Raw genomic sequence first — 144,179 nt, 5'->3', positions numbered from 1 at the left:
GTTAATGGAGAGCTGCCAACAATTTCAGATGAAACCCTAATGGAATTCTCTAAGAGTGAATAATGGCCCTAATGTAACATTGAACATTAAAACAGCTCCTGAATGTCATTTGCAAATAATTTCTGAAACATTTTAACTCGGTGCCATAGATATTATTTATCTGAAATGGTTTGCAAAAGACTAGATCTTTATGAAATGAAATGTTAGGAAGCAGGTGATTACGGACCAGTAAGTCTGACACTACCAAAGACTACAATTCATCTCTGTATAAAGCAGCTGGATTTCCGGATATCCTTACAGTAGGACAGGAGGCTTTTCTAGTATTATAAGTGAGTTAGTTAGAACATTCAGGTTAAATGATTGGCTTGCTGGGTTGCTTTACAAACTGATGAAAAAACGATTTAGCTGTATGAACGTCTGGCTATCGGTGGCAATGAGCATGACTGCTTTGATTGAATGCGGCTTTCCTTGGTTTGCCCAATTTCCTGGTCTTTTACACTTTAACTATTTGGGATTTTCTTGACCCGGTGGATTTCAACCATTAATTTAACAACGGTACATTTTTCCCCTGCTATTGTTAATCTTTAATTACTTCCCCTTCTCGGCCTTCTGACTTTATCATGCGCTGGAATATCAGACAGTCTCGTTGAGACGCTAGTCATCTCCTCTGAAGGATTCCGAAGCCAGAGATATTTTCTTACGGTACCTGAATGTTGTCCTGTTTAGAAATGGTGTCTTACGGATCACGCATTAATTAACGGCTTCTAGAGAGAGCTCTTTATCAGACAGAGAAGACCGTGGTTTGACAACCTGAGAGCCGCATTCTCTGGGGTATTTCAGATAGAATTAGAATTTTATGGCTTCACTTCTTCCCTACATAAATCTGCAAGTGAGACATGGAAAATCTGATGGATCTCCTTTCAAGAGTGCAGCTAAACACTACACGAGATCACGGCCAAACGACCCAGCAGTGGCCTCCGTTTACCCCGGCCCTCTAATAAAGGGGACCCCGTGAAATATGTATAATTAATATATATATATAGGATTATGCATGTAAAGGCGTACTTCTTCCTCCTTGGCAGATCCAACGTTCTGCGTTTTAAAGGTTGTATTTGGTAACGTTTAGAAGAGGGTGTGCGTTGAAATTTGGATGTAGGGATTGTTAGAGTCCCATCTAGTGGCTATTAGGTGTACCTCTGTAAACGTAGGGTTAACTTGGCAAAGTCCTGGTATTTGCCGAAAGGATTTTGTGTTTTTTTTAGTTGCACGTAAAACACACAAGAACACCGGAGAATTGTCTGCCGATGTCTCGGTGCTTCTTAATCTTTATCTTGGCAACATAAAAACCTTCGAATACATACGGTGTTCTAGTGAGCGTTTACGAACGGCTGCCGCGGGCTCCGGACAGAACGCTTTTATTTTACTTTACGCTTTATAATCCAGCATTGAGGATTTAGTGATCTTCTTCTTCTTTTTCTGTTTCACTCTTTTCTTTCTCGCTTTTCTTTTTTCTCTGTCTACCATGCTTTCTCTCCTTTGTCTTACTCCCTCTCTCTGTTATTTTCCTCTCTCTCTCTCTCTCTCTCTCTCCCCTGTCATCTCTCCCGCTTGCACTCCCTCTCTCTGTTCTCTCCTTGATACCCTCCTCCCTTTCCATTCTCACCCCACTTTCTGCCCAACCGGTTCTTCCATCACATTGTTTCAAGGAGGATTATCCCCATGACAACCACCAGGTACAAGAAGGAAATAAAAAAAACCCCTTCCCTCTTCACCCCTAACCAATGGGGCCGCCGTTGGAATCCCCCATAATTGGGAGTACCTGGTTTTTAGTAAAACTCCATCCCGTCCATCAGATTTCAAGTAGTGGGATATAGATTCATGTATCAGATAAAGAGTGGAATGTCACAATGTATCCTTTTACAGAACAGGAGTGATGGTAATACAATGCTTTCCATGCTGAAAAAGTAAAAACCACTATAACCCCCAATCCAGTATATCCTTCTTTTGCTCTAAATACGGATTGTAAAATATATATTGGCTTTTTGATGGTCTGCAGGTGTGATGAGCTTGGTAAATTGAGATAGTTTGCTGAAGAATGGATTTGAAGAAGTAACAGCGAAGCTCTGCAGTAGACCAGATAATCAATAAGCAAACGTATTAATATCGGTTTATACCAATTATATACGTCCAATACATGGCTAGAGAGGGGCAAGTTACGTTTAGGGTGGGTGTTAGAGATGTGGCTGGGAGAGGGGCTCTACCATGGCTTTGTATGTGACTTTGGCTTTGTATGTGACTCTTGATAGCTCTTTGTTACCGAGGAATTCATAAAAAAGCATAATGTATTGTATTTACTATTTACGTGATTATATTTATAAACAGTTTGTTTTGTTTAGTTTTTTTAATAGACATTATTGTTACTTTTAGTGATACTTTCATACCCAGCAAAATTCTGAGTTCCTAGGAAAACTAAAGGGGGCATTAGGGCACGAAAAGAGGATTGGGTCCCAAAGAGGGACTGGCCACATTAAAGAAGGACACATGGGAGGTGTTCTGGTATTTTATGTTAAAAAAAAAAAAAGGAAAAAAAAAAAGGGTTGGTAAGCCCGGCTTTGGAGCTTACACTTATTTCCATGTGAGTCTAGGAGGATTATAATACCCCATTGATGTGGCTCAGTGGCGTCGCACTTCAGTCCGGCAGACACGTGGATAGAACTAAGTCCGAAACGCTAAATGTTTGATTACATGTTAATTAGAGGAATCCGAAAATTCTGGCAGGATTACGGCCCTTGGGGACAGAGTGTGATACAGATTACGGATCCAGCGGAATCCGGATCCTGTGTGTTAGGAAGTTATGGGGGGCGAAAAGCGAGAATTTGTTCTTTTGCCGGAGTTACGTTGGGGACATCGTGAGTTAACACCTTGATGTAGTAACTCCAGCAAGTAGGCAGCGGCCCCGAAAATGAGCAAGAAGCCGCGCACGTAATGACATCGACACTACGTGACAAATCCACCCAGAATAAGGGATTTTCCATGTATAAAAATGTGTTATTTTCACCCGTTGTCTGGGTGGGAAAGTGTTTTGCGTTCTATAGTTTTTCATCTCGTTGGAGTGACGTCCAATTATTCCACGTTGGTTTAATAAATGCCTTAGTTCCTAGGATTCGGCAGAAAGCAGGTGCCGAGCGACGCTCTCTGACCCTGGGAGAAAAACAGGTCCTCGGCCTTTAAATGGTGACTTGTTTCTGTAGGGGGTCACAACCCAGCTAAGCCGGGATTACTGGGGGGGTTATTGTATCTTGTGTACCGCAGGCTGCAAAATTAGCCGGGCTGCTCGGGCTGCACCACTGATCTCCTGAAATATTTGGCATGTGAACAGCCGACCGGACCCCAGGACAGAGAAACACGCCGGGGATTATCCGCAGGAGCCCTCGCTCCTAGCACAGCCAGCTTCTCCGAGCCGCCAGTCAAACACACGTATACGTCTATGACGTACGGAGCAGGACCGTCGGACTCTTACGCTCCAGTGCTAGACTGTAAGGCCAGGAGTTTATCATTTAGAGAACTGATCGGTGTCATTTGTGTATGCCTATCAGGATATTGCATACCTCCCAAGTGTCCCGGGCTAGGCGGGCCAGTCCCTCTTTTGCAACCAAATCCCTCTTTCCTCACCTGAGGGTATCGCAGGGTTCTACAGCCCTAAAAGCCCCGATAATGTGTATGGAAACAGCAGGGAATGGGTTTGTACATTTAAATTATTTAATTCAAATGCCTGACATCTTTGTAAAAAGTCTCAGTAAAGCCCTGTGCCCAGACTGTAAGATCAGCGCCGGTTTCTACCAAATCACATTTTATAGACATTTTCTACAAAATGTACAAAAAAAATAAATACAAAAAGACAGGACTGTAAGATCCCAAAGTTCTATAGATTAGGGCTGGTTTGGAATGACTTTTAATGCTTTTAAAATAAGTTTAGAAACCCGTGTTCTGTGATTCGCATTCACAGAGATATGATTTGCATTTAATTACACAGGATATGTTTTTTTTTTATATTATATATTTTTGTGGTGCGGCGTTTGGCATAAAGGATTTAGCGGAGTTATTAAATAAATTGTAAGGTTGCTGTTGCCGCGCAGGTTTCAGCGTACGGGTGAGTAATGGGCTTCTAGCGGACGGGGGTGTAATTTTTATTACAGTTTTTCGCCGATCCGCACTCCCCGTCTGCAGGGATCCATTGTGGTTTTTATACTATATGATGTGTAAATCACCGAGGGCTGCTTTCGGTTTCCACTTTTTCTTTTCTCCTGAGTCGTGGAAGACACCGGATCAGTGATTTGCTTTATGCCGGCCGGGGACTCGAGTTCTTTGAGCTTTCGCCTCATCTTGTGGTGTCCTGGCCGACTTTTTGCTACTTGTTGTCGAACTTATCGATTGCGTTCTGTTCCATTATCGTCATCTCCATGAGTTGGATGATGTATTTGGGGACCCTGATCCCCGAGCGTCGTATATTCTGGGATTTCAGGATGATGTCTGGATAACGAGACAGGGAGGTTCTTGTATTGTAAATAGTTTGGGATCTGTTAGGTCATACTCCATGTTTTATGTGGCTGCATGGGGTGCGGGGTCCCAAAACCACTAAAATATTATTTGTCCAAAGAGCTTAGAGTCCTAAAGAGGGACTATATCGCCTAAACAGGGGCACTTGGGAGCTATTGCTGGGAGAGTGGAGTCTTTTCTTTTACCGTTTCCCAGCAGTGTTCCGGCTTTCCGGTAATTTCAGGATTTAAGGAGAGCAGATCCCGGCCAGCCGTGGCACAGAAACCCCCCCCCCCTCCGGCAGTGAAGTGGTGCAGGGACAGCAGTATTGCCCCCCCCCTGAGGCTTGGGGACCGCTGCAAACCCTGCGGCCCCTCTAATTATTCTACGGTTATTCTATCACAGGCTAGGACTCTGGCTGTTTATTGGGAGTGAGCGTGACCCCCCCCCCCGTATTGAGCTCAGGCAACTGTTTTTTATGACCCGTCTGAGACGAAGTAGTTTAGAAATAAATAAAAGAGAGGACGTGGACGATAATTTGACGATAAAGTCTAAATAAACAGTCATTGGTACTCAAGAGGTTAAAAAATATCATGCGTGAAGGTCCTACTTTGACAGCTCTCCTCTGACCACCTATACTGTTTAAAACCGAGATTGCAAGCTCTTGGGTCTAGTGTTTCTTCAGATAGTATTTAATCCAGCCCCAAAATAACTGATAACACCGGCTACGGTTTTCTCTGAGCTCCCGGACCCCCCACCATCTGGCAGGGATGCCTCTTCCCCCGCATCCGGCTCGTAGCTTTGTATCCGGTTTGGGAATTCCACGAACATCGACGTTTCTCATGCGCAACAAACGCAGCGCATCGGCCAAGCTAATACCTGCACAGACCTGCCGAGCGGAACTTTACCTGCATTTAAATGCCACGGGGTAAAAGTCTCATGCCAGATCCACAGAGAGACCCTACAAGGAAGCCTGTTTATCCCGGATCTTCAATCCCAACGAGATAAAATAGTTTTCACTTTACGACATTGCTTAGCATTCCTCTCGCACTTATTTATTGTTTAATATTTTTTTTTTAAATAAATGAAATATATAAACTAGACATTATAAGAATATTTTAATAAAATTATATTTTTTTTATTTCTGGTAAGCCATGATAGACGGCCATCTGAAATAAAATTAATAATCATTTACTTTCTTATTAAATGTAATGTAAGTAAAAAAAAAAAAAAAGAAGCATTTTGCTATTTAGTTTCTGTTATTTTGGAGTATACATATTTTTGTATATAAATATATATATATATTTGTTTTGGTTGTAGAATTCATCAAACAAGTTACATTGTTGCCAATAATTCTTCCTCGAAGGTACCTTGTAACTTCCTTGGTTCTAAGCCAGATGTTTGCTTCGGATCATGAAATTTTGCAGGTCAAGAACAGCTGGAGACTAGTCTGTCAGTAAAGGGTTAATGGGGGGGGTCTGCAATTGAGCTATGACCATCAAATCCCACTTTATTTACCAAAATACCCAATAATACCCAAATATAAACATTTTGTCACGCTCCCTTCCAGAGGCACACGTTGTCCAGTATGAGCCATAAGTGAGATGTGGAGAAGCTCCAGAGATGCTGGACACGTCGAATGCTCAATGGACGCACGAAGAAGGAATTAGAAGTTTAGGCTTTACCTTGGAATCTAAAGCTTGAACTTTGGGAAGACTTTAAAAAAAAAAAAGTGTATTATTCTAAAACTTGCAAATATGAAGAAGAAAGGTAACACCGAAATATCAACAGTCCTGAAGAAGACCTAAGACGATTGTAGAATGATGAGAGTCTACCGTAGGAGGTCTGGAACCCGTGTGTCAAATATTTCTGAAACATAACCTCAGCCATGATGAGCCAAAAACATACAAAACTAGGAATATATTCATTTCTAGATAATATAGGTGCTCCGAAGCTTGATGTTCCAGTCCCAGACACGTTAGTTTTTTGTTTTTTTTCTGAAGAGGAAGAAACTGAGATTTTTCTCATTTAGAAATCTGATCTGGAAGTTATTCCTTCGTCCGGTTTTCCTTTTCATTTTTAATGACCGTATTTTTTAACCGAGAATTTATTTTCTATTTTTTTTCCGTGGCCAGCTGACGAATGTCAGAGACGCAACGTAGCCCACGTGATACTCGGAATCACGCTTGTCGCTGTTCTCAGATATGCAGAGTCGGTACCAGGCGTTCTCTAGAGTGAGCCGGCGTTCTAGAACACAAAATGGATTTGGCGTTCTGGATTTGGGATCCGCCAGAGGTTCTGAGTATAGCAGACATAAAAAATATAGAGAAGATACTTGACTGTGGCCATCGTTATACATAAAGCTATTAGCCCCTTTGTAATATTGGGGGGGGGGGATTAGCCAGTACTCATTTTTCTTGAAGGTTTTAACCACAAAAATGTATTTTTCTAATATCAAGCAGTAGATTGTATTATTTATAAAAAATCTGAAAATCCATATTTTTAGGTGTTTTACCATTTCTGCCAGGTAATTGTTGCCTGACTCAAATAGCTTCAGCCTAGAATTAAGTGGAATGGGGTACAGTGTGAAAAAAACAAAAAAAAAACCTTTGGTGGTCCGACAGAGAATGTGAACGCATAATTCACCCGGACCCATTCTCGGCAGTGAGCTGAACACACGCAGGGTTCTGGCCTATTCACCAACACGAAAGGCTGACCCAGGGGGTCATAACGAGGGGTTACTGACGGGTCAGACTGGGGAAGACGGGGACATGCTGGGAATATCGAATGTAGGAGCACCTTGAACAGTATACCCCCCTCAGATACAGTAACTTGTGTGGGAAAAGCATCACGCCGCTGATAATTAATGGGGCTCTGCGAAGTCTGATTGGGAAGCGTTGGTTGGGGGTGACACAATAAGGACCCATTAAAACGTGGATATTTCCGCACCCCCTATGTCTGTCTGTAGAATATATCTGAATACGTAGAACACTCAAAAAAAAACCGCAGTCGGGTTTGATTATTTGCAGAGAAAGCAAAGGGTTAAATATATATATATATATATATATATATATATATATATATATAACTTCTATTGCTACAGCCAAGTGTTTTTTTCCTGTATATATGATATACATAATGTATAAATATATATACTATTATAATATATATATATATATATGTTGAGGGGAAAAATTAGATTTATTTTTATGCAAAATAAAATATTTAAATGCATTATTTTATTTATTTTTATAAATCATAGAAAATGATTTGACGTTTTTTTGTTTTTTTTCTTGTCAATATTAATCCAAAGCAAATTAAAACCTAAATTCAGTGAAGTTTTGTTTGTTATTTTTAACCCCAGAACGGTTAGTCTTTTTTTTTTTGTACATTATTATTTTGTAATTCATAGGCTGCAATTAATAGTTTTAACCCCTCTGATGCCATGAGGTGCTGGTCTGCACCCCTGTCTGGCTTTTCAGCTGTTTGTAATAGGGTGAAATGCGTGCTTTTTGGATGTTTCTGTAATCCGCGTTCCAGGAGTGTTGCAGACCCACTGTTTTTTTTTTGTTTTTTTTTAATGAAAAGCAAGTTATATGACTTTTAATTAAATGCGTTTATTAAAAGGGTGAAATATTTGGAAAGGCTGCTTTCTAGCAGCTTCGAACACATTTTCCAGAACCAGCGCGAGCCGTCTGCATCCGCCTGCCTCGGGCAGGTTTTAGTGCAGAAATAAATCCGTGCTAGCAAGTGCTGACAGATTATTATACACAGTGACAGCCGGGAAGAGGGTTTACCCCACCTGAACCACCGGCAAGGATGTATGGGGGAAAGGTATCTTGGTAGGGGCTGCAGAGGGCCGGGGGGGGTGGGAGAGAAGGGTAAAAAGGGACGAGGAAGGCTGGGATGGAAGAGAGAAGGGTTAATTTTACTTCTACTTCTACTGAGTTCCATTTACATGGCGATGAATCGGCTTTGAGAATTAATGTTGGTTTTTTTTCTCTCGTTTATTATTAAAAATAATAATTTTATTATCCGAATAGATATTTTTTTTTTCCAGGTTTAATTCAGATTTAACTATTTGTAGAGCAGATCTGAATCCCCCCCCCCCTCCCCACACATACCCGGTCAGAGTCCCCAATCTGTTTACCAGGAACTCGGCAGTTGTTTCTGAGTTGTATTCATCATGGTGGATTTAACAATGGGGACAGACAGGGTTCAAATGACCAGACAGACTCACGGCTAATTGGATTTTTATAATGATCGTTTTCCTCGCTAAAGAATGATCGTTCCCAGGAAGAGCACAAGATCATTCAGAGAAGTGAAAGGTCGGATGAACTGGTGGTCAAAACCAAGGCATCCACCAGGTTCTTTTGGTTGCTATGGCGACAGCATCTCTTTTATCATTTTAAATTTTTTTGGCAACCTAATGGGTTAAAAGACGTATACATTCATTTTTACCCCTGGCATATTTTGCTCCTGGGAATACTTATAAAAATACTTTAAATGTCTACGGGTTGAAAGCTTTCCATCTGCCCCTACCAAGCGTCGCCGAGTGGGCACAAGGTCTTTGCATAGCAGGTCGCCCACCAGGCTGGTAGTAGCCTCCGCTCACGGATATTCTTGTTTATGGAGCGCAGCCGATAATTAAGTGGTATCTTAAAATACCACCCAGGTATGTCTCACCCCTCCTTGCTAATTCGTGCCCCGCTCACCGCCGCGGCTCGGCTCGGTTTATTTTTCCGAGTCCTAAACACGTACCTCAGCGTTACGGTATATTTCCAGCAGGAGACGGCAGAGCTGGTAGTAATTAGAACGGTCCCCGGGGGTCTGCGTCCGGAGCCTAGGTGAGGACTTTGGAAACGCTGTTCATCTGATGTGGCTCCGAGGTCACCGGCCCACGTAGGACTGAATTAAAATAATCACGGGGGGGGGGGCGATTTCGGTGAGATTCGGGTAGGTTTGATGTCGGCTTAATCTCAGCAACCCAGAAGCTTCTTCACATCCAAGACCATATCACGGTCAACTTTCCACACTGCCGAGGTCCCCGAGGATTATCTTAAAGTCTCACCCCTTTTTTTAATGTAAGCTGGGCATCGGAGCAGTTTTGTTTTTAAACCTACATGTCGGCGAACGTGTGTGTTCTGCGGCTAGACAAGACAAACACGCAGTCATTCTTACCTGTGTTTAAACCACAGGGCACACAGTATGTTAAAACCTGGCAGACGGGGCACTTTTCAGGATTTATTTTTTTTGGGGGGGGGGTTATTTTTTTATCTGAATTTTTTTATTATTTATAATTATTATATATCAAAAACAAAATCTTATCAATGCTCAGTATTGAGTGGATAATGTACTGTCCATTTGGGTTGATAACAATTAGTCAATTTTGGTTTAGCAGGAAAAACTGATATCAAATTTCGGCCAACTTGTCCTGATAATTAAATAAATAAAATAATAATAATAATAATAATAATAATACTTATGTTTGGAAATGAGGTGAATTTATGAACCGTATCACTGTATTAAAATTAAATAAAGGAATCTTTTAGGTAGATGCTGTAGTATATATATATATATATATATATTTATTTATTTTTTACTAAATGTTTTGCTTGCCTGGGTTTCGTAGCCTCTCGTATCTCTCGGTTGGCTCGAGGCCAGGATTCAGGTAAGGAAAAGACCATGGTGAGGAAGAGAGGAGAAAATTGGCCGCATTTCTTAGCGAGTAACAAACTAAACTCTGTTGCGCCTGAGAGCAGACTGTTTAAATAGGGCGAGATTCTGGCCGCGTTCTGCTTTCAAACACTCCGAAGCAAAATAATTCAGCCACGGTTTTTTTATATGTATATATTTTTTTTCCACTGTAGAGGCGTCAGCGAGACCCAACCGAAAAAGGCGGCGGGGGGGGGGGGGCTTGGGACTTGTCTTCCAATCTGCCCCCCACCTCCTTCTTCTCTCCCCTCGGTCTACCTGTGTCATGCATGAAAATGAAGGCTGGTAGGGTTAGCCGATATCCCCAGCGAGCGAGGCTCACGGCAGCCATCGCGCGGAGCAGATAAAGACTCCTTTTGAGAGGCGAGAGACTCGAGTCGGCAGCTTTTGGGTTTGCCTGTCTGTGACAATATCACATCTGGAGACACAGGACCATCGCCGGAATTCTGAGACTTTTTTTAAAGTGCCGGGATGGAACCTTGTTAGAAACCCGTCCGTTTTAATAAATTCAAAAACCCTCGACAGGTCATAGCACTCGTCGACAAAAAAACCCCAAAAACCGACTTTTATGTCGTTGCCCCAGGCTTGAAGGGAAAGACAAGGTCATAGGCTAACACTAGAGAGTTACAAAGTATTCCTTCACTTCAGTGTTTGGGGATAAGTGGAATAGCCTTTCAGCGGAGGTGGTAGAGGGTTTAAACATGGATAAGATAGGTGTAAGGCTCTCCTGAATATAGGACGAGGCCAAGGACAGAGGAGACTAGATGGGCTACATGGTGTCAAGCTTTATGTCTCTATGTCTTTGTCACAAGCAACAGTGTATCAGAAAAAACATTTCGCCCGCAAGCCGCGTGAACCTCTAAAAACCCCTACAGCACTGCTCGATGAAAGGGTTAATGTACAGGAGCGCCAGCGGTGGCGGCGGGGGGAGTAAGAGCCGTATTTATTCTATCTAACCCCATAGTATCGTATTAGTTTGAAGGAGAAGGAGCCTGGCGGGCTGAATGAGAGGCCTGTGTGTGTCGGGGAGCTCGGCAGGGAGCGTGTTTGCCAGGCTGTCACTGCCACTTAACCAGAACATTAATCTTGGTGAGCCCTGAATTGCAGGCATTGCTGCCTCCGACTCCCGGCTTCACGCTGGGACTCTGTGTTTTAGCAGGGGGGGGGGGGCTGGACACGGGGAGCCTCTTCCACCCCATTCACGTAGGCGTTAACCCTTCAGCAGCTGGGCTGCTTAAAGAGAACTCTTACAAGTGGAGGAGTTAGAAGGGCCACGGGGACCATAACTCAGCGAGCCGCACGGACTGGTTTATTTTTATATGAAGCTGTTGAATTGGACGCCTGGGTTCCGCGTACGGTTATGTGGGGGTTTTATAGAACTATTAGAGGAATTCCGAGGCTCGGTTATATCACCCGGTAGCGCGGCAATATATTTATTCATACAGGACAAGTTAAAGGGATCGGATAGAGCATATGGCTAAATGTAAATACATAGCAGCAGGTCCCGTAGAAAGCTTCCAGTATGGATGTTTCTGCCGTCCCCGTGAATCGCAGTGAATATAAGAGGGTCCCCGGAGTGTCCCGTTTACTTTTGGAGTCTTTGTGGCCCAACGTTTACCCAACACCTCAAGTCTCTGCAGCAGCGCAGCGCTCCCCAGCATTCACCAAACCGCATACAGAAGGGTTAAGCTGTGTCTCGTGAATTTGGGAATTATCTCCCGAGCATTAGAGACCTGTGTACATTGTACGCTGGCCGTTAACCCATTGCACGCTCTGCTGCTGTTGCAGGAGAAAGGGTTAACTAGATGAAGGGAAGCCGCTCACTATCTCCTGCACACCCCCCGACAGGGGCAGCAGGGCAGAGGGTAATTACTGTGTTCTACCTGCACCTGCTCACTTTATGGTTGGCAGGTGAGCGGAGATAAGAGCCATGTGCCAAGGTCAACGCAGAACGCGGGCCAGGGCAGGGTTAATAGGCAACACGGTGCGAAAACATTCAGATTGTGATTAGTATTTTGTGCAAGCCATTGCAACCCATTATTACATACTAACACCAGCACCACTGCTTTCATGGGTCACATTCACGTATAAAGTCACTTTTTTTTTATGCTAAAGATTTCCGAACGGGGCTCTTATAAAAAGAAATCCACGTAGTCGGGAATAATGGATTATGAGCAAGATCTGCAAAGCTGATTTATTCATACACTTCGCCCGTCTCTCGTTAGATTGCAGAGCCTTGCAGGTTATAGCTGTGAGCCTGTCTCTGCGGTTAAGCGTGTCGGCTGTGCAGTAAATGAGCTACTGTAGAGCAACACTGCCCCCAAGTGGTCAATGCCTGCTGTTACAAGCAAATCGTCAATATATTTTATATCCAGTCTCTTTTAACTCTGGCCGTGCTGAACCAACTTCCATCTGTTTAAGTATCAAGCACAAAAGCTGTGTTCTGAAGCCCAGAAATCGAGCCCGGAGTGAGGAGTGTTACGGTTTATGATTTTGTTATTCTGACAACCATGTTTAGTGATCACAGTGGAGCTCCTTGTGTTTGTATGACATTCCGAACTATAAAACATTCACTTATTGTATTAAGAATGAAGTGTGTATTCTAAATAAAAATCACAATATTTAAAATAAATCTGCTTAAATAATTCCCTTTGTGCCAATAAATTAAAACCTTATCCAGAATATATGATCTCCTTACTGAGAACGGGTGTCAACAGAGGAAGAGGTTCTAGTTGAACTCTCCAAAGTAAAAACTGACACATTAATGGAACCCGATGGGATACACCCAAACTTACTAATGTATTAGCGGACACATTTATCCAGTAAAGTTGTAGGAAGTTATAGTACCCTTCATAAAAATGGTAGCAGGGGAGACTCGGCCAACAACACACCAGTAAGTCTTACATCAATAGTCGAGGAATTAATAGGAGCCATGTTAAAGGAAAGGATTGCAGAGGAGGAAGACTCTAGAGATTAAACATTTTAGCACAGCACATCTATCCACTAAAGTCAGAACGAACTAAAAGTCAGACAGCTTCACGTTCTGCGAATAGGCAAGCTGCTGTGCTTTCCATTGCAACTCATCGGCTTAGTCAACATCAAATAAAATCTGTTCAAGATGACGTTAGGAAGTCCCTAAATTGCTCCATTTAGCCAATTATGTCAAGGTAGCCTCAGCAACTAAACGGCCAACTCAATGTAAATAAAACTTTAGGGAATAGGCACCCAAAAGTTTTGCAAGCCCCTACTTGCCTCTAAACTATGTGGGACCCTATAACTAAGTGGGCAATTATGTCCCATTCTGACTTGATCAGCATAATCTGTCACCTTTTTAACCCAAGCATATTTTGCACAAGGTGGGCTAGTAGGCAGCAGCATTTAATGTGGGTTTTCCCCAGTACCAAAAATTATAAAAGAGGAAGAGAGGTCTTTTACTGTCATTTATATCGGTGTGTAATGGATCTCCACCACCTACGGCTAGACCACCAGTCGCTGCATGTAAAGATCTCTCCAGAAAAGCTGTGGAAAGGGGGAGTTGGGGGAGATTGTGGGTCTGAAATGTTTATGATGAGCCTGAATGCAGTGAAATACTGATTCTTCATTCTGTAACATTGTAGGGACTGCTCTAGTATTGGAATTCAATTCTAAACAATACATGCTTATAGTGGCTAAATGAGTATTCTTTAATGTGTAACTGTAATGTGGGATATGCCGTTTCAGGTCAGCGTGGATGGTGTGTGTTGGCATGGCTTTCCTGGGAAAGTTTAATCCCATAAAAAAACTTGTTACAAGCTTTTAAGTTTATGTGTCTACAATACCTGCTTTTTTGCCACTTGAGAGTTGGGCTTTCCTTTTAAAAAATATGAATGAGAGAAAATGTTAAGTTCAGCAGTGCTAGGAATGATGCCTTTCATTACAAAACTGTTGAGTCGGCGTAGTAGGTGAAACAGCACCTTTACACTTATGGTTTTGAAGGACTGGAAAACTCACTTTGAAAAAGCGAGGCAGAAGGCTCTGAATTTTATGGGCTTTGAGCAATGTCATATTTTTACATTACTACTGCATTTGACTCTGTGAAAAATCTTAATCTGCTCCATATTCCTTTGGAAGCCTCATAGATGGTAGTTCCCCAAATTAGCCACAAGGTGGTGACAAAGCACTGCGTTTAGGCATGCAGGCTGATCATTGTACAGAAATCTAAAAGCATTTAGAACTATCACATCAATGAATCATTATTATTAGTTTTATAAAGCCCCATCTTATTCTGCAGCTCTGTACAATTCGACAACATTTTCCCTGGCAACGAAACTGTGTCACAGTGTCTGTGTCCTTTTGAGTCCTTGCCCATTGCTTTGTCAGTTTGAATGTGCGACTGTTTGTTTTGTTTTTTTACACATAGCTTTGGGGTGCATTGGGTATGGTCACAGCTACACACAGCTACACACAGCTACACACAGCTTTCCAGTTTTTTTGAGCCCTTATGGGGAAAACATAAGGGTCAGATCAGTTGGGCTAGAGTCAGACCTCTTCAGGGAAAAGTCACAGCAAGAGTCCCCAGTACTCCACTTCTGGGTTCCCGCTCTTTAAAGGGAAATGCAACCTCTTCCTTTCTTCCTTGGTCAACAGAAGGACCAGATCTTTTTGGACCCTGAAATTGGGAATCCCTGAAGCCTTCAAGGGGAGAAGGTAGCCAGAAGGTCAGCCCGCAACTCAACCAAAATGTCCCATAGTCAGTGATATGACTCCACTGGGGCATCTTCACTGCATCTGATATTCAAATAAACATTAAGTCACATATGCATGGAGAATAAAAGGCACACATGCACTGAAAAAGGTGCTATTCATGTGTGTTAACAAAAATAAAAGGTGCTATTCATGTGTGTTAACAAAAATAAAAGGTGCCATTCAGGCCCAAGACCTTGGCAGGTTAAATGTTTATCCCCAACTTGCCAGCAAAAGCTAGTGAAGAAAGTGTAGCAAGGGTCCAAAGGTGCAAATACTGCCCTTACCAGCGCTGTCAGCGGGGTATGACTGTCATGTGTCTGGTTTCTGTTACTGAAATCCACCGAATCCCACATACATGCTTATGGTGTGGAAAAGAGAGACGAGGGCCACCACTCTATAAAATACACATATGCCAATATAGAGACTTGCAATAAAATATTCTGGACAGCACACGATTTATGTCACTTTTGAAATCAATATATCTGTAACAGATATGATTAAACCATTTGATTCACATTGTATGGAATCCACAGCATTCGTACTAGTCAATGGTTGGCCTGTGTAATGGTATATCGGATGCAGTTCACAAGAGCGACCAGTAGGAGGCAGTCCTGAGTAATGAATGACACTGTTTGCCTTCATTATTGTGAAATGTCTCACTCCAGCTGGAGAGGGTACATTTCATTTATTCATATAGCACCAGCACGTTCCCTAGTATTACAATAGGGTAGATTTTTGTCCCTACGCAGTCTATACAGGAGAGGGCGATGCTTATCTTGTTTCATTGCAGCAATGTCTCTGGGAGGATGCTAATTACAGTTAGCTTATTTTAAATTTCACTACAGGGGCTTTAGAATTATATTGACAGAGGGGCTGTTGGATAATGTTTCATGCGCTGGGGGGGGGGAAAGAGAGACAAAAGAGAAAATAGAAAGGGTGAAGAAGGGGAAGCAAATAAGCCTTAAGTATAGTTAATTATGCCTTTCTTCTGCTTGCACATTCCAACTTTGATTTATCCAGTTAATTGTTTATTTATTTTCTTCTTTTAACTTTTGCAGAAAACATTACAAGTTTTGAGAGGAGCCTTCCCCAACCTACCCCCTGTTATATCAGTGGTTCCTGACACCCTAAACTTATTGGATGTGCTTATTCCTAAATACACAAACTAAAAAAACAGCCCGCATTTTTTTTTGTTTTCCGTTTACATTGTGCATTATATATGTTATAGATTATATGCATAGATTATTCTTGTGGGGTTAGAGGCAGGTGTACACTAATCTATGAAATCAGCTGCTTTAATACATTTGTACCACTAGAGAGCGCCGCTACCTAACTAATAGAAAACCCTACTTGTAGAAACATTATATACAGCGACAAGAAACAGTAAGTGAACCCTTTGGAATTACCAGCTTTGAGCTTCATCTAAATTGCAGTAGGCGGATAAACACAATCTATTTAAACTAATAACAAACAAATAATGATATTCATGTCTTTTTAACACACCCGTCAAACATTCACAGTGCGGGTGAAAAAAGTGAACCCTTGGATTTAATAACTGCTCAACCTCCTTTGGCAGCAATAAACGCAAACAAGGGCTTCCGGTTGCTGCAGATCCGATCTGCGCAACTTTTAGGAGGAGTTTTAGACCGTTCTTCCTTACAGAACTGCTTACGCTCAGCCATATTCTTAGGATGGCTCTCTTCATGTCATTCTAGAGCATCTCTAATGGGTTAAGGTCTGGGCTCTGACTGGGCCACTCCAAAAGGTGGATTTTATTTTGTAAGCCATTCTGTAGTAGATTAGCTTTGATGTTTAGGGTCATTGTCCTGCTGCATTACACAACTTCTACTAAATTTCAGCTGGCAGACAGCTATCCTGACATTATCCTGTCTAATACCTTGATAAACCTGGGAATTCATTGTCCCCTCCATGATGACAAGCTGCCCAGGCCCCAATGCAGCAAAGCTCCCTTCACCATTAGGATGATATTTTCATGCGGGTATGTGGTGCCCTTTTTATGCCATACATAGTGCTGTGTGTTCTTCCCAAACAACTTAACCTTAGTTTTATCAATCCACATAACATGTTCCCAGTAGCCTCGTGGAGTGTCGTCGTGAAGCCTATTGGATAACAAATTGTCTATCTGTGGACTGATTGTTCTTGAGAATAGCAAACTCAAAATGTTTGTGTTTGTTTTTTGTTTGTTTTTTATAGGTCAAAGTAGCTCTAAAACACATATCCAATCCTGTTTCATTGAGTGGATTCCAGGTTTGCTAACTCCTGACTCCAGTTAGCTTTTGTTGAAGTAATTAGCCTGAGGAGTTCATACATTTTCAATCCACACTGTGAATGTTTGAATGATGTATTAAAAATGGACAAGAATGATACAATAATTTGTGTTTGTTGTTTTGTTAAAACGGATTGTGTTTGTTCATTATTGTAACTTAGATGAACATCAGACCATATTTTAAGACAAATTTATACATAATGTATACATAAATGCTGGTAATTCCAAAGGATTAACTTACTTTTTCTTGTCACTGTGTGCGTGTGTGTGTGCGTGTGTGTGTGTGCGCGCAGATCAAGATCATCAGAGCTTACAATCAAACGTGTCTGTGTATTAAACTAGTGCAGTATAAAGTTCTCCTACAGATTGGATAGTGATGGGGGGTTTATAAAAGTGATTGTGGTCTTATTACCATAGCAACCAGTTTCTGTGGACAACCCATCTGCTGGCCATGATTGTGTGTCCTTATCGCCTAGAATGCCAGCTGTTTTTTTTGTGTGTGTCCTCCAGGGCCCTGCTCCTCTTACCCCTCACCCTTCAGGGATGCATGAGAGGAGTCCATTATAAATACCCCAGCTATTTCATACCACCCCCTACCCCCCTTTCCCTTTAGCCGGCTCTGCAGAACAAAGTGAGCGCTTGTCTCCTCTCTGGGGAGAAATGAAAGACTGTCTGTGTCCTCCATACCATGCTGGGACCTCAGCTTTTTACAGGACAAATGCTGTGTGAGGAGACATGGAGACCCTCTTATGGGCAGAATGGGGGGCTTGTTCTGATTGTCCTTTTAATGGCGAGCTAGGAGAGAACATGAGGACAAAGGGCTCTGTGTCCCATTCTCACAATGCATTGAATTATTACAGCTTTAGTCTGCAGGGGAAGCCTGGGAAGGTGTTGCTGGGGGGGGGGTCTGCATTCATAATATTACAGGAGGGGGTGAGGGTTGAGAAACAATAAGAGATGCCTTTCTTCCTTTGGGATTTTATGAAGGGACGCATTCTTTGCTCCCTGGCTAAAATCCCTTCCTCTGAGGCTTGTATGCCCAGAAGTAGAATAACTGTTACTCATCCAGTTTCTGTCTGGCAGCGGAAGGGTTAAATCTCTGACCCAATTGGTGTCTTAGGTTCCGACACGTCATGACATCGCAAGCCTTGGTGATAAGACAGTCTGGTGAGTGAGGTCCAATCCACCTATTTTCAGCCTCTGTCACAGAGATGGGTTCTGAACTGCAAAAGCAGTCCGGCTACCTGTATGCGACCATCACCAAGCGGCCGTTGGATGGGCACCTGAGGTGCTTTAAATATGGCATTGTTTGGGCCTTTTAATGCCATTGGGCGATCCTGGTGTTTAAGGGTCATTGACAAGCATCGACATGCCCCCCCGACACTTACAGGTTAATGAAGTAACTGTGGCTGCCCACACTGCTGATCATTTATAGTTTAGCCATCTGAAAGCCTGTGGGGTATAAGTTGCAGGTGTAGATGCACCATGGAAGGTAACTGCCCACTATGGTTGGCATTCTTAGAAACAATTCTAATACACAGCCATGATTTGGCATATGTTGGCATTAAAAATCTTAACAAGTAAGCTTTTATACTTAATTGAATCTCTCATATCCAGAAGGTGTCAATGGTGGTCACACTAGATGACCATATTTACAAAGATTCTGGAATGCTAATGTTCTAAACCTCCAAGGAAACAAGTGGAATGTTCTCGCAGAATGAGCCATTTGCTCTTCAGAAATACGACCCACTCGTTTACTACACATTGGAGTTTTCCCCAAAACGCTGGATAGCCAAAATAATTGAAACAGGTGAATTAACCTGTGGTCATGCAGGAAATTCCTGAAAATCAGGTCTACTTGACTGGTGAGCACTGGTCTATCTGATGATGATGATGATGATGTAGTGGGCCTTAATGTGTTTAAAACATATATTAAGCATTATGTGTGTGAAACGCGTCAGGATCGGGTCCATTGTGTTCCTCCCTTTTACCAGCCAATCCGCAATTAAGTTTTTTTTAACAAACTGAAATTTATTTACAAAGCTCCTTTCACTTTGATGACGTTAGTTGTGCAGAGAAACTAAGAAATCCTGTATATTTTGACGCGCGGAATAGGTAGATCTTTACTAAATGAAGTTGGAGTTAAAATAAGTGCCCTGGAAAAATGAGACAATTCTGTTATGTGATCATCTGACATGATTTTAAAACTTATATATATAATGTTTTTAAAAACCTCTGTATTGTATTGTATTGGCGTGGTGGATCCCTTACGTAGCTCCAACAGCGCGCTCAGAGCCCGGTGACCTCAAATGGTCTGCTGAAGCAGCGTCCTAATGTCTCAGGCCAGCTGGAGGGGACCGTGTTGCTCAGCTATAACCTATCCTTGTTTGTTTCATTACTCTTTCTATTTCACCCTTCAGTGAAGCATTCATTTGCTCTACTGCCTCATACCTTTCTCCTCACCCCCTCTGTCGGGGCAGTTGGAAACTCAGACAGTCCTGTCTTTGATGGAGAAGACCTACAGGTCTAGACTGGTCATGGAGCATCAAAAAGCCAAACAGGAGGATACCTACGGGACACTCCTGAGCCCGACAAAAAGCCTTTTGTTCACGCTTTGCCCCGACTATGAGGTCTGGAGAGAAGCCTTTACTTTGTAATCCCAGGAATGTTTTAGCCTTAAGGTTCCCACACTGTGTGAGTTCAGGTGAGCCCGCTCACTGCGCCGTGTAACGCCTGTCTGCTGTTAGCTGTACACAAATCTCATCTGAAAGACTTATATTTTGTAAGATTTGGGGCTGAGGGTCAGCTGAGGGTCAGTGTTTTTTTTACAAGAGCATCCTACTTTAAAAGGAACTCGATCACCGTAGTCAAAGACAAAATATATCACAGGAAGCGATCCGAGGTTTGCAACAATTGTATCAGAATTTGAAATCAACCATCATGAAATTAGTTACAATTTAACACTTCGTGATGGATGATTTCCAACAGAAGCCGCGATGCTATGGCTACTAAAACATCCCATTTGAACCTGTGTTAATCTCTTGGATTCGAGCCTTACTTGTGTCTTCACAACAACCTTAACAAATCCCATTTAACGCCAGGTAAGATTTGGAACCATAGCAAATGCTATGCAGGTGAACTATGACCTGTGACCCTTCGAAAGAATAAAGTCAAGGTTGAGCTTAATCCTATTGGCTATCGCAGAGGATCCTTGTAGGTTTAGTTGGTTAAAATTGGAAAAAGAAACTTGACTTTTATTTAACATCTCTTGACAACCTGCGGTCAAGCAGGGCTGCCTTTAAATTACAATATCTTATGTACAGAGCTGCCGTAGGATCGTTGAGCTGATTGCAGTGGTGAAAGGGTTAAGCCTGGTCCTCCCCCCTGATGTAAACATCTGTTCCTTCCTCTGTAAATCGCTCTATTCTCCTTGGTACTGACTCAAAGGCGGTGGGAGGTAGGCCGCCAGTGCCGGTGGAAGTAATGTGGTCATTAGGCATAATTGGTGCGTAATAACGTTTGGCTTTGACCTTGAACACTGTATGGTTATTAGGTGAACCTCCTGCTGAAATGCGGAATCCCCCCCACCACCACAAACTGTCCAATCAGCGGGTTTCTCTTTGAGTTGACATTATATGGAACGGGCAGGGGAAGGAAGACACCCATCATGACTGCCTGAGACTTGGATAAAGCACGCTGACTCTAGTGGAAGGTAGACGTTCCCTCCCTGCCATCCCCAGTCTGGTGTCTCGTTTACACCTAAAGATTTACTTTGAGGCAAGATGGGATGAAAGGTTTAGTTACCTGTCCAAGGGCAGTTAAAGTTGCCCTTGTAGAGCTTGCTATGTGCTTTAAATCCCATCATGCTGAGTGGCACCATGGCAGGTGATAGACAGGAGTGTGGCTGCGGGATCGGGCTGGCTGGCAGGGACTTCTTATTGGTACACCTTTTAAGTTCTCCTGAAGACCTACCTGGGCCAGAACCGTGACGTCCCCGTATTGTTACTGTATTTTGTTCTTAGAAGCGTATATATCTTCTGATTACTTTATTGTGGCCCCTGCAAAGCTTCCCTCTGGTAAGGTGTTCTAGTTCGCGCTTTACTGCAGGTGGCACCAGCCACTGATAAATGTCTGCTTCCTTATTATACTCTCGACAAGCGCACCGGTGGCACCTGAATGCATTATTTGGGTGCCTGACAAGGGTAGGACATGAGTGAATATCGCCAACAGATGCAGCAGGAGCAGTACAGATTGTGTATGGATCCAGTGGTGATCTAGGGACACGGTGTATGGATCCAGTGGTGATCTATAGGCACCAGTAAGAGATTCAAGAGAAAGGGGATCATCTTCATGAATACATTATATCCTACTACAAATACCTGGAAAGAAACCATGAAGAAATTCATTGGTTTTATACAGACAGTGTGCAAGGATCCAGTGGTGATCTAGGGACCATGTCAGGTAATCAAGTCATAATTTAAGGAACGTGTGGAAGGATGGAGTTATCTATAGAGAAACCATGGGAAAAGATCTGGGGGGGTCTCTAGGAGCCATGCAAGATAGTCTAGAGATGTTCTAACGAATATCCAGTGGTGATCTAGAGAAAATGTAAAAGGATCCAGATGTGACCTACAGATTATACAAATGGATCCAGTTTTGTTTAAAGGATCCAGCGGTGACAAAGAGTTCACTGTAGTTTGAGAGGTTTAAATAGAGTTGAATGGGGTGGTGGGAAGGGAGAGCTGGATCTGTGCACCTGCCACATGATATTACAGAGGAAGCAATGTCTACGGGTCCGACTGTCCCAAATCCGCTTACCTGCTTCATAGGATCCTTGGTCACGTCCTCTCCAACGGGATTCCTGGCCTCCGTTACTGTAATTATATCCCATTTCTAATGAATAAATCCAGAATTGGACCACCAGAAATTGATAAATCCACAAAAAAAAAAAAAAGCAAAATCCAACTTGAGATTCATAGACGAGGCTCGTGGGAATTCTGTGTTTCCATCAGTGGTAACAATTGCCAAACTCAGCCTATATATCCAAGAAAAGTCTACAAATGTGGCTTCCCAGAAGATCCGTGTAGAGCGGCGGATGCGCTCGCGTACGCTCCCCACCAACCTGGTGTCCCTGCGCAAGGAGCGAGCATCCTGAGAGAGGCAGCCGGCTGGCAAGCAGTCCCAGCTCTCACTGAACACAACTGCTGCGAGGCTGCGGGGAAGAATGCGATTACTGAGAGTAAAAACCGCCTACTCCTCCAAGGGCTGACTGACAACCTCCAGCCGCTGTGCACACGCAGGTCCAGCTGCTGCTCCAGCAATGTGCTTAGTGTGCAAACTTCTACCCTGATCCCTAAGCGTGTTAACCTATGCCGCGCTGGCGCTTTTTCCCTGCGTTTTTTTGGGATGGTCTCTATATGTTTGAGGCTTGGTGTCAATGAATACATTTAGAGAATTTACCCATAAATGAATTCAACGCAAATCCCCCCTGCTTGGATTTATCTTGGGTTTGAAAATGTTTATTTGGAAAATAATGGACTATCTACGTTATGATCCGTGGCGAAAGATGGCAAAGCTAGCATATCAATAAAATTCCTACCCCAAAGTCCCCTTTATTATCCTGACCCCACAATACAAAAGCTGCAGCTTCCACCAAAGGGAAGGAACAACTTGGAAAATATGTGGGCGATAACTTAGGAGGGAGCGATGATCGTGTAAACCCTGAGAAACGGCTGGGTTTCTTATACTTAGGTATTGCTTCTTTAATCTGTAAACACCACATACATAAGTTTACTTTGAGGGTGTTAGATAAGTGGAACAGCCTCCCAGCAGAAGTGCAGTTTCCCTGGTGAATGACTCCACTGAGCTAACCCAACTTGAGAAAAAAAATGCTAAGTAGAATTATTGTAAATAGTATGATTTATTAAAAAGCTCTGACATATTTTGTGGCGATGTACACAGTGTTACCGAATCGCATGATTGGGACCTTATGTTAGAAGATACATAAACCAAGACAAAGCGATATTTTGTATCCGGCTTTACCACGCATTGTATCTGCCGTCTGCCACTTCAAAGGCCGCTTTGTACAGTTATAACTCCCACAATCCCAGCTTTTGTTCTCAGAGATTTTTTGCAGCCTTTTTTTCCGGGTACGAGGTGTTTGGCATCAGCAGGGTGAATATTAATCTGAAAAGGGTATTTTAAGTTAAATGTGCTAGCAGCGCACAGCCCATTAATACTGACACAGGGAGACACTAAGTGCCCCAGGGCAATAATTGGTACCCAGAGGAGGGGGTGGCTACTGCTAACTGCCCAATTTGACCTTTTTTCTGTGAGTTTTGCTTGCGATTCAGTATATATTCTTGTAACAGGAGTATAGGAAGGATTTACACTGTGACCAGATCCATTCTTTGATCTCTGTATGGGTCCTATGCGCTTTTTTGTTTTACTTTATTTTTATAAAACTCTCTTAGCGGCTTCAGCCAAAGACACGGAACCCATCTGCTGAAACATAGTAACCTTCCTGGGGTCTGACCTTTCCCCATAATCTGGAGGCATCATAAATGGTAGGAAGTCTTATGCGTTATGCTGTAGCCTCGGCCCGGTTATCCGGCTCTTGTGGCATCCTCTGGGGTAATTACCATCTCATTGTAAGTCAGGTTAGAGATAATTAGTGTGTTTGGAGAATTAGAAACAGCGCAGTCGTATGTGATTACAGCTTTGCTGTCTGTTGCTCCTGGTGCGGTTGTGGTGTCCGGGGCATCATGGTTTGTAAAATTATCTGCTCTATGTGAATAGACTAAGGAGAATAAGAGACAGTCGGGAGACTGACACTGACTGCTGGGATTTGTACATCCAATCTTTCCCTCTAGTGAGCGACATGATAGACAATCCAGATGTCTAACTCCTAGAATCCTCGGCTCATGTGTGTTTCATTTTTTCCATCCCACTTGGCTTTGTTGTCTTCATCTTTCATTCTTGACCAGGATGGAAGCTCTCCTGTCCACACCGCAGTGCTCCGGCCTCTGCTATTCCAGACAGTGTTGGGACAGTCAGTGGCCACCGGTTACCGGTTAGCTTTGACTGCAGAAACACTTTACAGAAAGGCTTTTGTGCTTTGTGGCATTCCTTCCTTTGTCGTGTGATGGTATGTGGAGAATGTGTTTGATGGTTGGCCTCCTTGTGCTCATGAATAGACAGACTGATTGCCTGACCTGTATATGTATAAGAAGAGTCTAAATGCGTACATTTCTCAGAAAATCAGATGAGGTTTTATCCAAGGCAACACTTTGTAGCACTGGAGCAGCTAAGAAATTTTCCACCCAGGTCAGATCTTCTGAAAAGCTTTGAAGACTCATACCTCCCGGCAGTCCCTATTTAGGAGGAACAATCTTTTTTTTTTTTTGGCACACAGACCACTCTGTCCCCCTTTCCGGTCCTGATGCCCCTCATTTTTAGGAGCTCGGAATGTTTGCTGGGTATGAGGGTATCGCAGGGTTCTACAGCCATAAAAGTAACAACATGTATAGAAACAGATGGAAACATGTTTATAAATGAAACTATGTAAATAAAATACATTTGCTTTACTCGGTAACGTAAAGAGCAAAACGAGGGATTCTCACTCCGGAAGAACTCGTAACTTATGTTTTAGAAGTCATTTTTTAAGATTTTCCATTATATGAATCTTCGTACAGGAGCCTTGTGAGCTGCTTGGTTCAGGATTCCGTCCAGCTGTGGCATGTTCCCTGTTCTCTTACTCAGCGATGCTTTCACTTCTGGTTTCTATGCTGCGGGTCCCAGTGTTTATGGATCATCTGTATAAAGGCTCACTGGGCATACCCTCGGTGGTCCTGGGGATTTCTCAGTGTGCTGCCTGTCTGCGGGGGGGTCCGTAATGTGACTTCACGTATGATCCCATTCCAGGGACTGCATGTTGAATTGTAATCTTGCACCTGCTGTGTTGGGGTTTCCAGCCTGGGTGAGGGGAGTAACGAGAAACCACAGGGCCCTGGTGCGGAAATTTCCCTGGGACCCCTCGATTTTAGCAGTTGGTCTGTGCCATTGTTGCCAAAAAAAAACAAAACCTGTTTGTGCCTTCTTTGCCCCTTGCCCCCTTCCAACATACACATATGTAAATAAAAATACACATACTAATACATACTCTCCATCTTACCCAACTTTCACATCCATGCTCACACACACACAGTTACACATACATACATACATCGCTTAGCTCCCACCGCTCCTGCAGCTTTCTCTCTGGCCTCGGGGTTTCACCAGAGGGTCACGTGACAACTTTGAACCGGTTGAGGAGACAAACAAGGGGTAGCAGGGGTCGCACCCCTGTAATTACACCACTTTGTGGAGTTCCATACTGTTCATAATGTTCATAATGTTGATCATGTTGGTCCGGAAGTCTGTAAAAGCATACTTTTAGTTTAGTAGGATGTTCTAGTCTTATTCCATCTGGACACTGCTTTAACATATGTGACCCAACCAATATAACATGATCATGTTCCATGCCAACTTCTGATATCACAGCATTAAGGCAGCTCTTTGTAAAGTCTCATAGGTCCGTTTATATACGGCCAAGTCTCCTATGGTGACTACATGAGGGCCAGTAATGTACTAGATGCCTCAGGTGTAGCTCAGTGTGTCATATCGGTATGTGTTGTGGTGCCGTTTAGATCGTGGCAATTTATTGATGTGTGCTTAGTGTGTGACTGACACGCATTGCATTACTGTAACAATGTATTTATTAATGAAGAGGTTGACAAACCTTGAATCGCGGCGAACATATTTAGTGGCTGTTCTCACTTCCTAAGAAAATAAAAAACCTCTCGCACTCAGGGGATGCTGCCGCTGGTAATGTGTAGGGGTCCCATCAATACCCCGTAAGAGACCACAAGAAGCTCAACGCACGCAGCTTCAAGGAGGCTTTTGATCAATGGTTTTGACTTTTCTACGCTTGACCCATTAAGGTCAAAACGTCGCCTGTTTAAGGAATAGAATAAACACTTTGAATGAAATATTCATCATTAAGCTCTTACGGTTTTGATATTTTATAAACCACAGGCTTGGTTTTACTGCTGGTGGAACGATGAATATTTATTACACATTATGTTTATATCATGGAAGCAGCTATCTTAGCTTCCTGTTCTTAGGATCTGTATGATCCTCTCTCTGATTTCTGCTTCCATGAGGTTTACTTTCAAACCAGGTATTTTCAAATAAATTACAAAAAGCACGGTCTATGAATTCATGATTTTAGTAAATCCTAAAGCATTTACGTAAAGGGACTCGGATGTTCTTCGTCGTCGGTTTGTAGTCGGTATAGCCTCTTCCTAAAAGTTAGCTGCAGAGAGGAGACCTCACCAAAGTCACTGTTTGCTTTGGCGATGAGAACAATCTGTTGAATATTTCCCAAAAGCCGCGTCCCGGGCCGCACGTAGCGGTTAGCGTGACTGGAAGCCCATACACCTGTCCTCCACGCAGCTGAAGGAAGGCCACGCAAGCAGAGACTTGCCACGTGAGAACAATGCTGCGTATTGTTGCAGGCAGCAGCTGGGCCTTCCCCGGAGATCACTCAGCACTTGTCAGAGCTTCGAAGACACAAAGGAAACCACACAGCCCCGGGGCGCGGGGTATCATCTCTCCTTTACACGCAAGGTGTCATTCAGAGAGCTGTAGCGTGTTTGCACGGGACGTCACACGGGCGGCGTGTCAGCCCGGGAGAGATGCACAGAGATCATCGTGTCCCTACGGGGCCGGTTACCTGGAGTAACTGGATATTTGCTTTAAATGCCCTTTAAGTCCACTTTCAAACACCCCCAATCCTAAAATGTGATTTATTTATTTTTTGTTTTTTTCCCTCCATATAAAGGGATGCTTTTTGTCAGCAAAGACTGTATATAAAAGGAGCAGTCACCAACGGTTATGTTTTGGTTGAGCCAGGTCCACTCAGTGACCCCCTTCTGAGTGCCCTCGAAGTGCGAGACAATGAGATCTCCGGGGTCCCCAACAGACTCGGCCCCGTTCCGCCTCGAACAGATCTTTGTGCTTCGTACTATTCTGCTCTTTATCAACGAACAAATCCATGAAAAGTCTATCGATTCATCCTTTTTTTTATTTTACATATAAATGTTGGCATTTTTTAAGTCCGTGCTCAGGAATCCACCTACAGCATCTGGATTTTATAACCTCCACTCAACGATTTCCAAAGCGCTTTCTTTTCTAGCTCTGTTCCAGAAAATCCCACTCGCACATTCTAAGAGCGCGAAGACGACCCCAGGTTGTGCAGTCGAGAGGGTAACGGTTGAGCCCCCCTACCGCACATGTATTAGAAAGGAGTGCTGGATAGTTCTAATGATCTGTGTTTATATTATTTATATAGAGAAAGACAGTATATTTGGTAGAGATGATACTTTATTGGCTCAGGGACTCTCTCTCAGTATTTGTAACACACTTTTCTATGAAGTAAAGGACCCCTTTGTTTCCCTGTCTTCTTCTTTTTCCACTTTCTTCGTTCTCTCCGGTCTCATAGATGTTCTGAAGATGATCCCCGTGGGGTCTGTGATAGGCAGAAGTAACCGAATGTTTGCCATTATTTGCCTAGCTGTGAGGCTTTGTGTACAATGGAGAAAGTGAAGAGGATGTCAGATCTAATTGCTTCTTAAACCGCGGCATTATACGCTTAGTGACAGGTGACACGGTGAGAATCCTTTCATGGCCGAGTGCAGAAGGACAATGAAGGCTTGAGTCAAGTACCAAGTGTCAGTTCCTACCTTTGATTTATTCATGGCTGAAACATGGGGGGTGACAAGTCATATGTATGGAGCACAAAAGAAATGCCCTCTGCGTGCGTTTCTTCGTGACACAGCGCAACTGAAAGATGGCAACCGACTGTGGCCGACAAGACGTTTAAACCCTGGCTGACATATTAAGAGCGCTGCCTGGCGCTGGCTTAGTAGGTGGTAGATGAGTGGAACAGCCTCCCAGCAGAGGTAGTAGAGGTTAATACAGTGAAGCCATTTAAAAACGCAGAGGGTAGGCATATGGCTGTGGAGTCTAAGATGAGACTAAAACCTGAGGTGTCTTCATTCCATCTACCACGTTAGAGGTCCTCAAATTATTGTCACGGCTGGAACAGATAAACCCTGTGTTCTGTAAGGTCCACATCTACAGCATTTTTTCACCACGGCGATGCACATTTATTGGGCAATAACTTGGCAAGAGTTCAGCATCTGACAACTTGGTTGGACACCCTTGGATTTACAAAAAAAGCGTGACTCCTGAATACAGAGGGTTACATGTTTGATTCTTCGTATCGTATTCATAAAGTCTACCCCTTGGATAAAACTCGCCGCTCAGTTCCACTTCCCTAAAAACTTTACCTTGCCCAAGACACAGCACATGCTCCATAGTGAGTGCAATTCAAGTGGCTCCATTAGGGATGCGATGGACCTGCTTTGTCCTTTTGCCACCACGCGTCCAGAACTACTTCTCTTAGAGGGCATTTGCCGTTGACTCGGAGTGAAGATGGATGTCGGGTGTATAAGAAGAATTATTGGCAGGCAATAAAGGGTTAGCAATGCTCTTAACTATTTAACTATTATGAGCTCATCGGGGTATTGTTTTCTTTTATCTCAGAGCTGGGTTTACATTGTATAAACCCCTAGGCACCGGGTTGGCATGAAGCCACCAGTGACGTCAGGTAATATCGCTGCCAGCTCTGTGGTTGAGCAGGATATGGAACGGTAGATTTTATGCTCAAACCTAAAGCGTGTACATAGTTTGCCACATTGTGTAAACCACAGAGCGGCTCCCTGTATCATCGTAGGTTTTATCCTAGAAGTGAATGTAGAGAGAGGAGAGGTTTTGCAGGTGAACCTGGATGAGTTAATCTCGCTGACCTCACTGGTTCATCTTTAGATGAAGGCTTGAAGGAAACTCTCTAGTGTCGGCTTAGCCGGCACAAAACATGCGGAAAATGGATAAGGTGTTAAGCTGCTGTTAAGTCGGATTCCTCCCCGCCACAAACCTTCCCCTACGTCTTCCCCCACCATAGAATAGGGGCCATAAACACGGTCACAGCGATCCATGCCACCCACAAGATGGATGCCTCAAGGGGCTCACCATGGTACATTGTTATCTACGTGCAAGGAGACCAATAAATAATTTGTCACTATTGACACTTCAGATTTGCCCTGTTCGCATTTTAAGGTTACTATGGTGATAAATAATCGTTCAATGCTTTTGAATACAAGATAAGACGGGGTTCTCAGTTTCATATAATTCTCACAGAATGGTGTAAGAAACAACGTATCCCGTAAATAAACAGAAGGCAGGCAGGGAAAGGAAACATCTCTAGAATCATCGTCCTGATCCGGGGCAGTTGGCACGATGGGTTACTTTTTAGTCGTTTACTCACCCTGTATGTTGGACGGACGGACAAAGTTATATTAATGATTAAGACCCTTATTTTGTTCTGCACAGATTGGGTTTTATTTAGAAAAAATATAATAAATAGTATTTTCTGTAGGTATCGCAATTTCCTGAATTCCCAGGGCAGGCTGTAACGGCTGATTCAGTGTCGGCGAAGGATTAGTGATCGTCGCTGAGAAATGCGATACGATTGTAATCGCGACGAATTTCTTAATGGCTTTTGGAGGCGTAATTGTTAATTGGAACTGTCTGTTTATTGGGACAGTCGAGGGTCTTCCACGAGAGGTGACCAAGATGGCATGGAATGGAAATGTTTATTTGGTGGAAAGCCCAGTGATGTCACACCGTTACCCGCTGGGCTTGTGCATGCGTCGTAGACGTGTCTGACCCAACGATTTTTGTGATGCCTTTGATTGGTTGACGCCTTAATAGAACAGTACATAGAACGATATGCCTTTGTGGCCCCTTTTTTGCAGGGATTCCTTATTCAATCTTATGAGACCCTGCATCCTACTCTGAATCCGTTGGCCACTGAAACGCGTCCCAACTGTCTCGAAGCCGCATCGCAATACCCGTTCTCAGTGGATGGAAGGGATAGTTCCGCTTACAAGTGACTCAGGTGTGCGAACGCCGGCCAAGACTTTTCCTTAGCACGTTTCCTCCTCGATCTCTTTTTTTTATAGACTCACAAGAATAGCCGCATTGTTCCTTTGCGTGCAAAGCTCCAACTTGGGCTCGCGTCCCGCCCTTCCTCGCAAACCACAATTACACCCAGCTGCACCTTGTCCCTTCTGTCTGTCTTGCTCTCTTTTGGCATCAGGTACATATCTGCATCTGCACGCGATCCCCGGGGAGGCTTTCCACGTTACTGCACCGACCCCCCCCCCCTACATCACACCTCCCTCGCCGCTGTTCTCATAAAGAAAGGAAATAAATCACATTCCTGTGCGCTGACTCAGCACTCTGCAGCAGCGAAGTCATTAACCTGTTTACTGCCAGGTGAGGGGCAAAACGTACAGCGCGGAAAGAGTTAACCGCGCTATCAAGATGAAATCAGTTCAAGAGCAAGGTGAATTTTAACCCTTTAGCTCCTAAGGAAACGCTTGTGGCGTTTACTTGGTCATTGTACTTTCTCTATATATATATAATCACCAGAATTCAAGCAGGGAATCTGCATACACTGCAGAAGACACATTCTGATTGAATTCGCATCTTTATCTGGGAATGCTGCTGTAATAAAAGGTTTCTACTTCTCCATTCTCCATGAAAAGTGGACTCTTTCCTTCCTGGAATTGATGAAGTCCTTGGTCTTCCTTGCTTGCATTATTGTGCTGCATCATTTAATAATTTCTCTCCTGTGTCCTATGCTTCTGAGTAGCCATTGGTCCTTTCTTATTCTAGCTGGAGTAGAGCATTGTGGGTAGGGGTGACTATGTTCTACACAAGCACTGGTTTGTGAGATAGACGTGTGTTTTGACACAGTGGGCATTGACATTAGAGCTGGTGAAACCTGAAACGTTCTTCCCTCGGGAGTATCGTCCTCAACCCTTTTGGTCTGATTGCAGCGGTTTATACCTTAACATGTACCCATAAGTTCTTAAATAACAGTTGACTGACAACATAATGACATCATTATGACATCAAAGATTCCTGTGTGACTGAAACAAGCTTATGTAATTTAATACAATATAGCCCACGGGCAGCGCTAGGCCAGATCATCTTTATTGATCCTTCAAGGGAAGTAATTAATTAGTAAAGACCCCTCTAGTTGACCTATGAGTTGCTTTTTATGCGGCCACTGATACTCCTCTCCATGATCAACGGACTTTGTTACACTGTGTAGGTAATTAGTCATTTCAGATTCAGACTAAGCAGGCCCTCTGGCTACAATGTATCAAATTACAGAAGCCTGTACGACTTTCACACACACACAGCTTTGACATCACGATGAGCAAATTATGATGATGAGGTAATCAACGTTATTGCTAATCATAACCAGTAGAGTTTGGTTCAGAACGTGGAGAATCGGTGCTTGTTGCGGTTCGTTTTGCATCCAACACAGTCATTGGAGGACGCAAACACATGATCCTTTTTTGGTTTCCTCCAAAATCCTGATGGTGTTTGGCCTGAATGTTCTCGATTTACTCTTAGGTGAAGACACATACGAGACCATGCGCCCGGTTACTTGCTGCTGTAGATACAGGGACCCCCGAACGTCAACATAAACATTAAGATCGTCAAAGTTCTTGCTTATTGTATAAGCAGCTTTCATGGAGCACATAGGGTCATCAATATATAGTTATCAAGACCCCCAAATGTATTTTTTTTTTACCTGTATAAGGGTATTGATGTCCACACATTTACCAAACGCTTTCTAACGACAATTGTTTAGACAATAGGGACCTTTTTTATTTTTACTTCCGTATTTAACCCTGAAGTGCCTATGCTGCGTCGTCGTATCGCGTCACACTCAGCCGTCTGATGCTGTCTCATTGCCACGGTCATCAAATGACAAAATAACTTTCAAATCATTTTATTGTATTCCCCAAAACATATCATTTCCCCAGGAGTTTCAGGACTACACAATATAAACTCTTTACATGTGATAGCGATCATAAGCAAAAAGCAGAATCCTTAACCCTTTCCAACCTGCGTTTTTTCTTTTAGTTTTAGAAACACTAATTTGTGTAACTAAGTGACGTAAAAACATTTCAAGTATGTTCCAAAATCGACAATTTCAACAACAAAATTGCACATTTTCCTTTCTACCAACAAGTGCAAAATGGTCTCGCGCAGGCGCGCTTCACATTTGCGCTAACTATAAACATATATTTAGTAAATGTCAATCAGCGGCTTAACGGGCTCCCGATATATTTTAATATTCTGTGTTTTTTTTTCTTTTTACTGAAACATAGGAGTTAATTTCCACAGAAATGACGGGTTTGGCACATTTACAGTCAGGTGGTTTCTTCAGCTACCAAAATCTGCTTGGCGAGTTCTTAGTAAATAGTTTTTGGAAAAAGTATTAATGTACGTTAATCTGTTAATTTTAGCGACCGGTAATTGAAAACGTATTCTAGTAACCATATTCAAAGCACTGGAACATTTTTACCTATACTCATCATGGGCGAGTTGAGTAACTTTCAAAAACTTACCTAATATCAGCAGAACTTTTATCAAAAACCTAAATACAGGTTTTCCACTAACAGATATTTTCTGCGAGTTCATGTGGCAGCGGAGCAGCTATGCCCTCGCCTTGGCTTCTATGCCCTCGCCTTGGCTTCTATGCCCTCGCCTTGGCTTCTATGCCCTCGCCTTGGCTTCTACGCCCTCGCCTTGGCTTCGATGCCCTCGCCTTGGCTTCTACGCCCTCGCCTTGGCTTCTACGCCCTCGCCTTGGCTTCGATGCCCTCGCCTTGGCTTCGATGCCCCGTTACATGAAAACGTTCTGTCTGCTGAGTAGCGTCTGATGGTAACGTATCTTATTCTACCCCCAGCGAGTCTCCATGTAGCAGGCAAACAGAAACGCAGAACGGGTAATAGCTGATAATATTTGGAGGATTAAAAACATTTACTTGTATTTAAAGCATTTAATGCATTCATTCAGAGAGATGGAATGGCGATAATGGTGGCTTTAAGAGGATTTTAGATACTTTTAGAACCCGAGTGAAGGGCTCTTGGCACCTGGGGCAAGGTTGGAGGTCTTGCCCTGCACTGACGTCACCTCCGCGTCCCCTCGCCCTGTGGACCTTATGGGCCTGAAAAATATCTTTTTTGGCATTTGATTTGTATTCATTTAAAGCAGGGGTAGCCTAACTGACGGTAACTGGGAAGCCGTTTTGCTTAGCAAAGCTCCTAACAGTAAACCATCAATGTCACCTATAACGGTTTTTAAGAGGAATGCCGTCTGTTTCTTGCATGTTGTCTCCTGCTTTAGCACATATTTAGTCCAAATACTGGTACACAGCAGAAAATGGCAACGAAACCCCCCCACCACCACTCGCCTCTGACGGCAGCCGGCAGCTAGCCCTGGAACGCCAAACTAACAAAACAGAACTTTCACTGTCCGAAGCCAAGGAGCCGGGACGCTCCGTACATTTTACTTCTGACTGTTTGTGCTCCTTTACATTATATTCGTTCGTACATTCGGTACAGGCGTACATCTCGATTCTGCCAAAACCTGTCCAAAACCCACTTTATAAACCCAGCTCTCCCCCTTTAGGAACTGGAAACACAAAGTTCCATTTTGGAACACGACTGTGCCAATGGGAGCTCAAATCATCCAATCTCACCAATCACACGTTAAGATGCATCACCTATCGTGAGGCAGATCCTATAAACCCACCCTCATTTCTAGACATACCAGCCCCTTTTAATTGTCTCTGATTCCGCCATAAAGTACGTCCCGCTATAAATACACTACTACTCGGTAATTAATTTAAAAAAAAATCAAATAATAAAATCAAAGAACTGTAAACACTTTCTTCTTCTTGGACCCCCAAGCGCCCAGCGCTTTTTGGATCACTTCTCGGGTTCCCGGTAGAGATCAGTTAGCTCAGCCCAACATCCAAAGACATCATTACTATAAAGCCCACTATGCAAGTCCAGGAAGCCAGCTTTCCGTTGCCGCTAAAGGGAGAAGAAAAATTTTAAATTTAGATCATTTTATAAAGATTACGTGAAGCCAAAAGGGGGGGGGGTTTAGATTTTATTCTAAATAACAATTCTCGAGCTGTCTTTCGACTACAATCAACGCCTCGAAATTCAGTAAAAGTACCAAAACTAGATAGAGAACCAGTTAAAAATGTAGATATTGGTCAATAAACACATTTCTCCGAGTGACAGCACCACTGCAGCTCCCATAACTCTTAGCCAGCATTTGGTGCTCCTAAAGTTGTGAAGTAAAGTTTGCAAAATCCCCTTATAAGCAGTTACTGTTATCGTACCGTAAGCTGGTAGCCGCAGCAGTTAGTCGTGATGACCGTGTAGTCCTAGCCGGTGCACACATACATTTAGAGAAAGCAGGTGCTGCATTTTTTGGACCCATTGGAATCAGAATGTGGACCCCCCCCAGCCCAAACCTTTGATCTTTAGCCATCCTTTGTCGTTTAACAAACTGCCAACCACAACGGTCCCCGCTTCTAACTGCATCCTGGATCACAAGGATCTGCCTTCACAGACCAAACACGGCTCAGAAAGACAACACAACAGTCTTCCATCCAGGCCGTGTCTGCCCCTCCGCGCCGTCTCTGAAGGACGGAGACGCTCAGACATCTACACGACTGAAAAGCTACTGACTGCACCGAGGAGAGACTGCTTTGTTGTCTGTTTCTGGACACATCTTGTTACTCTGTAGTTTACATGTTGTGTAGGAGAGGGGGGTTTTTTTTGGGTTCCTTCCTTTTATTTTTAGGAATAAGGTTTTTGCAGGAGCTGCAGGGCGGTGCAGCTCTCCATATTCTGTATGTATAGATCTTTATAATCAGAAAACCAGTCATAGGGCACTATCCTTATTAGCAGGGGGGGTGAAACCAAAGGTTTCCTCCAAAGGAATCTCCTAGGAACAGTAATGGAGAAAGCAAACAGGTTCTAGGAGAAAAGGGATTCAGCCACGAGGGAGATAAATCACCTTGACTCTGGTCACAGTTCTGAGGCACCGGGGGTTTTATAGATTGTGGGCACCAGTTGTGTATCAGTTTGTCATAGAAAGCACCTAAATGCCTCCGTTCTTTCTTACCTGGTCTGTGCTTCGGGAATTATATCGTCTATCACAACGTATATCATGGCTCCAGCTGCAAAAGCCAAAGCGTAGGGCAGCAGCGGCTCTGCCAGAGAAATTGCAAAAGCTCCTAATACTCCAGCGATGGGTTCCACCATCCCGCTCAACTGGCCGTACCTGACAGGGGCGATAAAAAGACCGTAAGAAGTGTTTCTAGAGGCGCTTTCAGTAAATCTGAGCTGGGTTAATATATACCGTGTGTCGCTTACTTATGTGGCAGGGTACCTTGTCCTGTTGCCCGCACGCAGATGACATGGTGTAGCCAGTTTTAGAACATGAGCAGATACGAGACAAGAGGCTACCTGCAAATCCATGTATAATACCTGTCTCGTATTTGCTCATATTCTAAAAATGTGGGAAAATTCCAGAAAACTGGTTAACATACGCAGCTTTTATGAAGTCGTTGAGTGAATCTGATGGCATTTGATGTCATTGAGTGAATCTGAAAGCTTCTCATCCGTGTTCTTAATGAAACATCGATGGAAGCCTCTTGTGTTTTACCCCCAGATTGTCTTCCCGTCCGCCTGCCCCCCATCAGCTCGGTCAGTAATGGTTACTCACCAGAACGCCTTCCATGTGGAAATGCCGGCTCCGCGCAATGGCAGGCTCACAGCAAGGCCTTCTGGGAAATTCTGGATCCCTATTCCAATTGCCAAATTCCTGCGCAGCAAAAAGAAATGGATTTCAGAGCCAAACGATATTTATGAAGATTATTTACACGGGATAACAAAATGTTATGATCTAAGCGCACCCCCCGGTGTCCCTCGGAGTGTTTGCTGCGAATGGATCTATCACAGGGTTCTACAGCCCTAAAAGCCACATAGTAGTAAAAGTGACGTAAAATACATTGTTTTAGGGCCTTACATCCTAACAACTTTACCAAGATTATTCACATGAACTATTGATAAAGTGGCACATGCCCTAAAAGTGGCCCTCTTTGGCTCCAGACAGTCGGGGGTACCAAACGTTACTCCAAACCCCTAAACCATGAGCCATTTGTATAGAAAACCCACATTAAAAAATGTACTTGAAATACAAGCTCTGTTCTGTCCAAACACGTTATACGTTTTAAGGATCGTTTATTTTCGTCTCGCTGCCCCTTTTAATGATTTCTTGTATCAGGTTACCCGGGGATTCCGTCCGAGCGCGAGGTATATATATATCCATTTAAAATAATGAGACTCCGTGTACATGCCGTGTGCTGTAATAACAATGCGTTCGCTGCTCTGCAAGGTTAACGGGGCAAAGTGTCAGGTATGTGACGCACGTCTGTTATCCGGTGCGGCGAGGAGCGACGTCTTATTCTTACATGGAATCTCACTCCACAAACGTAAGAAACGCCACTTTTTTGTTGCGCGTGGTGAACTTCTATGTACGGATTCCTTTCAATTTGTTGGCGTCAAAAGGGTTAATGGTATAGTTCTGTTACCCTAAACACGCTAAGTGCAGCTGAGCCTATCTCCACCCCGCGGACCTCTAACTGCTGGCTCCTTTCACAATGAGCCTGTTATTCCTTCCAGGATCCAGACGGAGAAGGAATCCAAGTATTCTTTCTTTTCTCTAACATCTGAAATAACACTCGAGTTCCGCTTGGCAACCTCTCTCCGTGAGCCCCGCTCCACCCTATCACCTGAACTAACACAGCGTGCACCGGCTCTGACCGTCTTCCCCGAGTGCCACCTCCTGCCGCGGGAAGCCCCGGGCCTGTTTACGGGGCAAGCAGTTAGGATTTATAACGTCGGCAATCGGTATTGTCGGAGGACGACGTGTTAACGAACAAGCGAGTATGCTGACGCTTTAAAACATTTCTACGGCACAGACTCACTAAATAGCGCTTCGGCTTCCACATAAAGGAAACTTTTTTCTGTGATATCTGTCTCTGGCATTTTGATACCCGGCGGTCTCTCTGGCAGATATTTTTGTGTCCGTACGGGCTCCGTTTGGTTTAAGTATTCTAGGACAGACGGCCACGTTGTCTCGGGTGTCCCTTCTCCAAGCTGTGCCCGCCGGTGCGCATGTCGTATAACCGTCTGGCCCGCGGAGCGAGGGACAGACACACAGTGTGTGCCTCACAATGATGTCTATTCATGCCGGGGTCTCGCGCTGCCCGTCTGCTTCCAATCCGGACCTCATCGCGCTCCTTGTGTCTCCAGCTGAGCCCCTGTGGGGGGGAATCACCAGCTGTCGCACCCCATAAGATTTTCCGTGTGGACTTGCAGCCAATGAATTCCTTTCTTACAGAATGTGGCAGGGGCGAGCAGAAGCGCTGGCGCCGTTCATTGGAAACGGCCGCTGAACGTTCAATCCTCAACATTCTGATTCCAATCGCTGCCCCTTCCACCCCCCATAGGTGACCAGTATCAGGGCCTGGGGCACGCAAAAGCAATATGTTATACATACTACGTGACAGCTCTAACACCGATACTGATCATACGGACCCCCAAAAAATAGCCAAGACAAAGCGGTTTCCTAGGAATCTCCCGTTAGGGATAAGATTATTATTATATTATAAGTGATTTGGTCGATCTTGTTCTATGGAACAATTAGAGCTTTTCCATTGGAGACATTGTGACTGGGCAGAAGCTATTGCTCCCCCCTCCACGCACGTCCTCCCTGGCACTGATGGGAGTTGTAGTCCAACCATAATGGCTGAGCTTGCTTCAAAGATTCCAAGTCATTATTAGATGGAATTTCCAGACACTTTCAGCAGATCAGGGGTTATTTATTCACATCCCTTTCCCATTACTGAAGGGTACAAGAATGCACTGGTAGCCGGATTTCTGCCCCCCCCCCCCCCCCCGGTTTGGCACAGGCTGCCTCGGGTGACTGGATTTAAAGCCTTGTTGCCACAAAGGAGCCTTTCTTACGAAGCAGAACAGAGGGTTCCAGTGTCACAGACGTTTCTCCCAAAGAACACGCTGTGGGTTCACGGAACATCCCGGGAGGGCGCTCTCTGTATAGACTGCCTACGCGAACGAGACAGCTGCCGGGCTCACGGGGGCACAACAGAAACATTCTCGTATGCCACCAAATAAAAGAGTTGGGGTGAAATGGGCAGAAGACTGTGGCATAAGACTCAGCCGGCAGCGCCTCGCAGACAGGTCAGGCAGAGCGTAGGAGCCGGGCTGACGGGGATTAAAGGGGAACTCCTGCTTCTTTAATAACTTTTATAAATATTTACAGATTCTGTTTCAAAACAACGAGTCTTCTCGTAATAGGGCGTTTTTTAGGGCTGAAGGTGCGTATTTTCTCTGTTAGTTCATTTAAATCCTTATCTTACTGTCTTATGGTAAACAATAGAATGTCTTAGTCTTACTGAACCAGAGAGACCATCATAATGCTTGTGACGTGTACGTTGGCACAAATTCAGACCGGGGAGCCTGTTATTTTCCTGTAATTGTTCCGCTGGGGAGGGAAGTAATATTCCATCCATTTTCTGTTCACCCTGTTGTACTTAACATGCAGTTTCCAGCTGATATATAACTACACGTTACACTTCCTCTGCCACCCCAAGGGGTAGAAGCTACCTTTATCAGCTGTGCCCCCAATGGCTGGGAAACAACCTGCTGGGTATTCCTGATTTAACCCCCCCCAGTCCTTCACACATCCCACCAGGTATCGCTTCTCTAACTCCCAGGCCAGCGCATACCCAGCCCCCGGACTCCCCTCCAGCAGAGAGACCACAAACTTCTGGTATTTAATTTAAAAAAAAGAGGATAATTCGGGAAACCCAAAACTTCCATTAATCATAAAATAAGCTAATTTCAGAGAGTAGAAAACAAAGGTGTCCACATTTGATCAGGTACCTCCAGGGTTAATCACTAGTGCTACCCCCTGCCATCTATACTGCACTTCCCTGAGCAGAGCAGCAGATGGCAGCAGAGATACACAAATCTCCATCCGTCCGCGATGCCAAGAAAAACTCCGGGCTAACGAGCGCGTTACGGCATTAACCCCACTGATACGGCAAGCATCCTTTATATACCCCGGGGGCCACAGGAGCCCCCACTCTTTTACCCTCTACTGCTAAAGTATGAAGAGCAATAATACAGTGAGGGTATTAAACATGCATGGGACAGGCAAATGACTCCTAAGACGAGACCAATGACTGGTTAAGGTTTGAGTCTTTACAGTAGGAAAGACGGGCCGACTAGATGGGGCCGTTCTGCCACCAGATTCCATTTCAGCACAATCCTGTTAGTAAAGCATACAAATGACCCCTCGCTGCCGGCGGCGTATGTGCCTCCGTGTTATTACTGGTCTTTTCCCAAAAATAATTCCTTTTTAGTGTTTCCCATACCCCCCCCCACCACGAGTCCGTCAAAGGGTTTTAATGCACCGATTTCTGGCGGGTTGAATCTAGCTGACGGTTCCGCGCGTTATGAAGTCTCTGACTTTCTTACCAAAGATGGGCCGAGTTGTTGATGTGTAACGCAAACCTTCCTTGGGGAGATGAAGTTAAAAGCAATCTGATTTAATTGTGGACCTCCAGGTAAAGCTCACTGAGAAGGCATTGCAACTCACAGTTTAGTAAATAAACCCCTATTTCTTTTCTAATCGCACCATAAGCTACAGGTCCTGTACTTAGGAGACGCAGCGTCTCGCCCTTGGGGAAGGAATATTCTTTTGGAATGCTTAAGTTCCAAGTAGCACTCAAAGGGTTTTCCGGCAGCTCGCCCTGTACGGGGTTAACGCGCAGGGATTAGCTTCATTTTCATTCACAATATTCAGCCCGTGAACTGTAACTGAATCTGGGACCAGCTGTTCACAGAGGAGGACCCGTCACAGAACACAGTGTCCGTACCCCACCACCAACCTGCACACACGCACCCTTACCCCGCTCAGGAGAGGCAGAGCGTGTGCGAGACAGCGAGACGAGGAAGAGAGGGCTCCAAAAATTCAATAAAAGCCAGACAGACGAGCGCCTCTCCCCTGACACGTCTTCTGTCCTTTCACGCAGGTGAGCGCCGGCATTTTAATTGCTCTGAAGTCAGATCCTGTGCATTAACTGCATAAACCGCCACAACGGACCGAAAAAAGAATCTGTCTCGCACGGTGATCGCCGGCCGCCACCTCTGGCCGCCACATACCCCAAATCCGTAACCCCAGGGACTCCCACGCGAGAACAAGAGCATCACTTCCAAATAATAATTCGGCCCCCGTCACTCCTACTGTAACAACTCAAACCTTAATCAGTTGTTGGTCTCGTCTTCCGGAGCCGTACGCCGATCCCATCCCATCTCATAAATAAGATCTTTGATGTTCTCGGTTTGGTTGTAAGCCTTTACATAACGCCGGGGTCAGGACTCTCGATGCGCTCTTACCTTGCATTGTCAAACGTGGCCGACGCGGTCTTTCCGATGGCGCCAAAACCTACTCCGACAGCCAGCCCCTCTGAAACGGAACGTAGAAGACACACATTCAGAACAGGGTCAAACGTGGCCTCAAACAGGGTCAAACGTGGCCTCAAACGTGGCTCTTTTCAGAACACAACTCCTGATAAGGACACATCTCATCTTTTATAAACATGTCACCCCCCCCCCCCCAGAAAGCAGGTCTGACCACGGCCTTCTGAAACAGAAGACCCCGTTGGCCCCTCTTCTCGGCCTGTTCTTCCTACTGTAAAGACTCAAAACCTTAACCGGTCCTGATCTGGTCTTCAGGAGAACTTCCCGACAAAGCCGGGCGAATCCAGACGATTCTGTATAATAAAAACCCTTTTCTGAACAAATTAATTACACAGAATGCAATTTTCTGCGGGCGCAGAAGGAAAGCGGCCGGTAATACGGTAATGACGGGAACGGCGATGGGAGAGAAGAGCCGATTCAGTCTTTGCCTAAGCCACAGCATGAAGACGGCCGGTAACTTTCCCAGCCCCTGGCCGTTAACTAGCGGTGATATTTTGCCAGGAAGTTCCAAGGCGAGACAGGGGACACCCTGTCGAGAGCGACCACCGAGGAGGCAAACGGCCCCGGCAGCAGCACGGAACGCCGAGGAAAGCAAAGGTTACGCCGACCTTTCCCTGCAATTAGGCTTCGCGCATTAAAGGAATTTAATTAGGGAGAAACGGGGGCCGGTGAAGTAATTAACGTTATAAACATCTCAGAGCCGAGCGCTCTCGCCGCGTCCTGCGACAGACCTTGGTTTAGTCACGGTGTCGGGATGACACACGTCAAAAAAAAAAAAGACAGCCGACAGCGTGACTTCTGAACGCCGAGACACTCAAGCCAGCGGTGATGATACCAAGGATTCTAAACCACATCTAACGCTAAACCCAATTCGACTTCAGTGTTTGGAAGAGAAGAACCCGACTGATGTTTATTAAGCATATTGAGCAGATAGATGTAATGTAAGGTACTGAGAAGCTGGTAGATAAGTGGAACAGCCTCCCAGTAGAGGTGGTAGAGAGGTAGTACAGTGAGGGTATTAAACACGCATGGGATAGACATACGGCTCCTGAATCTAAGACGAGACCAACGACTGATTAAGGTTGGAGTCGTTACAGCGGGGACGGGGCAGATTATTATTATTATTATTATAGAATGATAGTTATATAGCAGCCGCTGTTTCCTACGGCCGCAGAAGGAAAGTTGGCAGATAAAAGCATAACAGAGATGCGAGTTCCAGCTGTCACTCGGACCGTTTAACATTCTCTCCGGAATACCTGCTGTATCGGCTGCCGTGCGCAGGGACGCAGCTGCATTACTCACAGACTGACTCCGCTGCCGGCTCGCAGCCAAGCTGACGGGCAGGTGGGCAGAAGACATTATTAGCCCTGCTGGGGCCGTCGCTTCTGCCAGGGTGAAGGCGCTTAGAGTAGGAGGAGAAGACTCTATTGCGGAGACGCCGACAGGTAGAGGCTGCCATGTAATGTGCGAAACACTCACTGGGGAGGGCAGAGGTTAAACAAACGGGATGCCAAAGGGACCAGCGCCATCGCTCTTCTCATTACCTCCTTACACAGATGGCGCGCATGGAGAAGCCAGGTGTTTGCGTGAGCGGAGCAGGGCAGGGTGGACATTGTGTGGGCTGCTCATCTCCGGGAAGCTGCAGAATTTAGGGGTTCACTGCGTGGTTTGGGGAATCAGCTCCTTCCTTATACACTACAAGAAGCCTATAGGCAGATCACTGCTCTGTGCTATGAAAGGGTTAATCACACACTACACACACACACAAAGATTCCATCCACATCTGTATGGGTTTCCTAACACGACCCCATAGACTTCCCCAAACCTTGGGAATGGGGTGACAACCCGGAGCTTATCTCCAACCGGGATCGACGCAGTCCCAGGTCTCCCCTGCTCCGTCTCTTTGGGGTCGCTGTTCAAGTCAAAAGAAAGAGACGTCCTCGCTAAACCGCGACATGTCTCATCTCACAACCAGAAGTGAGCGTTATGAAGACAACCCCGGTCTCTTCTGCCCAAAGGTCCACGCTAACCCTGCATCATGCATGATTAAACCTGTGCTATTACCTCACAGTATCATGGACGCACCGGGGTCGGCCCTTCACGCAGAGCGAAGTCAGGGATTTCGGATATTTTAACTCGCCTTTTCTCATCATAACGGATTATTTAAAATTTAAAAAAAAACTTTCCAAAACATTCTCGTTCATCGCGTTTAATTCCCGGTCTTCAGTCTATACCGGCGCGTTTCGTGTTACTTTACCAATGCTAGGATTCCACTCCAAGAAGCCCCCCCATTCCGTAAAGCTGCTTTTTTATGGCATCTTATCTCTTCCTTTGTGCTCTTTGACCGGTCTAACTGAGGAAACAAGAAATCGAACGCAGTTTCACCCGCCTCCTTATCACAATCAAGACCTTTTCTGTTGAACAATACAGGCTTGATACAATGTCAGCATCACGGACCCGCATCGCTTGCCCTCGCCTGTAACTTACAAAATCTCCACGGTAAAACAACCGCTCTTAAAAGTTCACGCTGTATTATTATGTCGTCATGTAAATTAAACTCTGGAACTTTACCCGATGCAGCGTTTTCCTCCAATCAACTAATATTAAATCTCTACACTAGGGCAAAAAATCCATATATTTTATTCGCAGAACTACAAAACATATACAGCAAGTCCAATGTATGCAAAGAATGCAAGAATAATTTGCATGCCAGGCAACAGGTCAAAATGGGTATAAAACCCCCTTTTTCTTCTAATCAGTTCTATATAATTAACATTTTAGATCCATTCCCAGATAGCGAGATATTATGTAACAGGTAGGGAATCCTCGGCCGTTCTTGCTCAGGACCCACCCACCCCCCGCCGCCACGTCAATAACTGGTCGCCGCTTCAATCATTTGGTTTTCAATATTCTTATTACAGGGCGCTCTTTAAGCAGATTGTATGCCGGTTCCCTGAATAACGAAGGGCCAAACTTTTTGCAGACTTGACTGATGTAATTAGCACAGCCATCAAGCTCGATTAGGCTGATTTCTGGAGATGCCGGCGCTCCGATGAGCTGCTCCGGATTCAGCCAAACCCTGCTAATTAACTCCTAGGGCCCAAGTCCCTGAGACCTCCACTTGTGAATCTACGGGGAAATACATTTCCCATTTTAATTTGCCTGCCATAAAGCAAACAAAAGAGAGGTCGGAGTCCTTCCTCCCCGCCCAACACCGACTTAAGACGCTAAACCCCTAAAAACAATCAATATTCAGCAAATTACACGTTTTTGGAACAGGGTCCATTATATTTTATCGCAGACGGCAGAGATTATACCAAGGCGAACGGATCAGCCGCTTTAAAACTCCAGCACGCGATCGGACTATTGGTATTTTGTTAATGCTGAAAGCAGCCGATTTGCGTAATTATTTCGGAAAATACATTTTCCTTCCAGCAGCTGAAAATAGAGAGATACGGATCTAGACTCTACCAGAGAGCGCCTTTGTCTGAGACGGCAGCCGTCGGCTCGGTATCTTCTCCGTTCTGAATGGACTCTTCATTTAAAAAACTTTAATATTGCTTTTTTCTTTTCGGCGGTGAATTAATTTTGCTGCCAATAACAAAATGGGGCTTCTCGGTGCCTTTATATTAATCTGTGGCCGATGGTTGGGAGGAGAGCTCCGTTAGGTTAAAGGTGGCCTCTCGATTGGAGAGGGTGGAGGACGGATTGAGGCTCCCAGCTCGGTGGGGCGTTGGAGTCTCGTGACAAGCAGGAGAAACCAAAGGCAACGGCACAGGCGTTTCAAGAGGCAAGAAAAGCCTAAAAGAAAATGTTTACCATCATGATGGATGATAGCAGAGAGAACCCGAGATGGGTCAAGAACCGCGTCTTCTGAATGGACTTTTCACTTTGATAGGAAGAGGGGCATCAGAACATTATGGCCGGGCAGCCTAGAATCCATCGCGGGACGTGTGCGGTCCGGAAGCTGTAGGATAAGTAGCCGGTGGACTCTTGTACTTTCACAACATGGTGCAACCCAAGAGGATTTAGGGAAATGCCCGTTACATTCATCTACATGGCGGGTGAAACCAGGAACGGACGGAAATTATGAAACAGGTTCTTAATGGGAACGTCAAGCACCAGACCAGCTAATGGGTTACTGGAGAGGAGATGCGCTCGAGGCAGGAGGTGGTGAAACACCGCTTACCATTTTCCATAATGTATAAGGAGACCGCCGTCTGGCTATTTTTAACTCCTGCGGGAAAGAAAATTCTGAATGTCTGACCTTCTGAACGATCCGCTTTAGACTGTTACAGTATCCAAGCAACACGGCTTCATATGAAACGTCGAGCGGCAGGACGGCGGGGAGCGAAGAGCTCCGGTCTTATCGGGCAGATTAAGTCGCCGGGAGCGAAATGATACGTTACGGCCAGCTGCTGGCTTCCACGACTCTCTGTCCCTTCCCTAACGTACAGCTCACGGTCGGGGTAAACCCTCAGCGGTGGCGGCTGCAGTTACGATGACCTTATTTCCCAGGTTCTACAAGAAAATCAACGTTATCGATGTCTACCCGCAGCGATGATTGCGAAATCCCTACCGCGGGTTTAGTTTTTACTCGGAACATCGACTTTTTATCTTTTTTAGGTTCAATTGGAGCTAACGGCAAATGGTGGATTCCGGGCGCTTTTAGCGGAAGGACACGTTAAACGTCATGTCTAAAACAGTAGCCTACATAAGGTGATGATACAGAAATATTATAATGTAGATTCTGTGGATTATAAAGGCAGAGAGACGGGCCGAGCCGGCCCTCGTTAGTTTGAAACGTTTCATCTTGTTGCAATCGTTTTCTTAAGTATTCTTACTGCTGATAACAGAGAAGCGAAAAGCATTATCCAGGGAACACCAAAACACTACTATTACGGTACTTTACGTCTCGCGCTACGGGGCGGTGGGGGGGGGGGGGCGGTTATGCCGTTCGCTGCCTCGATAAACACAACGGCAGAAATGGAACCAAATTACAATCCAGAGCGAGTCCCATAGAAGCTGCCGCAACAAATGGATTTCAACCGATTTACAACAGAACGCCGTCCCACCTACTCGCCACTTACAGCGTCTCGCATACAATCACACTCCCCCCCCCCAGCACTCGCTCCACATTCACTGCTGGGTAATTGCATACCCTGTACTTCCGAGGGGGCCGAGGAACCGCTATACATAGCCCCGGGAACCAAGGACTCAACTCTGAACAAAACTCCCATTACGCCCAGACACGCCGTCTTAGAGTTATTCATGAAAGCTTAAAAGTGGGTGCATTCGGCAAAACACAGCGGGTGCACGGGTGATTTCAGAAGGGACACGCTCATCATCATCATGGAGGAAGCAAGAAGATTTTTCTTCTAAAAAAAAATTAAAAAGTCATCACAGAGGGTTAGGGTAACTCAGAGTAAATTCTTCTCTGGTGGGGCTGTCTGTCCTCATGAAGAGTTGACCAGTATCCGGCAAAGTCTTCACAATTACCACCTTTGGATATCGATTGCCAAAGAAATCACTGGAAGGCTGGGGTCAGTAGAGTGATTTGGAATACAGATCAGTTTAATTTGTCACAAAGTTGCAGTCCAATGGCCACCAAAATACACGACCCTCCGCTCCAGACCAGATGCTCCATTCCAAGTTGTCCGACGTCCATGAGTAATTATTCACAAAGCTCAAAACATACCAGGATCTACGCTTTTGGCAGAAGGGTTGGCTGCTTGTTGTAGATCTATAGAGTTCCCCCGATTCACCGATCTCTCTAGAGATTATATAAAGTTCCGTTATTTCCTCGCTGTGGTTGGTGGCGAGAGGCAAATCATATTTGTTGCATGTGTGAGCAGCTCTAGAAGTACTTCATGGCTCAGGGGAGCGCATCCCAAGGCATGAGAAGGCAACTGCAAGTTCCCAGGGTCACCGTGAATGTCACGCAACTCGCCCTTTGGCCAAACACAGCGTTCCTCTATCCATTATCACATTATCTTGAGACATGTTCTGCCTGGGGAGAAGACGCGGACTTCTGTACATTGCAAGGCAGCTTCGTTCTCTGCGTTTTATATTTGGGACGTCGGCATGTCACATTTAATAAGTACCCCGGGCGTGGATCCGCTGACCTGCGGTACTCGTGGAACTTGCGCGACTCCCTCCCGCAGCCAAGACATTCCTGCGGTCAGACTCCGCGCAAGCTCCCGTGTGCCGCTTCAGCTCGCCTCTGGGGCACCCTCGTCTAAACAGGTCAGCTCGCGTCCTGAGAGACTGGAGCAAACTCGGAAAATGGCAGAAAAGATGAATGAAACAGAATAATAATAATACATTCACAAAAATATCAAAGTCATGTAAAGCATTCCGCCCTCATCCCGGCCACCACTGAGCTCCTGGAAAGGGGGGACATCAGGGATTTGGGGACCAAAGAGGGACGGTTGGGAGGTATGGCACTGGTCAATAGCCACACAACTGATATTACGACATAAGTTACGGTAAGAGAAACGAGGCCGATGTGATGAGCGCGGCTCTAAAGGGACTTTCAAACACTTACATTCCTTTTTTAGAATATTGATCTTTGGCGAAGGTTTCCTCTGAAAGGCGAGAAGAATATCGGGTGTGAAAATCATTTCGGCGACACGGAGTTTCTCACGCAGCCGTATACACCAAACACGGAGTATATAGTAAAAGACAACCACCCCTACCACGCAGAGCCGGCACATTTCCCCCGATGCTCTATACAGTAGCGCAATAGCAGAACTTATTAAACACCCACATTATGTTCTGGAAACATCTAGAAGGCACCCGGGGCCCCGATTCTATGACCGGAGGAAAGCTCACCCCCTCTAACAGAATACAAATTCTCCATCAGGCTGTAGTGGAAAAAAAATGTCAGATAAAAACCAGCGATATGTTGTAATTGTAGATAATAGACGATCGCCCCGTGAAACGCACCGAGAGGATCCGGGCCAACGTCAAGATCCAAAGTGCTTTGTTGGCTGTGTGACGCGTCGCGGATATTTTGAGTGCAGAACTAGCTTTTTTTGGACGCGTGGAGTGATTTAAATGCTTTATCTTCCCATTCCGGACGCGATGCGGGGCACCGATAAGCACGTAACATGTGCATGCACGAGGGCTTCGGAAATCGCAAGGATAAATACACTCGTCTACAAGGACTATTTGGACGCGATCGCCCAGGAAACGGGACATTTCATTAGCCGATATAATAATAGTTTAAAAAAAAGGGGGGGGGGCGCATGTGAAATTTAGACAATACATTCTCTAATCGGCTTCCCAAACACTTTCAGGTCAGAGCCTCGCGCCAAACGGGTAATACCGACATACGGCAACGTTACAATGTGATTTATATGTTACCGTTTCATTTTCATCATGTATTTTTTGTCTTTTGGTTACAGAAGCCGTGTCCGAGGGCCGATATGTGAACACCTGGGCCGCTCTCAGGCTGGTAATTACTCTTCACGAGGCATCAGCTGAGCAAACGGATGCCGGCGCCCGGATATAAAAGTTGGCCGTCCAGATAACGGACAAAAGGATCGGGGCTGCAGCCAATTAAATAAAAAAGGCTGATAACGCCGTATCTGATACACTTTTTTGACCCCAAGCTGCAGCTACAAAGAGAAACGAAGAAGGTGAATGGGTTCTGTTACTGTGGGTCTGCCAGCGGTGGGGCCGCTGTACACGCAGATTAACCAGCTGCCTAGGGCCCCTAGCGGCCCCTTACAGGGTTACTGGAAGACGCATAAAAAAGTGACTCCTCTGTAATGTAATTTCCTTTTAAATAAACCTGCGGTTGCAGATAGAGTTCCTTAGTGTAATGATTTGCTTTATAACTTGCGTTAAAGATGGGACTTTAGGGTCCCTAAAAACCTAAATTATTCTCCCGATTACTTCCTATTATTCCTAAAGTACAATATCAGATATGGGACACAGAAAGCACGTCCAGCTCCCACCAGCAAGAAAAGGATCATTAAAAAGGGAAAGCAGGGAAATAAGTTAAAGAACCTAGACAAATGTAATATATACGGTATATATATATATATATAATGTAAAAGGGTGAAGCCGTATTAGTCCAGTAGACACGATGTCAAATAACAGAGTATTGCAGAGTATGCGGTGATACCTTTTTTATTGGACTAACATAATATTAAAAAGACAAGCTTTCGAGAGTTATCCTCCCTTCATCAGGTCTGAAGCAATACTAATCATCATGATAGAGGTTACAACTTAAAACAAGTGATGGTATAAGGGGGGGGGTTGAGTGGGGTGTCGTAAATAATAGGTCTGGAGGTGAGAAATGCAGAGAGGTAGAGAGATAACCCAGGGACAGAACAAATAAACTTAGGGAACCAATAACCACAGAAAAACATCAAAGATAACAGCAATTAGACATTGGATGACTAGATGAAGTTCATATGAAGTTCTGGTAGTGTGTAAGGAAACCAGAATCCACATTAAGTCCCTCTTTTATGGTGTTACTCTATTTTTTGACATCGTATATATATATATAACAGGCAAAGAGACAAGGTCGTTATCCAAGCCGAGAGCGTCGTCATCTCGATAATAGCGGTGAAGTTCTAGAATGTTAGACATGTGTTCAGTCAGTGGAAATTATATTCTAGGCTATTTCAAGCTCAGGAAAGAGAGAAACAGACAATTTATTAGAATTAAAGGCCATCCGCGCACAGCTTCAATGTCAGGCTTTTAATGAGTCACGAAAAGGGTCTAACCGGACTAAACGTGGCCATTTACACCTCGGCCAACCATCCTCTTTACCTGTCAAGCTGCGGCGTTACTGAGAGAGCACAGGGAGGATTTCTCCCAAAGGAGTCTTTAAAATTACCGGAAGGAAAAAGTTCAACCTAATATTAAGAATGTTTCTATATAAACAAGTAGTAGGTGCCTGGAATTGCTTCCCCAATGAGGTAGCCAGAGGCAAAAACAGTAAGAAAAACTTAGGTCCGGAATAAAAATCAGTGATACAAAATATCAAGTTACGCGAACACTAAGAGAACGTACGATCCACACGGCCTCGAAACATGAAAGACAAATGGATCTGATAACCTCGCTACCAAACATAATTCTAAGACTTTTTCCTGAGAAAGGACATTAGCCCTGGGGACGAAATAATATTTTTTTATACCACTCGGGGGTCATTTATCCATACAGCCATGCGCAGCCATGTTACTGGGATAGACGCGCGGGTACAAGCCAGTGCTGGGAAATATGCGCATGAATGAGCCCGACAGATGTATTGTGTATCCCTTTACAATTTATTTTGAATGGAAACATCTGTAAAAGGGGCACCGGAAGGTTCTATAGAAGCCCCGGCGCAGGTAATATAACCCTGGAGGTGTCTGCACCGCGGCATCAGGTGCTTCCTAGTTGGTCTGTAAATCACTCCATCAGCTCATGCTGACACTTCAGAGCAATAATGGATTTTACAGCCTCATTCATCGCGCAATCATTTCCCTGGGCCGGGGAGATTTGATTTCATACGAGACAATCTGGAGTCCATCTCAAGAGGAACCGGCAGAGAAGAGAGAGCTCTCCATTCACCGAGCAGAATCCAATCAGCTCAGGGTAATCGCTCTAGGAGGGGGGGGAGGATAAAGAGGAGGAGGGCAGGCCAGGGAGAGAGAGGAGAGAGTAAAGATGTGGATAAACAGGAGAAAGAAAATAAAGAGCAGGAAAAGGGGCAAAATCGAAAAAGCTCAAGAGTAAACGATTAAGCTTAACTTTTTAAAAAGGAAAACAGTCAAAAAGCAGGATAGGAAAACAGATAATGTAACATTGTGACATCATAACCCACACGGGTATTTTCAAGTTTATAAGGAATTTGCCGTAGGTGGACGTAAGTTATCCAGTAAGTAAGCTAGAGATCTGGTTTAATATCCTGTAGAACCATCCCAGATCACAGAGCAGAAAAGATGGTAACTAAATGGAACAGCCTGCCAGTAGAAGTGGTAGAGGGTAATACAGTGAGGGTATTAAACACGTGTGGGATAGACATACGGCTCCTGAATCTAAGACGAGACCAACGTCTGATTACGGCAAATTCTATGTTTCTATTCCCTAAGATTAGGCAATAATAAAGAGCCACTTATATGACACCAAACACGCTCCATGGCATGAATGCAGAATAGAGCGGCCTGGCACTGCGGGGTGAGTCAGGATACTCGGTCACATCGTACAAATCAGCGTCTTTAACCGATTGTTTCAGGACCCTGGATAGCGATTTTCTCTACCTCTGATATAGTAAAACTCTCTCAACCCCCGCATGCAGCAAACCGTCTTCCATGCATAATGAATGCACCGGCTGCTCCCCGCGCTCCTCCCTGAATACAGAGACTCATCGAGAGATCCTTCTGTCGTCGGACTTCATTTAGGTTCTGAAATTCCACTCCTCGCACAGCCCTTTTTGATCGATCGTCATCAGGCTTCTTCATTCCTCGCCAGGAATCAGTTATCTTACGAGCATCGATACAAGTCCTTCCAGGAAAACCGAAGCCCGGACGTGACCCTGATGCCCGATGGACACCGACCGACCACCAATAACCAAAGGATCAGGTGACCCCCGGCTCACAATATCCACAAGAACGATAAGAACAACAATGTACAGAAGAATACGTTAATGCTGATATCATTTACCCGTCTGTAGGGTCGCCTCGTTCCGGTTAATCCCAGAAACCTCTATGAACCTTCACAGACCTTTAAACATATCCATAATTTATATATATTTTATATATATTAGCGCGCGTCCAGGTGACATACAGATGGTGGATAGTAGGGAGAGCAAAGTCAGGGGTTTGCAGGAGAGGCTTCCATGGATGGTCCAGCTAGGACCATCTCTTTGATGAGTAGTTGGATCATGGGATTCCATCAGAGGAGGTGGTTATTGCTTTCCCTAACTGTTGGGAATAAGAATAAGAGATTGTGATTATGGTTAGCTGGGCGCTGATTTTTAAGAGATGTGGTCTCCCCGAGCCAGCAGTTAAAGAGTTAATAACCAGAGACTAGATTACTGGAGGAATGACACACGCCATGAATGATATATTAAGTAACATGTCATTGCTCTGAGGAGCTGCATTCATTACAGCGTCAGGGATCCCATTTATCTTATAATTAAGAGACTGCATTACATATTTAATCCTCGGCTCCCTGGGGTGGAGAGCGCGCTCGCTGCACGTCTGCTCAGGACAGAGGAGCACACGCAACACGGCCACACGCAACAAAGTCACAAAGCAACGCGGCCAAACGCAACACGGCCACACGGTTCACACGCAACACGGTCACAAAGCGGGAGCTATAGGGGCACGGGAGAAAGATGAAATGGAGAATCGTAAAGACGGGACACGGAAAGGAGAGAAGGAAGAGACGGGGCATGGTAATGACATCACACAAATGACATCACACGCCGTACTGCGAGATCAGTTAACAAGTTGTACGCTTTTCTTTTTCCTGGCAGTCATTGCTGATGTCCAAGAGCAGAAACTATCGAGCTGCATAAAACAAAACAAAAGGCCAAGCGAGGATTTAAATACTACAAATATATATATATTATAAAAATGTTCTATGATAGGTGACAGCTCTGGTCCATTTTGAGGGCAAAGAACCATTTTTTTGTAGTGTACGATATTCCGTCCCCGTCACATTCCCTGCGGCTTAATCTATATGGTAATGCCGTGGAGTGATATGTAGCCGGTGTCAATAAAAGTAACAACACGGGAGAGACGGGGGCCGAAACCAGAAGAGACGGCGTCAGTCTGGGCAACGTCTGTAAAACTGGCGTCCGACAGACATCCGCTTCGTGCCAGAGCGGGAAACTGAACCTGGGCGCTGCAGCCTGCTTCCTGGCGGGAAACGGGCAGCATACTCCCGGAAGAGGGCATCGTGATCCCTTCTGGCCGCGGTCGGCGTTACCGGCTTCCGTGCCTTTTCTGAATAAACCCATTATTTGTATAATGATATAAATATGATATAAGTGGCTGTTACCAGGTAAACGCTCTGCTGCGCGGAGCGCTGAGGCTGCGGGATCGCTGGCGCTGAACGTACGCAGAACATCATTATAATGCGTTTGTTTTCAAGGCAGTCACACAAAAGGCTCCAACTCGCGTATCATTGTAAAGCAGGGAACCGCGGGGACTTAGCACGATAACAAAATCACAAAAGCTGACAAGCGGAGCACAAAGCGATCTGATGAACGCCGCGCACGCCGGCCACGAGGGGGCTACGCCTGACAACCAAACAAGAGCCCGTCGACTTTCCACGCGAGATGGAGAGCTGGCGGGCAGCCGCGCGTCCGTCTCCGACAGCGACAAAGCCGAGGAGGCCAATGTGCGCCGTGAAAGGGTGTTCAAAACTTACTTTACTGCTCTGCTGTAAAAACATGAGAAGGCCACATCCAGTAAGAGACCTGCATGAGCACAGCAGAGACCAAAGTGCCCAACGTGACACCGAGAAACTTTCTGAACACATACAATTTTGTTTTACTAGTGATTCAAAATACTGGTCCTCTGCAGCCAAAAAAGTCAGAGGTATTCAGCAAAACAGCCTTCCAGCAGAAGTGGTAGAGGTTAATACAGAGAGGAAATGTATTTAAACATGCAGCGGACAGACATACAGCTCCTGAATCCAATACGAGACCAACGAGGCTTGAGGCTTTACAGCAGGAGAAACGGGGAGACTAGACGGGGGTGGACGGGGTCTGATCTGCCGCCAAAAGTTTACCATAATATAAAAGACTGTTTTAGAAATGATTCTTCTTGTGGCCCCTCGAGGGCAGAGCAGGACCCGTAGTCTACATAATGCTACATTACAGAGAGAGAGAACGGACGCTCGCTCCCCAACTGTCCCACGTGTAAGGTTGTAGAACGTGGAGCGACGCGGATACAGGAATCGCAGTCTCTTTAGAGCGTATTATTAAGCGGCGCCGTTACCTGGGATGTTATGGATGGTGATGGCGAGTATCAGCAGCATGATCCTTCTCCAGCTGCTCCCCGACTTGTGCCTGGGCTCCTTGGGGTTCAGTAAGGAGGACTCTTCAGCCGAGGCGGTCTGAGCTCCTCTCTTCCTCTGGTACACATCCCCGTTTTCAATTTTATCTGCAGGGAAACAGAGGCGGCGCCATTAAAAGCCGGAATTACGAAGGAAAAGCCATAGGCCGATACCAACATCCAGAAAACTACGCCAAACATTTTTATACAAGTTAAAAATGAACCTTTTGTAATGAAACCTTTGAATCGAGCACCCACTATGCTGAAGATACGCGGAGAATACTCTTATCCAAAACCCTGATTCCTGCACCAGTTACAACAAAAAGTTTTTTAGGAGATTTAAACATATCCATTAAGTAGCCAACCAGCATTTGCACGAAGCATTTTATTCGACATATAACGGTTGGGTAAATATTACGGGAACTATCCTGCAGACATCTGAATTCACGTTAAAATCTGTTTTTAATAAATATTAATTCACGTGATCAGCGCCCCCCCCCCCGACGCGATCAGAATTATTATATTTTCGTTGTATAGAGGCTCACGTGGACTTTTGCAATATCTGTAGATTTACATCTGGCTCCATTTATCCTTTTAATTACTTTTTTTTGTTACCGCTGTAAAGCACTGTGTACATGCAAACATTCTGTACAAACACAGATCTGCCTGGACATGCGCAAGCAACACAAACGGCTGCTAACTCTGTAAACAGGTTCTGGGGCATGGCTAATGCAAGCAATGCTGCTTTCCAACGTTAAAGAGATCCTCCAGCTATTGTATACACTGTAATGATTATGATAGCTGTGTGGTCCCTTTAAATTTCTGTGATGCCCCCCTTGGGCATACACGGCCGGATCGTGCAGAATCTCCCCATATGCATTTGCCCCTAGCCCACCCAATATAGTTGCCACCAGTCAGCTCGAGTGCTGGCTCTGAACGGTACCAATGGGGCACATGTGGAGAAAGCGCTTCCGCTGGTTTCAATAAGATGCCTTTCCCGTCACTGATTGGCTGTTTCAATCATCCAATCAGCTGTAAGAACCGAAAAGCCATAGAGGAGAAGGGCAGCAACAGGGCTGCAGCTTCTACCTCAGTTAAGAGCTTATTAAGAGGGCTGTCAGGGACATTAAACAAGATGGAGTTAAGATCTCTCAAACGTAAAGAAGCTGTGAAATACAGTAAAGAAACATTTGCTACTGGCATCATTGCAGATGACATCATTAGTTACATGACGGTGACATCACACGACAGCAAAATCGTTATTTTAACTATAAGTTACAGCAGACAGGACCCTCTCTGGTTCTGTATCTGAGCATTTAAATATGTCTCTAAGGCTGTACAGAGCTCCAAAATACAAAAGCTCGTTCAGAAAAGCAGGTAACGGGGCTTCTGGTTAAACGCGTCCCCGACAGCCAGACTTGCCGGTTGTGTTGGTTTCACTTGAGGAAGGAAGCCCTATCATAAAAGCTGTGATGCTTTGTGGGTTCCGGTGACGGCCGTCAGACAGCCGCCTCTCCCTGGCACTCCCAGCAGCTCAGGGTCTGTGAAGTCTGATCCGATGCCAATTAATTCCCCATCCAGGGGACTCGGAGCACGGCTTTTACTCCGTGCTTTCTATATACCCCAGGAAACAGCAGCAAAGACTGTGTCTGCGCCACGAAGAAACACTCTATGATTCTATTCCGTGATGTGATTCTACTTTTTAATGTCTGCACCGTGTAGACAGTCCAGGGTTAAAACGACTTGGGAACATAGTTACCGTTCAAACTGGGACTGCGACAGGACTTTATAATACAGGGAGTATCGATAAACGGCAAGTTACGTCTTATTAACAGCCAGACACAATGTGCAAGAGTTTCTGTATCTTGAGGAGAGCAATTATATAAATTAATTATACCCCCCCCCCCAGCACGGTACACAGCAACAACCCCCAAGATGCGGTATACACCAAGAGAACACCATCCGCAAAAAAACAGTGCTGTATAAGGTAATGTAGGTCGGTAAAACGTCAATATTACATTTCCTTGTTCCAATAAACTCCTTTTATTTGCAGACCTGGAGGCGGCCGTTGTTGTCAGTTATGATATTTAACACGGTACTGAGCAGACTCTTTAGGACAACGGTAATTAAGTCCGTTCCTCCATAGACTTTTATTAGTCAGAGTGACTTGCTGGGTCACTGAAACTAATCCATTCTATTGTTTCTATGAATTTCTTTTTTGTTAATATCTGCAATTATTTGTTGATGTGCAGTTTAAGAGTTAATCTCATGTCCATGGTAGAATTATCTTATCAATATCCTCTCTCCATAGGTTCTCTCCCTTCTCCTTCCCAAACCTTAGAAATGGCGGCCTGAACCAATCAACAACAATCAGCAGCCTAAGGGGAGGCCTTGCTTAATGGGGAGGAAAAATCATGCAGATACTGAGAACAGGAAGCCAGGATAGGTGTTCCCAAGCAATATATATATATATATATTAATGTTACATATTATTGCTTAGATCGACAAATCTCCTTTAAAATACAATACTTCTCGTTTTATGCACTGTGTAGACTGGGGAACTGGAGGGGTTAAGTAGACAGAAACTCACAAGTGCAGAATAATCTATTTCCAACAAGGGAGGAGAGGTATGCGAAACCAGATCGATGGATTGCCCCCGAGATTGATGGTGCGCCAAGGGCAGGAGTTAACAAGTGCAGAATGATGGATCTGGCAGCAGCAGGGCCACCGGGGAAATAATGCGGGTCGTGTCTAAGATAGGTTATCGTGGGAATGATCTACTGAATCGCGGGTACCTCCTCGAGGGAAACCACGCAGGCTTAACCCTGCACCTGCCGCAGGATAATGCAACTCCTAACCTGTAGCTTTAAGATAGTATTCATTGTAACTCATCAAAGAATGGACAAAAGGAAAACAAATATAGAAAAACACATATATAATATATAAAACGTATAAAATGATAGGATTTATAATAAACTGGACACCAAAATGCTATTCCATAATAAAGACATGGTTGGATGGGTTTGGGGTGGAAGAACTTGACAGGCCGCACAGAGCCCCAAACTCAACCTCATCGGACACTTTTGGGATGAACTGGAACGTAGATTGCGAGCCGGACGTCTCGTCCACCTGACCTCACAAACGCTCTACTGGATGAACAATTCCTACAAAAATGCTACACAATCTTGTGGAAATCCTTCCCAGAAGAGTGGAAGCCGTTATATCTGCAAAGGGGGGACCAACTTCCTATTAATGTCAATGTATTTAGAATGTGATGTCGTCAAAGTCCCTGTTGGTGTAATGGTCAGGTGTCCAAATACTTTTGTCCATAAATGGCATATACATACAGATGAGCTCCACTAGATCTGCCCACAACACGCAGGACCATCGAAGAGCTAAAAACCTGGTGGAATGCGGATTTTGATCTCTTCCCGTTGGTACCCGATGTGGGAATTGATAAGGCGATATCTAAAGGGTGGTAAATACAATCAAAAAAAAAAAACACCCACAGAATGGTTTTCTTTTTAGTGGTAATAAAAATGAATAAATGTTTGGCGCTCCTGCAGCCATTTACATAGGTTAATGCGCTGTTTGAGACGAGCGGTTTTCGTGTTCACTCATTAGCTGAACTCTCTCCTCTTGGCTAATGTAATTCAGTGCTTCAGACAGTCAATTAACCCTGGCATTTAGACGCGTCACCAGCACTGAAGGGAATCCATGACAATGAGTTATTAGGGCTCCATTCTATTGTCAGCAAATGCGAGCTTCTGCTTTATGGGGTTTATTCACTAAAACGAGAGTCTGCAGGAGCGTCGATCATTTAAACCCCGACTTCGCTCTGCATTTTGAACACAGAAACAAAGAATGTTCAGACCCGACCTTCCCGTCTGTGCTGTAAAGAATTAAACTTAAATCGGTCATTGGTCTCATCAGGAGCCATATGCCTATCCCATGCAGGTTTAATACCCTCGCTGTATTACCCTCTACCACTTCTACTGGGAGGCTGCTCTACTTATCTACCACCCTCTCACCACAGTAAAACACCTAAGCCTCTGACCCTATAGTCTTAGATTATGGCCTATTCTTCCAACACAACCCCCGCCCTTGAAAGGGCCGACCTTGTGTGGAGTAATGCGTAGTAAATACGGGGAGATCTCTTATTATATTATTATCGGATAGATTCCTCTGCATGGCTTCTCCGCAAATAAGCCAAAAATCGACTTTACTAGATTCAATTTATTTTTGGCTCTGCTATCTAATCAAGCAGATTAACGGCGGGTTTCTAACACACTTGAGTTGAACACCACATCATTTCGGCAGTCTGTTCAATATGTACGGGAGGCTCTCGTAGAGTTGAGAGTTGTCGATTGTGTACTCGAGCACCGCGCACTATGGTGCCGCCTGACATCGTGTTCCACGTAGGAAATGAAATCCATAATCAGACTTAAATGGACAGCTGTTCAATCGAAAGAGCTGATCTGGGTGCTTCGATTGATTTCCGCCGGGTATAACATGCTGGCACCGCTGTGGATTGGCGTCTAATTTGAAATCAGACAGCAAAGATTTCATCTTATATGTCTCATTAGACACTTGGCTCATGTAGTCTTCCCTTTCCTTTGCCATCTGTAAGACCTCAAATTTTACTTGGTCCCATTGCTCTGGAATGCCTGACCCACTCAGGCCCCGTATAATGTATAATGTACATTATGGAGGGCCAGCCAAGCTTCTCCTGCAGCAGAAGCTCACGGTGGATGGACCTTCTTAGCGAACAGTGAAGTCAAGGCGCTTAACCACAATTCTACCTTTTAGACCCCAGAGTGCCTATAACCTTCAGGAGATGGTGGTCTTTGGGATGCAATAGGAAGCATGTTGTATGATAAAGCCAGCGGCTGACGAATCACACGCGTGTGGCCGCACACTGCGCTCTTACATACAGGAGGTAGCCAGAATCGGACCCATGAAGTTAGATAACGGCAGGTACAACGCATGAGGTGCACCGGCCCAACGGAGGAAAGCAGGAGAACAAAGAGAAGACAAAGTAAAAGCTGGACTCTACTCAACGCTTTCCAGAGACAGCAAGACAGGGCAGGGACCTTCACCAAGGACACAGTAAGCGTAGGCTGAGGAACGGACTAAGAACGTCTTAGATGAGCAGACTCCTCTCAACCGCCTCCTTTCAGAATACTGGAACTTGTTGCCGTATCCATCATGCTTCGTCTTTTCAAGACACAATGACGTTTAAGTTTTAAGATGGAATAATCGCAGTTATTGCCCTAAAGGTATTCTGAGGCTCAGCTGTCGGAATCTATGAAATGATTCGCAATTTGTGGATAAACAGTCGAATCAAGTATTTGTGATACGTTTGATATGTTTTGTTTTCGGCTATGCATTAGTTTCATTAATCAGACCAAAGACTGGAAGAAGCACAGCGCATGGAAACGGGGGGGGGGGTGAGATTCAGGGGTATAAATCGAACCAATTTGGACAATTCTTCCAATGCTGCTGTAGCGGTTAATCACGCCGGCTCTCTGCGCTGCATAATGAAAAGCTATTACTGGGATACATTAGCACTTAAGGCTGTAAGATACATGCCGTGGGGTCCCATCAGAACGTGAGATGAGGTCACACTCTAGTACAGTGTGTAGGAACTGGTATATCAAGCGTTCCAACGACGACCACATAAAGGTCGAAGAAGAGTATTACCGGCCAAGCTTCATATATAAAGGTAGATAAGATACCCTCACACTCCTTAGTACTGTGAGCAACATGGATGAAGGTGCTTGCCCACCAAATCTGTCTAATAATCATCCACCAGATTAAATAATGTAAAAATCTAAAATCAGATTTCCGGAGAGCACAGAGTCTCGTTGGAGCATCATGATCATACCCCTGATGACGCAAAAAATCTGGTAGATCTGTGGATTATTATTACTATATTACCGGCCAAGGATGCTGGAGACAAGCCAGATCTTCAGGATACCACGAAGACACACGACATGGTTTCATTTGTGTTCCTTAGAGGAAAGATCCGGCAGGATAACTGGCCTCCAGAACCCAGCTCTTCTGGATGATGAGGACTGTAGTCCTCCAGGAGGCTGCCACTCACGCCGTCCTGATATTTGAAACGCACTCTGTTTTGACGATTATAGTTTTTTTTGTGTGTTTTGTTTTTCCAACTGGATGATTTGGATTTGTCGTCTCCCAGCCTTTGATATTTTCATTCCTTTGTAATTGTCGCCTGACATCTGCTATGCGGCTTGTCAGGCGATGTAATACTTTTTCAGAGCACATCTGATGTCGGACGTCTGCTCTGAATACAGAAAAGCAGACGTAATGTGATTGGCTGCAGGAGCAACAGAAAGAACCAATCACAGATGGTCTGCTTAAACTACGGAGCAAAGCTTCGGGATCGCCCAACTTCGTAACTGTACATCGTCGCCTAAACCACCCTTATCTCTGCACAATAAGCTCCGCAGCAGGGAGGAGAGAGAGATTTAACTTCATGCGTCGATAGATTTCACCGTAAAAATATCAGTAGCCGGGGAACACGCTGCCGGCTCGACTTGAATTTTTGCCCTCTATTACCAAAACCACCCAAATCCGTAGGGCAGACCGGATTTTCTCCACGGTTTACTTGGCATTGAGACTATTAGAAATGTCCAGCTTTGGGCCGCATTACTTCTGCTTTTTTTCACCCATTTTTCCTCTCTCATATAATCCTCCGTATTCACACTTATCCCGCCACCTCCGTGTCGAGCAGAGGAATTACTTATCCCCACCAACTACCCGCGAACGTGGTGTTTATATAACATGTCAAAATCAGTCTAATCCTTCACGAGATCTGCGCTGTCTCCTTAATACACTTAATAAATTTCAGTGTCAAACCCCCTCGGTGATTTATCCATGGTAACGTCATGTCTGCTGGATGGATAACCGCGTAATGCGAGTGATTTACAATAAGGAGCTGAGCGCTGCCGGATTCCATCTCCTAACTCGCAGCATCGAGCTGCTGAATGGGGCAACAAGTCCATTGTTATTAGATATCTTGTTGAACGTCATGTCATACCATGACCCATAGTTCTCCACATCGCTCTCAACGAGACGCGACCCTATAGACCCCCGCGGTGTAGTTTAGAAGCCTTCAACACCTTTGGTTAATCAGATATATAATTGTAGTTCATCCAGAACTAATATTTTGTTTATAGAGCTGTAGAAAAGCCCCTGCAGCCCCCCCATGTACATCCCCTCCATGGCATAAGAGCCTTTGAGGAACCCTCGGAGCATGCCATTACTATCGGCGCTCTCTGCCTCCCCGAGCTGCCCACGCTCTGGTGAAGACGGATAATGTGAAACACAGATTAAAGCTCCACTTTCGCCTGTTCTATTCAGACTCCGCTGCAAACAAACTGCGGCATTAAGGACAAGAAGCTATAAAAACAGAAGGAAAATGATAAAAAAAAAAATACATAAGTTTAGACGCGGAGAAGCAGAAGTGTCGGAATTCATTGAGCGTTTAAATCCATTCTCCTTCCGCTGGCGGCCGGGGATGAAAGCTTTGGCTCCATGGTAACCTCAATGCGGAATAAATTCATTTACATTTATGTTTAGTATTTTGGGTTTTTTTTTCTTCCCAGCAAACCTGTTCAAAAAACACATACCCCCATTACTAACCAAACATTTACTTTACAATAAAGATGACATCTTTCTCCCCGGTGCCAGCCTGCAGATAATAGCGCGTCTGGTGGTGATTGATCACCGGCTACTTATTAAGATCATCCTCTCTCTTCAATCTGTTCGGGGTAGTTGGGGTTTTTTGGGGGGTGGTATGTTTTCATCAGGTTGCACATTTTGCTCCTGCAGCCTCCTTTGTGTCAGTGTGGCAGACTTACGCACCCTATGAGGCTCACATCATCCCATTATAACATCACCCACGCTTATCCCAGACGCACTTCATTAACTCAGAGCGTGCCTGGCGTTTACTAATGACCCGCCAGTCAGAATGCATCAAAGTACCGCAAGTAACGGGGGGGGGGGGGGAGTGTAAAAGGGTCTAAACCTCGCTTAACCTGCCAAATGGGGAGTGGTGTTCTGATGTCTGTGTATTAGGAGGGGAGAGGTGGGTGTTCTGATGTCTGTGTATTAGGAGGAGGGGAGAGGTAGGTGTCCTGATGTCTGTGTATTAGGAGGAGGGGAGAGGTAGGTGTCCTGATGTCTGTGTATTAGAAGGAGGGGAGAGGTAGGTGTCCTGATGTCTGTGTATTAGGAGGAGGGGAGAGGTAGGTGTCCTGATGTCTGTGTATTAGAAGGAGGGGAGAGGTGGGTGTTCTGATGTCTGTGTTTTAGGAGGAGGGGAGAGGTAGGTATCCTGATGTCTTTGTATTAGGAGGAGGGGAGAGGTAGGTGTTCTGATGTCTTTGTATTAGGAGGAGGGGAGAGGTAGGTGTTCTGATGTCTGTGTATTAGGAGGAGAGGTAGGTGTCCTGATGTCTGTGTATTAGGAGGAGGGGAGAGGTAGGGGTCCTGATGTCTGTGTATTAGGATGAAGGGAGAGGTAGGTGTCCTGATGTCTGTGTGTTAGGAGGAGGAGAGAGGTAGGTGTCCTGATGTCTGTGTATTAGGAGGAGGGAAGAGGTAGGTGTCCTGCTGTCTGTGTATTAGGAGGAGGGGAGAGGTAGATGTCCTGCTGTCTGTGTATTAGGAGGAGGGGAGAGGTAGGTATCCTGATGTCTGTGTGTTAGGAGGAGGAGAGAGGTAGGTGTCCTGCTGTCTGTGTATTAGGAGCAGGGGAGAGGTAGGTCACCTGATGTCTGTGTATTAGGAGGGGGGGAGAGGTGGGTGTTCTGATGTCTGTGTATTAGGAGGAGGGGAGAGGTAGGTGTTCTGATGTCTGTGTATTAGGAGGAGGGGAGAGGTAGGTGTCCTGATGTCTGTGTATTAGGAGGAGAGGAGAGGTAGGTGTTCTGATGTCTGTGTATTAGGAGTAGAGGAGAGGTAGGTGTCCTGATGTCTGTGTATTAGGAGGAGGGGAGAGGTAGGTGTCCTGATGTCTGTGTGTTAGGAGGAGGAGAGAGGTAGGTGTCCTGATGTCTGTGTATTAGGAGGAGGAGAGAGGTAGGTGTCCTGATGTCTGTGTATTAGGAGTAGAGGAGAGGTAGGTGTTCTGATGTCTGTGTATTAGGAGGAGGGGAGAGGTAGGTCACCTGATGTCTGTGTATTAGGAGGGGGGGAGAGGTGGGTGTTCTGATGTCTGTGTATTAGGAGGAGGGGAGAGGTAGGTGTTCTGATGTCTGTGTATTAGGAGGAGGGGAGAGGTAGGTGTTCTGATGTCTGTGTATTAGGAGGAGGGGAGAGGTAGGTGTCCTGATGTCTGTGTATTAGGAGGAGAGGAGAGGTAGGTGTTCTGATGTCTGTGTATTAGGAGTAGAGGAGAGGTAGGTGTCCTGATGTCTGTGTATTAGGAGCAGGGGAGAGGTAGGTCACCTGATGTCTGTGTATTAGGAGGGGGGGAGAGGTGGGTGTTCTGATGTCTGTGTATTAGGAGGAGGGGAGAGGTAGGTGTTCTGATGTCTGTGTATTAGGAGGAGGGGAGAGGTAGGTGTCCTGATGTCTGTGTGTTAGGAGGAGGGGAGAGGTAGGTGTTCTGATGTCTGTGTATTAGGAGGAGGGGAGAGGTAGGTGTTCTGATGTCTGTGTATTAGGAGGAGGGGAGAGGTAGGTGTCCTGATGTCTGTGTATTAGGAGGAGAGGAGAGGTAGGTGTTCTGATGTCTGTGTATTAGGAGTAGAGGAGAGGTAGGTGTCCTGATGTCTGTGTATTAGGAGGAGGGGAGAGGTAGGTGTCCTGATGTCTGTGTGTTAGGAGGAGGAGAGAGGTAGGTGTCCTGATGTCTGTGTATAAGGAGGAGAGGTAGGTGTTCTGATGTCTGTGTATTAGGAGGAGGAGAGAGGTGGGTGTTCTGATGTCTGTGTATTAGGAGGAGGGGAGAGGTGGGTGTTCTGATGTCTGTGTATTAGGAGGAGGGGAGAGGTGGGTGTCCTGATGTCTGTGTATTAGGAGGAGGGGAGAGGTAGGCGTTCTGATGTCTGTGTATTAGGAGGAGGGGAGAGGTAGGTGTCCTGATGTCTGTGTATTAGGAGGAGGGGAGAGGTGGGTGTCCTGATGTCTGTGTATTAGGAGGAGGGGAGAGGTAAAGTCTTTCTGTATTTACTCTCTGTTATTTACCCCGCTCTATTTGCTTGTTATTGACTTTTTCCCTTTCCTGACACTTCTTGTCTAATTGCCGCAGACCTCTGTGAATTAATTATTGTTTTATCGCAGCTCTTACATTCTTGCTCCTAAAATCCACTTTTCCATTTGCAATCACACTTCTGCTTTGTTTCTCTAATTATTGACAAGAAAGAACAGGCCTGGGGGGGGGGGGGGTGCAATGTACCCTACCACGCCAATCATAACCGAACACTAACCTTTAATAAGCCTTAACATGCGTGGCTTAATCAGTTCCCTATAACGTGTGCTGTGTGTTACGTGAACAACATGCATGTAAAAGATCATGTAAAGGCTACTTATATTCATGACTTATTATTATTATTATACGCCATGGGCGATACAAGGTAGCAACTGCAGACAATCTGAGGAGCCAAACATTTGCCCAAGAACATTTTTACAACTCGTGGTTTGCCCCGTTTGGCCCGCACGTAACACTGTCCTACTTCAATCTGAATGGGCAGACCTGGTTTCTTTATGTTTTAGGGTCACAACAATTAGGTTCTACATGTGTTCCGTTCACTAAGCTTACATCGGCTGTGCCGGAATGGAGCGACTTGGCCGTTTATCAAAGTCAACTTGACCACTTCTCAGAAGGACTCGACCAAGGTCAACCTCACTGCCAACTTGTAGCAATTTGCTGTGGAAAGCATAAGAGTTTGTTTTGTAGTCGAGCTGAAAAGGGGCTTCAACCTTCCAAATCAACTCAACTCCTTAGGAGGGACATCATTGACCCCAAACCCCAAAAAACTCAGTAAGGATGGCAGACTCAACGGCCAATGTTGACACACAAAAAAGACTTGGCCCCCGGCTGGCATGACCAACATGACAGCAATCAAGCCTCAACATCCAATGTGACGGTTGACTCAAATGACTGATTCAACCCCCGGCTGACGACCAATATGACGGCAATCAAGCTGAACTCAACAACATCTTGATGATAACTCAAGCTAACTTGACCTAAGACTCATACCGTACAGCCTTCTACTCAACTCAATTCTTGTGAACAGAGAAGATGCTGTTTTTCTTGTCCAATAAAGTTACATTGGAAGGCGTCACTGAAGCATCAAGCTCGGCAAAGTTAACCCTTTTTACACACTGCAAAGTAATATATTAAAAAAGGAAAATGCGTTTGCCGGTCCATCTCTCTTACCTAATCCGCGCTTCTCATATTTGGGGATTTAATTAGCAAGCTCTGTTCGTGTAGTTACACAATGTTTAATTAGATGCAAGATGCTCCAGGGAACACAAAGATATCATTGCTCTGTTTTTACTAGGTTGGCACGAGGACCCAATTACTGAAACAGTATTACTAACGGCCGTGGGGGAAGGGAGTACTAAACAGATCTCTGCTGATAATAGTCACATTTGGCACCACAAACATACCCCACACAAAATATGTCACATAGGCTTCAGAAAATATCATCATCCACCCTGTACTGATTATTATTATGCATTGTACACAAAGCTCTGAAATTCAGGTTGGAGATACATTTCATTGGGTCATGACTGCTCAAAGAGTCTCACGAGATGCCTTCGGGTCATGGACAAAGGTCTGGCTCAACAAGCGAGGTCAGATCCCAAATTCAACCCATGTGGATCCATGTACTCAACAACATGGTATGAATCCACCTGAAGGTAAATGGGACACTTGACTGTTGAGGGACATCGTGGATATGGGATTCAGGTCATCTTGGTGTAGGGTCTTTCTGCAGTACTTGGGGACACCACAGAAAATAAAGGTCTAGCCAGCTATGGAACTCATGCGTGGGATGCCTGATCAACATGTCTACACATGAGACATCTTTTAATTACAGGCAATGTTGCTGGCCAAAATTCTTAATAAGAACACTGAACTCCCAATAGGACATAAGTTGGGATTCTAACTTCCATTGTCTTCATATAGTCCTGCTCCGTAAAGAGCATTGTATATGCTTTATTAAGCCTTAATGTATATATCAGGGGCGTCCAACATGCGGCCCGCGGGCCAAATGCGGCCCGGGAGACCTCGAGGTGCGGCCCGCGTAAGATCGGCAGCAAGGGCAACCGATCTTACGCGGCCCGCACCTCGAGCCCTGCTACAACAAGAGCCCTGCTAGTTACCTGTGGGAGGGTCTTTTGTACTGCATAGAGGAAGCGGAACCCAGCAGAGTTCACGTGACATCACATGACTCTCCTCCAGTCCTGCTTCCTCTGTGCAGTACCAGAGAACGCAGAGGGAGGCCAAGCCCCCCGCTGAAGTCTGTGAGCGGTGTTTGAATGAGTATGCGTGATTGAAGGAATTAATCTGTGAATGAATGAGTATGTGTGTGATAGCATAGATGTGTAAGTGCTGGAACCTAGGCATGATGGGACTGTGATTGCTGTTAGCAATCACACTCCTATCATGCCAAGTCAGCCAGTACATGCTGAAACCTAGCTAGCTGCCCCCTTGTGTATTGATGCTGCCAACAATATGAGGTCTGCACATCACTTACAGCCACCCTGTAACAACATGTACTGGCTGACTTGGCATGATAGGAGTGTGATTGCTAACAGCAATCACAGTCCCATCATGCCTAGGTTCTAGCATTTACTGGTTGGATGTGTAAGTGCTGGAACCTAGGCATGATGGGACTGTGATTGCTGTTTGAAATCACACTCTTATCATGCCAAGTCAGCCAGTACATGCTAAAACCTAGCTAGCTGCCCCCCTTGTGTATTGATGCTGCCAGCAGTATGGGGTCTGCACATAACTTACAGCCACCCTGTACTGGCTGACTTGGCATGATAGGAGTGTGATTGCTAACAGCAATCACAGTCCCATCATGCCTAGGTACCAGCATTTACTGGTTGCCTGGGTATGATAGGAGTGTGATTGCTGTTAGCAATCACACTCCTATCATGCCAAGTCATATTGCTATTTTGTTTTGTCCAATTGTGGTGTGTTACCTACTTTTATTAAAAATGTTAGTTTTTATTATTATTTTTAAAGGTGGGGGGTCATTTTCGGTTTTGGCTAAGTGAACCGTGAATGTTTTGGTCCAGAATTTTCATTTCGGTGTATCCCTAGAATAAATATTTCATTTTTAATTATCCTGAATTTGTAGTCACAACACTTTCTAGGCCCAGAAATCAGTGCGAGGAAAAGTAAAGGTTTTGTGTCATTTACTTTATTTTAATCTGCATATCTTATTAAAGGCCATATTTTCTCACAGTGAAAAATGAGTGCGGCCCGCACACGTATAAAATTCTGATGAAGTGGCCCACTGCAGAAAAAACTTGGACACCCCTGGTATATATGGTTATCGCTATATACACAAGATATTTTCATACGTATCAATTGCTGGAAGTGAACGTTTGCGAGCTGGATACGCTGCGCCAGCGTACCCGGCAATCACTTCCGTTTTTGTTAAAGTCACTCATCAAACAGCAATTAACATAACAAACAGGCAGAAGATAATTAAAGAGGAAGAGCAGTGCCCTGAGGAAATGGGATTTTGGAACAGCCCCAATCGGCAGCATTTCCATAGTTATGGGACAGTCTGTTTTATGGCACAGCTCTGGTATTCTAGAACCCGAGACACTGCTGGCATATACTAAACAGGGCTCCCCTTTACCCATGTGAGATCAATTCCACCCCTAATGCTGGGGACCTAGAACAGCAAATTGTAATTACCTAATGTGTATCAGAATAAAGACACTTTGGCTGGGAGGCAATTGCATGATCCCATTATTCTTTCAGTAAAGGAATATAATTGTTTTGATTAATTCCGAGATTTTCAGCTTGTGTGTCTGGTATGGGGAACGGGGTTAAAACAGTCTGGATGGTAACTCCATCAGGGCATGACGGGAGTCATCAGCAACTTAAAAAAGTTGAATTCTAGGGCTGGTGAAGGATCTCCCTCTAAAGCAGAGTTATAACTAGAGTTATGACACCAGCAGGTAACACCGGACCGGATCTGCAACCAAGATCCCAGCCCGTCAGCCATGAGCATCACACGGACACTACATAAACATCTGGAAAAAAGAACTGCCCGTTGATGCCGGAGCGTGTTTTGCATGCCCTGTCAGCTCTGCGTGGCTTTGCTCTCCTGCCTCGCTGGAGGCATCCACTTGGTAACGAGCCGCGGACAGATGTGGAGGTTAATGCACTCGCATTGTGTAATTACATATTATGCTAATGCGTTGCCGGCTCGAACACCATGACGGGAGAATTACCAAACTTCTGTAAAGCAACAGGGTAGTAAAGCTGGTAGTTCAGCTGTAGGTCTGTGTATGGCTCCCTCTGACTTACTATGTACACCTTCCCCACCTCTGCCTGGTATCAGTTCCAACGAATACTTAAACCTTTACAATGTAGAACAGTCTGTTAAAATGAAAATAAATATGGCATTTGGTTAGGGCGAGGGTGTGTATGCTGTAAGCGTGTGTGTATGCGTTAGCGTATGGTGTTAACGTGAGTGTGTGTCAGAATATAGTGTTAAAGTGGTTATGTGTAGGTTAGTGTGTGGTGTTAGCATGAATGTGCGTGTTAGAATATCAGGGGTGTGCCTAGGGTTAGTAGTGCGAGGGAGAGGAGGGCTTATATATGTGTAACCGCATGGTGTTAGAGTGAGTGGGTGTTGAAATGAGTTTGCTATACGGTTACAGTGCAAGGTATCACTACTTGCTATACGGTTACAGTGCAAGGTATCACTACCCGCTATACGGTTACAGTGCAAGGTATCGCTACCCGCTATACGGTTACAGTGCAAGGTATCACTACCTGCTATACGGCTACAGTGCAAGGTATCACTACCCGCTATACGGTTACAGTGCAAGGTATCACTACCCGCTATACGGTTACAGTGCAAGGTATCACTACCTGCTATACGGCTACAGTGCAAGGTATCACTACCCGCTATACGGTTACAGTGCAAGGTATCATTACTACCCGCTATACGGTTACAGTGCAAGGTATCACTACCTGCTATACGGCTACAGTGCAAGGTATCACTACCCGCTATACGGTTACAGTGCAAAGTATCACTACCCGCTATACGGTTACAGTGCAAGGTATCACTACCCGCTATACGGTTACAGTGCAAGGTATCACTACCCGCTATCCGGCTACAGTGCAAGGTATCACTACCCGCTATACGGTTACAGTGCAAGGTATCACTACCCGCTATACGGCTACAGTGCAAGGTATCACTACCCGCTATACGGCTACAGTGCAAGGTATCACTACCCGCTATACGGCTACAGTGCAAGGTATCACTACCTGCTATACGGTTACAGTGCAAGGTATCACTACCCGCTATACGGCTACAGTGCAAGGTATCACTACCTGCTATACGGGTACAGTGCAAGGTATCACTACCTGCTATACGGCTACAGTGCAAGGTATCACTACCCGCTATACGGCTACAGTGCAAGGTATCACTACCTGCTATACGGTTACAGTGCAAGGTATCACTACCTGCTATACGGCTACAGTGCAAGGTATCACTACCTGCTATACGGCTACAGTGCAAGGTATCACTACCCGCTATACAGTTACAGTGCAAGGTATCACTACCCGCTATACGGCTACAGTGCAAGGTATCACTACCCGCTATACGGCTACAGTGCAAGGTATCACTACCCGCTATACGGCTACAGTGCAAGGTATCACTACCCGCTATACGGCTACAGTGCAAGGTATCACTACCTGCTATACGGCTACAGTGCAAGGTATCACTACCCGCTATACGGCTACAGTGCAAGGTATCACTACCTGCTATACGGCTACAGTGCAAGGTATCACTACCTGCTATACGGCTACAGTGCAAGGTATCACTACCTGCTATACGGCTACAGTGCAAGGTATCACTACCTGCTATACGGCTACAGTGCAAGGTATCTTAATGGACTGTCACAGCTGCTGCTTCTATCCAGCATCAGGGAACATTTCAAACTGTCACTTACTATTAATGACCAATCTCTCAGCGTGACACAGGAAAGATTTTTGGCGGAGGTGCATCGGTGAAAATTGAAAGCGATAAACAGAGTGGTGCAAAACAAAAGAAAATAAAAATTACACTTTTTGGAAAATACAACACTGCCACCCAAAAGCCAAATTAAAGAAAAAAAAAACCAAATACACGAGAAATTAAAAATAACAGACCTATAACCTCAGTATGCTGCAGCCCTACCACTCCAAGCTGATTTTGGACTACAACCCCCAACATCCCAGGCAAAGCAGCCGAGGGAATCCTCTCTGTAGATAATACGCCCTCTACATGGTTAAAGTGCCGGGCAGATGTCCTGAGATGGTAAAACCTCTCTAGCAAATGCTAATTACACGTGACTTTTCCATAAATGACAGGCGGACGGGATGCAATCAGCATCTTCCGGGGAGGCGGCTGCTCGGACATCACTAACTAAATTACCCCCAGGAAGCTCATTTTCACCTCCCAGTCACCCCGGGATAATACCGACCCCTTCATTATCTACATTCTCTAAGGGAGAGCGCTACAGCCAATACTAGTGAGAGGTGTAATGGGTTAATAGATTAAACCTCAGGAAAAAAGTATTCTCGTGGCAATTAGCGCTTAAAGGGGCTGCATATTCTTCATGGAAGCAACCAGTCTGTGCAGCCCCTTTAAGCGCTAATTGCCACGAGAAAGCACCTTAAAGGGACTTTAAAGGGAGGAGGTCCCTTTAAATTTTTCTAGTGCATGGGGGGGTCCTGCAGAATCTTCCCCATATGCATTTGCCCCCCCAGCTATTTTCAGTCCATGAGATGTGCTTCGGCTATTAACCCACTACATGCCTCTGATGACTTTTCATCACTAGATGTGGCTCGTCGTATTCCGCCAGGAGCCTAACCTGAGCTTCAGCACCATGGTCAGCTCCACTGCCAGACAAGAGCCAGTACAGAGCAGTGTACAGCAGGAGCGCAAGCCCACAGTTTACCAGTGAAAGACCCATGCTCAATAGTTAACGGTTAGATAAGTGGAATAGCCTCTCAGTAGAAGTGGTAAAGGGTAACACAGTGAGGGTATTAAACATTGATGGGGGCAGGGCATACGGCTCCTGAATCTAAGACAAGACCAACGACTGATTAAGGTTTGAGTCTTTACAGCAGGAGGAACGGGCGACAAGACGGGGCAGATGGAAACAACTCTTCATCCTTTGCTCCAAGACACTCTCTTCTGATCAGAACGTCTTTGTTACGAGATTAACTTTATCCGTAAACCTCACACTATCTTTATTTGCAAATAATGCATTTTTTAAGGGGGGGGGGGAAACATCCCTAACAGTAAAAAGGCCTGTTCTCAGTTGCCCAAAGCTCTTTAAACTTCCGGAATCACTGAAGGGGTAAGAGGTGAGAAGGGCGATGACAACTTGGTCCACAGCTTCTGCATGCAAGATCACAATGCAATGTCACACTGCACATTATACACAAAGTATTTCTCTTTTCACCCAAAATATCTCATGTTTCCCTGTTGGATATCCAGTCTTCCACTTCTGGAACATCCCCTTTCTGACCTCCAAATCTAAAGGCGTACCAGATCTTCTAGGAGCCCCGATGGAGGGGGAAACTGAAGTCTTTAAGGAGAAAAGAGGTTCAGCCAATTCCTCGTCAGACCCAATTCTTACACTTTGCTGTGTTTTTAAATGATTAAACCCATTAAGGAATGGTGAAACAGATTCAATAAAATGAATTAGGTTAACATGAAAGGGAGTGCATTTAATGTTTTGTCTAAGTGGAACGGCATCTTTAAACCGCTTTGCGATGCACAGAAAACGGACTCACTTCTGGGGTGTTGGTGCGGAAACTGTTTAAACTTACAGGCAGTCATAAAACACACGATGGGTTAATATTTAGCACCTTATACCTGGGCAGAAAAAGAGGACAAAAAAGTAACAAAATACAAAGTAAAACCACAAATGAGGGCATTTTTCATCCGTTGCCATATACCATGCGTGGCCCCGAAGGCCAGGATATCCTGTTTAAGGGATGACGACAGAAGAGGCAGGAGACGAGGGAGCGGAGGTAAAGGATAGGTCAGAGGAAACAAAATCAAAAGAATCGAGACATTTGGATTTTATTCTTAAGGTTTTTAGAAGAGACGCGCATTCATTCACATCTAACGCTGCGCTCAGCACTCACACGCGTGTGTCTTCCGGGTTCTGCGGTCCAACACCGGAGCCGGGCAAAGTCAACAATCATCTTCGTCTACTCTATTGCTGGTGTGGTCCTATATCATCCCTGAAAATACCCCAAGAAGGGGTAGACTTGGATAATGCCGATGTTAGGAACAGCTACACTGCTATAGCACTTTGGAGGAATCTTGGAGATCCTCTGATTGTAACAAAGTCAAAATAGAAATCTTGTAGAAGGTCTAGGGCAGGGGTGCTCAAACTGCGGCCCTCCAGCTGCTGCAGGACTACATCTCCCATAATGCTCCTTCAGCTAAGGGGCTGGCTGAGGAGTATGGGAGATGTAGTCCTGCAGCAGCTGGAGGGCCGCAGTTTGAGCACCCCTGGTCTAGGGGATGAAGCCTTGAGGGGGAGACTCTACCAGGGTGGAAAGAGTTTGGAGGAACCTGCGATGTATGTCTGATATCCAGGGTTTCAGCACCACGGCCAGCTATTAGATTAAGGTTTTAGCAATGGGCTTCTCGGGTCTTGAACAGTTTAGCTGCTCTGGGGATTGAACCGTACAGCACACGCAGAGTAGATTCGGACGGGTTCAAGTGGCCAATGCATATTACCTCCGACGACAAATGTTTGTATCGGAGGAAAAAAGGGGCAAGAGAGAGACTATAACCCAATCATCTGTAGAACAAGCATGTCTCAGCAGACGTAAGAATCCATTACATAGCATCCCAGAGGACCATAAACACCGATACTTGGGTTAAAAAAAACACACACATTCATAAACACATCCTGATATTATGAATCAAAACCCATTCATTAACATTAATTGGATAGATAGATAGATAGATAGATAGATAGATAGAATGTTGATTTTTGTTGATTGTTCAGAGACGGCAGTCACCTAACTAAAGTCAGATTGCCCCTTTAATCTACTACTTCTGACCTCACTTCCAGTTAACTCTTCTACGACCTAAACACTTTACCAGCTCTGGATTCCTCCCATTTCGCCCAGTCTTTCCTCCACATACTGCGGCATTAGATCCCACCAATCTCACCGTTGCCAGACCCTATACGGGTTTCCTATTTTTTTTTAAGCTCTGTTAAACATAACATTTTTTCAAGATGTAATTTTACACGACCAGCACAACTCCTCACCGTCTAATGATCGTGCTTTCCCATCGTCACACAAATGTTTTAATTCCCCCATTAGAATGCATCTCTGCTTCTAGCAAGCTGTTCCTTTAATCCATCCCCCCTCCTCTAAGGTAGTTTTAGCATTACCCCGGCTTCCAGATTCCGAGCCCGCTCAATGCTCCAAGCAATTCCCTCACGTACCATGTACACTCTGCTATTCCCCCTCGCCCTTTGTGGCAGATACGCAGATTAAGGTCTCCGAGGAACTCTACCCGTAAACACATTGAAAGTACGCGTCCCCCAGGAGGTACCGTGAAGTACCCGGGCTATTTGGAATATGTGTGCAAACATGAAAATACACATCAGAGATTATTGAGCTGCTGAATGGCAAGTTGGCAGCATGTCTGTGTTTGTCAACGGGATAAGACCTCATAAATACCAGTGGGGATAGAGTTACATGGCATAAGTGCCCTCGGGACACAAGGGTGATGAGACCAAGATGTGTCTGGATAAGCTGAAAGCTCTAGCTCCCTATACATTATCGTATAATAATAATAATAAATAATAATATATATTATTGAAACGTTGGAGGAAGAAGAAGAGTTCCTCTTGAAGTCAGCGCGTTGATGCGGCCGGCAACGGGATTAAAAAGGGAGGCTTGGATGAGCAAAGACTTGTTATGGAGTTTCTATCGGGCCGATGAAAAGCAATGAAGCATTTTATGATGTGACCACTAGCTGCTGGGATCGCTACACGGCAATTTAAAACCTCTTGAGAAACATCTTTTCAATCATGGCCAGCCTAAGCAATGTGCGTGATTATTGAGAAAGGTTACGGTCATTGCAAAGCTCCTATACGACCTTCTCCCGACGGGTCCGTGATCATCGCACTGTAATTAAACAATCTCCAAAGCGTTATTCCGAAAGTTTTTTTAGTCTCTCTATGGCCAAAGCCAGATTTCATAGGCAATAAAAAAAGTCTTAGAATTTAGATTTACAAAAAAAAATATTGCGCTTATTTAATAAACGGTAAGCTTTGGGTATTTAAATGAGAACACTCCTCATTACTAGTATCAGATAAAGAATATGTTCTCAAGAGTCTTAATCACCTACCCGGACTCTCTGACTGATGAAAGTCTATGGAGGAACGGACTTCATTAGCATTGCCATAAAGCATCAGCTCAGTGTGGTGTTGGAGCCGGGAAAGTCACCCCAAACATCACATGACTGACAACAATGGCGGCCTCCAGGTCGAGATAAAACCAGGTTTCTGTCAATGCCCACCTACTTTACTTTATGCAACTCTGAGGGGGTTAATACTGTATACAGCACTGTGGTTTATGCTTGGGAGAAAATTTGTCACCCCATTATACCACTTTAACTCGGTAAACATATATAGTTTGCGACTCTGGTGGGATCCGCCCTCCATTTCTCTCAGCGTTTGACTTTTCAATTGGAACTTGCTAAACTCAGAGAGAAAAATCTCAGAATACCCCATAAAGCATATATAATAACAGGGATCGTTTAACCGGCAGAGATCGTTGGCAGGTTTATCCTCTTCTCGTTTGTCTTTTTTATTATCACAGCCAAGAATTGAAGTGGCAGAAGGCCGGCACACACTGTGGGGTGTTATAGCCAAGAGAAGAAACATCGAGTCCCAGATGCTTCCACGCGATTCCTTCCTCAGATGAATCCTTTCAGTGCCAGAGAAACCAATAACTTGTTTTACGCATTGAGCCATGTCTTCATATGAAACATCCAACACCCCGATACCCCGGGGTTACGAGCTTCATGCACCCTACCGTTCAAAAGTTTGGGGTCACTGTGCTGTTTTCATGGAAAACAAGGACATTTCTGACTGTAACATAATTACAAAAGGGTTTTCCAAAATTAGCCTTTTAAACGTAAACTAGGATCGGGAACACATTGGAACACAGGAGTGATGGGAGTGATAAAGGGCCATTGGAACACAGGAGTGATGAGAGTGATAAAGGGCCATTGGAACACAGGAGTGGTGAGAGTGAAAAAAGGGCCATTGGAACACAGGAGTGATGGGAGTGATAAAGGGCCATTGGAACACAGGAGTGATGGGAGTGATAAAGGGCCATTGGAACACAGGAGTGATGAGAGTGATAAAGGGCCGTTGGAACACAGGAGTGATGAGAGTGAAAAAAGGGCCATTGGAACACAGGAGTGATGGGAGTGATAAAGGGCCATTGGAACACAGGAGTGATGGGAGTGATAAAGGGCCGTTGGAACACATGAGTGATGGGAGTGATAAAGGGCCATTGGAACACAGGAGTGATAGGAGTGATAAAGGGCTGTTGGAACACATGAGTGATGGGAGTGATAAAGGGCTGTTGGAACACGAGTGATGGGAGTGATAAAGGGCTGTTGGAACACATGAGTGATGAGAGTGATAAAGGGCCGTTGGAACACATGAGTGATGGGAGTGATAAAGGGCCATTGGAACACAGGAGTGATAGGAGTGATAAAGGGCTGTTGGAACACATGAGTGATGGGAGTGATAAAGGGCTGTTGGAACACATGAGTGATGGGAGTGATAAAGGGCTGTTGGAACACATGAGTGATGGGAGTGATAAAGGGCCTCTGTACGTCTATGAAGAGATTCCATTAAAATTCAGCCATTTCCAGCTACAATAGTCATTTAAAAAATTAACCCCGTCTGCGCTCGATTTCCAATCCAGTTCATGTTATTTTAATGGACTTTTAATGTTTTTCTTTCAAAAGCAAGGGGATTTCTAAGTGACCCCCATCTTTTGAACGGTGGTGTAAGTTTTATATGAGTAGCCATCACTGATTCTCTTGGCCAAGTCCCACGTCTTGATCTCCAATAAGATCACAGAAGTAGTTTTGGCGTTAGACCTGTGAAACCCATCTGGTTGAATGTACCGACCCACTAGCGATACAAATCATTAATCTTCCCACCATTTCACTTGGCAGCAAGACCCTCTCCTCTTAATACGGCGCATGATCCACTATCCCTGGAGGCTCTACAAACCGCTAGAGGGACTGATTTCTCTTTATGTTCCAGGGCAACTTATGATGGAATCCTATCACCTAACTTATAAAGGCAGAGAAAGGGCTGATGCATTACTGATCGACACCTAAGCATGCTTAATACTGGACAAAACAAAAGGCCAAAAGGGACAAAGGCACAAAATGCCAAGGACCATATTGGGTTGGATGTTTTATGGCAGTAAATTGTTATCTGCACTTAAATGTTTTATTTTCCGCAAATCATTGGACACATATCTAGGTGGAGGACAGACCCAATGATATTAACTACCCCGACGCTGTGAGCTCCCTTTCTTCTGCTCTACAGAACTCCGTCCAAGACTTCAGTACAAAGTTCTGAGTTCACAAAGCGGAATAAAAGCCGCCGCTCTTCCATTGACCTGACCGCTCCTACAGTTCTTTTCCTTCCGTCAGTCCTCCTGCTTGCTGCGTATTGGAAAAGCCAATTCACTTCCAAAGAACACAAAAGGGACCGGGTTTTATTCTCTTCTCAGTTTTTTTTGTTGTTGTTAAAACCAGGTGAGTTCCGGTTCCCTTCTCTAAAGCGCATTACGGCAAACGCTCTTCCTCCGGCTTTCTGTTCATTCTGATCGTCGCTGCTATCTCGTTCAAAACCTTTCAGAAAAATTGGGCACGGAGCTAGGCTTTCTTACAAGTACTGAGGATTAGAACACTTTATAATCTCATCAAACAGGACAAAGCCTGCGAAAAGTGCCCAATTCAGAGGAAAAATTACTGAGAAGAATCAAAAGGTATCTCTAACGCCGTCTTATTCTGAGTTTCTCTACCTTTTGGGATTTAGTCACAGGAACATTCGTTTTTGTGACTGGGTAAAGGATCTGTAAGTATCACAGCCGATTATTTACCCTAGTGTGTGTGTGGGGGGGGGGGCAGAACTAAAAACATTAATTAATGAAGGGACATGAAGACCCGTGAGATTTTTGGACCCTGTTCAGAAAGTTCTACAGACACGAAGAAGATGTCTTCAAGGTCCTGCATATGCTGCCCACCATGATATCTGTGCCTGATCTGTACATAAACTAAAATAATCTATTAGAAACCATTATGTTCCAACCTCTATGAGACCACAGCCTGTAACATCTCTGATCTACCCTCATAATCCCTTATACAAAGTAACGGAGATGCCTCCCCATCCAACTGAAAAGGTCACAAGTCTTTCTGTGACTGCAATTAACGAACACCTTGTTCTAATTTGCTGCCGAAGGCCGTGAGGACAGTAAATCACAAGAAAAAAAAACGATTTTCCATGCAAGGATAAATAAAGAGGTGCGGAGGCAGTCCTTGAGAGAATGTCCACGGCCAAATGGATGGCACACCGCGATACTGTTTGGTAATTAGTTACAGGACTCACGGTCAATTGAAGGTGCCACGGCCATGTTTTCAACGCCTCCGGCCAGACAGAAAATATACACCCCGAGAGACGCTGTGGGAATTCTTCACAATGTGCAACCGGAATGACAGTAGAGGGTCAACCAGAACCGGTGACCAGACCCATTTAGCGTTTCTTTACTGGGAATGCAGAATAAATGTTTGCTGTCTATGTAGGCAAACCGAATCTAGAATGTAGAGAGAGCCATGGAATGAAGTTTTGTTTCAGATGTATGTTGAATATACAATAGATAAGACCTCGATAGTTATTGCCTCATGAGGAATACAACAGGCACATTTCTAAATGTCCTGCCTTTTTGTTTACGTTAATGACTCTATGAAACTTCATCTGCAGATGTTTGCAGCCAAAACGTGGGCGCAGTCTGCTACTCTGGCTATTCATGGTATTGCAGTTTTGGTAAAGAGGCTTTAGCCTCCTCAAGTCATCTCATTCCACATTGTGAGGATCAGACAGCTTCCCTCAGACAGTTGGAAGAAGAGAGCCCCAAGAACCCAAAACATTAAAAGGTCGTCTCTTTATTCCAGCACATTGCTCCACAGCGGAGATACCATCAGCCTTTAGTGCCCGGAGGCCACCGACAACCTCATATCGGTCTTATGGCCCTGCGGATACAACATGGCAATTCTTAGGTGTTAGTATGAATGGTTGCCGGTACTACAGGTGGATGGTAACCCAGCTCTCGGCTGTGCTCCTGCATGGTATATGACATCATAGGATGCTTGCCTGTGTAAGAGGAGCCTCTACCTATCCGGATGCTCAGCTCCCGGTCCTCGTAGCTCAAATCCTCATCCTTCTCCTTGATGGGTCTAGCGTCGTGGTTCTGGGTTGCAATGGCATATGGATCATCCACCACGCCCTGTCAGAAAGAAGGGAAAAGGACAAATTTAAACTCAATATAACCATATAAGGCAAAACATTCTAGAACTGACATGTCTGTTACTTTAACACGTTCAACCTTCAGAAGGCTTTGTGAGTTAATCAGATAAATATTATGCCAGGTGATACTTTTGTTTGTTTTGCTATGTTTTTAATTATGAAATGTTACCTTTTTGTAACACACACTTTCTTTTTTAACGCCGAAAAGAAACCATTTTGAACTACGGAAGACCAACTTTCCACAGGTTGCAAAACGGCGACGTTACAAACCAAGAAGCTCTTTTGGGAGTAATTGTGTTCGCAGAGGACCGTTCCACCGCTAATGTAATGCACTTCCTTCAATAGGAGCCAAACCGGAGGAAAGGTATTTGTGCTGTAAGGAGTGCTTTGGGATTTATAAAGTTTATTTGGCAGTTATATAATCAGCCTATGTCCCCGGATTTATGGGAGTCACGGTTCACCAACAGAACACATCACGATACCCCAAGTTTGATTAAACCAATAAATAAGGCATTATTCTACTGATACATTAATCAAATATAAACACCTATTTAGCACCACAGGAATGTAACACTATGTAACGTGCAACAGAATTGCTGACACCTAAGTCCCCATCTCGCCCTTTCCTTATCTCATATGTGGTTTCTTTTCACCTCTCACACCTTTCTGTCTGCCTGGGAAGTCCCATGGAAAAATTATTTTCCTCTTTGAGCATAAACCCCAGCGCTGTATACAGTAATATAACCCCCCAGCGCTGTATACAGTAATATAACCCCCTAGCGCTGTATACAGTAATATAACCCCCCAGCACTGTATACAGTAATAACACCCTAGCGCTGTATACAATAATAACCCCCCAGTGCCAGAAACCTGGTTTTATCTCATTTTGTTCCAATAAATTCCCTTTATCTGCAGACCTGGTGGCCGCCATTGCTGTCAGTCATGTGACTTTCCCTGCTCCAATCCCACAACGAGCTGACGCTTTATGGCAATGCTAATGAAGTCCGTTCCTCCATAGACATTCATTAGTCCCCAAATACAGATGTTAACGTCATGTTGGCAACAATTCATAATGAATCCAGTTTAAATAAAGGAGAAAAAGCACATAAAAAAATAAATAAAATGGATACACAAAAAGTCGATATGCTATAATCACTAAGCATTTCAAGAAATGCGTCCCTTGTTTTACCTGACTAACAGGGCCGGCCTGACAATGGAGCCGAGTGGGGCAACCGCTCCAGGCGGCACTTTTGAAGGGGCGGCACTTTTCCGCCCCAAGCCCCTTTTTTTTTTTTTTAAAGCGAAAGAGAGAGAAAGGGGCGCCGAGTGGTTTTCGCTTACCAAGCTGTCAGTACCCGCTCGGCGCCCCTCTCTCTCTCTCTCCTCTGCGGCGAGTCTCCCTGTTCGGTCTCGGTGCCGGCTTGTAATGCTGAGATTTCCGGCGCTCAGCATTACAAGCCGGCACCGAGACCGAACAGGGAGACTCGCCGCAGCACTGCTGGAAGGTAAGTACAAGGGGCGGGTAAGGGTAGATAATAGGAAGGGAGGGAGAGGAAGGGTAGATAATGGGGGAGGGGAGGCAGGGACGGAGGGAGAGGAAGGGTAGATAGGGGGGGGGGGGGCATTTTAAAATTCGCCCCAGGCAGCATTTTGCCTTGGGCCGGCCCTGCTGACCAATGTTCTCTCGTTTCATCATATATTTCAGCAGTTTATTAACGATCATAAAATCTTTCATACAGAAACATCTACTAAAGTTATCACTTTTCCCTATATATAAAAGAACAGCTACAGGCAGGTGGAAAAACTCAACAACGCTCCAAGGAATATCTGCGCAAAGACCATTAACCTTAATAAAATATCAATGCCTGCCCAGGCTGACCACCGTCGGAATTCTGAAGCGGTCCCTAGCAGTGAGCAATATGATTAGGAAGCCATAATTGGAGCGATGGACTCCTGCTTGCCGTCTGTAAGCAATAAAAATTGGATGCATTAAAATGCGCTATGGATTGTGTAGATCCCTCTAATTTAGCTATTCTTTTATCTGTTGTAACTTTTTTTTTGTTCTTTTTCCTCGGTTTCCTAGACGTTCCTCTGGCCTTGGGAGTGAATAAATCTAATTAAATTACCGGGGCAGCTGCCTGATTACAGCCGAAAGTCTGGCTCTTTCCACACAAAAAGACAAACTGTAAAATGTTTGTCTTCTTCTTAAGCCACTCTGACCATAAATAATATCAATTAAATTACAGTTTTAAAGGGAGCGATAAATGAACATAGCATGAAAGTGATTATATATATACGCACGCACATACACACTACCAATTAAAAGTTTGGGGTCACTCAGCTGTTTTCATGGAAAAAAGGAGATTTCTGGCTGTAACATAATTACAAAAAGGGGTTTTCTAACCATCAATTAGCCTTTTAAACTTAAACTACGATCATCGAACACAACGTGCCATTGGGACACAGGAGTGATGGGAGTGATAAAGGGCCATTGGAATAAAGGGCCATTGGAACACAGGAGTGATGGGAGTGATAAAGGGCCATTGGGACACAGGAGTGATGGGAGTGATAAAGGGCCATTGGAACCCAGGAGTGATGGGAGGGATAAAGGGCCATTGGAACCCTGGAGTGATGAGAGTGATAAAGGGCCATTGGAATAAAGGGCCATTGGAACACAGGAGTGATGGGAGTGATAAAGGGCCATTGGGACACAGGAGTGATGGGAGTGATAAAGGGCCATTGGAACCCAGGAGTGATGGGAGGGATAAAGGGCCATTGGAACCCTGGAGTGATGGGAGGGATAAAGGGCCATTGGAACACAGGAGTGATGGGAGTGATAAAGGGCCATTGGAACACAGGAGTGATGGGAGGGATAAAGGGCCATTGGAACACAGGAGTGATGGGAGAGATAAAGGGCCATTGGAACACAGGAGTGATGGGAGGGATAAAGGGCCATTGGAACACAGGAGGGATGGGAGTGATAAAGGGCCATTGGAACACAGGAGTGATGGGAGGGATAAAGGGCCATTGGAACACAGGAGTGATGGGAGTGATAAAGGGCCTCTGTACACTTAAGTAAGGGTATGAAATGTAACATTTGAACAATCATTATCTACGGGCACCATCACATCTTCCCTTTCTCAAGGGTTTAACAAAAAAAAAAAAAGATTTACTCCACTTCAAGCTCAATGAAGCCAATACAATTAGGCACTTCAATTCCCATCATGCTCCCTTTTTCACCAATGCTCTTCTGATGGAAGGACGTTCGATGGATTTGAGGGGAAAGACTGCTGTTGGCACTTAGGCGGTTACATTGGGAACGCGGAACACCCATGTGCCTTGGCCGAGCACCGATGGCAAGTCTGCTGGTAACTGGAGGCTCCCAGTTGAACCGACCAGTGGTAACTCTAGTAATGGAAACAATCCTGCTTTTTGGGTGAGGGGCAGAATTACTGAATATAATCCTAGAAATCGCCCTTTAACCCTTTAGAACTGCATTGTAAGCATGACCCGCATTTCGCTGCAGACCCGTCTTGCACTCGTAGGGTTAACAGACACATCCGACCGGCTTGGCGGCTTGTCCGTCCATAAGTGGTTCTTTCTTCCTTCTCAATGAAAGGTGGAGGCGGTAAATAAATTGGATTTTCATCTCCGGCATTAGCCTTAACAGTTCCTGACTGGTGCTATGCCTATTAATTGCCGGAGTTGAAAGGCCAGCCCCGCTCGGCGACCTTGCGACTCAATGTATACGGCTCGTTAGCGGCGGAGAGACCAGGAAAACGGCCGTTATTTAGGTCTCGCTGAGAATCTTGCATCTTTCAGCTCTTTTTATAACAAGGAAAGATAAAGCTTCCTTTTTAATCCCGGCCTTCATTTCACTTTAACTCTTTAAATGGAAATATAAAGGCCGTTAGAAAAGGCTTTATATCTTTTCATGTAAAGTACAAATAAAATATCATTATAAAAGGGAACATTTGCAATTTTTTTTTCTTTTTAAAAGAAATTTCCAATCGATTGTTCAGTAAATTAATGTCGGATTATGGTGTTTTTCCTAATGAGGATGACACGCCAAAGACATTTAAATATGCTTGTGGCTGGCTAAGCCTAGCTGGGACTTGTAGTCCCACAACAGCTGGGGATCTACATATTGGCTGGCAGCATACAGACCATTGTTCCTAAGAGCTTACAATCTAAATTACTGCTGTTAAACATGTGATCCCCCGCCCATTCCTGCTGTTACTAAACTACCAAGGCCAGGACTCGCATCACGGACAGACAGGCAGCTAGAAAGGAGAGAGTCTTTGTACCGAGAGAGCAAAGAGACACTCGGAGCACGGAGAGCTTATCACAGCAGGATCTGGGCTGAAAGACATAAATAAAAGCCTAAACACAATGGCGCGGTATTACCGTACAGAGCAATTCCAATGGAACAATGGCGTCCTGGAAGAGGCATTGAGTAGCAGAACATGACCTTTTTCTGAAAAGCCATCGCTGGCAGCCGTCTCCGAAAGCCGCTTTTTGAGGATCTTCAGAGGGAAATGCCAAGGCCTCTGTCGTCCTGCCTGGCATTATCACCCGTCCGAGACGTCCCATTCACCTCCGGCTGCAAGAGACGTCAACCTGATCTCTGGGAACCGGGGGAGACCCGACTGCTCGCTGCGGGACAAGCCGTGGCCTTTGAAAGCCAAAATCAAATGGAAGGTGGGAATAACCCTTTAACAGCAGCCTTACAAGCTATAATATCTTCAACAGAACCTCAGCGATCCCTGCAATAAACACCTCGCACGTGCTCTAGAACAAGAGCTCATAATCTAAAACTAGGGGGTCAGAGGCTTATATGCAATGTAAGGAAGTAAGAGAGCAAGGGTGGTACAAAAGTGGAACAACCTCCCAGCAGAAGCGGTAGAGGCTAATGCAGCAAGAGGATTTAAACATACATGGAATAGGCATACGGCTCCTGAATCTAAAACGAGACCAACGACTGATTAAGGTTTGAGTCTTTACAGCAGGAAAAACAGGCCGACTAGACGGGGGCCGAGTGGGCCGGTCTGACTGCAGATTCTATGTTTCAGTTCAGGGGATACAACCAGTTGACTCCATGAGCCTTCCAAACGGAACTCAGTGTTTCAAGGTTAAATGAGGCTTTTAGGAAAGTTTATCTTGAGCTTCACCCCAACACTATATAGCTATGCCTTACACGATATAGTTGGATTATAATGTGAGTGTGTGTGTGTTTATATATATATATATAGCATATTTTAACCTGTAAACATAGGTTTATTCCATGAACAGAACTGTAAAACATGGGATTTTTGGGAAATTTGGGGAAAAGAGCAACCCCCGGTTGCTATGATACAGCCTAGAGAAAATATCATTTTAATTATTCACATGAATATAAAAATAAGTATTAATGTGAAATGCAATTAACTGAAATTAGCTAAATACCTGCGGCCCCTGCGCATAAACCAAAAATTCTGAAGACTCTCATCAATATCGCGTTCTCTTTCCATCCCATAATCAGTCTTTTTTTCTTATTTATTCCGAGATGAAGGGGGATCGTTTTTCTTGCTGGCGTTATAGAAAAATCTATTTGATTTTGTATCCTCCGGCAAACAAATCTATTGTGTGTTTGAACATGTTGTAATTCATTGTGTTCTCTTCCGAATTAGCTCTTATCACCTGCAGAAATACGGAACAAAGACGCGGGCGATGAAAGATTTAAAGAGGAGCCGTCACCGTGGCGGATTTATTATAACTACATTTATTTCCTTAAAATAAACCCGGACTTGTGCTTTTTTTGTTTCGTCATCAGGACAATTCTTTTGGAGAAGAGGGGACGTTGAAATGAGTGGCAAAGAGTGGCAAAGCCGGCATATCTAATCAATTTCTGGTCCTGGAGTTCCCTCCCTTCTTTCCTCCGCAGTGTGACAAAGTCTGGACAAACAACATTCATGAAAGATCATAAATAATTATGTCATCATGTAACGTTTTGCCTGATTCATTTATTTTTCCTGGACGCACAATCATGTGACACAAGAGAAGTTTTGCTGAACATGCCAGACAGCACAATCAATGCTGTAAGTGGAACAGCATCTTTAACGATACAGTCATGGCTGTATTGGGTCAAAACCATGGCGGCAGCACCACCAGTTGCCCCCGAGTCACCTGTAAGTACCCCGATAAGACATTATATCCCAGCGGCTCCCTGTTACGTGGCAGAGGAGCTACCGGCCCACTGGACCCGCCACCCTAGGTCCGAACGCGCCATTAAATAGGGTAGAGATGGAGTAACGGGTAGAGCTGGTAAGCAGATCTGGAGAAGAAGAACTGAAGGTGGCTGCGAAACGTGGACATTGACATAAAAAAAATAATAATAAAAAGAAACAGACGGCATGATTAATGCGATAGAGACTCCGTAATACGCACGGCGCAGGTGGGAATCATTTACATCTGGCTGGGGGTCTGTAATTTTATAGGGGCACAGGTCACCCTATTGTAGTTAATTAACCCCCTTGAAGAAAAAAAAGGCTCCAATTAACCAGAATATGCAAATTTTTAATGATTCCCAAACTGTGTCTCTGCTTCAGCTGTCGCCCGGTGCCAACCTCCGGCACCAGAGGGGTTAACTCTTTGTTCCAAGGGACAAGCCATCAAAAGCAATTTCTCTGAATAATTAAAAAGCAATCAGCTGCTGTTGCAAATAACCACGAGGATCCGCAGGGCTGAAAATGCCAGGAGCGAGGCTCGCATTCCTAAGCCGTGAGATTCATTTGTTGCACTTTTTTCGCGAGTCGAGACACAGAAATACGGCTAAAGAGGGAAAAGCCTTCAATCAATGCGATTACGTTGTGATAATCAGCGATACGTCACCGCAGCGCACAAAGACGGGCTTGTAACGAGCGCGGTGCAAACGCGGAAAAGGGAAATCATTAAATCCATTGTTCCTTCGTTAACTGCAAACAATATTCCCAGCTCAGTAGGAAACGAAAAGCCCCGACTGTCAATCGTTGAGGCATTCTTAAAACTTTCAAACCAATACAGATCTAACGATCAATTGATTCTGCCCCAAAGGTCATCAACACACGGAAGAGGAATAAAACCTCACCTCCTGGAAGATTTAGGGGGGAGAAAAAGTGGTCTATCAGATCATAAGCAAGACAGGAATGCTGTAACAAAAAAATGTTAACGTAACCGTTAACTTTACAGAACCAGCTCAGCTAGTTAACATCATGGCGTCCCTTTTTCAGAAAAAAAATATGATGTGGCTTAAATTTGTCCACGAGAAACAAATTCTGATTGCTAAAATTGTCTTTTTAACAGGTTTCACTTTAGTTTTGCAGTGGAGCCATCTGGAAAGGAGTTGGAACTTAAAGACAGTGGTTTACAGTTACTTATAACGTTCTAGACACATAATCAATGTAACATTGTATCAAGTTCATACATGTTCCTCAATCAATTAAACGAGAAGAAGTGCTTGCAGAATCTATTGAGTTATATGAAGTAGAGAAAATAATGTAACATTCTACCCAAAAGTATGGTGTTACAGACAAACTATTTGTTAGATATGGCGCCATGGACGTAATGGCAAACCAAGAGACAGCGTCTACAAATCCGAAGACACAACAAGCTCCAGAATAAGAAATCGGTTCAAACCCAAAGCCACGTGTCGCATGGGGGGGGGGTACGTCTTATCTGATGAAAGCTTGGGGGCCACACAAGTGGACGTTGCAATTTATTCGTCATTGGCTCGCCAGGCACCGCTCCAATCAGATTCAATCTCTGTAAACGCGGTATAAATCAAAAGCTCCGCTGATTTGTTAAGTGTATACATCTATTTTTAAATAAATTGTAAGTGGCAGCTTGTTTTAAAAGTTCAGTGGAAAAATAATTAAATGTGTGTTTATAAAAAATAATGTTTTTCTCTGTCTGAGGAAGGTGACCGGGTCGGCGCTGATCCAAGGTTTGAGATTGTGTCCTACATTAATAATTATCAGACCTTTTTTAATAGTTTTCAAAACAAGCAAGTCTTTTTTCCATCAATGAACTAACCTAACGGAAACAACTTATCGACTTAATCAACATATTTAGCTATGAGAAAGCCCTTTTTTTCTTCCAAGGATCACCTAAAGGTCCTATAATAGTAGAGCTATCTCTGCTCCTCCATCTTTTTACATCATGTATGGACCAAAGTCTCCTCTTCACGTGAACAGACCGGTCGGTCTAAGCCTTGGACATCTGAAAGTCTACAAACCTTCAATATATTTGCTCTTCAGCTGTAAAGGTCTCCATGTTGTGAGTATTATCCTCTGTTTATCTTTCAATTCTGTATCATGGGCACCATGGAGCCCGAGGGATTACAATAAAGCAATACGAACCAGAGCTAAATACTTCTAAAGTACTTAAACCGCCACCACGCCGGTTCTACCTCCTCTACGCCTCTCTCCTTTATTCATTCATGTAAGTTTAGTAATGTTATATATTTGACATGCTGTAATAAAGGCAGCTTCTCATGGTAGCTTCATAGCATGCAGGTCGTGAGTTATTCCTTCCCACTACAGATATGATTAAGATCTATGCTGTTCGTGTCCCTGGGTGACTCATCCTTTCGCAGCGTTGGACGTTACACCGCTATAATATACGAGCGGCCTCGGCAGAAATATCTCCTCTCCAGCCATGTAGAAGTGCAACTCCCATGAAGTTCGGCCGCCTACCTGGCGTCGCAGCGATGAGCCAGAGGCTTTCGTTTGGAGGATTACGCGTTCAGGGAAAGCGCGGCTCCAAATCAGAAAGGAGGACCGCGCAAAAAATAAAAAAAGGGTGAAAAATGTCCCAAAAAAGGATACAGCATACAGTCCCGATTTCCGTTCACTGTCCAGCTTTTGCAGCGGGTTTCACGAGCCGGTTTGACCCACACAGTAAGATGTAGAATCCGTTGCAGCTCCCACATGTCCACCTCTGGTGAAGTGGACAGGAAGACGTATCTCTGGCCACACCCACTTCCAGGGCTGGTACTGCCCATTCCCTGCACCGGCCCTGCCCCTTTCCTGCCACTCCACCCAACATTTACATTACCCTGCGCTATACCGCATAAGAGGCAGTTCGTCACTATGTAGAATTCTATAATTCCTTTATTAAATAACTTGTTCATTTACGTGAAATGCTGCCTCACCTGAAGGTATTTAGTGAAGAAAAAAAAATGGCTGCCCACATACATTAATCCTTTAAATGTGCCCTGTTACAGGAAGCCCCAGTGTGAACGGACGCGTAGTGTAGGAAGAAAATGTTTTATATCCTTGCGGGTGTCATTTTATTTTCACTTCATGCCTCTGCTGTTCTCCAAACAACCCAAAACCCGTTAATGATGAATTAGTTATTAAACCTACGGCTCTGATTACACCAGCGTGTGTTTGTGCCATTAACGCCCCGCGTGTCCGAGCTCCACCGTGGATTTTCTGTACGGTTAATGCAACCAGCTCAAGGTCGGTGAGAATTAATCTCGAACCCATCATTTTCCGCAGCTGGACAACTAGATACTAAGTATTTATAACGGAGTCATCAAAACCGCTTTGGGGAAAAAAAATAAATAAATAACTTCCGTTGGTCGTTTACCAGAACATATTATTTTCACAAAACTTAAAACTTTTACGCCTGGACACAACTGATGGGATGTTGCGGTTTAGTTTCATGATAGGTGAAGGGAATTATTTCTTAAGAGCACTTCCTGTACAGGACAGTTTGTAAAACACGACAGGAAATGTGGAGAGCGCAGCAAAAACGCTTCCCCCCCCCGAATAGGTTTGCCACCTTTTGTCGAGCCATTTCCTGGACAATCTCTGAAGTGTTGCTCCTGGGGCTAGGGTTTTATAATTGACAACAAAAATATGTTTTGGTATTTTGTTCCTTTGGGCAAACAGATCAAAAGAGAAGAGGGAAAGTGGAGAAAGGCCTAGATTTCGATTAATAAAATGTAATTTGAATAAGATGATGTTCCTTCCCAATGAGCCTGAACGCCCCCATAAAGGCACAAGGTGTCTGCGGAGGTTGACAGTTGGCGGACAAGGACTTTTTCCTCTGTCCCTCTTCGGCCTTTATTTCTCTGGGTTTGCACGATCTATCTCGTGGAGGAAAATGAATGTGTCGAGAACAGACAGATCACGGGATTTAACAAAGACCCTGACAGGACGCGCAAGGCTTTATGAAGATAGGAGGCGACGGGGTTCTTAAGACTGTCACCGCGAACCTTCTCACCGAGGAACGCGAGGATTGAGAGATAAAACTGCGTGTATTAGAAGCCGATTCTATACGGAGAGGGTGACTCAGAGACGGGCATACGAGCGTGGGTGCGACGTACACAGAAATACCACGGCTTCCAGTCTTAATAAATGAAGCTTATTTCACACAGTGCCCATGAGCAACCGTTCGTGGGCACATATATTGTTACCGTTGCATTATGTATGCGTCTCCTATACAGCTTATGAACACAAGAGAAGGTGGAACAATCAAATGTTCAAATGGATGAGAGTTCGACCAAGTTTCTAATGCATATACTGTTTATACATAGTCCTGGATTATTCACTTTAGAGGGAACACGTCTCATGCCCAATGTGGCGCACACGGGAGGATGATGCTGGGAAAACATCCTCCCTGTGGCTCTCGTTGGATCACGATTCCCGGCACGATTTTGCCAGGTCCTGCCGTAAGATGTAAGAAATGCCACCAGGAAATTAAAAACACAAACATTCAATTGATTTTCTCTTCCTTTTTATTACCAAATCAAGCCGTGTGCCTGGGAAACCTGACCTGCTGAAAAGCTCATTTCCCTCTCTGTGTTCGTACAATTTCATTTTAAGTCGATATGAATCATGTCTAGGTTTGTAGGAGGACTTGCCGATCCACTTGCCTTTATTGTCCGTGTGAAGTTTGTGGAGTAGATGTTTGTCAATCAATTAAGTTCCAAAAAAAAAAAAAAAAGTCAGCTCAAGGTCAGCATGGGTTCTTTTAAATGGCTGTATTTACTAAACCCAAACATGAAAGGGCCCAGCAAAGTCCTTGAATATTAAGGGAAGAGGTGCTAACAGCCCTTTCTTCAGGACACAGGTCACAAAGGGATACAAAAAACCCTTCTTCAAACAAATGGTCTGATTCGGAGGCCTTTTCTGCTTTGTCTCTCCCCTGTATTATCCAAGTCCGGTCTCGGTCCCTCTCTCTTGCATGGTTCTCCGTCAACAAGACCATCACGTCTATCTCACCTAGAACATGATTATCGTCTGATTCTCTTGCCCAGAATCTGACCTCCATCTCTACCTCACAGAGAACCTAGCATCCTCAAGTCTCTCTCGAACGAAACCCAAATTCCTCCAGTCTCTCTCTCTCTGCCACAACCTGTTCTCTTTTATTCTCTTGTCCAGAACTTGTTCTAACAAGCTTGATCATCCTCCTCCACTCACAGATAATCTAAGTTTGTTGAGAAAGAGATCATCCTTTATTCTTCTCTTCTTGTGCCTATACTGCTCTAAAGCAACCTGCTTAGAAACACCACATTTCCAGTGGTGGAAGAACCAAGTCTCTTCTGCCGCTCTCACATCATCTAGTCTCTCCCTCGTCTACAGAACACGTCTTCGTGATCTTCACCAAGTTGAAAAGTGCCTACCTCTACAAAACAGGTATCCAAAGACAAACTGCAGAGCACCTAGCCTCATTCCCGACCGCAGAGCACCTAGCCTCATTCCCAACCGCAGAGCACCTAGCCTCATTCCCAACCGCAAAGCACCTAGACTCATTCCCAACCGCAGAGCACCTAGCCTCATTCCCCACTGCAGAGCACCTAGACTCATTCCCAACCGCAGAGCACCAAGCCTCACCTACATGTAAACCGCATAAGCTAAACATATCAGATCACTTTCGTTAAGCCATAGCTTCCATCCCTAATAACTTCATTAATGTTTCAAAGAGTCTCATCTTACACATTTTCCCTGTCTCTAGTTCTCTTAACCGTCTTTCCAAGCCGCGTTCTCCATTCCCGATAAACAGTCTACAGCCAAGCAGCATTTACAGACAGCAATGCTGCGTCTACCTAATTAGAACCTCAGCGCCTGCAGGATGCCTTGTGCTTGGTCTTTAACTATTGCGAATCCAACAAAGGTTCCTTTGACTGTTCTCTGTGCTGAGAGACCAAGCTCATCTGCCGGAAAGGCTAACGAGATGGAGGGAGGGAGGGTCTGCATTAGATAAAAAGGATCAAGAAAAAAAAAAGAAAGAATCAAGAGGATAAAGATTTTTGGGATCATAAAATTAAACAAACCAAAAAACATTGATGAAGTGAGAAATGCATAGGATTAGATGAATCATCAGTTGCCATATTTCACGTCTATGCTGCCCAAGGCCCTGATGCCCTCAGTTAACCCCGTGACTCCGTGCCATATGCACCTCCCAGAAAAAGGTCTCCAACTGGCAGGAAGTCCAAGAGAGCTGCCATCGATACATCTGAGTCCACTAACATCCCGGGCAAAATAAACAGAACCCGAGATGTTTAACCATGAAGTTCCTAGCACGGAAGCAACAGACACAGCGAAGAGGCAGAGGGTTTATTAAGGAAAGCCTGGCTGAGGATTTTGGTTTTTTTTTAGTACAAATGTATCCCCATTTAAATATGAAGCAAAACTAAAATAAATATAAAAAAATAAAACGGCTACTAAAGAGCTTCCCGTGTGGCCACAGCTGGTGATACTTTAACTCCATCTCTTGATCAAGCGAGACACAATTAGTAATACAATTTATATTTTGTTTACAGCCGCTTTCTTTTCTTGGGAATCAAATTCTGTCTACTTTTTTGATTATGTACCTAAATTGGACCTAAATACATACTCGCTTTCTGGTACGGTATTAGATGCTACCATCAATGCAGTAAGGCTATTCCATGCATCCAGATCTCTTTCCTACGTCTCCTACAACCAGCCCTCTTCAGAAGATGTGTGAAGAAGATTTCTACCTACGTACTGTTTGCTCGCTGGTTAGTGTTTGTAAAGAGAACTGACGGAGCATCAAGACGCATGATGGATCGTCATCTCATGAGACGCTGGGTTCCCCCGCTGCGCTGCTCGCTGTGTAATTGGGTACGGAAGACAATGGCAGTCTGGGGTGAATCTGATGTTTTCAGCATGAGCAGGGCAATGAAAAGAATCCTTCCCGGCTCCTCTGCCAGATGTGAATGAGCCATGCGCAAGCAATTAAGTCGCACAGGAAAGAGTTCATAGTCTTTCATGGTGCCCTACAGAATTCATTCTATATACTCTACATGATTGCAAGGAGTGATAGTTGAATGGCTGTCTTGTATTAGAACTAGTAACTAGTTGATACTATTTCAGAGTCTCATCACCTTTTTAGATGATGTTCTCCATAGAATACTAAAGTACATGCTCGGCTTAGTTTATTATCATTGATTTATGAGTTAGATAGTCTGTATCCCATTTCATGACCCTTACTATCCACAGGAATCATTTCTGTGTCCCAAAGCGCCTTCTAAAACTTTAATAGAATAATAACGGCGCTTGGTCCAGAATGTTAAGGAGCGTAATGGAATTTGCTTTTATGCTACGACACATCCAGATCATTCTAATGTGGAAGACGCCTGTGATTCCCTTATAATGCCGCCAGAAACCCACTGCTTATAACTTCTTAAGTACCACGAGACACATGGAACAACACGTCTTACTCATCTTGGCACAAATATGGCTCTGAAAGCCTTCTTATTGTACACACAACAGATAGAATGTGGGCACGATGCCCTCTCTGTCTTATTGCCATGAGAAGAGAACACGGATAAGTGGCCAGTATGTTGTCCCTACTCCTTGGTTCCAGAACAGGGGAGAGGAAGCTTTATAAAAAAAATAAAAAAAAATAAAAAATGAACCAGATCCGTTGCCTCTTCCTATAACATCCCAGAAACAATGGAAGAACAGTGGTTGTAGGGTCTTTATGACAAAGTCCACTTGTGATCTGGGGTCTCCATCCCAACTGCTGACCTTGTAAGCCCTTGCAAATGCGTACTTCTACCAAGTTCCACCCAAATTCCGCTATAAAGCCAGCAGGTACTCTGCTCAAAAGGGTCGTTACTCCCGAGTTTGTCCAAGCGGAGTCTAGGTTCTGAGTTTTAGCTTGCTAATTCTAAAGCAAAACCTTGAGGAACCATCAAATTCCAAACAGCAAATGGTGACAATAAGGAAATGTAACAACGCGAGCTAAAGCTCAGTTTGAGATCACATCAACAATGTTGCTGTTTTAAGTTGAAAGGGCGTTACGGGGGACTTTGAAACCTCGACGGTGCCATTCAAACAGTGTTTTGGGCTCCGTAATGAGCCAAGTAAGCTTTTCTTAATTCTGATGATAATAGGATCATAATAATGAGGTTGCCCTCCCTCAGGCACAGGGAGGATTAGAAGAAAGGAACAATCCCTTAAAAGTGAAACAAATTACTGTTTTCCATGCAAATCGATCAGTGTTTCCCATCTTCCGCCAGATGACGAAACTAGAAGCAAAATGTCTAATTAAAGAGTCCAGCCCCTGGAGACACAGATTATATAAACTGTCACCCCGAAATCCTCCACTTAAAGAGACGCAGAACAGGATTAAAGCGGGGCGTGGAGATGTAAGCATGAGATTAAACGGCTCTGCCCTTTCCGTTACACAATGCTGCTCCTGGCTGAATCTGGCGCGCTTAATAACGTCCAAAATTATTCTGCATAAAAGGATTAAAGAAGAGAGGTCCCTGGTGCCCGAAAGCAATATTCCCGGGATTAAACATTCGTTAACCCTTTTGGTTACTGTTCTCAAGGAACAGTTTCTATCTATGGATACATTGTGGACACATTGTCACATCGACACAATGCTACGGTACACGGCCAAGAATAGTACAAGTATCGGCCCATTCGCCCACCAAAATAAACAAAATCCTTACAAGTGACTTCCATGTATGACAACAGAGGTCCCCTTGGAATAATTCCAACAAGCAGGGTGCACAATCATCCGATCCGCTCCAAAAAAACCACTACCTTCAAAGGCTCCACTACGCTTTAATTTTTAGCTGAGAGCGGCACTTAATATGTTGCCCTCCTCCCTTTCCATCTCAAGGTAATATGATTACTCAGAGCACACAGTGTTCTCAATATACTCCACCTTCACTACCATTCGCTCCTCAACTTTATCTGCTTTCTTCATAAGCCATAGCACATTTAACCCTTTGAACACGAAGGAGGATGGGTGTAACCCCCCCCCCAAGAAGGCATCCGGCCGGAGGGCAATTCATTGCTGCAGGTCAGGGAAGGAAACCAATAAATGCACAAGCTGACGGCCAAATCAATCTAAATGCAATAACTGATATATTCCGGGCATTTGCAAATAGCCTTCCCTTGGTAAAGGAGATCTATCACCATCACCGCTTTTAGCATAACTCAGTTCATTATTCAGAACTTTTGTTTTAGATTATTGTCATTGTTTTTTAGATTCTTTGGGGGGAAAAAAGGAGGCAAAGGAGAACATATGTCCTGTGCGGACGTTCTCTCCCTTCTCCTTCCCTCCTGCTTACAAAGGCTGCCGGAACCAATCGATAATAACCAGCAACTTAAATGTAGGGGAGAGATAACGGGGCAGAATCTTCATGCAGATGCTGAAAAACGGAAGTTACGATAGCGGCTCCCATACATACAAAGTGGGGATTTAATACTTAATACCATTTCCTATTTCCTGAGTAGTTCAGAATAATATTTGGTGTTTAAACAGTATTGTTAGATGAAGAGAGCCAGTAGAATAAATCCAGGAAGATGTTTAATTAAACCATTCCGACATCATAACCTGTTCCTAAAATGTAACTTAATCCACACGCTAGACAAACACATGGCTGTGATAATGTACTAATTATAAAATGTTTGTTGATATCCATAACCCTTAGCCCTCTTCCACTGTGAACACTGCCTAACAAGAGGGTTATAGAGGACCTATGGCTCAAGCAAATAATACTGTCCCAATGGGCACTGCCACCGATGACCATCAAGCTAACCGTGGGAGCCGCTAGTAATTAACCAAGCTAGATGGGTCTGGCGTGTAAATTCCATGAAGATTTGTCCCATGCAGATTCGGTGGCTGTGGGGGAGCTTACATGTGGCTAATAAGGGGGCGGATGGGTAAGTGAGGCAAGTGTTTCGAACGCGTATTCGCTTTTCTCCCACATATCAAGGACATTTCGCTGGTTGCCATGGATACACCCATATTGTGATGCGAACACGGGAACGTGAGAGCGAGAAAGGGAGAAAGAAGTGGGCACCACCGTCGAGAGACTCGAAACCGTCGCCTTTTTCTGCACCAACATCTAAGTACTCTCAGCCTGCGTGGCACACACATAGACGTGGCCCCGAGCTGTGGGTTCTCATACACCTATGGACTTTGGGGTTTATGAAACTTGTCAAATAAGTGATGGTTTTCAAACTTACTGTTAATCCACCTTTTGATTTACTTTTGCGGACATCGAGGACCAATATGGGTCAAGAAATTTAAATAATAGTGGAAGCAAGGCGAGTGTGTGTGTGTGTGTGTGTGTGTAGCCTGAACAAATATTTATTCCTATAAACAAAGCCAAATGCATTTCCCAGTTCTCATACAGAGAAGAAGAAATATGGTTAGTTTTTGCATCGTGTATAAACTGATGTAAATCTTTGCTCCCTCCAGAGGTAAGGGAAGCCCCGGCATCGTATGTAGAGCTTAAGGAATCACAAGATTCCAATAAAATTCTATGCACCGTGTAAAGGGCTAATTATAATTTTGGTGTTTAGCCTAATGATGGGAAATTTTTTTGGTTAACTACGGGGAGAAGAGTTATCCTCTTTAAATCAACATTTATATAATGGACTGCGTGTTGTGATGCTTTGGAGAGGTCAGCGGGAGAATAAATCTGAATTAATCCAGAAAGACTGTGAAATCTATGTTAAGTGTGACCCTTATGTGCGCTGGGGTATTCTTTCCCACTCAAGTAATAATGAGATCTATGGAAGGAGGCTTTCATTCCCCTTTACTGTTGAACCATGGTTCCTTTCTCTTGTCTTGCTGTTGAGAATCCAGCATTTTTTGGCTCAGACCGAGTTCCTGTAACTAAAACAATTATCAAATCCAGGTGAAGTCTGTAATAACTGGTCAACTCATAGGTTCCATCCGTCCAACCCTTAGAGCTACAGTTCCTTTAGATGATCAATCTATTCCCCAATGTCCCACGCACTATGGATTGAATGAGTGCGAAGCAATGTTACCAAAAGGCGTGTGCATAGGGGTCCCGTGTAGGCAGCACAGGGCAAAAGTAATAAAACTTAAGTATAGATCGACTGAGATGATATTTTAGATGGGACTGTTGTTTTTCCCAAGACCCATATAAACGTACAGCGTCTGGTGCCTTCATCCTTCTTGATATGCGTTGCTGCAGTCTTTTCATATCAGACTGGCATAATAAATTGGCTGGGAGCAGATGCGAGATAACTTGAGTGTAATTACCGCAAATTGGAAACTAACCAGTCGTTCCTTTTCATGTTTTTCTTTATTTTCTGATAAGATTCCTTTTAAAGACTTGCACAAACTGGGAGACCATGGATAGCATTTACAGCCAGAATCCGGTCTTGTAACCTCACCATGTTTGGAGGGTGCCGACTCCTACAAATAAAAGTCCCGGGAGAATGACTTATTCCATAAAGAAATTCCGGGGGATTAATAGATCTGGAATGTTGAGGTTCTCTGAGAATTCTTTATGCCACGTGTGAGACGTACACATTCATTTACATTCCTCTATGCTGTTCCAGGGTTTGGATTATCAGCCTGTTCAGTGTTTCCATCACAAGGAGAGAGAGAATATGCAGTTTACATAACGGTGAAATTCAGATTATTCCGCTTGTGTCCCCGATTCTTCATTTTTCATAGACTGTAAATACCGTCAGCTAGAAATACCGATGGGCCTGCATCACAACGTGCAGGGAGAACTCTCAAAAGTTGCGGTGGGAACAATGATTTTGAAGGGATACAATGTTGCCTTTTAACATTCTTATTTGTTGGGTTTCTTTGGGAAAGTGTCTTTGGAACCCGTTCTTTAGTCCAGGAGGTTCTTCTAATACCAGCGCTCATTGACCCAAGAAATTAAGTATTCTAACTAGTAGTAAAACTCCTGGTTCAGTTCATTAAGATTAAGAAATTAGGGAACAGCCAGGAGCCCGTGGAGTTCAGGTGGGACCCTGAGCCAAGTTTGGCCCACTCAAGCTCTTACCACCTAAATTTAAATAAAAAAGTTCTAGGTCTAGCGAACAGACTCCATAAAACATTCATATCTCTCTTCTAGGACATACTCTTTATAAGACTTTCAGTTTGGTTCCATGTGGGACAAACATGAGCATCAAAAATCGTGCTCTGACAGAAGAAAACGACGGGGCCGCGACAGAATTCGTCAACAGACGTGTTTTCTCATTGTTATTAGTATTTTTGGCAAACGGGACATCCTTCTGGTGGACACCACTCATCATCTGTCCTCCTCCAATCGTGCCAAGCTATTGCGCAATCTGTCCCAATCACGCAGCTAGTCCAGTTAGACACGTGAGGAGGAGTATCTCTCTTTCCTTGCCAGGGCAGACAGCAGAGAGAAGAAAGAATTTAATTCCTCTATAACTAAACGATTGACCTGACTCTTCCATCCATGTTAGACGCTCGGAGCGTCGGAGCTCGAGATCTGGACCGTTCGAAGCCCAGACTGCTCTTCCCTTTGAGATGCGTGGAAGAAAACAGTAATGGGGCCGGTACTGTATTGGTCACATATTTTAAAGCTACAAAGAGCGCGTTACGTTCAAAGCAGAGGCAAAGTCACACCGTGGTGCGGAACCAAAATAGGAAAGAGAAGTTTATATCAGCATCTGGACATCTAGTGATTATCCACATCCATATAACGATCCTAAAACAGAGACCCTGTAGGATAAACATCAGCCTTAACAGATGCTATACTTAAAGTGGGACCGTCAGCTTCCCCCAAACAACACTGAGTAAGCTAATGAAATGTGTATACAGAGAGACCATCTTAACATCGTGTTCTCAGGATTCTCACGGGTATTCCTCCCCATTAAATTACCTCTCCTCTATTGTTGCAGTTGTTGATTGGTTCAGGAATCATTTATAAGAGGGCAGGGAGGAGAAGCGAGAGAACGGCAAAAATTTGTTTCAATTTATGAAACAGTTACAAACTTCAACAATCTTCCTGTACACTTAGCGGGGGGGGGGGGGGGGGGTCTGGGTAACTAGTCCAACACGCTAGCCTTTGGTTCCACGAAGCAGGAACCCATAGATGTCCACATTAGGGCTGCAACTAACGATTATTTTAATAATCGATTAGTTGGCCGATTATTTTTTCGATTAATTTTTTGTTTATTTAAAATAATTTAATGAACTGGATGTTAAAAAACAACTTAAAATTTACATTAACATTCTTATTTTGTTATGATGTAATAAAAAAACAATATTTTCAAAGTACAAAAACCCAAACACAATATTTATGAAACAAAATAACCCCAAACATTCTGAAAAGAGGTGGACTATTACTGTTCAAGAAACTTTGCACCCAGCACTTTGCACCCGGCACTTTGCACCCGGCACTTTGCACCCGGCACTTTGCACCCAGCACTTTGCCCCACCCCTGGCACTTTGCACCCGGCACTTTGCACCCAGCCCTGGCACTTTGCACCCAGAACTTTGCACCCAGCCCTGGCACTTTGCACCCAGCCCTGGCACTTTGCACCCAGCACTTTGCACCCGGCACTTTGCACCCGGCACTTTGCACCCAGCCCTGGCACTTTGCACCCAGCACTTTGCACCCAGCCCTGGCACTTTGCACCCAGAACTTTGCACCCAGCCCTGGCACTTTGCACCCAGCCCTGGCACTTTGCACCCAGCCCTGGCACTTTGCACCCGGCACTTTGCACCCAGCCCTGGCACTTTGCACCCAGCACTTTGCACCCAGCCCTGGCACTTTGCACCCAGAACTTTGCACCCAGCCCTGGCACTTTGCACCCAGCCCTGGCACTTTGCACCCAGCCCTGGCACTTTGCACCCAGAACTTTGCACCCAGAACTTTGCACCCAGCCCTGGCACTTTGCACCCAGCCCTGGCACTTTGCACTGTGCCCCTGCACCCAGTCTCCAACTCTGCCCTGCACCCAGCCCTGCCCCCACATTCTGCCCTGCCCCCACACTCACACTCTGCCCTGCACCCAGTCTCCAACTCTGCCCTGCACCCCCACCCCCACTCTGCCCTGCACCCAGTCTCCTGCCCTGCCCCCACACTCACACCCTGCCCTGCATCCCCACCCTGCCCTGCCCCCCCCACCCCCACTCTGCCCTGCATCCCCTGAAACCCCACCCCCACCCCCGCGAATCGCTCTGTGCGAACGGAGCCACTCGCACAGAGCGAACCACAACTAAAAGAAGGCGCGTGTAGCGGAAGCGGGGAACGCTCGCGGAGGTAAGTAAAAGGAGCCGAGTGCTCCAACAACGAATCGATCACTCGATTAATCGATAATGGAAATCTTCGATTTCCGTTATCGATTATTATCGATTTTATCGATTCGTTGTTTCAGCCCTAGTCCACATAGCAGCTTTTTTTACTCTACTAACGAATATTGAATTGTTCCATTTGGAGGAAAGCGGTAGTACGCACATAAATGTGATATGAAAGGGCTGGGAGGGGGGAATCATGCGCAGAACGCCGCTTCAGACAGATTGCTGGCGGCTCTACAAAGCATTAATCGAACCTGTTCGGTACTTTAACTTGTCAAGTGAAGGAGATCTCTCTCCCGGAGGCTGATAAGGACCTGGCACCTCTCTCGCCTGGTAACATAGCAACACACCTCGCTGTAATCGTTAACTATCTATCACGACAACGTCGCCTTACCGGAGCCCGAGCCCGTCCTTTATTATCAGCGCTTATTGCCTGGTAACGACGTGTTGATGGCCCGAGTGCCCGTCTGGAGTTTGACCTCGTCCAAATGGACAATTCGAGTTAGATTACTCCTGCTGTTACACGGAACACCCTTTGAGCACCGAAAACCATGTAAAATACCCCGTTTACATACCTAAAACCCACAGGGTTAACGGCCATACAAGATCTCGAAAGTAATTTAAGCTACAGCCCATCAGGAGAGAGGCCTTTGCCACGACGGCATCTCTTTGGCACCTCGACTAACATTCTTCAGAAATAACGGCGGATATTAGTGATTTAGCTCATATTTGTCCCTTTTGGAATGCGAAGAGTTCAAAACTATAAGTCAAGTTAAAAAAAATAAACATGGCGTCATATAAGTATGGAATACCATTACATTCCGAAAGCAAGAAAAGGTACGTCTGGTACATCTAATAGAGCAGATTGCGATGGCTAAATCCGCATTAAGCGGCTACTTCCTAACCCACACATTGTCCCCTTTAAACGTCAGAAACCTGTCGCTAGATACATCCGGGATAACGTGTCAGGCTGACAGTTCTTTGACTAATAATATACAGCGCCAACATCCTCTGAATAGCATTCGCCATCCCCGCAGACAAAGGCGCCTTTATTCCAGTTAAATGGGAGGCTGACAACAGTTATAATGTCTGCGGTAACTTTAATAATAAATAATAAAACCCATCAGCGGGTGAAAGAGGGGGGGGTGACGGGTGCTCTGCGCATTAGAGGGTCTATAAAAAGCATGCCCTCCCACCTACACTGCCGAGCTTAACTCCTTTATAACTAAACGCAGCGTTAGGAACGTCGCCGCTCAATGGCCAAAGCCTTCCAAGAAATTATTCTAAATGTTAATGGTGTAAAACTGTTTAACAATTTCAGGGAACGCTTAATGTGTCATGTGACAATCAAAAGAAACCACCGATAGGAGGTTGCCATAGAGTCGGAGTTACTATGTAACATCATTAAAGCTGCAGATGAAACACCAGATCCGGGACGGTTTATTCTACACCTAGAGGTCTCAGCTGATGTTTTGTCATCACTGATCAGATGAAGTTTATTCGGGGGGGCATTTGGGGTCAGCGATCGGTGGGTCTCTCACATTTGAATTGTTAAATTTAAAACTGATCCCCTGAGATCTATAATGGAGGCAAACTTTTAAAAGCTCTGACTTCCTAACAATGGTGCTGCCTTTGAACACCAATTCGCTGGGCGCTTTGACCTGGTCGCACTTGACTTGGAGGACTCTCCAGAAACCAATCTTGCATTCGAAGCTCATAGTTTAGTAAATAAATTCAAAAACGGTTTTACTTTTGGACATCTCAGAGGAACCTGACCTTCCTTTCCAGGGATAAATCTCGACCTGTAGTTCCAAGTCTCCCGAGCGAGACTGGTCTCTCTAAAAAGCATTTAGAAAGCCGGGAATCTCGCTCCTCGAGCTGCTTCAAACATTTTATTAGATTTCTTTTTCTTAAAATGTTTGCAAAGACGGCACCAAAAAAAAAAAAAAAAAAAGAAGAAGAAAAAAAAAAATAAATAAAAAAAAAAAATCACACTCACCAGAGCTGGAAGGATCTTGTCTGCCAAGTAAACAAAGCCGGCTCCGACGGCAAACCCGACGGCGGCTGGAAGGAAGGCAAAGGAGCCGTACTGTCCAGACATCTCGGCCATCTCTAAAGCAGGGGCCAGAAGAGACCAGTACGAAGCCGCCAGCATCACCTGAAGGACAAAGAGAAGGAAGATCAGCCATCGCCAGGTTCCGTTGGTGATAGATACACGCTCGCAGCATTCTAGGCGCCCTTTTGGCGCTCACATTGTTACGAGGACCCGTTTTGTTTGTTCGGTGAACACTGATTTAATTTGCGACATGATTACCATGATGTTTTGTTTATATACTTCGGTTCTATCATTTCCCTACAAACGAACCGACGCTTCTCGTCAGCAAAACCCTGGTTTATTGCTTTGCTTTGGCGGAGCTTTTAAAAACAATGTCAACAGGTTGGAAGGAGATTCACATACACAGCATATACCTTTAAGGGAAGGTCGTCGGGATAAAATGAAAATGCTTCGAATGGAAACAAAAGTACAATTTAAATGTCACATCCATATTAATCGTTAGGTAGGTAACGATTTAACATGTGATTAAGGTGAAGTAGAATAAAATCAATTCTGCATACTATCCCTTTAACCTGATTTCATCATCCTAAAGCTACAGGGGTCATGCTCTCCTTGAGGACCCCCAACGCAGAAGGCATGGATGAGGCTACGTGCTACATTTGCATTGCATGCTATGTACAGAGGTTCATTCTCATGGGAAAAATGTCTCCGGGTCGTAAAACACTCAGTCTCAGGTTTACATGGAAAACATAGAAGCCGCCGGCAGATAAGAGCCATTTGGCCCCGTCTGGTCTGCCCGTTTTTTTCCTGCTGTAAAGACCCAAACCCAAGAAAGGACGGAGAGACAGAATAAAAACTCTCAAATGATTTGGAAAGAATTAATCCCACTAACCAGGTTCAAGTAGAAGAAGAGGGACAAGAGCACAAAAACAAGACACTTTAACCTGATCTGGAGTTCAAAAGTGTCAATCATCTCATCAAGAAGATGTAGTAGTGGATACATGAAGCAGCCTACATGTAGTTGTATAAATCCACACTCTATAAGCCAATACAGGGTTCTCTTGTTGTGGAACCATAGTTATCACCATGCTCTAGCGCACAAAGATGCATCCTGGGAGTTGTAGTCCAACAACAGATGGACAGATGCCTTATTAGCCACTCCATCCCAAAGGGCTTACAGAGTTCATCAGAATCAGCCTGTCTGAACTATTTATAAGAACACTCGGTTAAAAAGCACAGATTCAGCTCGTTTTATGGCACTGCTGCTGCAGAGCATCCACACGGAACACATCGCATCTACATAGATGCGATCATAGATTGAGAACACGCAACCAGAACGACAATATCGGGGGGGCAAAAAATTCTGCCAGAATTCTGAGATTTTATTAAAAACAAAAAAAGAATATATGCTATTTTCTGATTTTGCTGCATTATTAGTAATATTACTGTTTATTTAATGATTTGTTTTCTATCCAGCGAATGTAACCCCCCCCCCGTCAATAACCAGTGCGTTTCCTTTCATTAAAGATCCATTTACAGTCACCGACGACTACCGGTTTATTCATCATTTAAACAGATCACCAATAGTAACGGGGGGCACTAAAATCGCTGCTGCCCTGCGCGGTGCGTTTGACAAGCATCTCGGGTTAGCAGATCCCGTCCTACGTATCCCTCAAAGAGGACGACACAATTTACAAATCTGTACCCAAGCATGGAAACAGGTTTTTTTTTTCCTCCCCTTTTAATTAGAGCCGTGTATCTTCTTGTGAAGCACTGTCAATGAGACTGCCCATCACCGTCACATTACTGCTCTATAACAGACACCGGCTTTATGTAAATTGCCCAGAAAGGTCAACCATTAGCTTATCCCCGGAACACAGGCTGCCCGTTAGAGCGCGACATTCGCTGTTAACTAATAATAAGCAGGGTGTCCCCTGTAACTGAAAGGTGTACCTTTAAGAATGCTTCACATATTTATAATTTATATTCACATAGGCAGTAAGAGAGAAAGAAACAGAGAATGGAGGAGAGAATGGAGGAGAGAGAGAGAGAGAGAGAGAGAAAGAGAGAGAAAGAAACAGAGAATGGAGGAGGGAGAGAGAGAGAGAGAGAGAGAGAGAGAGAGAAGCGAGAAGAGACAGCAAAAGAGAAAACAATGCTAAACAAAGATAGAGAGAGAGTAAGAGAAAGAATGCCAAAGAAAGAGGGATAGAGGGGAAAAAAGGTAAGGATGGAGAAAGAAGGAGAAGGAGGGAGAAAGAAGAGAAGGAGATGGAGGGGGGAGAAGGAGCAGGGGGAGAAAAAAGGAGAAAGAAGAAGGGAGAAAAAAGGAGAAGGAGAAGGGAGAAAAAAGGGAGGAGGAGGAGGGAGAAAAAAGGGAGGAGAAGAAGGGAGAAAAAAGGGAAAAGGAGAAGGAGTGAGAAAAAAGGAGAAGGAGAAGGAGTGAGAAAAATGGAGTGAGAAAAAAGGAGAAGGAGTGAGAAAAAAAGAGAGAGATGGCGAAAAAAGGAGGAGGAAGATAAAAGGAGAAGGAGGGAGAAAATGGAGAAGGAGGGACAAAAAAGAGACATATTGAGAAAAAAGGAGAAGGAGGGGAAAAAAGGAGGGGAAAAAAGGAGTGAGAAAAAAGGAGAGTGAGGGATACTGAGACCACTTTTAAGGCCATCAACCTTCTTTTATCAAATCAAAAGCAAATAGAGTAACTTGATAAATTCATCGGCTGTATAAAAACCTCTAACCATATCTTGGTCTGCTTGATAAACACATCGAGGACTTATCACAAGGTACCAGGGCAAGCAACAGAGCGGGGAAATCTTTGCTGATGTGAGAACAAATAAACACGTAAAAAAAGGGTTTACAGAGACAAAACAAACAGGCTCTAGTATCTTGGCCTGATATATTTATTATTATATATTTAATTATATAGCACCACCATATTCCTTAGCGCTGTACAATGGGTAAACAGGACATAACGAGTAGGAGCATCACATAATTTGTATATACCCCTATCCTCTCCCATTAGGATTTCCTTTTGGACTCCTTAAAGCAGACCGTAGGGGCCACGCGGCACGGATCACGATGTTCCGAAATGCTATTCTTGGTGTAAAACTGCCCCCCGTCCCCATACCAACCAGAAGCTGCATATTAACTAACGCGCATAATTAATACCATGAACTAATGTACTGGCAGCCGGGCTGGAGAGGGGTTAAGCCCCCTCGGGGTTTATTACAATTAGTTTGATAGGCAAAGAGTTGTAAAGTACATTTAATGTATTATTAATCACCGCGCGGTTGAAAAATAATAACACCGACATGTAGACATTTTTCATGAGATGAAACCCACTCGGATCCCATGTGCCGCATCCGGAACAGGTCTCAGCCCAAAACATGTAAGCCGTGTTCCCCCTCCATATGTCTCTTCAAACACAAAACGGGGGCAACACTTATATTTATCCTATCGGTATGTCCTATTCTGGAATGTGGAGGGCAGTAGGGGCTTTTAAGGATATTTCTGAGATCAAATCATTATCCAGAAGTAATTATTAACCCCCCCCAGAATTGTGGGTTGGTTTGTAGAAGACTTTTTAGACTCGGTTCTTCTGCTCATAGGTTAACTTCACTTAAGACTATAAATGACTAAAGCCCAAAGAAGGTCTGGAAGGAGTCCATTCAGTAAACAGCAGAAGGTTGGGTCACGTTATCACCCAGAATCCATCCAGTCTCTGCCATTAATATGGCTGATTAAAGCAGATTAATCATTGTTGCCGGCGCCCTAATGTAATATTTTTGTCTAATGACAGACCGTACGCACTGCTTTTTGTAATTAGTGCTCGACTTGGAGTCCCCGCAGCAGGAAGAAGAACATGGAATCTGAGAACAAAAACAGCTATTCAAAAGAAATAAGTTCACAAATTATGGGGTAATATGGTTTGAAAGATAACTTTCCTATAGTGGTAACAAAGGCAGACATATCCAGACTGTTCCCAAAATAATATCCCAAGAACGTAGAAGCAGCCCTTTCATCGAAGATACAGGAGGACACAATGGGGGTAAATATTAAAGATGGGATAAAGACCAATCAAACAAGAAGCTGCCATGTTGTATTCTGTTACTTCTCTCTTTGGTCTGCGAGAGCAGAAACAATCTATTGGTTTCCCCAACAATGGTTCTAAATTCACAACTTTGCTTTAAACTCCATCAAGGAGCCTCTGGTAATGTGTGGAGATAGTCTAGTTCTTTGTTTCACCAGTGGTATCTTCACCCCTATAAGCGGGCCCGTTGTAGGGTCCCCACACCCACAGACCGCCGACCTGGAGCCGCCATTGCTGTCAGTCATGTGATATATTGGGGTGACTTTCCCTGCTCCAACACCACACTGAGCTGATGCTTTATGGCAGTGATAATGAAGTCCATTCCACCATTCACTTTCATTAGTCAGAGTGTCTGGGAGGGTAATTAAGACCGAGACATTCTATTGCTTACATAAAAAAAAAAAAATAGTGGTAGACTCTCTTTAAAACCATCCAGCGTTGAGTGTACAGTAATTTATCCACTCAGTTATACAAAAGGCGTGTGGCCAATACAGGCAAACAACTGGCCATCTTCGTGTTATCCGATCACAAGAATTTACCCTTCTGCGGGGCATTTGAATCAAACATTAAACAACAACAGGACAAACCGTCCGTGACACTTTATTCCGCTCCCTTATCGTTAATAGAAAGCAGCTGAACCATCGCACTCCGGTTATGCCAGCAAAACTTTCAAACTATCACTGAAAAAACTTTTCTCGGAATAAATTAACAGACTCACAGCTTAAAATTCTAAAAAAAAAATGACATTTTTAAAAGGCCCATTTTTATGATGGGTTCAGGCAAAAAAAAAAAAAAAAAATCCTAATTTTCTTTCTTCTATTCTTTTCAAGTTTCGGCATTTCCAAGTTAAATCACCAAATGTATGCAGTAACCAAGCCAGAGGGGCTCTTTTCTCATTGTTAATAAGTACTTCTGAGAAATGTAAAAACTTCCTAGAAAGGAGGTGGCTTTTTTTTTTTCTTCTTATAAATCGTCGCGCTTTAACGCGAGCCCGAGGAACAAACTGTCAAAAAGATTACTAGATCAGTTCCACGTGGCACGCGGCGGCTGCAGGTATCACTCAGGACCGAGAAAGCTTTCCGAGTTATGAGTTAAAGCCTCATTGAGCGGTTGGCCGGTGGCATAGATGCTACATAAGGACGTTTTACTGAGAGGGTGGTAGATAACAGCCCCCAAGAAGAAGTGGTAGAGGGTTAATACAGCGAGGGTATTAAGCATGCATGGGGCAGACATACGGCTCCTGAATCTAAGACGAGGCGGACGACTGATTAAGGTTTGAGTCGTTACAGCAGGAACATATTTAGTTGGATAGGGACTGCGGAGTAGGTAGAACATGGGTGGAGAGTTGGCACGGTCAATTATTTTTTATGTGCTGCTGTAGACTGAAGAAAGATTGAAATATTCTGTTCAGGAACCACCGACGACAAGGAGTGAATAAATATATATATATATATATGGGGGGGTAACAGCACTATACCCAAAGCAGAAACCATGCTGCGACCGCACGAAATACTAAACTATTACAATAATTATCCCCATTTAAACATTATTTGAACACTCTGGAATCAGACCCTTTATTAGATACGTTGCTATTAATGTAACTTTTTAGATCGGTGGCAGAAAAAGGAATGTTTGCAAACTTGCCAAAAAAACCACCTGCCTGATTTTCCTAAGGTTACTCTCGGTGTTTTAGCGGCTGATCGTTGATACATAGCAGGCTTCAAAACCCTTCATCACACGCCTCTGCGAGCGTTTCTGTCCTGATTTATAGATGGGAAAGAAAAATTTCCAAATATGGCCTGCGTTCTCTTTAAGAAATAATAAAAAAAAATAAATACATGTTTTCTGGAGTCTGAATCTCTCCCCAAAAAAAAAAAATAAAAAAGGCATGGTGGCGGGATCCATAGTCACAAGGCTCATCAATCATTTACATCTTAATCAAACAAGCTAAATGAGATGCGTCCGCTGGGTGAAGGAGTCAAACCCGCGCATATCCCAGGGGTTCTACGTCTGCCAGACAGCCAAGAAGTGACCCGCCGGCCGGGGAGTGACTTAAAGGGAAACAGCCGCCTTCGCAGCTTTTAACTAAATTCAATTAAAAAAATTGATCATTTTCAGTACATTTAGCTTAAAGCGCTCAACCGTGCCACTAATAGCATATTAATTAGCTTATTGTGCTGTTGTCCTTTCCCTTCTCCTCCGTTCAACTGCGACGGGGACATCAAGAGAGCAAAAAACTAAAAGGAGAATCATGATCATGCAGAGCCCGAGAAGTTTAGATGGAGTCCCATTCCCTGGAGAATCAGTGCAGGCTACCCAGAGCTCGCCCTCTCACTCCGGGTGCAGTGTTTTTGAGAGGGGGTGGGGTTAGCCTGCATGGAGGCGGGGTTAGCCGTGCATGGAGGCGGGGTTAGCCGTGCATGGAGGCGGGGTTAGCCATGCATGGAGGCGGGGTTAGCCATGCATGGAGGCGGGGTTAGCCATAAATAAGGGTCGGGTTAGATCCAGACAGCCTTTAATGGGTGAGGATTAGGTTACTTCTTCTTAGAAATGCACCAGAAAACTGCTTTTATTTCCTTTTTTATACACCCACCGGTAGACATTAATTAGTAATATATTTTCATCAGCACTCAGTCACATGTAAGCAAAAAGAAAAAAAAGACGAAAAGCAGTAGCTAATTTAATCCATTTGAGCCTTGAAAATTCTACGTCACAGATATTTTTTTGTCTAATTTTAGTCGTTCGATTTGTAACATAAGTGCTTTTATTATTCTATACCTTTATTTTTATAGAAATGTTTTATGAGATTTTTTTCTCATAATAAATTCATATTTAATTATGTATGCAACTGGAAAGTAACTTGTTTGTTACATGCATGTGAACATAAAAAGAAAATTACATATATATTGGTATTTAAAGAGAATCTATATGGTTCAATTTTCCAATATTCAAGGTCATTTGAATGATTTCTCCGAAGAATGGATTGTGAAGATGAAACAAAGCCGTGCAGGGATGATTAGACTTTCACCTTCATCAAAGAAAATGGTTCTTTAGAGGAAAGAGCTGTAATGTTGTATAATCTCACTTCTCTCAGAGGCTGTATGATCATTGTAATAGGTCCCTTTAAAAGATGGTTTGACTCGAGTTATAGGACTACGATTAACAATTGCGGAACAAGGCTTCCTACCCAGAGGGGTAATCAAAGGCGAGAGCTTTTATTGGCACCCTGGAGGTCTCTTTAGATGCAGAACTGACTTTCACTTGATGAAGAAACCTCTGAGATCCTAAATGTTTATGTGAATCTACATCTTCTTCCATGTTGGCCAACACAAGCTAAGACCTCATCCTCTTTTGGGCCACTACATGTATATCAATTTCCCTTGGGAAATAGACAAAACTCGTATCTCTTAGTAAATACTAAATTTGTAAGAGTCTTTTAGGTTCCAACTCAAAAAGGAACCTGCGGGTGGTGAGTGTTTGAAGGATCAGATAATCCACTATTGGCCAAGGAGACTCGACTTGGAACTCAACTCAAAATCTAGGGAGTGGAAGAAGATAAAAGTGTCAGAAAGAATTGGGCTCCGCTTGTTCAAGTAACATGAGCCAAACCTAGAGACTTCTCCAGGTAGATTATGTATGGGCCGCAAGTACTCTTGCAAGGACCGTGTGCCGGAGTTAGGTTTATGCTTACCATCACTCAACAAGGTTCACATGAATCTATCATGGTCTTAGAACCCCAAGAGATTAATTATGTAACTTTATGTTTTTGTTACTTTATACAAATAAACGCTGCACACTAAAACCTGTTTTTCTTAGAATTTTGATTGCATGCAATATTTCAGTAGCCCTTCCTCGTACTGATAAGACTTGAACCCTCAGTAGAACATCTAAACCCTGTGTCTGTATGCCTGGGCTTGACTCACTTGTATGGGAGTTTAAACGTTCAAGACTTTAAATCTTAACAAGTGTGAACGAAACAAGCGACTTGTGGCTGTTCCGCATTGGAGGATAATGCAGGAGATTTATCTACAGACACCATAGACTTCTTCCACCCAAATCAATTCAAACAGCGCAGGAGATGTATGGGTTAATGTGTTCAAAGGAAGAACCAAAAACATAACATTACACAGGGAGATCAAGTAAAAAGACATAAAACGTAAACCCTCGTAAACAGAACCTTTGACTTGTGCATTAACGGAACATATTTTCAGGAATGGAAGAAAGTCTGTATTTATCACGGGACACAGGTCACATTTTTAATATTCCCGCTTAATAACCGAACTGTTTCTTCCAAACTCACTCTGAACAGGTCATCGACTATTGGAGGAGTAGAGAAATCGACAGACAATAACTTGCTCCATGGTCCACGGATCGTTCCTCCCGTGTAAGACCCCAGGAGCCAGTTAACGGTGACCCAAATACATTGTTATATCCCCCCCATTAAGCATAAGGCAACCTATGTAAGAGGTGGGGGGGTGAAGACTTCAGAATAGTAAATTGATCATGCAATATAATTTGTGCCATCATTTGCCACAGATATATTTTTAATAGCTCGCTTTTTAAATATCCAGCATTCGGCTGGTCCCTGCAATAGGTGGTCATCGGTGTTGAATCTAGATGCTCCATCTTCCTATAAACTGAGCCATGATTAGGAGAGCCAAATTGCTATGCAATGATTAGGAAACCCATTAACAAAAGTTAACTGACAAAGTTAAGAGTCACATATCTGTCTGCCAACACTACTTATGGAACACAAGTCCAGTCTGTACCAGGAGCTACATTATGACAACGTCATTAAGTCATAAAAGATGAACCTGGACTCCCGAGTACCCGTTAGAAGATAATACGCAAGAAATAATGGGAATTAAAATCATGCAAGTGCTGGAGGGCTCCGGTTGGCCAAACCAGAATTACCACAAAGAGGGGCAGAAAAGGAGGTAGAAAGAGACTTACCCCAGCTGCAAAGCCCAGACTCCCATCCAGGATCTGTCTCTGTGGGGACAAAGAACGATAGAATTTTATGTGGCTTTCTTAGGGTAACGCAGCCAAATCTAGAATTCAACCTTCAATAAGCAAAACCTTCATCCTTAAATGTTAAGCACTGTCTAGAACCCGGTTCTTAAGCTGTCAAAGTTATCAACAACTACACGGAGAAGAAGGCTTGCTTGTGTTCCTCTGCTACGAGATATGTTTTGATGGTACCATTAACCCGATCTTTCACTTTTTACGACCTCGGACCACAGATTATTATTTAAAACACCAAATTACCGCCTGTAAAGGGAATAATTCCAAGTCATGGTGTTCTATTGGTAGATTTTTATTTGTGAAAAACATTATTCCCCATTCTTTGCTGACAGATAGATTAACGTCATTTTATCAGTGGGTTAACCATGAAATCTCGCCATCTGAAAGTTTTGTAGGCTTCGATGTTTGCGGGAGAATTAGTGGCCAATGTCAGTAAAATTATCAAGCTGCCAGTTACATGGTGCTTAAGGATGTCACGTTTTATCACTACATAGTGAGCTTTAGATCCCAACAGACAAGCGGCATCTTCTCCGTGGAGCCTGCAGACTAAACAGGACAGATCTCCTCCGGATCCCTCCGCTTCTGCCCGTTCTCTTAATTCTTGGAGCAGTCAGATTCTGAACAGACTTAATTTGTGGCCTAAGGGAGATTTTTTTTTGAGGCGGTCACACAATGTGAAAAAAAACACCAGACTTTTCACCCGAAACATTAATAACCTTGCGTGGTTTAAATTAATAATTGGAGGAAGGGCTGTCCAAATGGGAGACTGAATCAATGAAGGAATGATTCCAATCAGATGCATGTTGAGTACCGATTTGGAACACTGGCACGCAAACACGCGTACATCCGGACACCAACGGCGTGGTGGCATTGGGCTGGCAATGCAAACTCTTACACCTTTGTGACAATAGGTTCACGGTCGAGAACTTTTTAAGGTTCCTGCCCTCTCACCTGGCCAGTGGAGAAGACAAACACCAAAGCCGCCCCTGCTGCCGTCATCCCCCATGTAAACAGGGTCCCCAGGAGGGACTGCACCACCGGGCTGACTCCTTCTATCATGTTCCTGGATCCTGAAAAGAAGGGATAATTGTTATACAAAGTGTTTTGGGTTTTTTTTAGCGATGCTTAATCCAAGGTGGCGTCACCTGATTTTTTGTCTACTGAACGCCACAGGAATAATTGTCACTTCAGCATTCTAAAAACACAATGACACACCTGACACACCATTCAAATGTATTCTATATATAAAATAACACGTAACCTCTTTGGGTACCGTATATCATAGAAAATGATGAGTGGACAATTGAGGAGGTCCCAAATATTAAAGACAAACTTTCAGCAAAGCTGGTAGGACGTTTAGACTCCCCCATGTCCCTCTCCTACAAAGAAGACAAGAATATATAATAAGTAGATTCTTACAATATCTACACATGGAGAAGGTCACAAAGTATTTTAATATAGCTGAAGATAATTAAAACTATAATTTGTGCAGAGACAGGAGACACCAAATTATTTATCAACATCAAAGAGATGGTCTGTCCCCTCCAGGGCTCTTAAGGCTAGACAAGCTCCATGGCTCCTGGGTTTTAAAGCAGCCACGATGCAGATGGAGGAAAAAAATGTGGCTGTCCCCAATGTCACTTCAGCGAGAGGACCATAACCTCCCTGCTGCATGTCATCGTGTCAACCGACCACCACACCAACGGACAGCTAAATCCCTACGGCCTCCAAAGGGTTTATTCTTCCAGAAGAAGACTTCCTAGTTAAGGAATGAACTCAGACCAAGATGTCTCCGGTCTGTACTGCTTCAACCCTATCAGATCATTTAGGACAGTCTTCTTCAAGTGCTGTACTCTTCCCCCCAATGACGAGTCTGGACTGTATAACTTTGGAAGTGGAATTTCCGTGACATTCGGGAGAAATCGCAAACATTCTCTCCGTTGTCTTTTCATCTTTAGATGTACAGAATTGTTGTCATTTTAACTTTTCACTTGCCTTCAAAACACACAGCTAATGATGAATGTAGCAAGATTTAGCAGAGATATAAAGAAAACACAGGCTTTTTTTTTTTTTTTGTCTCCGATCTCTGTGAACATCAGCCCAAACGTCCCCTAAAATTAAGCAGAAGGTACAGGCAAAACCAAAATACCTTCGCTGACAAGGTAAGCAAATATCGTGGAATGGACTTGTTCCCTGCGAAGGAGAGATTAAGTATCCAACAAGATGGGCTAGAGTTTTAGAGAATGTATTGGGCCTACAAATAAGTAATCGGTTATCTTAAACATTCTTTAATGAGAGCATTTCTAATACTGACCCTGAAAGATGTGGAAAGAGTACTTTTTCTTTTGACTTTCAAAACACTTCTATTACTTGAAACGTTTACGTTCAATGTCCATTTTGACTCTGCTACGTAACTATGGAATATGGATATAAGAAAGCACTCCTGTGGGCCATCATACGAAGTTGGGAATAAAGAGTTGGAAGGGGCAATTTAAAGACCTTCCCTTCCAAACTAAAGGAGAATGTCCCTATGGAGGCTTAGTTAGGACCTTCAAGTGCCTATCCAGCAAAAGAACCATCATTGATGCCATCTACAGGAAACTTGGCAGCTACCATGACTTGGCCTTTGTTAAGCAATGACTATAAGAGACCATTTTAACAGTTGGGGAGCTGAGGTTCCGAAAATCTGGCGTAGATGGGCTCTATGCTGAGATTAAGGAATAAAACATAAAAACATAAAAGCTGTTTTACTTTTATATCTCATCCTCTGTGCTCTACAGCATAGTGTTCAGGTGGCATTTTGGCTAAGCCAAGTTCACCAGCAGGATACCAACAGGCACCCCAACGGTCTTTGGACCTTGAAGACGACCCTGGCCACCTGCTTAGAGGGTGACTTCAGGCTGGGTTAATATTAAGCAACGGACATCTTTCCTGCCTCGATATTCTTCTTATTCCAAACATATTTTATAGGCTGCTTCACTGCTGTCTCGGTGACAGTTTGTTACGCTTTACTGTAACGTCATTAAAAGAAAATGCACAGAACTTCCCGAGCTCCAATAATCTAAAGCTGTAAACATTGAAAAAGTCCCCAAACCAAAAGTAGATTCACAAAGATCCTGGATCAGGTGCCCAACGGTTGGAGGGTTACCCGATAACACCCTCCGATTTAACGCTCTTCCCTAAGTGATCCAACTGGAATTTCCACTTCTCTCTCCTATAGACAGCAAATGAACGCCAACACGTTCTGAACCGGCCGAGCAGGATATAGGTGCAGGAACACGGATGAATCACCCTAATCCTATGTCCTGGAACTATTACACACTCTACTGTGAGGGGAGCAACGAGGAAAAGATATGAGCCACTGGGGGGGGGGGCAAAGATCGCCCTGTTACTAGATCTTAATGCAAAGAGATCGGGGGTAATTCCAAGTCGCTCAGGGTATTTTAGAATGATTAACATCGTTTCAGAGAGGACAGGTTGTTTTCGCACACATGAAGCACTGCCCTGCAGCATGCAGGATGGAGAAGATCAGAGAAGAAAACTCGTTATACATCGCACATACTGCAGGGCAGCCCTTAATATACTGACACGTATGTGTCCTGGAAGTGCTCGTCTCATCGCCTTATACTGTCAATTCGGAATAAGATGTAAGAGAAGGGACATGCGACTGTTTTCATTTGGTCGCTCACCTTCACCGATCACGGGCTGAACCATAAACATGTTTTCGGGTTCCCCCAATTCCATCTATTATGTGACACTTTGACAACCTGCCCCCCCACCACCACCACAAAACTGTATCACGAGGGCCACTTGTTTAAAGTAATGATGTCACAGGGGTCTTTACTGGTAACTCCACCCACTATTACCTAAGACCCTCTTAAGCCACATTTCACCCATTAACCCTATAAACACAGTGATGCCAAGCAGGATGTACCCGTAACCACCCTTTAATGCTCCCTTTCATTACATTATTATTATTATTATTTTATAGATAAAGCACCAACGAATAACATGACCATTTAACATGAAGCTATACATGACCTTTCCTTCCACATACAGTGGAAAATATCATACAGGGGGCTGATTAGAACACATACCACTAGGCATGTTTAACCCTTTGTCTGAGGGTCTTGGTGGCCCCTTTTATGCAACTACTGAATGTTAAAAAGCATTTTATTCCCAAAATGCATTGGCAGTTATAGATACCCAATTAATTCACCTCAAGGGGCACTGACCCCCTGTCAGGGCTACTCAGTTAACAATAGCCCCTATGGAGCTGTGTCCCGTTTGAATGAATTACTGACACCATTACCCTTTAACATGAATAAAATACCCCTGACACTTGCGAACTTTGCCCTTTTAACCCTTGTACCCCCCGAGCCCATACACACCTGTCCCCCTTTCTTTAGAGCCAGCCTGGAACACTTCCTGGCTTCCCTGTACACGTGTCTCCGAAAACCACGCCGCTCCGCCCCTACCGCGATCCTATTGGCCGCTATCGCTCACAAACTTCCCGTCCTCGGGATTGATTGGATACACGCGCTGTCCGTCGCAGCCTGATTCTCTGGTTGCCGTCTCTGTGGATTGTAACAATGAGAGGCGGGAGGTCGGATTGTGTTACTTTGTGTCTTGGGTCTTGGGACTGTTTTCATTAAGTGTTTTTTTTTTTATCTTTCAGAAGGAATATTATTGTTTGTTTATTATGTGTTGAGAATGATAATAATAACAATAATGATAATAAATAATAATGGAACTGAAAATAATATAGTTGAGTTTGTTTTGTATAATAATAATAATAATGTTATTTTTATTATTATAAAAAGGCAAAATAAATCCAACAATATTTTCAGTTCCATTATCATGATTAATAATAATAATGCATTTTGTTATTGTGGTTGTTTTTATTATTATTATTATTATTATTATTATTACTACTACTATCAGACAAAACAAACCCAACAACAATACTTTCAGTTCCATTATTATAATTATTATTATTATTATTATTACACCTTGGATACGGTACTATTATTTGGATGTTGCTCTATATATGGCTGTGTGTATGAAGCACACCATCAGGCTTTGCTCACCTGTACAGGTAGCTCATATATCAGACAGAGATGCTCTGTTCATCAGAGTAGATCCTGAATGCACAGGGTAGATGAGGAGTGGAGTTGGGCCCTCCATATGTACCAGGGGGGTTGCCCTCTTGGAAGATCTGCCCCTCCATTGCGCCAATGCTGAATGGGTGGTTTACACTATGGAGGGCCGGCACAGCCTCCATTGGACGCGTTACAAGCTGTGTGCCTTTATGACATAGAGCGTCAGGATATGATGTCATATCCTAGTGCTCCACAGTGCAGATGGCCAATGCAGAGAGGGCATCAGGGGGCGCTGCCGTGGGTCAGCCCTGGGTAAATACCCCACTGCCTAAACCCACGCTGTCTACCTGCCGGGCTCAGTAATTGAAACAAGAGGAGCTGCCTCTGTGACCCGCGGCACAGATTTGACTCCGCGGAAATAACGTCAGTTTTTTTACCAAATGCTAATGTATATATTTAAATAAGCAGAATCTTAATACACTGTGTGTTTGCCAACAGCATGCTCCTGCAACAAATTAATTCACAAATCACTGCGTTTCTGTAGAACTCTTAATTACCAAGTTATTAATTTCCCAATGACCGTGAACTGACATTATGTACGATCCTTTGACAGAGCCGCTCACATGCAAATAAATACTTATTTTGTAAATCGATGCGTAATTTGCATTTTTACATTTATTCCCTTAATGGATGCAAAGAACAAACAACATATAGACTTACGCATTCATATTAATATCGGCATTACCAGCGAGTCAATGGAATCCCACTGACTGTAATGTTTTGGATGAAATCTGGGTTTCAAATAACCGATCGGAATAATGGAGAAGAAAAAAAATGTAAAGCTGTCCATTTCTTACACCCAACCATCCCTTGGCCTTTTCCAAGATCAACCAGTCAAAGAATCTTCATTCACTAAGGTGTTTCAGGATTCGTTACCTTTGTCTAAGATGAAGACCCCTCCGTCGACTCTATGATGTCAAGATAGACACCACCATCTACCAGGAGCTACTCCATCACTTCTGTGATCAGTGACTCCTTGAACTTTTTTTCTAAAGCCTAATCTCCATAACTCTCTCGTTTTCCCATTTTGTGGGTAACTTGCTGTTTTTTTGTCCCCTCATTACCAAAAAATAACATCTCTTGAAGGACATGCTGTAGAACCTAGTCTCTAGATGCTGAACTGGGTAGTCTATGGAATGGGTGGCTTCACCGTCTCTTCTAGTTGGGTAGGAAAATGTTTTAGGGACATGGAAACAAATGTTTCCCGACCAGGCTACATTATCTCAAGCAAAATGTAGCAAGGTCTTTCCACTGCTGTTACGTGAAAGGCTAATGTTGCATTCAGGGACACTTGTCCGTAGAGGAAGATCTTGGTGGATTGGGACTGAAGTAAGAGGTGGCCACGGACCAGAATTCGTGGCTATATTCAATGTTGCGGTCCAGGCAATAGAGATAACTCTACGTACCACTAAATCCCAATATCAGCTTAAAAAAATGCTGGATTCTCTAAAGAATAATTAGCCGGCCTTCCTTATTAATATTAACATTTCTTGGAGGAAACAAGTAAAATACTAAGAATTTAGGGTGTTTTCCGCACACCCAAAAGAATTTGGAATTTAGATTTTGGTCTGTCGGAGTGCAGGAACATATTCATTACAGGTATTTCCAAGCGGAGGGTCATTCCTGGGGGGGGGGTAACCAACATGGATGAAGCCCCGAGTTTGTTATAAAAAGTCACAAAGATCAGAAATGGATCTGCGTTAAAAGTTACGTTTTACAATAGGATACATCAGGAAGACAGCCCGGCTCTTATGGTTACATGGAATTTATAACGTATGTACCAATGACGTCCATTGTGTTAATGGGATGTGATGTGTGTACAGTGTACAGGTTCTTTAGAGCTTCAGGTTTGGGTGGAAACTCTTGTTCCCACTTCACTATATGATTTACCTCCCTCCTGGGGCATTTAAATCCTACTCCCTAGGCGTCCGCACTTATGGGTGATGCAATGCTTTATATGGCACGTGGAAGCCTTTTTTTCGCTATTGATTTAAGATGTCTGTAGGTTGCCATCTCCAACATCAGAGATGTGTTTCCAACGAGGACATTAGCATTTCACGCTGGGGTGTTAAATACACGTTCCGCGACACGGGTTGTAAGTTGTTCTAGTAACCCAACATCTACTTAGCGATCCCGTGTGAATGCATTAACGCTGGTAATTTACACCTTTTATATTAAGAGAGGCGAGATCTGCACCATGCTCAAAATGTATACTCTCAGCATTTGACTTGGGGTCTTTTGTCCCTCGTTTCAAAACAAGAATAGTTCTTTTGGTATCAAGAAGTCCTCCTCCTCTCTCCAAATCTACTGAACCAGCATGGGTCCAGTACTCAGGGATCCTGAACTGAGTAGCCACCGGATAATGCGTGAAAGCCCACGGAAACCCGGACTTAGCCGAAATAGCGATGAGCGTAATGCTCCAGAGCTCCATCTGCTTCACTGATCCCAGAGTCTTTGGACATCTCCTGTACCGTATCCCGCATTCCCCCCCCAACCTTCTTAGCTCTGTCGTCCTAGTCCTAGACCAGCACCATGTTAATTAGTCCATGAAGATCTCCTTCTTAAAAAAAACAGAGAACCAAGGGCTTGTGGACCTGATGAGGTCAAATTTGGGTTAGTTTCAAATAATTTTATTATATAGCATTGCTGGGGACAAATTTAGAATTTTCCAATAGAATTGCTTGTCTTTTTTAAATATGAATTATATGATTATATTTAGCAAAAGATGCTTCTGTTCGTGGAAACCTGGATTATTTAGTGATTTATTCCTCAGGTTACAATGACTCTTATTCCATCTAGGCATTCTAGTCTAATAAGGAGTATTAATTCAGAAGATCCGCATGCTGCATTGGTTCCTCTGCCGAAATAGTTGTCTAGAGTCTGCTTAGCCTAATACCAGGGTATCACAACCTACAGAAGAATAATAGCCCTTTAGAGGTTTCCGAAATATCCTTTCATATTTTTGTTCCAGGTTCATGTCATAAACTGAGACTGAACCCAATTGGATTCCATGGAAAATATGCATTTATTTTAAGACAATGTAAAAAGAGGCACAAAGCCACTTTAATCCACCCATAAAGGATATTCCGTGCCTGAAAGGGGAACTGTCACATCTGAGATAAAACAGTAATTGATTCCAGCCCTGAAAACCATCTGTAACATGTGTTATTATAATCATTATTTAAAGTTACATGTTTTAAATTTATTTAGCGTTATATTTTCCAGGTCTGTCATCCACCAAAGGCAAAGCTTCCTCAATTTCCCATCGTTCCTCGGTGGAGATTACTTTGAATGTCACTGTCAGGCCAAGCAAGTCGGTAACCCAGATTCTGGACTATTGGGATGCAGCGCATGAGCCTTTAGCCCCAGATATTGATTACAGAGTTCTTCTGTAAGGCTATTATCACAAATACCTTGGGGGGGGGAAGCAGCAAGGCAGCAGCATACTACATACAACACAATCGGGGGTGCGCTAAAACACACAAACAGCACCCATGCGACCAGTAATCAAGACGCCCAGTGTGGTCACCTAACATGGTCACATTACATGACCCAACGGTAGTACAGAGAGCGCAATCTTCACTGATGACAGGGCTCTGCGCGAGGTTTTGAGGTGGGAGAAGGAGCCGCGCAAGATCCATTGAACATGGGAGACGGGACGAGAGGGGAAAAAGAGTGGAAGCATGTCTGTGTTCGTGTATGTATGTGTAGGTGCATAGTGTTAGGGTGTATAGTGGGGTTAGTGCATGGTATTAGAGAGTGTGTAAGTATATGGCATTAGAATACGTGTGTGCATGTGTGTTATTGTATGGTGTTAGCATAGTTGTGAGTCTATAGTGTCAGTCAGTGTTACTGTATGGTGTTAGCGTGAGAGTTACTGCATGATGTTAGCATGAATGTGTGCGTGAGGATATGACGTATTTAGTGTTAGCATGTGTGTGTGCGTGTTAGTGTCAGCAGATGGTGTTAAAGTGTAGGCATGAGCCTAGGGCAAAGAGCTGCCATAAAGCAGTTTACAGAGGATAAGAATGGCACCCAAAAATCACATGACCGTCAAAAAGGGTGACCTTTTTTTCTGCAGATATAGCGTGTTTTATGCATCAAAAAAGAACATCCTACTTTTTTTTAGTGCATTGCTTTATGTCACATTGAATAATCAAAATAATTTCTTAGCAGTCAAAATAGAAGTTCTCCTTTAACAGAAAAAGGAAACAGCTGCTGAGGTCTTCCTATGAAACGTGTGCTTTAGATGGGCCATCGTTAAATTATTACTATTAATATTCATGTATGTTTGACAGGCTAGAAGAACACACACAGAGGACTGATGAACATAAATGCTTCATTAGCACAAAGCTTCAGAACGAGTAATTGGTTTCCATAGAAATTAACATAACCCTTTTCATTAATACCATTATGTATAGTTTTATAAATTGGACATTCATAGACAAAATTATAGGAATGGTCACAAACCATTTGTCATGGGAGAAGAAGGTACCACACAAGCTTCATAGAAACAGATGGAATAAGCTGATGCCCTGGTGGAGGGAAAAAAATGTATCCTGTGATGTCAGAGGAAGGTGGCAGTGTGATGTCACAGCTCACACACACAATGCTCCAGTTCAGTCCATCAAATGTATGCACAAAGCTTGTTTTGCCAAAGGTACAATTGCCATTAGATGAGACAATCATTGGGACAGGGATCTCTATAGCTAAAGATCCCTGTCCCACTAAATAGGACAAGACAGTCGGGTTTAGAGCTGGGTTCAAATAGTGTATTGAACTCTATTACAGGGACTGGGTACGGACACCCCATCCAGTGATCTATGGGAAGCTCATACATTGTGGAACACAATGAATCTCTTGAAACAGCTTCTCCTGAATGCCCCAGGCTGTTCCAGTTTGAAATGAGACCAATCTGTCTTTCACGTTGTCTTATTGGAAATACGCAGATCGACATAAGTTCTGCCAAAAAAAAGAAAGAAAGAAAGCCAACTGAAGAGGAAGGATCTTCTTTCATCTGAATTTGTAAAGTACACGTGATTCAAAGCAATCATAGGAGTATTAGACCAAAGCATAGTTCCTAAATACCCCTATGGTGGAGGAAGAACTGCTCTTTTGGACCAGATCCTTCTTGTCCACATTCCTGCCCCCGACAAGCGATGGTATGAGAGTGTTTGTGACATAGCTGCAAACACAACTCGATGACACAATAATATGTGTTAATAAAGTAGTTGGACGGCTTTTGTTTCAGGAGTGGTTTAGGAGTGAATTTAAATTTCTTCTTCAATACATATATATAAGAAAATCATGAGTGAGGCTGGGAGAGGTGGCGTAGAGGTAACTGACGGTTGATAGTCGTCCCTGAAGAAGTGGGTTTTAAGGGATTTCTTGTAAGACGGGAGACAAGGGGAGAGCGTGTGGGGTGGAAGTCAAAGCAGAACACAGATGAAGATCATTAGATGAGTGCAGGGACTGAGTAGGTGGGTATTTGGACATAAGTGAGAAGATGTAGGTAGGAGAACTACTATGAAGAGCTTTGTAGGTAAGAATCAGGATTTCAAATTGAATCCCCAAATGTGCAGAGGTCATGACACATACACAATCGAGTCCGGGATGGTTGTCACATCACAATTCCACTAGTGTGGAGTGGAGCTGCAGTGATGTCATACATGGACAGGCGTTGGAACAGTTCACACACTTGGAATCTCAAGAGCGAACGAAGACGAAGAACGGGTGATACAAAGTATCAAGGGAAAAAACTTGTTACCGGCCATCATACTGTACGTATGATTCTATGTTTGGGAGATGAGACTGTCCGTGACGCTTGCATAATAAAGTCTCCTTTGGCTGAAAAGATGTGACAGTGCTGAGCGTGGAATAATTGATTTATTAAACATGAAGCCATTGTTTTCAAAGCTCTGGAAGAGTGACAGCTTTCTCATCAAAGCCTCTCATCCAGCAAAATATGCTCCTTTTAAATCACCTTACCTCTTTATCCGCCTCAATCACTGGCAAGCCTCTGGTTCTTATTTTGTGGATAAATATTAATCTCGTCTTCTGAGATGAAAGGCATCGCCAGTGAATGGTGTGAATCTTTAAGCCTCGTTCATGCCTTGAAATAAATGTTCTTACAAATTTAGATTTGCACCAATCCGAAGGATGTGGATTATAAAAGTGTAGCTTAACTAGTTGGCCAAAGGGTATCTAAGGAGAAACATAGACCCAAAGGGGGTTATAAATTTAGATATTTCTGTCCAAAAAATGTTAGAAACCAAATAACCATCAACAGTTATGTTATCGACTTGAAATTAAACCTACCCTGTCTTAGATACAGATTGGTAAAGGAATCTGCATAGAAATGGCTACTGGATATAAGAGTTGTCCATTATATCTCTTCTCCTTTGTGGACATCCGAGCGTTCAGGGCATCCATCAAAGTTGCACCGGGACAGGGCAAATCAGCCTGCTCTACATAAGCATTTGTACATGCGCAGCAGGTTGCTTTATCGTGATATGATATGATATAGAAGTAGGACACCAGAAGTGAAGTCAGGATGGGGCCCCAAATCGGGACAGTCCCACCAGTCCGTAGGAGGATCATATATGGTCTTCTCGAACGAGTTCAGAAAAATGAAAGGGTCCCCAGGTATGATTCTTGGTTCTTCAGCACTGTACCTTCTCGTATACTAATGATAACTCTCGGTTTAATCCAACTGACACCGGCATCTATCTTGGAATTTTGTCTTCAGCAATTCATTGATCCAAAATCAGGACCAAACCCCTTATTCTGCGTGCGGGCAGGTGGTCCCGCTGACATCGTGGTCAGTCCTGTGTGCAGGGAAGTGAGCAAGGAGTGCTCGCCACCCTAACGACCTGGAGTTTCTCCATGATGACCCAGAGACATGGAGAAGCGACGCTTTACCTGAAGAGTTCCCAGGTATGGCCGTGATCTAAAACATATGCCTCCTCAATCTAAGACAAGACCAGCGACTGATTAAGATTTGAGTCTTCACAGCGGGAAAAATGGCCAGACTAGATGGGGCCGATCTGCCGGCAAATTCTATGTTGATGTCACCATATGCAAATGAAGTGCCCAATAATCTGCATATGGCACCACATGAAGATTTCACAGCCCTCTCTGGTGGCCAACGAGTCAAACCAACCTCGCGGTTTAATTGGAATTGTCTAATAGCTGGCGGGAATGGCAATTTGTCTGCAGCAAACTATCGGCGAGCCGTAGCCCTCGTAGACTTTATAGATGCCCTCTAAGGATTTACTTATTTGTTAAGGCAAATGTTGCATATTAAGGGTATACACAGGAGACTCCGTGCCGCAGCAAAGACGCAGACAGCGCAGGAGCGCATGGATTCACTGCATAATAAAGCCCCCGGCTGATAGAATTCCTCGGCTGCGGCATTACTTATATAAAGCGATATGCAAATGATTTCCAAACCGACATAGCTATAAAGGTTGACTCATTTAGAAAGCCAAGTCTAAAAATCTTCATTAACCAAAACTCACTTTGATGAAAATGGATGAGGATTGTGTTAAAATTCTTTTTTTTTTTTTTCACCCCGATCAAATCCGATACTGTTGTATTATTTATGTAAAGTTAGTACATTGGATATTTTCATCAGAAGGCGTCATTAAATGTTGCACTTAAAATTAAAGCAAAACCTGTTTTTCATAATTATATTTTGATTGGAATTTTCATTATTTCCTGAGAGCTAAAGTGCACATTGAGAAATGCAAATAAGAGACCTCCGAGGTACCGTCACATGTTTTCCTTCGACTAAATATCCAGAACTAGTCCTAGAATATGCTTTGTGGCCCCCGGGCCCCATATACTGATCTTTGCAGTATGGAAGTGTAACGGTTAATTTATTTATTTTATTTGTAGATAAAAAAAATTTAAAAAAACGACGGGTTTTTCGGTAAAATCTGCAAAAACAGAAGCTGCCGAGTAACCTGCATTATGCATCATGTTGCTTAGTAACACGTTCGGTTGTTAGAACGGGATATTGCGGAGGGGCGCAGCATATATAATAGCACAAAGTGGCCAGGTGCGCAGGGAAGACGGTCACAATGCACGCAGGGGATTAAGCAAATTTTACTAATGGATTTCCCCGGGCAACCACTCGAGTGGATTTGGCCAATAAGACCGGTGAGATCAGAAGATGAAAGAAAAAGAAATAATTGCGCTGAAAAGAAAAGAATGAAAATAATATCAAATACAACAAAATGACAAATCTCAATATATATATATAAATATATATATATATAAATATATATATATTATTAGTATTTTTACATACATATTTTTATATATATATATATATATATATATATATAAATATATACACATAGATATATAGATTTTATATATATGGTCATTATAGATGTAATGGCCAAATAAAATAATATAAAATAATACAAAATACTAATATATATATATTTATTTATATATACAGTATATAGATGAACACAAATCAGGATGATATATATATATATATATATATATATATATATATATATATATATATTGCGATGAAACAGTCCTTGTTCACCATGGGAAGTACGCCATGATGTCATATTAGAGAATTCCGCATCATTAGGCTCAGCAGAGGACCACAAGGGGAATCCTGATGGAGATTTGGATAGAAGGGATGAAAATAGGTTAAGAGGATAAAAAAGAGCAAGGGAAACAATTAATGAGGAAGCAGAGGGCAAAGGGTGATGGAGAAGAGATGGTAACTTGGGATAGGGGTTATAAGGGGGGAAAGAAATAGGGGTTTGGGGGGAAATGCAGGGAAATTGGTAAATCATGTAGAGGGAAAGGGGTTTCCAGGGCATGGGAAGAAAAGAAAAAGAAGAAGAGAGGAAGGGAGAAAAGAAAGACCACATATTTATGTATGTATGTATGTATGTAAAAGATCTGCATGCTGCTATGGCAATATAGTCTTTCAACCTATTAGACATACAGGCTAGAATTAGAAGAATCCACAGAAAACAGCAATGGGGCAAAAATGATTTCTGGGCAGGGTCTGTATAGGGATGACCCTTAACTTATAGACATCATCTTTAAAGCCTCTACTACCCCGCCGTAACAATCCACAGAGAGAAAAAAAATCTCAACTAAAATAACAAAAATAAAAAAGCATTTTATTCCGAACTAATTGTGAACGTGGCAGAGCAGCGCACGATGTAGCGTTTGAATTAATGTAAATGCATGGATTTAAATAGCCTCTTAATAGCTGCATTTCTGGTCCGGGGCTGATTGTCAGTTGATTGTCTCAGGAATCACTCACGCTAAAAAGGCGCTTAACAGGAGAGCGTTCATTTCGCTGAAAGCGAAGCACTCTGCCAATTGTTAACTTAATAAGCTCGCTGCAAGACAACAGGAGACATTCACAACACTTAAAGGGCTAAAACACCTAAACTGAGCGTTCGACGTGTTATAGCAGAATTCTAAACGCTATCCCTCAGTTAAGAAACCGTTTAGATGATCGGGACCCTTTAATTCCGTCTAAAGGATGGGGGCTTAGTCCATGGACCGTGGATAGGAAGTGGTTAAGTTCTTTTTTCAGCAGAAGTCCTGGTTAGGATATTAAATGTCAGGCTGATCAGCTGTGCTCGGCGCACATTCGGGATTCAGTGTCAGGGTAAAATGCAACATGGAATAATTCCGTTCCCTATGAATTTAACATAGAATCTGGCAGGCGGCTCGGAAACGCAGATCCTGTTTATTCACAGATCCCTCAAGGCCAGTAATCCGCGCTTGGAGGTTATCGCACGGCTCTTTAATACGTGGAACTGACAGGCCATTAATAAACACGATACATTTATTATCCCTGCATCTTATTATAAGTGGCGGAGCAACGACTTGCTTCTTTTGGGGGGCTTTAATGCTAGTACGGGACTGATCTGGCCCACTAATTAAAATAAAAAAGGCCACTGCCCCAACGCTGCCCAAAAAATAAAGAATTTCCACCATTGGATTTTGATGTAGCGACTTCTGAGGTCATGCATATGACATCATACTCACACAATGCTGCATTACATCAAACTTCTTACGGGAACCAACGACGATCATTGACTATTATACCTCAAGGAGGCTAAAATCTGTGGCAAAGGGTGGCCAGCATTATCTACAGTATGTTCTCTCCCTTAACGGGGAGGAATAATCGTGCAGATGCCCAGTGTACCAGATGGCCATAGTGGGTATTATTAGTAGCCAAGCGTTTAGGTAAAAGTTACAAAGTGATTTTAACCTTCGTGTACATTGGATTAATAGATTTTAATTTTAATAGCATAATAAATTAGAAAAAAAAGGATCTAAACATAAATTAATTACCAAAAAGTATCTTATTACATAAAATTAATTTTTAAAAAAAGTCTAAAAAATCCTGAATGAGTTAAATCTGTGTATCAGAGTTACTTCTGTTACATGTAGGATAAAGAAAATAAATAATAAATAAATGAAAAATAAATAAATAAATTTTTTTTTAAAAAATTACAAAATAAGAAATATAATTATTACTGCTCATGATGCTTATAATTATTAATGGAAACATTGCCGCAGAGTGTTTTTTCTAAAATGTTACTCTGTGATTGCCGTGTGCAAAGGATTCTGGGTAATGCCCTACAAACTTCAAACCACAACATTAAAAAGTCTTCCGAAAATCTAACGAAAGTCGCAAACCTCTCTCCCAAATTCCTGTGATTCTTTTTCCGTCACGTCTGCCGTCTCTGATATGCGACAATAGAAGAGATTTCTCTTTCTTTGATAAGTCTCTTAAGAATTTGTTATTATTTTCTTTTTATTCTGAAACCAAACTACATTTCTTATGTAATCTAAAGACTTTGCGCCAAACTCTAAAAGTCGAAAGGAGTTGTACTGTTGTCTTTGTGCAACTTTTCTACATTTTTGCTTAAAGTTAGTTCAAACCCCATCCAGTATGTTATATTTACCACGTTACCCACTGCCGAGATACACTACCACTGATATTCTGGGGTATTCTTTTATTTTGGGGTGGTATTTCGCCCCCTCTACTTCTTGATTGAATTAATGAAGGGGTGGGGTTAGCCATGTGTGGGGCAGGGCTAGATAGCCCCAAACAGCCTTAAGTAGCTGAGGAATAGGAGGAGTAGTGGGAGGGAAGTGGGCATGACCAAACCCCGCTGCTCCCCTGCCTGGAGAAAGATGAGACTGACCCGGAGACCCAGGGAAGTAGTGCTCCACCTGGAGACTCCGGGTCAAACCTAGAGAGTTCACTTGTAAGGGAATGACTTAAAACACACCTTCCAAGTGTCCTTCCTTTGGGTCCAAGTTGCCTCTCTTTCCTCCCCTGATGACCCTCTTTTCTAGGAGATCATAATGTTTGCTGAGTATGAAATCAGATATCCCTTATTAGTGAAGGCTGTACATGTTTAATGACTTATTTTTCCCCCCATATAATTATATCTTGTATATTGGCTTGATAAGCCACGCATGGGCCAATATTTGAACTGGAATCTGTGTCCTTCGTGAGAAAATCTCAAACCCTCTTTTGTTTGAAAATTTTACCAAGAATTATCAATAATGGTAAATTTAAAAAAAAAACAAAGCAGATATTTAAAATAGAGGATAATCACAAGGCTTTCAACAGATCAATTATCTACGATCTAAAAATCATAACATGTAACCAAGTTCTAAATGCAAAGTAAATAGAAGAATGGGAAAACCAGTAATTATGAAATTATACTTAATTATCTAGGGGTGAAAGACAAATCCATCATAACGGGAGGTCTCGTACGTTTCTCGATGTCGAATGAGTGAGGAACAATTTGTAGAGCGCCAACATTTTACAAAAGGGCTTGTTGAGTAGACAGCACGGTAATGATAGCTACAAGTCGAAAGAAGGTCCTGCTCCATGGCTTACAATCAAGATGGGGAAATGGTGAGGGAGAAGGTGCAGAGTGGGCCACTTATAATGGACAATACGAAATTATTGGTAATGTAGTCTTGGCTTAAAAAAGGAGAATGCGTTAGGTGCTAGTTAAGTGAATTTAAGTAAGTAAGGGCTTGAGGGACTCTTTGAAACTTAGAGGGAGGAAGACAACCACAATGACCAGAAACCTTCTTGAGGATAGAATGTTGATGGCCTCTGTGTGTTAACGGCAAGATTAGAACTTTGATTATCCAAGGAATGAGTAAGTAAAGGTATGAGCGAGGAATGATGTGTTTTAAGGATGAGGCCAGTAGCAGTATTTAGGGTAGACTAAATCAGAGAGTAAGTTAAGAAACAGGAACGCTACAAGTCCGGGAAGAAGGTTAGAAGGTTCTAACCCCACCTCTTGGAATGCTTAATATGTAGACAATCAAAGGCCTCTTAAGTGTAGCTTTGGGATCTGAGTTACAGAAAGGGATATCATAAGAAGCCATAATATAATCAGGATAGAGCATCATCATGTTCCCAACCCATCATATTAAAATTACAAGGTCTATCACACTGACATGATCTATGAAATAGACCTACTGAACCACTTGCAGCTGGACGAATAATACTGTTAAAGGGCCCCAAGTTCTGACTGTTTCATTAATGGCGGAAAAGACTGTGGAGAATGAACCTGAAGGATTGATGCTATGGGCCAAAAACAACAATAATGCAGGACGTGTTCCAAGAACGAAGGAGCAGGATGTTTTATTTAGCTGCAGGCAATGAAGCAGTCTGGTACTTCTTCAGCCTCACCCACTCTCTTCAGAACACCCACTCAGACATCTGCTAAGAGAAAGACCAACGGACCCTGCCGCTAAGCCATTCTCCGGGTCTGAAAGGAAAAAAAGCTGGGCCATTTACTGAGAAATCAGCGCGTTCTTTATAATCTTCACCACTCTTCTAAAAACTGTCATGTAATGTAGACAATTACTGAAACCTTTACTTACACGCATTTGTTAATCCCAGTGTCGGTATGCTCAGATCATTAATTCAGAGTAGAATATGAAGGAGTTGTCCGTATTCCCAGGGCTAGTGTATTTCACATATTACCAGTATGCCTTCATTAAGCCAATTTTATTATTGTTATACAATTTTGAATAATTCATTTTAAAGATCTACTTCATAATTTTAGGATTGGCCATGCTTAAAAATGTTTGTTTTTCACATTGCCAGACGTTTAGAACTTTACAACAAACTTGCTGTTTTTGACTATGACCCATTGTGTCTCCAGTCAACTGCCCAAGAGTCCAATAAGCCCCCCAAAGACAACACGATATTACAAGTGGTCAAATGGCTGGTGTTTGGGATGGGGGGCGGCGAGAGCCATTCTTACTTTCCTCTAGAGCTAAATGTAACTTTTCTGAAAGCTAACTTTTGCTGCCAAGTTTTTAGGTAACATATAATACCTTTATTTAAATTTTCATCTATTGTAGAACCTTCTTCGTTGGTCCCGTGAAATATCCTTAGCTGTTTGAGGGTTTTTTTTTTATACTAAAGCTGTGTGACTCCTCGCTAAACAGTTTGCCCTTCCAGGCTGCGTGATTTCCACGTCTGTGTCTGTAATCCGCCAGCTCGGTGGAAAATGAAAAGGGACTGAAATCCAGAGAGAGTCGCCTCTCTGCGAAAAATCCAAAGTGCCAGATATGATTTAACATCTGCAATTCAGAGGATTATCTCTGTGAGCAAACACAGAGCAGAAGAGCTCATCCACAGCACAGGCTGATCCCAACCAAAGTATGTAGGACGGAGTCTCCTATTAACCGTAGGTTTCCAGGTGGGTTTAACCCTTGCCAAAAGCAGGCAACCACCAGCACTCTATCTGCTGTGGTCAGGGCTACCATCATGCATGATATTCCTCAAGAGAAGAACTTGGAAGTTGGTCCCCACATTGGCATGGCCAAGCTTGACTTGCCATTGACTCCTGCTTAATGCTATGAAAATCCTTCTCCTTCATCCCTACGATCAGGTTACCGACCCCAAGCCTTTGTCCTACCAAGCACTACATATGTTATATGCCATTACTTTAAAAACATTCTCCTTTTTGAGATGGTTTTATCTAATCCTTGAGGCGAGTTCTCCTGGAAGTGAATATTGTAGGACAAATGTCACAATGGCATAATGTCTGCCATTGTGCTATGTGTTACCTCTGTTAATCCTTTACGGTTTCCTGTCTAAGCCAACTCCATTTTCCATTTGACGTGGCTATATAAACCACGTCAAGTCCCAATAAAGTGTTCTTTTGCATCCTGACTTGTGTGCCATGTTGTGACTGGTGGTAGAGTACTTTGGGAGACCCTTTTTCCCCAGAGCATCACCTTCACTCTGAGAACCATACCCACCGATCTGGTTGCCGGCTTTCGCTACGAGGAAGACGTCAATGATTGGTTATCCAACCATATACAGATATGTATATGAAAATATGTGGTATTAAGAAATAAAAAAAACAACAGTATATGTGATTCCCAGAATCTCTTCTGAGATTCTTTGACATTTGTGCCAATTTGGCTCACCTTATCTGGTCTCCAATGGAGATTCAGCTCTCCAGATGGACTTGCTTCTAGAATTACCACCTCGGGGAAAATATAACCTCTGGTTTTAGGGAAACAGATAGGTTATTTGGATTTATTAGCCCCAGTGGGCCAAAATAATTGGACAGACCGGACTGTTAGGGAGACCTCATCAATGACCTTCAATGAACATCTTGATAATTTTACCTATGATGTAGTTTAAGGTGTCACCAGATTTCGAAACAAACGTTAAAACTCCTATTTAAAAAAAAAGACACACTTGTTTGGGCTGAGTAAGGACCCGTGACATAAAGGCCAAGAAAAATAGATATTATACAGAAGGAGGCAGGCTTTCCTTATAGACAGGTTGATTTACGGAAAGCTTGTAATGAAATTGTATCCTGGCTGCTTGTTAAAATGTTTTTATCAAAAAAAAAAATATTGGCCAGTCAACAATGGCCATTGCAGAGACCAAAACTATAAGTTGACGTTACCACCGTCCCTTACGATTAATAAGGTTGTGTAGATATATATATATATATAGAGAGAGACAGACACATGCAACAAAAGTGATTGCTGGCTGTGGTGATGCTGGAATGAGTTTCGGAGCCTTAGAAAAAAGAAAGGCTGTTCCCAATGTCTTTGGCGATGATCTTTTTGCTTTGAGCTCCATCTGTGTGTGAAAAGAAGTAATTCCATGAGTCCTCCTCTCTCTCACTCCTGGATCCAGCATCAGATGCAACCAGAGACTCCAACTGAGCGCACACAATCAGAGGGAGCTGCATATACACCGCATAGGAGACCCTCTATACTGGGCAGGGGGCAAGAGGGTATTTAAACACATATACACTTTGGACATGCCTGAGGGATACAAGCCAAGGAGATAGCTTTCTACAACCTAGCACAGACACCTGCTCCTTTTCACTAGGACTTCTACAGGTGACAAACTTCACTTTCGCGAGTTGAACTTGCAGAAGAAGAGACCGTGGATTCTCACGCATTAAATAATCCACTTTATGGAGGTAAGTGTGCGTTTCGTGAGGCTCAGCGACTGAATATCAGGGGTGGGGAGGGCAAGCAGTCTACTGACAAGCCGTGACATCTGATGGGTTAGCAACCCAAGGCTGGTCCTTATTTTCCCATTGATGTTTTCTTTTAAATCTTTGCGTGGCAGAACATGGAAAAAAAATCCTCTAGCCATTAAGGGTTAAATCACACTCTGACTCAGGACACAGATATATATATCCTCAGTAAGGATCGGTTGTCACACTATATCTCTCTTCTCTAGATAGATAGACAGACAGACTGATTGATTGATAGATTGATAAATAGAATTGATTGGGTGGTAGATCAGGAAAAATCAATTCTGTCTTCCTATATCTCCCCTTCTCTTTCTAGGTCTCCCCTCTCTCTCTCTCGCTCAATCTTTTTCTTTCTCTCTATCTCTCCCCCTCTTCTTCTCACTCTCTGTATCTCTCTCCCTCATTTTGTATCTCTCTTCCACTCTCTCTCTCTTTCCATCTGTCACTTTCCATCTCTCTCTCCCCTCTCCCTTTCATCTCTCTCTCTCTCTCTCCCTCTCTCTCTCTCTCTCTCGTCCTCTCTCTAGTTTGCTGTTACTTGTTTCTGCTGGTTGTTTGCTCATCTTAAAAGTAAATTGCAACTTCACACTAATCTTATCGGTGACTTTAATGACGAGCGGGGAGCTGTGTTCTGCTGTTATTACATCTGAATGATTTTCTGGAAGAGCTAAAAGGCAGAGAGAGAGAGAGAGGAGAAGGGTGATTTTTAGCTCCAGGGCTCAAGGAGCAGGCAGCGCATGTGTGTGCAATACGTCTTCTTTACAGGGAGCAAAATGGAGCAACGCGTCGGAGGGATGCATTATTTATTAGTTAATATCTTGTGCTGGAGAAAACGGACGCGCGATAGGAATTACATATAGATACATATAATATATAGTGATATTGGTTGAAGATCCGGTGTTTTTCAACATGGATATCTTCCCATAGACTCAAGGTAGTATAAATGCGCAAATCTGCCCCAAAGAATTTATAATCTGGAAGATAACCATCAAGCCATTGCTTACTGGTGTTCTTCACAATTAAGTAGAATTTCACAGTTTTTTTTCCATAAACTATGTTGCGACGGCTTAAAGGGGTGAACTTAATATGGTCGGGATTATAAAAATGAACCATGGACTATGGAGGGCCATCTTAGACCATTTTGGGAGGAGAAGCTTGCGTTGGTCTCACACATCAAGGTGTTGGTTAAATTAGGGGAACCTGTGACCCCTGTGAGTTTATCCCAAGAGCAATTCTCGAAACCGCTCTACAGTCTCCCGAAACACTCTAGGTGTCCAATGCCAGTTCTTCTTCCAAGAGGAACCCTATTCAGTCTGTCGAGATTACATTTTTTATCTCGCTGGCACTCCAACCTTAGTCAATTCAGCCAGAACATTTAAGTAGATATAAAATTTAATGTGTGTGACCTTTAAGCGCGATCCTTCTTATCATCTGTCTAGCAGACGACGTTACCGGATGACACTCGGTGGGGCTATAGACCATGGTACAGGTAGCAACGATTTCCGCACCTGATGATTGCCTGAGGATAAATATTTAGATACTGATTGGAAGAGGCAGCTATTTAATATATTTTTACCCATAATGAAACGATACCGCGACATCAGATAGGAACAGTTTATTGTCATATTTAACTGAGGCCACCACGGACAATCGGCCGGTACTGCGAATTAGGAAAAGGCAGTAACCTGCTGCTTAACGCCTTCTCTGCCAGAAATCGGCTGAAATGAATTTCATGATCAGAGGTTAAAAATAGGGCAATAAGGCAGCTGAGGTCAGGAGCGCGGCTAAAAGCCATATTGGGGCCTCCTCGCTGGCAGGCAAGTATCCGGGACGCAGCTGTGGGTCCCAACGGCTTGTGCCGGGAACGGGTTTGGACTGGAAATCCAAATTCATAGTGGAACAGGCACAAACTGTGTTAACCCTTTCAGCAAAAGAAGGGTGACCAATGCATGGATGCATGCTGGCTGCTTCTACCATCACTCTGGTGGCCAACCAACCATTACTGTCTGGCTGAGTGTGGTAAGAGTCGTAGCCCAGCAAGTGTAACTTGCTGCCATACCCTGCATTATATAGATTTTGGAATCCCTTATCACAAATAGGAATGTTCTGAAATGTCAGAATTGTTACCCGCCGGAGCGAGGCAGCCATACGAAATCAATATTCTTTTTAGCCAGCCGCAGATAACTGATTGCTTGCTCCCTGTGTCAGAATTTGGCTGCTTAATGGATGCCAAACCACTAGGAATATACTAATCTTGGCATCAACGTAATGGATTGCAGAGCACAGGGAGTATGATATTTATCGACCCTTGTGGTTATACGGAGCAATACGTTGAATCATAAGCAGTACCCGACTCGAGAAGGGAAATCCCAGAAAGTCGGCACACATCAGCAGTGAGACTGCAAAGATCGAGACAGTTATATGGAGAGATAACACAGAGACATAGGAAGAGATTTACCGAGGAGCCACCGAGATGCCTTGTGGCACACGGTGAACTACAGGCGACATTGGGCTCAGTGAAATGACCGTCTAAACCTTAATTGCTTTGAACGGAAGAGAAAGATCAATGGCTTGCGATTGAGGGACCTGTCTGAGAACAGATCCTATGGGCTAGGACGAAGTTAGCGGAGCATCTGCACTTAAACGGTTAACTGGGGGCTCGTAGAAAAATAGCGCACGTAAAACTGAAACATTTCCAAATCTAGAGATTCGTAGACAGGTCTAAACTCCGTTAGCTTGCCGTGAGAAGGTCAAACGCAGGCACATTAACCCTTTCGTTATCAGATGAATGCAATGGAATAGCCAATAGTGTAGTTTATGTATCTAGATTTTTTTTTTTTAATAATACCAAAATATTAGCAGTAATAATGATGATAACTATTGATGCATTTAGAATGGTAAGGAATTATTTCTGAATACATAAAAAAAGTTAAAATTCAAGAGAAAAAATAAATAATAATAAATAAATAAAAATAATAAATAAATAATGTCAGTAAGTAAACCACAATATGTAAACGAGACAGAATTGCTGGGGGTGTTTTTTAAAACCTTTTTGTGTTACAATATATATATTTTTAACACCTCCCAACATTAATTTCTGGGGAGTTTGCCAGCAGCTTGCTACCATGTAAAGTACAAGATGCTTCTGCAAATGAAATTGGAGTTCTGGCATGACGCCCTGGCAAGTGAATCTTCAGAATTGGCGAAAGCCCAGAAGAGGTTATATAAGAGGTCTTCTAAGAATAATAGAGGGTGTTACCCTACATTGGTTTTCGAATGCCCCCCCAAAAGGTTTAAGAAAGCTGCTTTCTCAGGTCAACTGACTCCGATAGATAGGAGGTCATCTTAAGGTATCTCTCGGCTATCCTAAGCATTAAAGTGCATAGGACGGTGGAGTGTCCCTTTAACTAGACCCTCTCTACTGTTTGTAGAGGATCAGGAGCCAAACACTATATAACAAGTAATGCTATAATGTGTTATATATAATACATAAGGATGCAGAGTAATTCTGTGAGATTGGAGAAATGTATTTCATCTTTTCTTTGTGATAGACCGCCATCATTTCTTCCTCAGTACGCTGTCAGTGCTAGAGCCTGGGCAAACCCTTGCATTGTACCTAGAAATCTGGAAATAGCAATATTTAAGACACCAAAGGAGCCCAAAGGGGTCTAAAGCTAAATCTGAAGCATTGTAATAGGCAGACCCTGGGCATGGTGGGTTAGTTAAAGTGTTTAGATCCATAGTTGGATGTTCAATTCCACAAATTGTTTCATGTTTTCATTTTGTTTTTATTTAGGTTTAACAAGCGCCACAAACCTACCATGAGTAAAGTCCACGCCTGATCCGCCAAGTCAGTGATAGGATACCAAGATGGAGCAGGATGGCTCAGAGCTCCCCAATATCACAGGGTTCTGGTCTTCTTCTCTACCCCAGTTTGACAACTTCTCCTTGGAGACCTCCACGAATGCATCTGGAAATGTCACCATGCCATTTTACGACATGACAAGCAACGCCGTCCTCACCTTCATTTACTTTGTGGTGTGTATAGTTGGACTCTGTGGCAATACTTTAGTCATCTACGTCATTCTTCGTTACGCCAAAATGAAGACGATCACCAATATCTACATCCTTAATCTGGCTATAGCCGACGAGCTGTTCATGCTTGGTTTGCCTTTTTTGGCCATGCAAGTGGCCCTTGTCCACTGGCCATTTGGCAAAGTCATTTGCAGAATTGTAATGACTGTAGATGGACTCAACCAATTCACTAGCATCTTCTGCTTGACGGTCATGAGCATTGACAGGTATCTGGCTGTGGTTCATCCCATCCGGTCGGCTAAATGGAGGAGGCCGCGAACAGCTAAAATAGTCAATGCCGCTGTGTGGACCCTATCTCTTTTGGTTATTATGCCTATTATGAATTACGCTGGAGTGCAAAGTCACCATGGAATAAGCAGCTGTACCATCATTTGGCCAGGAAAATCTCATTTCTGGTACACCGGTTTTATAATCTACGCCTTTATTTTGGGATTTCTTGTTCCTCTTAGCATCATATGCCTCTGCTATCTCTTCATCATCATCAAAGTAAAGTCCTCGGGGATAAGAGTTGGTTCATCCAAAAGGAAGAGGTCAGAAAAGAAGGTCACCAGAATGGTGTCAATAGTGGTAGCAGTCTTCATCTTCTGCTGGCTTCCCTTCTACATCTTCAACGTCTCATCTGTATCGCTCTCGATTGTTCCAAACCCAAGTATCAAGGCTATATGGGACTTTGTGGTGGTTCTGACCTATGCCAACAGTTGTGCCAACCCCATCCTCTACGCCTTCCTTTCTGATAACTTTAAGAAGAGCTTTCAGAATGTCCTGTGCTTGTCCAAAGTGAGTGGCATGGATGAAGGGGACAGGAGTGACAGCAAGCAAGACAAATCCAGATTAAACGAAACCACAGAAACTCAACGCACACTACTTAATGGTGATCTCCAAACAACCATCTGAGGATACACATAGTGCAAGTGGCATACAACCACCAAATGTTCATCTGAGCTATTGGGGATATTTAAATTGTATAGACTTGTAGCTGATGATGTGTCAATCTAGTGTTTGGAGGATCAGTTCGAAGGCTTCACTGCCAGACCTCTACAGGATCTACACAGGCTTTGGACATAACAGCCAGCCTCTTCCTCATCAAAAGTTCCTATACCTTCTAAAAGAATAAATATGGTAACCGCGGCATCCTCTTTATGGATGCTAGTAGTGTAAAGGCGTTCTACAACATCCCGGGATACAATGATGGCTCCAGATAAAGAGCAAAAGTGCAATATCAAATCTCACTGTGCCCATATCTGCAATTTTTCCCTACCCCGAACTGTCACATCAAAGAACCCAAAGGAATCTCTGAACTGACCCTGTCCAGTGCCAATATCCTGAATTTTATTGCTAACAATGGAAGCTGCCATACTGAATGGACAATCATATATCAAAAAGAACCTAAACAAAGCACTTGTACAGTCTAAATCTGAATCGGCTGTCTCGAGGCAGGAGTGAGTCTAATTTTGGCCACAGTGTCTTCGGGGTTGCTACCACTGTGGTCTTCAGAGGAAAACAACATTAATGTTGACTTACAGTCACAAACTAATCATACCTAGAAAGAAACAAGGGTTGAACAGATGGGCTGTATATTTTTGAAAGATTTTTTTCAAGAACACAGATTAACAAATTCATGAGTGATGTTGTTTGAATAGTAACTTTTTTTAGATTTCTATAATGTACCGGTATTAGCTTCGGGATAGTGGAAGAGTCTGTATCTGAATGTCAGGGTTCTATACTAGAACATTATGCTGCTAGTAGGAGATAAAAAAAGAATATTTACCCTATTTCCATCTTGCAAATGAAAATGCCCCAAAAGCCTCATATACATCAGCAACAAAACACAAGATGGGTTATTTTTGCTAATATATATTTATCAAGAATATTTATTTATCTATCAAAGTGTGGGAAGATGCTTGGCAGTTACACTGAAGAGATAATGTGGTTTATATCCTAAATAATTTTGGTGGAAAAATATTAATAGTAAAGAATGTTTTTTGTGGTGTCAGGGTAGTGGTAACATTGTTATCAAGATTCTACAATAGATGAAAAACTTGATGACCCTGTAAAGAGGACCTGTGCATGCTTCTAATAGAGCCTATATCTGCCAGGTTTGTAAAATTAGAGACTCTTTCGTTGCCGGCGACATGGTAGAAGTCAACAATCTTTAATAGGATTGCATACTTTTCCAAGTATCTTGACCCTCTGGTGTCTTAATTCACCTGCGCACTAAATGATAAAGGCGCATGTTCCGTATGAGTATGCGCAGATGGTCAATCACTAGTCAGAACAGTACGCACTAGGGAGGTCCACCTCCCTCAGGTTCCTCCCAGAATCTCCTCTCTTCATTCTGGAAGGTAGGTAGTAGAGCCACCAGTGTTCTAAATCGGAATCCTGGGTCCAGCCAAAAGACGTTAGTCACACCTCACTGGTGGTTATCCATAGAGAAATACAAAGTCTTGTCCCCCATAACATCAGAATAGAATGTTCCTGCTAAGCAGACCCTAAATTCCATTGGTCATCAGGCTTGGACTGGCCAACTGGAACAGCGGGCAAATGGCCAGTGGGATGGTGGCCGACAGAGCCACACACTTACCCGATCTGTTGCTCCAGACGCATATCACTTGCTGGAACGTGTGGCCAATGACTGGGCATAAAAACACAGCGTGCCGATGCACCGATACAGCTGTCGGCCGCGCATACACCATCACATTGGCATTCCAGCTAATGTAAATTGGTTAAGCATCATGGGCTTTGTAGTCCTCAAAAAGCTAGAATGCTATAGGTCTATTCACTCTGTTGGCCACCAACCATCTGTTGCCAAAAGTGTCTTTGACATAATCATATACAATAAATGATGCTCTAGGCTGGACAACCACAAAGTGTGTATTATTGGCATCTCCGGCAGGTTTCGGCTGGTCAAGCTCATGACCCATAGCCATGGAATAACCTCCGATTTTGGTAAAAGTGCTGTTTTTTTTTTTACAGAGAAGTGAACATTTTGCACCAACCATTTGATTTGACTGACTTCGCCAAAGCGTAGGTGGTGATGCACCTGGGGAAAGTGCCTACGTACATCAGCCCATCGCAGGATCACGCTGGAACACGCTCTCGCTACACAAGCCTTTTTTTCTGGTTACGGAGTCGGACTTTGGACACCTGGCTTATTCTACGCAGAAGGGCAACTATACTGAAAATTCTGTACAATTCTGATTATTTCGAACAGTAATGTTCTGGTCAACGCACAGATATGAATGAATCATGGACTAACTTCTCACACGTGTCTGAGAGGTCACAATTAGGGCCGGATTTAAAAATAGGCACACCTAGGCACAAATTATGGAGGAGGTGCACCTCTCCAAAGGAATAAATAAATATATTTATTTATATTAAAGTATACAAATTTTGAACTACCGTTTGGTGGTTTGGGGTCACACAGAAATCCAGCGTAGACGGGGTTAATATTGTAAATAACTATTGTAGCCGGAAACGCATAGTTTAATGGAATCTCTTCATAGGCGTACAGAGGCCCTTTATCACTCCTGTGTTCCAATGGCCCTTTATCACTCCCATCACGCCTGTATTCCAATGGCCCTTTATCACTCCCATCACTCCTGTGTTCCAGTGGCCCTTTATCACTCCCATCACTCCTGTGTTCCAGTGGCCCTTTATCACTCCCATGTTCCAATGGACCTTTATCACTCCCATCACTCCTGTTTTCCAATGGACCTTTATCACTGCCATCACTCCTGTTTTCCAATGGCACGTTGTGTTCGCTGATCCAAGTTTAAGTTTAAAAGACTATTTGATCGTCAGAAAACCCTTTTTGCGATTATGTTACAGCCAGAAATGTCCTTGTTTTCCATGACAACAGCTGAGTGACCCCAAACTTTTAAATGCTTGCGCATAGAGATATAACCAATTGGCCTGCAGACGCCCCCTACGGTGCTTAATGTGCCTTTTGGAAATCCGGCCCTTATCGTAAAACACATTAGTGCGCCATTTTTCGGGTTCCTGTTTGTAAGGTATATCACGCGGTGTTTCGGTGCGGAAGGTGGACCGTTCTCTTGCGCCGTTTTCTTTGTCAAATTGAATATTTTTTTTTATTTTTTTTTGTTATATATTTTCAGAAAGTACATAAATTATAATTACGCTTGTGGTTCCAATAAACTGACTGAGGACTGCTTTAAAAAATGTTTTCGCTGCTATAAGTAAGTCTTCAGCGGAGGAATTCATTTACGTAACAAAGCCCACGGGCTAGACCATAATAACGCCGTTTATCGTCTGACGGCAGCCACTCGAAGTCACATAGTTTCTGTGAATTTTCTTTTATATTTAGTGATTTAATTGAAAATAAAATGTCACCCTTGGGCTGATTTACTAAACAGGAGGTTGCGTTGTGAAGAGCCATTCCCAACGTGCTTCTGCAAAAAAAAAAAAAGGGCTGACTGGCCATGTGTTATGCATACATCCCAACAGCCCCGGTGCACAGGGATTTGGGTTCCATAGAACTAAACAAGGACACTTGGCAAGTATTGGTTGTCAGACACAGGGGCATTTGAATGTAATCATGAATATGACATATGAGAGGGATCCAGCAGCCCTGCAGCATGGAAAGAGTTAAGATGGACATCCTTCAATATGAGATCATACTTGCATTTGCTGACAACTGTCCCAGAGAGTATGGAATGAGTCTCTAGGCGTTGACGTGGCTCAGTGGGCGAGCTGTTATCTACGGAATAGCTCCGAGCACATTATTTCTCCGAATCAAGTCCTGGCCTATTCTCCATATGCGACACCTGCTCCGAGATCCTATTCTCGGCTACCGTTTGTAAATATTGACACAAGCCTCACCGCCGGCTTCGGATCAGCGCCTGTGATGGAATAATGATAGGCTAAGAGCTGATAGCACCCTAGCTGCCGCTATTAACTCTTTCACAGCCTAAGGAATCCAAGGCTGTTTGTAAGTTAAAAGAATTAGGGGAAAGACAACTTAATGGGGGGGGGAATAATCATCTGGATCCTGAGAACCGGATGTTAAAGGGACAGTCCCTCCAGGTGCAATTTACAGCATGTGAGAGGTCCCTTAATTATTAACGTCGGCTTCGTATCAGATGAAGCATTTATCGGCATATTGTTTATTCTGCCTATACCCATTCCCATCATCTATTCCACGGGGCAATAGTGGCATCCCACCCCCCCTGCAAATGTTCCTTCTGGCTCCGAGCGTGACACGCTGATGCTGTAGCCCGATATGCTCATATGTTTTCTCCCTCGAGGCACCCCACTTCAATATAATAAGGGATGCAGACCTCGTATCCATGGAAACGGGACGCGTTTGGAAAGGTTAGAACAATCAGGGATTCCCCTTATTGCAGACATCGTTGGCATTGAGGGTTTTTCCGAGAGCCCTTTGCAGAATTCTCACCAGACCCGGCTGTCCCTTAGACCGTATAACCTACACAGAAGTGGTAGAGGGTAATACAGTGAGGGTATTAAACACGCATGGGATAGACATACGGCTCCTGAATCTAAGACAAGACCGACGACTGATTAAGGTTGGAGTCTTTACAGCAGGAAAAAAACGGGTAGACATCAAATTTTATGTCTGAGTATTCCATTCGTTGCTATGGCAACTGCTCTAGTAGCGATCTAAATAAAGTGGTTTCTTTGTTTCATGCTCGGTGCGCTTAAAAGACCCGTACGGGTAAAATTTGCAGTTCTTCAGTAATTCAGTTATCTTAGTTCCTTTTCCAATTGATTGTGTTCCCTCTAATTGCATGAATGTCCTGGGATGCCCCCAAAATCCTACACCAAAAGGTAATACTAACCTTTTAATGGCCCATCACTTTGTATCGACTCGCTAATGGTGGCAACCAAATGGATTTAATAACAGTGACTTGCCAAAAGGTAACAATATTCTTAATGAAGTCACCTGTATTCAAGCAGGGATTTCAGCTGTGCCATAGAAGGGAGAAAAGCACCAAATGGGACATATGATGAAATCAGAGTAGAATATGAAGAGTCAGCTCCAGACCCTGAGAATCTGCCCATTTACCCTGACTCAACAGTCTAAAAACAGACCAATCTGCAAGGAGATTCTATTGGTTTCCATAGTGATTGCACCTTGTTAGATCTCACCCCAAGAAGTGCACTTTATAAATAAGACCTTCTGTATTCCATAGAATGTCCGATGATTCATTCTGTGCTATCCGTCTCTGGTTTTTTTAGACGCCCGTCTATAGCTTTAAATGCCCCACAACGACATGGACCATAGAGGGCACAATCTTAAAAAAATATAACATTTTAAAGTTTATAAAACAAGAGAAGCATGAGGAGCGGTTGTCAAAAACAACCAGAATCCATAAGTACGTAAAAATAATAAATATAATAAATCCAAATTATAAAGACCCACGTTTTAGAGTGTAGGTCGTTTAGATGGTTTACTGAACTCTGGATAATAAAGAATGGGTCTACGTCTCCTTCTAAGAATGTCGTTCTTACAAAATGTTCCTGTATCCATCAAAAATGTTATTATCATTTTTCTGTATAAAGTTTAGAAATGAGAGCATCCAATAAAACAGCGGTCCCGAGACATGACGTGGTGGAAACCTCAAAATTGGCGGCATGGACAAGGTGCGTTTGGTCTGTGATCTGCGGGACTTGAGCATTCTACGCGATGATACAATTCGGAGTCCTCGCTGTTTAACCATATAAAGCATATAAAGCTCTAACGTTCTAAAAACCATAAATCCCGGTCATAAAACCGGTTAATAAAAATCATGCTAAGCCAAAACAAGAATTTTTATAGTCACGTATTACGAGAGGTCCAGGTATGCGAGACACGTCTCTCACAGAGCGGCTCCCGATAAATATTTACAGCGATGATTATGAAACATAGATGGGGAACAGATAGGGGAATGTTTTTTTGCATGGATGAAATGCTTTCTGGATTAAGATAGCTGAAAGTTTTGAGGGCAACTCATTAAAAGTTGGGCAAAGGCAATGCTTACCCAAGCTCTCCTTGCCACCGCTTAGACAAGGCAAGCTGCCTATAGAAGATACAAGAAAAGCTTTAAAACTGGCCATCTAAAGGTCCACTACTAGAGTCCTAGAAGATGATGAAGACATGTCCCAGGTACCTTTGGTAACCGGGTAAAGCAGGAAGACATGCTTGATAACTTGTCCACCACAAGGGTCCTTCTAGGAGAAGATGATGGCATGTCCTAGGAACCTTTGGTAACTCAATGCAGGAAAACAGGATAACTTGGCCTTTAAAAGTCTACTTCTAGGGTTGGTCAAGATGATGATGATGTCTCATCCCAAGCACCTTCGGTAATAGTAAAGGAGGAAGACAAGCTTTATAACTTGGCCTTCAAAAGCCCACCAGAAGGGCCCCTGTAGGAGATGACAATATTACGCCCTAGGCACGTTTAGGAGATTGAGTACAGTTTAGTAGAAGCACAGATCCCCAGGAGGAAAGTAGGGTTAGACTAGTAACTTTGACAACCATTGCAATATTCCAGATAACCGGGATGGGTCCTTACCAAGACTTTTTATGTGACTTTGTGCCCTAATGATCTTTGGAAATAAGGTTTTAGAAAAGAAGACCATCATGTTTTATTCGCATCTTATTGATAGCCCCAATTCATGTTGTTTCTATACACATTAGTGTTACTTTTATGGCTGTAGAACCCTGTGAAACCCCCATACCCACCAAACCTTCCGAGCTCCTAGAAAAGAGGGGCATCAGGGGGAGGAACGAGGGGCAAAGAGGCTGTACCTACTAAATATGGACACTTAGCGGGTACGGGTTGAGTGCTTCACTGGCTTATCACAAGAAAATCTCTTCTAATTTTTAACTTTATATAGTCGTTAGTGTTTCCAGTATCCGGGTGTCTCAGAGAAGACAATATCCACAGCGACTCCTCGATATAATCACGCGGCATGATAGAGGAGCTTCAATCTTTTTGTTACTCGTAGCAACAGGAGGGACTCTCACGCTGTGAAGGCATCTGCTTATATGATGTTTGTGATTTCTGCAGACTCTGCCTGCATGATAACAAAAGAACGATTCACTTAATTATGTGTTTTTTTTTAAAGTAAGGGATTTGGGGGGGGGGGTCTGCCATTGCCCTCCTGCTGTTCCGTCTGGGAGAAGAAGCATTTGAAAGATACATAGTTCTGATTTTTGGAGCCACCTTGTTCTTCTTTCCCCATTTTTTGTGCAGGGAACCCCTGTTGCTTTTTGGAAGTGCTAATGGGCTATTAAATATTTTGCTCTTCTATTGCTACAGAAGATATTCCTGGGAACTTTCTGGCTCCAGTTACCCTGACCCCCGGCCGCTTGCGGGATGAGGGTCGGAGGTCCCGCTGACGTCAGTAGGAGGACACACGCTATGTTTTAATGGGGAAGTGGGCAGGGAAGTAGGAGGAGAGCAGGGCATGCCGCAGCTCCCGCCGTTTCCCTTCAGCGACCAGGAGATCCAGAGAAGCGGAGCTTCACCCAGAGTCTCTGGAAAGCTCCCAGTTCAGATCTCTGATCCAAGAGTCTACTAGAAAGCCAAGGTCCAACCAACCATTTCTTAACTGAGATACATCGGGGATCGTGTACTAAGAGCAGTCCTGGTGCTATCTTCTACAACTGGAGCAATCTCCATAGCAACCAATGGAATATTTCTCCTGATTGCTCCAAATCCCCAAAGTCTTATTGACCTCTGATTAAAGAGTCGGCTGAAGCCATAAAATAAGATCAAGCTGCAGATTTACAGCAGAAACGAAGCAGCGACGGGATCCGCCATATAATATAATGAACATATAGCCTTCAGCAACACCCAACTACCCAACTTCTACGCCCAAGGGTGTTGCTTATTAATACGTCTCCATAGTGCTTTTTCTATGATTTAT

At 43.8% G+C, this 144,179-nt stretch overlaps 2 protein-coding genes across 2 annotated transcripts; one reads left to right on the top strand and one right to left on the bottom strand.

Moving 5' to 3' along the window:
- Positions 1 to 34,257: 34,257 nt before the first annotated feature.
- On the bottom strand, positions 34,258 to 111,523 carry LOC149278734 (zinc transporter ZIP11-like). The gene is made up of 9 exons (XM_089501811.1): positions 111,416 to 111,523; positions 110,393 to 110,431; positions 101,293 to 101,451; positions 78,583 to 78,715; positions 53,845 to 54,009; positions 40,811 to 40,880; positions 36,048 to 36,146; positions 35,445 to 35,603; positions 34,258 to 34,336 (listed from the first exon to the last, which is right to left on the bottom strand). Exons 1-9 carry the CDS (start codon positions 111,521 to 111,523, stop codon positions 34,258 to 34,260), a joined length of 1,011 nt encoding a protein of 336 aa, XP_089357937.1.
- A 23,539-nt stretch (positions 111,524 to 135,062) lies between these two features.
- Positions 135,063 to 136,181, top strand: LOC149278733 (somatostatin receptor type 2-like). The gene has a single exon (XM_089501787.1). The coding sequence runs from the start codon at positions 135,063 to 135,065 to the stop codon at positions 136,179 to 136,181; it is 1,119 nt and encodes a 372-aa protein (XP_089357913.1).
- Positions 136,182 to 144,179: the final 7,998 nt, after the last annotated feature.

Source organism: Sceloporus occidentalis, unplaced genomic scaffold (genome assembly GCF_023333645.1).
Source record: "Sceloporus occidentalis isolate IW3139 unplaced genomic scaffold, rSceOcc1.0.p SCAF_182, whole genome shotgun sequence".
NCBI lineage: Eukaryota > Metazoa > Chordata > Lepidosauria > Squamata > Phrynosomatidae > Sceloporus > Sceloporus occidentalis.
Note: the sequence above shows the minus strand (reverse complement) of the source record. Positions and strands in the feature narration are given on the sequence as shown.

Coding starts and splice junctions, on each gene's coding strand:
- LOC149278734 (XM_089501811.1), bottom strand. CDS start 111,523: ATGATAGAAGGAGTCAGCCCGGTGGTGCAGTCCCTCCTGGGGACCCTG. Junction 101,452..110,392: donor GTCTGGGCTTTGCAGCTGGG/GTAAGTCTCTTT, acceptor TTTGTCCTTCAG/GTGATGCTGGCGGCTTCGTA. Junction 36,147..40,810: donor GCCACGTTTGACAATGCAAG/GTAAGAGCGCAT, acceptor TTTGCTGCGCAG/GAATTTGGCAATTGGAATAG.
- LOC149278733 (XM_089501787.1), top strand. CDS start 135,063: ATGGAGCAGGATGGCTCAGAGCTCCCCAATATCACAGGGTTCTGGTCT.